Here is a 136,362-nt window from a genome sequence, read left to right as displayed (position 1 = left end):
TGTTACATGATGTGGGCATGCATGCAAGCTGGAAGTCACTTTCATTACTCACAATATCTAGCCTGTTCCATTGTTTCAAAAGGAAACCTACAAAATAAATGCTTTTCATACATTTAAACAACTATCTACACCTTGCTTGGGAATCATTACGTCTCATTCAGTCCTAACAGTTATTTGATAGACTTAGAATTACACAATTGTAATCAAAACATTCCATTTACATGCTGTTAACATAAAATGAAGCCTCCGAAACATCTGGAAAATTAATTTGGTATGCCTTATGTTTTTATGAAAATCATGTATGTTATGTAGAAAGTGATGGATAAATTGTGTCTTTTTTGGTTGATATACACTGTTTAAACATATTTGTAGGGCAACATCCTCATCTGCTCATATTTTATTGCTGAATGAAAAGGTGAGTTATGTGTGACACGTCTGCACTGTTTAAGAAAAATAGGTACATCGTATAGTAAATCTATATTGGTGAGTAAACAAAGCAGCCAGAAAACTGAATGTGATTAAATATCTTTAGATATGTCATAAGCAATCATTGGGTGGGTGAACAATAAATCTAATTTGATTTTGTCCAGAGAAAATCACAAAAATGCAGTGTTAACATCCGTTTGAAGCCTCCAAAACCACTTTTTCTCTATAAAGTGTATTGGCTCAAAAAATTATTGCAGTATCATAATGTTTTTATCATTTTTGTTGTCTGTCCATGTCTGTTGATGATTTCATGGCATAATTTGGGGCAGACACTCAAAGAATTTATCAGAAATGTCAAATTAGATGTTTTTGCTGTTTCGGAGGCTTCAATGCGTCTCGGAGGCTTCAGGTGTTAACGGAAAATTTGTATTGTCTCCTATTTTCAGAGAGTTTGGCGGATCTTAACTATTTTTGGTCTATTAGGTTAGGGCCCCATATCCTACATTTTGACATATATAGATTAGGTCGCTTCTCTTATCTATATTCATATTATTTGACTAAACACTTTGTTTCGGAGGCTTCAAAACTGCTAACGGAAATTTCACTTGATGGAATCAAATTATCACAAAATTTCAAATAGCCTTAGAATCAAGTAAACTTTGATGTAAGTCTAAAGTTTAGATGTACCTTACTATTTTCAGCATAAAAGAAAGTAACCAAAACACACCCACTGATCATTACTGTCCATCAAAGTTTGTAAATAATTGCTAACGGAAAATGAAGCCTCCGAAACTTCAAATTTGAAGTCATAGCATTCTAAAATAAAGGGCCAGATGCAAACCAAACTAATTTGGTCATTTCAATCGACCATACAACTATGCTTTTAACATAAAAAATTAGATCTCTGCAGTTGCTGTAGAAAATTATTAACATTTCAAAAATGTTATATAAATTTCAATGCAACAAAATAGTCATTTTTAGGGTACATATGTGACTGTCAAAACAAAACGCATCAATAATATACCTGGGCCTGATTATGCTACCCAAGGTGGCTACTCATAAGGTGACTCACATGGGAAAAAATCTTTGAGATCTGTAAATCTATGTGTTCAGGGTGGGCTAAAAGGCTAAAAATTGAAAGTTACACCCTTTACCGTGAAACTGACCATACAGTATAGAGGGTTTTTTTTTATTTTATTTCAAAACTATTTTGTATACCATATTACAGGGGAATAACTGTAATTATTTCAAATCAAAGTAATTATACAAAACTTCAGATGTACGGATGTGTTGATTCTTTGAGCAATGATTTAAATACTGATGTCTTCTGAAGTTGTTAATGAAGATCTTTGTTTTCTTTTTCCTCTTTCTACTCAGCATTGGTGATACTCAACTGCGCAGCATAACCAAGTCGTACCTGGCAAAGGGAGCGGTTCCTCCTTCAAAGGCGTCAGGTGGCATCAACAAGCTGGCACTCAGCATCGAGGACATACAACGGATCATAGCCTACATTGTCAATTATGGAGAGCAGCAGGGTATGGTGATTCCTGGGCGAGTGAGTGGGGTAAACAGCACCGATCCCCGCATACGGCTACTACCGTGCAACATTACAAAGTCGTCCGTATGGAGAAGCTACAAGAAGGCCATCAGTGACCAGAATGCTGAAAGAGTGTCAGCAGGTACAGTGTACAATTTTTATAGCTTATGTTTTAACTTGATTTCACTCATAATAGTTACTGTACTGTTCACCTTTGGTACTTCACTATTGGAAGCAGTAATTTTAAAAAGTTCAAGATAAATTGTATCACATTTCAGGCACATGTGTAGGTCAGTTAATACACATGTATTTCACAAAGCATCCTTCCGTATAAAGATTCTGTAATAAAGCCTTAGACATAAGGAGATATCACTATTTGCCACTAAACTATATCTGTAGAAAATTATAGGCTAGAAACATTTTTATTATAACTCTACGTTGTATTCTTCACATTTTGTGTATTCAACAATACTTGTCATTAATTATATTGCTTCAAAGTTTTTTATACATTGTATGTGCGTTGGTTGTTTCTATCCCAAACTCACATTTAAAAACTATTTTGAAGCACTAAAGTTGAGTTTTGGTTTCATCGGTGTATGGTAACTACCAATACCTTAAAAGTCTTTGCGTAATATGCAAGGTATATTGTATGGGGCATTTTTCTTTTCTTTTTTTCTTTCAGATTTTTTCCACAACATGCTCATTTACCATACTGTACTAAATGACTCAGACAATCCAAGATTGTAACACTGGAATATAATTCAGAGAAGCGTTTCTTTTCAAGTATTCTTTTCCCCATTGTTACATATTGAATTGTAGTTTATAAATTGAAAGTTACATTCATATGCATTTTAATGTATGTTCATTTGCTTTTTGTGTGTCTTTCAGGTCTCGGCGGCTTCAGGATCGCCAGCTACAGGTCCTTCTTGAACTTATGGGACCAATACTGTCCGTTCGTGATGACTACACGCCCCCAGTCAGACCTCTGCTGGCAGTGCCAGCAGAACAGTGCTGCTGTGTACAACAGTGCCAACTTAGATGAGGACACCAAACTCAGTCGCCTTCGGAAACAGCAGGACCATCTTGCACACGTCGCCGCAGAACGGAACCTGTATCGCGAGATGGTTGGCAACGCTCAGAATGCCGTCAATCAGAAACCAGCTGGTGAAGCTCCTGCAGCCCCTGAAGTCATGCACTACAGTTTTGATTATGCACAACAAATGCACTTTCCTTCAGATCCCATGCAGCCAGGACCCATTTACTTTTTGTGTCCGCGGAAGTGTGCATTGTTTGGGATTGTTTGTGATGGAACAAATGAACAGGTGAACTATCTCATCGATGAAGGGATGCAAAGCAGCAAGGGGTCAAACTCTGTCATCAGCTACCTGCACGACTTCTTCAGGAATTATGGAATGGGTGAGAGGACAGCTCATCTTCACTGTGACAATTGTGGTGGCCAAAATAAGAATCGCTATGTAATGTGGTATCTTGCTTGGCGCACGCTCTGTGGACTGCATCATGAGATTTCCATAAATTTCATGGTGCCCGGACACACGAAGTTCTCTCCGGACCGCGGGTTCGGGCTCATCAAGCATCGGTACAAGCGGCAACTTGTCAGCAGTCTACAGGACCTCAGTGATATGGTGTCAGACAGCTCTGTCAGCGGTTACAACATCCCACGGCTTGTCGGTATGGAGGATGGCAGTGTCATTGTTCCCACATACGACTGGCAGACCTTCCTGAGCCCCTACTTCTCAGCACTACCAGGGATCAAGCAGTTCCACCATGTCAGGTATTGTATTTTGTAACAATTGCACTTACAAAATCATTGCATTTACAGATAAACCCGTGATAATTACTTCTTGATTACAATGAAACTGTAATCTTCTTAAAGAATTATGCACCTCCGATCAAATTGACTGAAAATATGACACTCTACTACAAATGCATATAGAATTCAATGATTTCCATTCATCAATCATCAACATACTGAGATTTTTGTTCTGACAGGTCTTTATGGAAATTAGATTTAAAAAAATTTTCTTGCATAGTCCCCCTTTTTTTTACATTATTCCCTTCTATACCATATAATTTAAATTTTCCACATTCCTTTTTGTATATCCTGTGATGGCATGACTCTGTGATCAATGAATTTTTCTTTTTCCATCATTATTTTCAGGTTCAATGCCGATCACCCAGGAGTCGCATTCGTCAAAGTCTATCCCAGCGACAACGAGAAAGCGATCCAGCTGCTACAATACGTTCGGTTAGCCACCTACCGCCAGCAGAGCTCAAGCCGATCCCCCCACCTGGTCTCACCCAAGCTCGAATGGAGTACCTGTACAAGAGCATCCGTGAGTTCTGCACAGCGTCAACCCGTGACACCGTGTGCCCTGCTCCTCCGCAGTCATCTAAGGCCATCGTGGATGAGGACTTGACCGAAGAATGAGGACACACTAGCATCCTGTCCCCATTCCATTACCAGAACTTCCTTGGCTGATTGCCCACCTGGTCTCACCCAAGCTGGAATTGAGTACCTCCACAAGAACATCTAGGAATTCTGCATGGAGGCAACCTGTCACTCTGTGTGCTGTGGTCCTCTGCAGTCATCTGAACCCGATAGATGAGGATCCATTATTTGAAGAATGATGTCTCAAATGGAACCCTTCATGAATGACTATTATGAGTGAATGTTTTGAAAGTCTTGTTCCTCTATCTCTTGTGAATATCTACAGACAGAGCTGGCAATGATTTTCATCCACTGTAGCAACTGAAGGTTTGGTTAAAACAGAACTCCATTTCTTTCTGTGTATTTTTGTTTGCATAATAGAATTTTTTAACCTGCTTACTACAGTAATGGTAAATTTCATATTTTTTGCCATCATGCCAACAGATAGACATTTAAAGTTTAAACCTAATTGTTGTGCGAACCTGGCACGTCGTATTCATTTTTTTTTTAAATACTTTAGTCTTGCCATCTACAGTTACCGTACTAGTTAGGAGGTCTGTTCGCTTATGATAAATCTTGCCTTAAAACTGACCGTGCAATAGCTGCAATTCTATAGTGTAATCAGTTTACATACATGTACCTGCTATTATGTCGTTATATTGAAGTATGGAACATTAATTGTATTCAACCCCAAACTTTTCATTTGTGGAGTTTGACACAAGAATTACATTGTACGAGTTTTTCAGATAGATTTTGGAGATATTCATTTATCATTATTTTATGAGCTGTTACGACCTTGCCATGTATATGATGGAAAAATTGAGAATTGCGAAACTGTTGTATGGAGAGATTCAAAGGATTTACACCAGCTACACTGTAGTATCCTACAGTGTATTCTCTTTCATTCAAGTTTTGTAAGGTTTGTTCATTATAGCACAAGAAGCTTATCATGTGAGATTCAAACTATAATGTTTTTAATTTGAGGTATGCATACATGGGTACATTATTTTGTGAGCTGTTATGACCTTGCCATGTCCACCGTATGTGATGGAAAATTCCAAATTATAAAACAGTGTTTGGACTTTTACATGTGACTACATGTACATTCTAGAGTGTATGAAAAGATTCCCTCACTTACTTGTACAATGTAGTTATGCCAGCTTTTTCTGAAGCTTTTTCTTCCAGGTTTTGTAACATTTGTGTATTGTAACACAAGAGATTTATCTTGTGAGATTCAAACTTGACTGTGTTAATATAATTTGTGGTATGCATGTAAATTGTACATGTATCATTATTTTGCAAGCTGTTATGACCTTGACATGCATTTGTTGGAAAGTTAATAGGCGTTGCAAAACTTTGTTTGGACTTTTACATGTGACTACAAGTAAACTCTAAGAATATAAACAGATTCGAACGAGTTAAGCCAGCTTTTCTTGATACAGTTGTACAGTACTCTCTTTCTTTTGCAACATTTGTGCATTATAACACATGTAGTTTATCTTGTGAGATGCAAACTTGAATATTTATGATTTGAGGTACCGATACTGTACTCATGACGATGTCTTTAATATTTTGTTCACTGTTACAACCTTGCCACGTATGCGATAGAACATCTGGAAATGCAAAACTGTCAGAGTGTGGAGAGATTCAAAGAAGTTATGCTAGCTGGTATCCTGTGCTCTTTCTGTCAGGTTTTGTAATGTTTGTTCATTATAATACAAGAATCTTATCTTGTGAGTTTATCTTGTGACCTTGCCATGTATTTGACGGGAAAATTGAAAATTGCAAAACAGTGTTTGGACTTAAACATGTGACTACATATACAGCTATTTCGCTACATTTTGAGTGTATGAAGAGATTCAAATTAGTTATGACAGCTTTTTCTGATGCTCTTTCTTTAGGTTTTGTAACATTTTGTGCATTTTAACACAAGAGGTTTATCTTGTGAGATTCAAACTTGACTGTAAGCCCTGTAGGTATGCAAGTTGTATGCATATATTTTGTTAGGTGTTATGACCTTGTTTTCAGTGGAAAGTTGGGAATTGTTAAACTAGATTGGAACTTTGGCATTTGACTTCACTCTCAGAGTATGAAGACATACAGCTGTACATGTACAAAGGAATTATACAAGCTTTATCCAGTGCTGCATTGTTCATGTGTTTCTTTCATCTGTGCTTTACAATGTATGCTGAAGTTTAGCCAGTGAGATTCAAGCTTGAAAATTTAAAGAAATTACATAGTGTACAGCAAGTCTGGTATGCATACATGTACATTGTATCAGTAATATATCTTAAGCCGTTAGGCCTTGACCTTGGAAGCTTGGAATGGCAAAACTGAGTACCTATACATGTTCTTGTACGTGTAACTTTACCCTCTTGTGTTAGAAGATACTATACAACTTAGGAATGACACCAGCTTCATGTTGTGCTGTATTTTGGGGTTGCTTACATTGCATTTACATGATAAACATTCTATTTTCTGAAGCAGGTCTTCTGTATTTATCTTAGTGGAATTTTTTACTTTTTTGTAGTACGTTAAGTACAGTACAATCTGTACATTCGTGAAGATTAGCAATTCTCAAATGCAATAATTTCCTTGTACTTGCCATGCATCTTTACATGTACACTGCTATTGTACATGAATGAGATTAGAGTATTGTACAATTTTTTTTTTTTTCCAGCTGATCATGATGTAGCAAATGGTATGATCTTGCTGCTTCCTCTTTTTAGCTCACCTGAGCCAAAGGCTCAAGTGAGCTATTGCGATCGCCCTTCGTCCGGCGTCCGTCGTGCGTCGTGCGTCGTGCGTCGTGCGTAAACTTTTTACATTTTCATCTTCTTCTTGAAAACCCCATGACCGATTTTCATCAAACTTGGCAGGTAGCATCCCTAGGGGGTTAGGAACTCAATTTGTTAAAATGGGCACCATGCCCCACCCAGGGGGCCCCCAGGGGGGCCCAAACCCCCCAAAATTAAGGAATCTGTAAAAATCTTCTTCTCTAGAACCAGAAGTGATAGAGCGAAGTTAATACTATGAGTTAGTACATTGATGACTGTAGTTTCAAGTTTGTTCATGGCAGAATCAGGGGTGCCCCCCTTGGGACCCAGGGGAGGGGGGTGGGGAAGGGTTCCAATGGGGCCTAAATTGTACATTTTCATCTTCTTCTTGAGAACTCCATGACCCATTTTCACCAAACTTGGCAGGTAGCATCCCTAGGGGGTTAGGAACTCAATTTGTTAAAATGGGCACCATGACCCACCCAGGGGGCCCCCAGGGGGCCCAAACCCCCCAAAATTAAGGAATCCGCAAAAACCTTCTTCTCTAGAACCAGAAGTGATAGAGCTAGGTTAATACTATGAGTTAGCACATTGATGACTGTAGTTTCAAGTTTGTTCATGGCAGAATCAGGGGTGCCCCCCTTGGGACCCAGGGGGGGGGGGGTGAGGAGGGGTCCTAATGGGGCCTAAATTGTACATTTTTATCTTCTTCTTGAGAACCCCATGACCCATTTTCACCAAACTTGGCAGGTAGCATTCCTAGGGGGTTAGGATCTCAATTTGTTAAAATGGGCACCATGCCCCGCCCAGGGGGCCCCCAGGGGGCCCAAACCCCCCAAATGAAGGAATCTTTAAAAATCTTCTCTAGAATCAGAAGTTATAGAGCTGAGATAATACTCTGAGTGAGTACATTAATGACTGTAGTTTCAAGTTTGTTCATAGGAGATCCAGGGGTGCCCCTCTTGGGGGTAGGGGGGAGGGGGGTGGTTGGAAGGGTCCAAATGGGGGCCTGAATTGTACATTTTCATCTTCTTCCTGAAAACCTCATGATGGATTTTTGTCAAACTTGGCAGGTAGCATCCCTAGGTGGTCAGGATCTCAATTTATCAAACTGGGCACCATGCCCCACCCAGAGGGCCCCAGGGGGCCCCAATTCCCCCAAATTAAGGAATCTTGAAAAAATTGGGCCCTTATTGTACATTTTCATCTTCCACTTGAGAATGCCTCGTCAAATTTTGGTAGAGCTGTGAATAATTTAGATTAGTGACTGCGTGAAAGGTGAACGTGCGATACTCAGGTGAGCGCCAGACCCGCGGGTCTCTTGTTTTATTTACATCATCATCGTTGTTTTTGGATTTTGTTATTAAAATTTGAAAACAAATACAGTGTATGTATGTATTTCTTGGTCAATTTTGTTGTCGTGATGATTAAGCCGATACATCGACATAATGTTCATTACATGTACCACATAATTCCTCTCTAATAAATCTCCAACATTTACAAGACTTTCATCATCAACGTCTTTCATCTGTCACACTATTTGCCATGACCTTTCAACTATTACATGACCTTTCATTGACGCAGCCACTGTTTAGGCATGCACAGCGTAAGGTGTAGTTGTATTAAAAATGGTGCAGTGTACAGACTGAAATGCCAGTAAGACTACATGTATGAAGAGAGAGAGAGAGAGAGAGAGAGAGTCGGGAGAGACAAGATATGACACAAATTGAGTTGAAAATTATCATGAGAACTAAACTCTGGAATTATATATCTCTAGAATTAAAAAAGTCAGTACATGTGTGTGTATTTCAGTGAACACATGAATAATTCTTGTACCCATGTACTCATGGTACAGGACATTGGTTAACAGTACATGTAAATGTACATGGACTTTTCTAATGAATACTGTGAGTCATCTACAAATAGGCCACAATGAACACCGTGCATGCTCTGCAAGCTCGAATCATGTGATTAGCTATGTCTTTTGAGGTACTTTTTCAATTCTTAAAAACCCTTAAAGCCTCTTCACTTTCAACACTGATAACTTTTGAAAAGAAAATGCTCTTGTACTGAAAGTTGGTACCATTCATTGACAGCATGTCCTTAATTACTGTGCAAAATTTCAGCCTAATCTGATAATCCCTTCATAGTGGTTGCTAGGGAGTTTTGCTTCCTGTTTTTTGTTCCATTCATTGCACGGAGCCCCGAGCGGGGGATTAAGCGCTTGAATAGACCCTAAACTTTGAAGCCTCTTTTCTCAGTAAATACTTTTTCAGAGTGTGTACAGCACTGTACTTTCTTTTCATTATTTAGATGGGTTAGGAAGATCCATTTGTATTGAGTTATACATCATTTTAAAGCTTAGAGTCTGCTCTTTCAGAATCTGCCCTTAACTCAAAATTCATGTCTGACGACTTTTTGTTCGTTTTGAGGTGCACTGTCACATATGTGACCGTGCATCTCAAAACGAACATAAAGTCGCACACACTGATTTTGCGTGAGGACTGAAAATAAGTGAAATGGGTCAACCTAGCCGAACTTGATTTTTTCATATTTTCTGAAAGAGCGGGTCTTCTTTTACATTATGCTAAAATTTGGTATCATAAAACGGGCAGGAAAGTGTGTTTTTTTAGCAGTTTATCTCGAACATTTTTGGGAGAATAGTGTGATTAGGTGTGTCTTTAGAATCCCTTTTTCATTTCTGAAAAACCTTGTCCACACTCTTCACTTTCAACTCTAATAACTTTTGAAAGAATAGTGCTACTGCTTTGAAAGTTGGCATTAATTATGGACAGAATGTGTTAATGAGGCATGCTTAATTTCAGTTTAATCTGATAATCCCTTCATTGTTGTTACTCTGGTGGTTTACTTCCTGTTTTTTGTCCCATTCATCGCACAGCCAGCATGGTTTGGTAAAGATTAAGCGCTTGAATAGACACTGTACTTCAGAGCCTCTTTTCTCAGTTCACACTTTTCCTGAGTTTGTGCTTTCTTTCCAATATTTAGATATTAGTCCATTTGATTTGAGTTATACATCATTTTAAAGCTTAAAGTCTGCTCTTTCAGAATATGGTCTTAACTAAAAATTAATGTCTGGCGACTTTTTGTTTGTTTTGAGGTGCAGGGTCACATATAATATTAAAGAACCGGCTTACGAGCAAACTATAAATCGTATCCTACGAGACAATTTTATGAAGATATATTTGAAAAAAATTACAATTTAATTTACTTTCATTGACTTGCAATGGTATATGACAAACAAACAATTTAATCAACAGAGTAGATTCATACTGAGTGTACGTGGAAAAATGAATTTTATACACTTTTCTCCATGTCCACCTTCCTGGTCTGTGCATCACTTTCTTTCGTTCATGGTTGGTTCCTGCTGTAAAAGTGGTAATTTTCATGGGCAATGGGGGCCGCTTTCGATGCGCTTGAGTTACGTCTAACGCGTTGCTACCCCGTCCGAGTTACGAATGTGGCGCCTTTAATGCCCTCGTGAGGCGATTGTGATATGCTCTAAAACCATGGCGACCTCGCTACGGAAGTTTTGGTCATGTTCAAAACTTCCGTAGCGAGGTCGCCGACCATGGCGATGGTGGCCACCCTCCGCGCTTCTGAACCGCTCAAGATACGATGGAGAAGATTTAAAGCGATGCAGCCACGATCCGCCGCGCCTTGTCGATTTTTGATGATCGTAGTGGAATCGCCATTTAGTGAGATGGGGGTATAAAAAATTGTGACCCCTGTCTGTGACCTTTGACCTTGTGGTGACCTTCAACTCCTAAGGGACATCTACCATTTAAGTTTGGTCACAAACTAAAATATACATCAAAAGTTATGAGCCATAATCAAAACGTGCTGTAAAAACTTAACATTGGGCCCTAAAGTTCCTTGACCCCTACCTGTGACCTTTGACCTTGAGGTAACCTTCATGTTTAGTAAAATATGTAACTTTGTATAACCACTCTTCCCTCCAAGTTTGATTGAAATTGAAGTCCTCGGTAGAGAGTTATTCAAGTTTTTGTAGCGTTACGGACTGACGACGGACGGACGACGGATGGTCGACGAATGGACGAATGGACGGATGGACGGACGGAGCCCCTAGTCTCCCCTCACCTCTGGTGGGCTCGACAAAAACCAGTGGAGTGTATGACTGTGAAGAGAGAAGCCAGCCAGTTGACAGCATTAGGGTCAAGGTTCTTCAGGAACTTGAGATACATACCATCAGCTCCTGCTGCTTTACCTGCTTGGATCCAAGCATATTTTGGATTTTAAGGACGTTCCTCAGTTGAGTTTGTGCGCATCCTAGCTGCACAGGTTGGCAGTGACGTAACAAAGAGTGTAGAAGCACACGCAGCTGAGCTAGCTGAGCTGAGCAGCTGCTAGTAGATCGAGTGTGGTACGGATACCCAACAGCTCCCCACCGCGGACGCGCTGGGTGGCCTCGCTCGCGTGCCGACTGTATGCGTCACAATCTGTACGTGCTACGCAAAGTTAAGCGGTCCGAACCGCATATTCATGGTCATGGCAGCACAGCACTGATCGACGGAATCGGGAAGCTTGGAATGTGGAACTGAGCTGTTTCCATTTTCAATTCATAGATCTGTTTTGTGACATGCAGTTCATTATCTGTTCATCAACATGGTCAAGCTGAGTGCTAAGGTACTTAGGGCCTATAGGCTCTAGTCGGGGACTCCTAGTCTACTAGACTAGGTGTTAAAAAACAACAACAACAACAATAAACATAATTATTTCATCTTTAGGTCTCACAACTAAAACAATCTTAGTATCTCTGTTAAAATCGAAATTACATCTAAACTTGTCATTACTAATACAAAATATTGTTTTTTTAATTTTTGGTTACATAATACAAGGTCACGAAAGTATTATCAAACAAGTATTTATCACTCTCACCATTCAGATATTATTTTTGTATTGCCAAATTTGGTGTAACAAAAAGGAGAATCAAAGAATATTGTTTTTTTGGTGGGGGGAGTACTCAAGGTACATCTCCATAATTTACAACACGTACTTTACCACCCACTGCAACAACCAACACATGCAATCTACAATCAACGTCATTATATATCATTAGGATTTCTTTTTCCTTTCAATGAGGACCGTCAGACTTATTCCAAAACTCCCATTTTGTCATATTTATTCTTCTTCCTCCATTATCATTTTCTGCACATGGTTACAGCAAGTGGGTAAAACAAACAAACAAACAAACACACAAACATGTCAATGTGGAGTTTTCCGCTTGCGTCCACATAATAACATCATGGCTGTCTAGGGGAAATAGAACAAAAACGAACATGGACCTTCCTTTCTGAAAATTTTTTTTTCACCATATCACTGTAGTAATGACACGTTTTTTGGTGGGGTTTTTTTTTTTGAAAAAAAAAAGAAAATGGGTTTTGAGTGAGCCGCATGAGATTCATGCATCCTAGCAGGGTATATCCGTGCACTGGTTCCTGGCCAGATTTGGGGGTCTTACGATGATTTCTGTCGCATGGAGGCTCTGCTAGCACTAAAACGAGCATATGAACCCCCCATTTTTACAATTGATCTGTATTAAGTAACCCTTCTTCTATAATTTGATAAAGTTTCGTAAAAAATGACATGGGTTTTGAACGTACAGCATGACATTCATGAACCCCATCTAATCAGGGCCCCCATGATAGGTTCCTGATCAGATTTTGGGGTCCGAGGATGATTTCTATCATAATGGGGTGCTGCCAGCACAAAAACTAGCACATGAACCCCCACTTTTTATTGTTATTCTGGAATAAGTAAGCCTTCTACAATATGGTCAAGTTTCGTGAAAATGACATGGGTTTTGAATGTACAGCATAAGTTTTATGAACCCACCCTGTCAGGGCATCCCTGCATAGGTCCCTGACTAGATTTTGGGGACTTACAATGACATCTGTCGCATGGGGTGCTGCTAGCACAGAAACGAGCACATGAACCCCCACTTTTTATTGTTCTTCTGGAATTAGTAAGCTTTTTTTCTACAATTTGGTCAAGTTTCGTGAAAATGACATGGGTTTTGAATGTACAGCATAAGTTTCATGAACCTTGTCCTTTAGCTCACCCCTGACAGAAAACATCGATGAGAAGGATTTGAGAGATTTCGGTGTTTTCTGCCGCATGAGGGCGCTGCTCGCTCAAGAATTAGAGTGCAAACCCTAACTTTGAAACCTTTTCCTCGTTTTGGATACCTTTTTCTGCAATTCCTGCAAATTTGGAGAAAAATAATGTGGAACAATTATGGGGATTTAAGTTTGTCATTGCAGATTTTGTTGATAATCATGGTCTTGATCCTGTAATGCTATCATTTTGGTACAGGACGGCAGATTAGTCATATTCTTCAAAGTCCTGTAGAAGAAAAACAAGCATGAGCCTACGGTTTTATTTACATATTTGGGCTTCGGATGGGTCAAAGTTACTGCATGGAAAGTTTGAAGAAAATGACATGGACTTCACTTTAACTGACGAACGTCCTTAAGGCCTGCTATGGCTTTACTTCTGCACCTCATCAAGTTATTCTCCTGTACACATATAATTGTGGATGACTGCAAGTTTCTGAACTCTGAAAGCTCATGAGCATTTCAGGCATTCTTTCTGTGATTTCTGCTGGTTTTGCCTGTGGATCACATCAGCAGGACTTAAGAATTTTGAATCACTTCTCCAGAAGACTCCATACTGCTCTCAAATGCTCAAAAAAAAAAAAATGTGAGTGCAGATAGGCCACTTCCTGAATCTAGTGTGTGACAAAAGGTTCTTTGGCTTCTACACCTTGCCAGCCCTTTTGTGCATGGAGATGTTTCCATCCACTGTCTTGAGGCCCTGTCCCACATACAATGTCCCATGTACTGATATGATTTGAGCAGCAATGCTATCAAAAGTTTTCAAGGTTGAGAGCTGTCCTTGGAAGAGCAAGCAATTCTAGCAGTGGAAAATCAGCTACTTGTTGGTGCTTTCCCAGGCAATGGTGTAGGCTTAGTGCTATGTACATTCTCCTCAGAAGAGGAGATGGACACATTAGACATCACCTGGAAGTGGGTGGCAAATGTCTCAGTGAGTGGGAAGGTCAGCTTGGGAGAGGGAGGATTTGTAACAAGAGACCCGGGGGTCACGCACTCACCTGAGTATCGCAATTTCACCTTCCATGCATTCTTGCACACTCTTAGCTTAGATCATTGGAAACTTAGGTCTGCATATGGATCCCCCCCCCCTCAACTCCACGGTGGGGGGGGGGGGGGGGGGGGGGCAGGCAGCCCTGGATCTGCCATGAACAAACTTGGAACTAAAGTCATCAATGTACAAACTCATGGTATTAATTTTGCTATTTCATTTCTGGTTCTGGGGTAGAAGATTTGAAATATTCCTTAATGTGGGGGGGGGGGGGGGTTGTGGACCCCCTAGGGGCCCCCCAAGAGGGACATGAAGCCCATTTGAAGGAATTAAGATTCTATCACCCTAGGGATGCTACCTGCTAAGTTTGGTCAAAATTCATCATGAGGTTTTCAAGAAGAAGATGAACATGTACAATTCAGGCTCCATTACATCTGTAGGACTTCTCCCCATCCCCTCTCCTGGGTCCCAAGGGGGGGGGGGGGGGGGCATCCCTGATTCCGCCAACGCCATGAACAAACTTGAAGCTACAATCATCAATGTACTAACTCATAGTATTATCTAAGCTGAGCTATCACTTCTGGTTCTAGAGAAGATTTTTAAGAATTCCTTAATTTTACAGGGTTTGGGCCCCCTGGGGGCCCCCCAGGTGGGCCATGGTGCCCATTTGAACAAATTGAGATCCTATCCCCCTAGGGATGCTACCTGCCAAGTATGGTGAAAGTCAGTCATGGGGTTCTCAAGAAGAAGATGAAAATGTAGAAAGTTTACGCACGACTGACGCCGGACGCCGAGCGATCGCAATAGCTCACTTGAGTCTTCAGCTCAGGTGAGCTAAAAATGGGAGGGGGGAGTACAAGTCCAAGAATGGATGAGGAAAACCAGAAGGAATAAGGCATGGGGTGTCTGCTAAAAAGTAGGCACACATGGGCTATTATGATGCATGCAAGACACAACTGGATCTGGGTGCATCGTGGAAACTTGCGTATGCAGGTCAGAGGGGGCAGGACACCCCTTAGACTATAGGAGTTGCATGGGTAGCAACATGTCAACCAGTGCTTACCTATTGGGGTAGGGCAGATGGGACCAGTTGGCTCTGCCCCACAGTTTGCATTTTGCTAGACAGAGGGTGGCATAAGGAATGAAATAATATAGAGATATATGTACAGTAAGAATTTATCATGATGCAGATTTACTTCTCAGTTTTAGACATCGATGCAGGAAAATGAAAGAGTTTGGGTCCAAGCATATCATAAAAGATTCTAGCATGAAAAGATGCAATGTCAAGGGAGTGAAATCTGTTGTAAAAAAAAGAGAGATTTAAATCTTGGAAGTGATCTCTTATCATTTTTGGCCTATTACACAATTGCTACTGTACATTTGAGTCCTTCTGACAAAGCAGTACACATTTGACTGCTCATGAATTAATTAAGAAAGTTACGAATGACAACAAAGAGTGAGCTCACGTCATAAGAATGGACACACAAAGGAGCCCTGACACATAGCCTGCCCTCTTCACAGGAATGTTGTCCTCCTCCCGCTGTAGCATGTGGGCCCCACAGCGATCACAGCAGCGGCAGCAGCAGAAGATGGTGCCGGTAATGGGCATGAAGATGATGAAAATAATGGCAATAGCAAACATCACCATGAAGCCGACTGTGTGGTCAACATACTGCACAGAAGAACAAAAAAAAACATTATATACACACATCATGATAGACATGCTAGAATTTTAACAGGTACTGGTTTTCATCCAGTTACAAAGCAATTATGGTTTAGTGATCACATTACTGGCTGTCAACAAATCATGTACACAAGTAACGAATCACACATGTCATATCATGATTCATTCATTTTAAAAGTTATTATAGCAGGGATGATATTGACAGAGGTTTATTGAAAAATCAGAAATCTAAATTTTCAGGCAATTTTGATACATGGAAAAAGCAAAATGTGTATAGACTTGAGAAAAAAAGATTCTGAAACCAGATATAAATCTACAGAATACCATGCCTGTTACAGGAAAAATGAGAGAGTAGTTTGATCCACAAGATTCACATTCATCCCTCCTTGTCATGCTGTCTGGCAAACACACCTGTCCACACACATGATAATGATGATGTTTGTCAGTTGCAGGCGAAGATGACAACTTCTAGTATCACTACATTCCGTGAGGGCAAAGATGGCTAATCAGTCCGATCTTTGACCTTAAAAAATCTAGTGCAGTGTGGACATGGAAATGCAGAAGGTAGACCAGGCTGAGAGGTTGCTCTGCTTTTTCGTCGCTGCTGCTTTTGTTCCTACTCCTCCACACGTCTCACTTCATAGCCTGATACACCAGAGCTGACCACAGATCGCCAGGCAGATCAGTCTTGTGCCATTGCTTCCCATGTGTCTGGGTTGATGCTACAGCATTTCATGGAAGCTTTTGGTGTGTCCTTGTAGCGTTTCCTCTGAGCTCCTTGAGAATGCTTGCCTTCCATTAGTTCACCACAGAGCAGTTGCTTCTGCAAACGTTCGTCGGACATTCGAAGTACATACATGCCCCACCTATCTGAGCTGGGAGTGCTTGAGCATCACATGAATACTCTCCATCTGGGCTTTCTGAAGCAACTTGGTGTCTGGCACTTTGTCTTGCCATTTCCCATGCGGCAAGTTTCAGAGGCATCTCATGTGAAAAGAGTTCAGCTGCCTGGCATGTTTGGCAGGCATACAGCAGAGAGGGCATGACAACTACATTGTACACCTTTAGTTTGGTTTGAAGACTTATTCCTCTTCTCTCCCACAAGCTGTCTTTTGAGTCTGCTGAAAGCTGAGCAGACCCTGACAATTCTGTATGAGACTTATTCTTCAATGCTGATATTTTGTGACAGTGTGCTGTCAAGGTAAACAAATTTGTCTGCTACTTTCAACTTCACGCTGTTGCCGTGATGGCTAGCTCTGTGCAGGGAACTGCAGGAGCTGGCTGATGCATCACTTTGGTCTTTTTTATACTTATCATCACACTGAAATCTTCACAGGCATTGGTGAATTGGTCAATGCTCTCCTGCATGTCCGTCTGGGTACTAGCATACAGAGCAAAGTCATCAGCAAAGAGAAAGTCACGGGCGATATCCTCCTGAACTTTCAATTTTGTCTGCAGTCTCCGTAGGTTGAAGAGCTTTCAATCAGTTCTGAATCTGAAATCAACACTGATGTCACCTCACAAAAAGCATCTGTCAGCATGGCTGAGAACATCATACTGAACAGGGTTGGGGCAAAGACGCAGCCTTGTTTCACACTGTTTGTGACAGGTAAGGGCTCTGAGTGTTCACTGTCATTCTGCACACTAGCTTGCATGCCGTCATGGAACTGTCTGACCAGTGAGATGAATTTCGCAGGGCAGCCAAACTTGGCCATGATCTTCCAGAGACTTCTTGGCATACGGTGTCAAAAGCATTAGTCAGGTCTACGAAGGTGGTGTAGATACCAGCATTCTGCTCGTGGCATTTCTCCTGGGGTTGAAGTGCTGTGAAAATCATATCCACTGTGCTGTGACCCTGTCTGAACCTGCATTGACTTTCAGGTAGTTAGTCTTTCTCTCAGTGGTCGATCAGGCGGTTCAGCATAATTCTGGCAAAGATCTTCCCGGCTACAGAAAGCAGCGAGATGCCCCAGTGGTTGTCGGACACCTGTTGATTTCCTTTGCACTTGTACAAATGGATGCATCCTTAAGTTCCTCCGGGAGTTTCTCTTGGTTCCACATAGACTGGAATAGCTCAGACAGCTTTCCAGTCACCGTTTTGCCACCAAGGCATAGATTTCTGCAGGGATGGAGTCAGCACCAGGTGCTTTTCCACAAGCCATATGCTTTGCTGCCTCTTCCACTGCAGCTTCTGTAAGGATATCTGCAAGAGAGTAGTTGATTGGAACCTAGGGCAGCCTTGTGATTGTTTCCTTGCTGATGGCAGATGGAGGGTTGAGGACATTTCTAATCCCTAAAGGGGCCGGGCTTTTTTGGCTATGCTCAGGCCGGGGGGGATGGATCGGTGGCGCGATCGCGATGAAATTTTGCATGCGTGAGACCTGCATCATAATCTACAAGATTGTGTCATAAGATTTTTTGAAAAAATCAATTTCTAATTTTAATTAATCAATTATGCAAATTAAGCTCAAGATCATATTTTAGCCTAATTAAAAGCATTGAGAGTCTAATTTTTGGTCTGTAAATCTGTTTCAGCATATTCAACGATTGTACATCACAAAAACTTTCAAAATTCATTTCAATTCTTATGTATTTTATTGTTTTCAGAATTTCTTATGTATTTCTGGTTTCTCAACTTTTGTTTTTTCTTTGTTTTTCATTGGAAATTGTCACTGACCACTTTTCTACCATAATTAGCACAAAACTAATCGATGAAAGTGATTAATTGTAAAAATAATCAGGTTTTTATGACTTTCACGACAGAGCACTGTTTTCCATAGGAAATGTACACAAAATCACAAAATTGTGCCCATTTTGGGGCGACATTCCGTTACAAAAATGGGCGTGGCTTCGCAAAAGTATGCGCGGACGTCGCAAATTTGGTCTCAAAAGTTGCGCGAGACTTGAACAAACAAAGTCAAGAAGCCTCGCGACGAGGCCTTCTCGCGTAACAGAATTATAGCGCGAAACGTTGAGGGGGGCAGATTCCGCCCCCCCCCCCCCCCCCGGCCCTTTTAGGGTTAACCCGTTGAGGACAATTTGATTTTGCTACAAGGGTAATTCCATGGAGTTGGGGCAGTGTCCATGTAGCATCGTGATATTTAAAAAATACATTTCAGCATAACTCAATATTAATTATGCTATACATTTATTGTTTGTAGGCTTTACATTTGCATTGAGGCCACCCATTTTCCTGGAAATTTTGTGCCATTCAGACTCAATTTTGATGAAGTTATAAAACAATATGTAACAGTGTCCTGTAGCATCGTGACGTATCCATGTAGTATCGTGATATTTTAAAATTTGGTCCTAAGAGACAAATTATGGCAATTAGCTTGACCAAAATTTGATGCAATATGCATATTTACAAGATATGAATGAGATAGCTAAATATCTCAAATTTCCTGTACACAGTTTTGATTTTAAAAGAAAATTACAAAATGTATCACGATGCTATGTGGTGTTTCCTTTTTGTGACATTTGGTGGACACCGCGAAGCAGTGACACATTGTGTCATTTTCTTGTAAAAGTAAAACTGTGGAAAGGAGAGTTAAGATATTTAGCTATCTGACTAATCTAGTAATGATGCATATTATATCAAATTTTGGTCAAGCTAATTGCATTAATTTGTCTTTTAGGACCAGATTTTAACTATCATGATGCTACATGGACACGTCACGATGCTACAGGACACCGTTTTAATAACTTCATCAAAATTGAGTCTGAATGGCACAAAATTTCCAGGAAACTGTATGGTCTTAATACAAATGTAAAGCCTATAAACAATATATGTATAGCATAATTAGTATTGAGTTATGCTAAAATGTCACACTTTGTGCCCCAACTTCATGGAATTACCCACAACACACATTTCCCATAGACACTTGCCCGCGTATACTTGGGACTCTTCCTCAACGGGTTAAGTGTTCTGCCTAGCATTCAAGAACCTTTTCTGGTCCGTGATCAGTACGTTTCCATCTGCACTGAGGAGGGGGGAAGATCCCGATAAAGTTGGTCCATATACAGTCTTGAGTGCTCTGTAGAAATTCTTCATGTCTTTGCGATCAGCATAAGACCAGATCTCATTGATCAGCTTTATTGCTTAGCCATGCATCCTACATTTGCCAAAGCTCAAGCTGTACGCTTTTTCTGATATTGCAAAAAGCAGCTGTCTCAGACGCTGATGTTGGGTCGTTGAGGTATGCTCGGTGAAGGCCATTCTTCTCTTCCAGCAAAAACTGAATGCACTTGTTGTTGTCAATGAACCAGTTCTGGTGCTTTCATGTGACATTCAGTGAGGTGAAACTTTGTTGTTGCAGCTTGCTATCGATCTCTTTAATGAGTGATTGCTTGACATAATCTCTCTCCAACTTCCAAACATCTAGATATCTCAATGCCTTCTTTCCCTGGGAACGTCTGCGTGGTTGAATCTTGATAGTGAGCTTTGAGATCAACAGACGGTGATCTGTCCAGCACTCTGCACCGCATATGGCTTCAATGACTTTAACTTCTTGCCTGTCCCTCTATCTGATGATGATGGAATCCAGCAAGTGCCAGTGTTTCGAGAGAGGATACACAGATGTCATCTTGTTACGGTTGGCCAGATGAAAGACTGTACTGATAATGAGTAACTGGTGTGCAGCGCAGGTTTCCAGTAGCAATAAGCCCCTACTGTTGCATTTGCCAAGACCATTTTCCCCTAGGACTCCTTTCCATGATGCATAGTCAGTGCCGACCCTAGCATTGAAGTCACCAAGGATGATGATTTTCTGCTTTGGGCACGTCGGAAATGGTCACTTGCAGGTCCTCACAGAACCTTTCCTTCACATCATCAGGGCTGGTCATCATGGGTGCGTAGGTGCTGATCATTGTGGCATACCGCTTTTTGGCAAGAGAGAGTCGCACAGTCATTAGACGATGATTGATAACCTTGGGGGGCACAGCCAGCTTGCCGACTAGGTTACCTTTAATGGCAAATCCAACTCCTGCCTCACGACATTCATCTTGTTTGCAGCCAATCCAGTTGACCTTCATCAGCAAGGTGTGTTTCGCTTAGGGCAGAAATCTGTACCCTGTACTTTGCTTGTTCTGCAGCAATAAGTGCAGTCCTTCTCTCAGGTCTTTCAGTCCCGGCATGGTCCAAGAGAGTGCACACATTCTATGTGCCCATGAGTAGTGGTATCATCTATGGAATGATTAGGATGGTAATGGGTGAAGTTGTGACTTGCGCATGAATTGGATTAAAGTGAGATTAAAGTGAGTTGCGCAGGGTCGTCAGCCTTACTATCTATTTCCAGTGTCAAGACTTAATCAAGATGGTGTGAGATAAGTCAGGATGCATTGAATGGCCATCAGTGTCTTATGTGTCTTACTGTGCCCTTGTTGCACTCCACAATGCTTTGCTGTATCTGCCCTCCCGCCCGTTGAACCAATACGGTGGTTTCTTCCACGTAGTCCGCCGGATCCAGTCTTCGCATGCACAGGTAGACAAGCCTTATTTCACCGAGAATTTAAGACCAGTCAATATCCCTCACGTGGTTACTGATGCATGTAAACAGCTACTCGTAGGAGCCACTTGTGAGAGTCGGGTGCAGATGTAGTTGTACGTAGGTAGGTGCCATGTATAGAGCTCCAGCCAGCATGTGATGATGAATTGCTTGATGACATCATAAAGTGTTATCTACTACGTGGATCATATCATGAGTGAGTTTCGCCAGAGTACTATTAGGAATCAGTAAGAACAGAGCTGCGTTGACTGTAAGTGCTGACATCACAAAGGAGATTTTTTGACTGGTTTCGCACATACACTTATGCATTAAAGGAGGCAGAGCACATGAGTAAAAGCTGAAATAACCCTTCTTGTATTAAAGAAAATGAAATCCCTGTGATTATTTTTAAGTATCTACACAATGACGGACAACGGAAGTGTTTAAGACAAAATCTGTCCCAAGAGAGTGGTTTGTATTCTGATTAAGCAGTGGGAATATCACATTAAAAAATTGCTACTTTACTTTTTTTTTTGCACTAAGTAAGGTTCCTGTTAAAGCAGGTCCTGATTACCAGGTGAGCACTGTTCATACCACAAAATTCTTGTCAGTATCACGATGCATTCACAGGAACATTCACTCAAACAAGTATATTCAATACACAAACGATGTAGAAATGAGACCATAACTGCAAAGATTAGAGCCTGAAAAGACTGAATACAAATACTATGAAACATTTTCAAGATACCTAAATTTCACACTGAATGCAAGTGTGCTATGAATATTGTTGTTGAGAGGGAAGGTAATTTGAAATGCTATGAATTTCAACAGTTTGTTTTAATCAATGAATCAACTTTTGTGATGTACTGTACACTCAAGATAAAAAAGATACAATGTAGGTACTTGTGTAGCGCTCCTGCCAGTAAACAAGTATCACAGCGCTTTACAAAACTGTAAAAATCACACTTACATTAAGGGGGTAGGAAGAAAACAAAATAACGACAGATGAGGGATATATAACACATACATGTACACAATTGATCAATCAGTTAAATATCGAAAAGAAAAGTCTTCAATTTTTTTCTCGAACATTGATAGAGATGGTGATTCCCTGATACTTCGAGGGAGCTGGTTCTGCAGGCATTGGGCAGCTGCCGAGAAGGATTTGTCCCCTGTCTGAGTGAGAGTCCTGAGGATAGATAGGCGGATTGGGTCTTGGCCAGACTGCATTCCTCATTCCAAACATATAGAGTGGTTCCAAAGAATGAATGTTTACCTACTGGAGATACTGTGATAAACTTACCAGTAAAGGATCTCTAAAATCCTTGGTACCATTCAAAATACCTCGATATAGCTCTGTAGAAAACAAAAACAGGAAAGAAATACATTCATTGTTTTGTCTGTGCTGGATAAGAAAACAAGAAGAAAATAAAACCAATTGTTACTTACATTACAACTGACTAAAATGGAGCGATGATAAATTATTCATCACAATGTTTTGTACAATTACTTCAATTGAAGGTGTAAAGTGACGGATAATTCTTGGATAGCTGATTCTCTGTAGGAACACATGCCAAGAACTACAGAAAGACCTGATTTTCATTTTTCAATATAACCAAGTGAATCCTTTTGTTTCACTTCAGTCCTGCAATTTGAAAGGGATTCATCTCAAACTCCACCCTGAGGACCTTGTGGAGCCAGTAATGTACAAATGCAGGGAAATGTGCAAGCATCACGCTGGGAAATTTGCAAATGCTGGGGATTGTGTAAATCTCGAAATTGCATCAATGGGAAATGTGCAAACATGATGCCAGGAAATGTGCACATCATTTATTTCAACAACATCACATACAGATGGTAGATAAACTCTGTATCAAAAGTGCACATAAGCCTGTACCATATCTATTTGCTTGAAAATCCCTTTTCACTAAACTTGGTAGGTAGCATCCCATGGATGACAGGATCTCAATTTGTTTAAAACGAGCACAGGAGCATCAAAGTCCCAAATATATGGATTTTTTTTTCTATATTCTTCTCTAGAACTAAACTAGAAATGTTGCTATGGCGACTGGTATGCCTCCGCCATAATGCACAATTCTCCTAATAGGTCTATCTTACATACAGACAATGTGTGATTACATTTTCACAAAATTGGCAACATATCAAATGACTTGTTTGACACAAATGTGTTGAATGTTCACTTTCCTTGACCTAGGTTTAATTGGAAGAATAGGAGAGCATATATTAGGGGATTTAACGGCTTTAACATGACTTTTGACCCTTTCATAAGTTTATGCATTGAGTGATTTCAAGATATGGAGAAAAGTGCAATTTCTGTATTGAATAGTAAATTGTTACCAATTTCATCTGGCCTTTGACCCTAAAATTCATAAAGAGAATCACTGTCAGGCAGAACATGCATAAATATGTACTAAGTTTCAAGATAACTTGAGACACTTCCGAGATATGGAGGAAGAAGAAACTTTAGGCGCGACGGACATCCAGTCGCTGGTAATCCAGAATGTGTCCAGCATGCAGGCATTCTCTACTTCATTCCCGGTCCACGCATTCTGCCTGCACTGAGAATGCCCTATTGCTACTCCCCTCAGCCTTGTGAATAGAGGCATTCCATCGTATTCCGAGAATGGGGATTATAAAATCCTCTATTCAAGGTGTCCAGAATGCGTCCGAGAATGCAGATGCGTAACTGAAACCATTCATTCACGAAGAATAATAGCGGCCTCGTGCACCTCTACTATTGTCTTTGACCTTCAAAAGAACGACACGCCGCCCTGTTGCGCTGTGAAAAAGAAAAGTCGCGCTATATTATACACATTGTATTTAAGTTTCAGTGTGAAAAAAAAAAATGAGTTAAAGTGTCTCTGGAAACGGATTTCTAACACAGAGATTTTGTTTTTGTTCGATTTTTCTGTATGTTGGTTAGTTTGTTTTTTACAACATAATACTCGTTGCCTAAAGTTGCGTTTCGTACCGCAGTTCGATATATACATTCATATTTTTTCTTGCCAGTTTGAGACGCCAACCCTGTTGCTAGGAGGTACCTACCAGGTATACCGTCAGGTCTCGACACTAGCGGTGGCCCGGGGCCATCAAAAAAACGCACGTCGGGCACCAAAATTTCATATATGAAGATTTTGGTGGACCAATCGGGCCACCAAGAAAAGTCGGATGTTTGCCTTTACTTTTGGAAATGAACAGCGGTAACAATCGACTCTGTAAGATGCTAAAATAAATGTCGGATATTTGTTTTTATTTTCGAGAAATGAATAACGGTAATATTCGACTTTGTATGATACTAAAATAAATGTCGGGTGTTTGCTTATACTTTTGGAAATGAATACAGTAAGATTTAGCTTCCTACGGTGCTAAAATTTATGTCAGATATTTGATTTTGCGTTCGGAAATGAATAAAGATAACATTTGGCTCTGGTAGATGCTAGATGTACATGTCGCATGTTTGCTTTGATGTACTGGTAGATGCTAGATGTACATGTGTATGATGTACATGTCTATGATTTACAAACTGTCTGATAAGTCTGATCTGTGGGCAACAGGATTGATACTATACAGTGTACAGTTTTATGACATTCAGTATGCAGCATCTCTCGTAGATGCTACATGTACATCAAAGCAAACATGCGATATTTATTTTATAAAATAAATGTCGCATGTTTACTTTGACGTTCGGAAATGAATAATAAAAATTCAACTCCGTACGATGATAAAATAAATGCCGGATGTTTGCTTTTACGTTCGAAAGTAAATAGCAATAACAGTCAGCTCCGGAAGATGCTAAAATAAATGTCGAATGATCCCTTTGACGTTCGGAAATGAATAACAATAATATTCAACTCCGTACAACGATGAAATAAATGTCTGATGTTTGCTTTTATGTTCCAGTCTGTAGCAATAACATTTACCTCCGAAAGATGCTAAAATAAATGTCGGATATTTGTTTTTAATTTTGGGAAATGAATAACGGTAATATTTGACTTTGTATGATACTAAAATAAATGTCGGATGTTTTCTTATACTTTTGGAAATGAATAACGGTAAGATTCAGCTCCATACGGTGCAAAAATTAATGTCGAGTATTTGATTTTGCATTGGGAAATGAATAAGGATATCATTCGGCTGTGGAAAATGCTAAAATAAATATCGCACGTTTGCTTTGACGTTGGGAAATGAATAATAATGATAGTCAACTCCGTACGATGGTAAAATAAATGCCAGATGTTTGCTTTTATGTTCGAAAGTAAAGAGCAATAACATTCAGCCCCGGAAGATGCTAGAATAAATGTCGAATGTTTCCTTTAATGTTCGGAAATGAATAACGATAATATTCAACTCCGTACGATGATAAAATAAATGTCTGATGTTTGCTTTTATGTTCGAAAGTAAATAGTAATAACATTCGGCCCCGGAAGATGCTAAAATAAATGTCGAATGTTTCCTTTAACTTTCCGAAATGAATAACGACAATATTCAACTCCGTACGATGATAAAATAGATGTCTGATGTTTGCTTTTATGTTCGAAAGTAAATAGCAATGACATTCCGCTCCGGAAGATGCTAAAATAAATGTTGAATGTTTTCTTTAACGTTCGGAAATGAATAACGATAATATTCAACTCCGTACGATGATAAAATAAATGTCTGATGTTTGCTTTTGTGTTCGAAAGTAAATAGCAATAACATTCGGCTTCGGAAGAGGCTAAAATAAATATCGCACGTTTGCTTTGACGTTCGGAAATGAATAATAATAATATTCAACTCCGTACGATGGTAAAATAGATGCCGGATGTTTGCTTTTATGTTTGAAAGTAAATAGCAATAACATTTGGCCATGAAAGATGCTAAAATAAATGGAATGTTTCCTTTAACGTTCCGAAATGAATAACGGTAATATTCGACTTTGTATGATACTAAAATAAATGTCGGATGTTTTCTTATACTTTACGAAATGAATAACGGTAAGATTCAGCTCCGTACGGTGCAAAAATTAATGTCGAGTATTTGATTTTGCGTTGGGAAATGAATAGGGATATCATTCGGCTGTGGAAGATGCTGAAATAAATATCGCACGTTTGCTTTGACGTTGGGAAATGAATAATAATGATATTCAACTCCGTACGATGGTAAAATAAATGCCGGATGTTTGCTTTTATGTTCGAAAGTAAATAGCATTAACATTCGGCTGTGGAAGATGCTAAAATAAATATCGCACGTTTGCTTTGACGTTGGGAAATGAATAATAATGATATTCAACTCCGTACGATGGTAAAATAAATGCCGGATGTTTGCTTTTATGTTCGAAAGTAAATAGCATTAACATTCGGCCCCGGAAGATGCTAAAATAAATGTCGAATGTTTGCTTTAACGTTCGGAAATGAATAACGATAATATTCAACTCCATACGATGATAAAATAAATGTCGCATGTTTGCTTTTACGTTCAAAAGTAAATAGCAATAACATGCAGCTCCGGAACATGCTAAAATACATGTCGAATAATTTTCCTATCTGTAATTTGCCCGTTTGCTTCATGGTTGTGAGGGTAGCTCGTTAGCCATGCTGGTCTGTAATTTCATACACAGCCCTGTCGCTTTAAAAACGCTTTGTAATACATATATTATAGGTCCTGCAGTATAAGATCAGTAACTTGTAATCATTCGTAGTGACGTAGAATGCGTTTGTATTGTAGCAGCAGCACTGATTTTCATATTTTTATTCATATCAGTTCAATTCTATTTGATCCAAATCCAGTTAATTTCACATGATCGGCATTTGATGACAATTTATGGAACTGTGCAAAAGTATAGGAGACAACATGCTTAGCAGACGATTCCTCCTTTTGATTCCCCTCTCCCTGTCTCATTCCTTCTCAGCTCACTTTGATCTTTCCTCTCCCAAGCCCACCCGACAAAGAAGAAGTTCGGTACAATACAAAAACAGAAACAAAACAAAACTAAAACTAAAACAAACAAACAAAGGAACATATGCTAGCTGAATAAATGGGAATGATACCTATGCCCCAGCCAGGCCAAGCTTGTGGAAATTTCCATGAAAGCAGAGTGGATCAATCAATAAGGAAGTGTTGCCTGCCAGCAAAGGAATGCGCGTATGCATTCCTTCACACCCCACCCATGTTGTAAACCACGTGTAGATATCAATTAGACAGTCTGGCCTGGGAGTGGGAGTGAGCCAGGGACATGTCTCTAGCACTAGTCTTGAGTAAAAGCCCCTTTTGAGTTCCTGTAAACGTCATATGATACCGGTTTGTCTTTCTTTTCGCCTAAAAAAAAGCATATAGCGAACAGACCTCACCTCCCTGATATCACAAATGTTCACGTAGCAATGTAAAAGGATTGATTTATCCCTTCTAGGTGAAAACTGAATTAAATGTCCTTTGATAGAAAATTCGAAATCTAGCATGCCTGGATAAAGACTACCTTGGTACCTTCGCAATGTACCAGGCCAGCTAGAGCCACATGTTCGATCATTGAGAGCTAGCGAAGGAAGCAAAACGGTGAGCTAGTAGCTGCATGTACGTATACAAAATGCACGTCATTGGTGAAAGCGTGGGGCTGATCGAATGCATTCTAGAAGACAAAGGCTGTGAACCCTGGCAAATTAATCCTGTTGGTAGTGTTACCGTTAGGTTTTAACAGACAATAGAGAGATTAGACAAAGTCACCTGCATTGTTGATGCATTCTCAGTTTCATTCCGGAATGCCGGCTTATTTCTAGGCCCTTTTAAGCTGAGCAGTCCCAGGCGACGGCCGGAATGGGTATAGAATGCGCGCATTCTCGAGTGCATGCCACTGAGATAAAAGGTATTCCGAACGCATTCTGGAATACCAACGAGTGGATGTCCGTCGCGCCTTAGCACTTTCACTTGATACGTTTGACCTTTTGACCTTTGACCGTTTTGGCAAAAAACAAAACAAAACATTCCCAGAGAATTTCTGTTGGGTAATACATGCATATACCAAATTTAAAAAAAATAATAATCCTGCTGGCATTGCATAAATATGAGGGAAATAGTAAAGTGTAGAAGTGTTGCCCTTGACCTTTGACCCCATGAACCCCAAATTCCCTAGATAATCACTGCCAGTCAGTACATGCATGGATGTTCCACGCAGATACCTTGAACAATTTCCAAGATACAGAGAAAAAAGTGAAATTTTAACATTTTTACTTGACCTTTTGACCATTGACCTTTGACCTCATGACCCCAAACTTTCACCAGAGAATCTTGATTGGGTAAAACATGTATACACTAAGTTTAAAGAAAATATCTTCAGGCATTGCATAGATATGGGGGATATAGTGAAATTTTAAGCATTTGACCTTGACCATGAGCATGTGCACCCAAGAGTTGATAGGCACAACTTCACCCCCTAATACACATACATGCCAAGTTTCATTAGGATACCTCACAAGGTTTTTTAGTTACGCTGTCCACAAAATTCATTATGGACGGAAGGACGGACGGACAACCCGAAAACATAATGCCTCCATCACCACTTCGTGGCGGAGGCATAAAAAAAAGAGTATAGAGCTAAGTGAGTGCTATATCAAAGACATTGATGAAAGTGGGCAAAATTTTCAGATTTTAAACTCCTTCTTGAATACCCTAGGACAGATTTTCAGCAAACTAGACAGTCCTGCATCCCTCAGATACTACAACTTGATTAGGAGGGGTCAAATGCACCAAACTTCAGGAATTGTTAAACAAATCTTCACTAGAACCACAAGACACAAAGATTAAACAGTGTGTCCCAGAAGAAAGAAACTGAGATTCATTGTATCTTTGTATGAATTACAATCACAAATTTGCTTTATGAGATGTACATGAATGGGAAATATGCTTCTCCTCTTTCATTTGATGCACACCTCAGTGTTCTCAATCCATGCATGACCGAGTTGGAACAAGGAAAAGTAGAAATTACGCGGTGCGTAATATATGTCCCCGCCGGAAGTAGCATTTTGTAACAAAATGTGCAATATAGGTAAAAAATCAAGGTCAAAGGTCAAAGAAGTCAAAGGTCAAAATTCTGTGTAGAAGTTTTGAAGCCCTCACCTAGTGCCATCACATAAAGCAAATGGAATCGAAATTGGGTTAGAAATGGCGAAGGAGTAGCATTTCGTAGCCAATGTACAATATAGGTCAAAAATCAAGGTCAAAGGTCAAAGAAGACAAAGGTCAAAATTCTGTGTAGAAGTTTTGAAGCCCTCACCTAGTGCTATCACATAAAGCAAACGGAATCGAAATCGGGTTAGAAATGGCGAAGGAGTAGCATTTTGTAGCAAAATGCACAATATAGGTCAAAAATCAAGGTCAAAGATCAAAGAAGTCAAAGGTCAAAATTCTGTGTAGAAGTTTTGAAGCCCTCACTTAGTGCCATCACATAAAGCAAACGGAATCGAAATCGGGTTAGAAATGGCGAAGGAGTAGCATTTTGTAGCAAAATGTACAATATAGGTGAAAGGTCAAGGTCAAAGGTCACGACTGAAATTCTGTGTAGAAGTTTCAAAGCTCCCATGTAGTGCTATCATATAAAGCAAACAGAATCAAAATTGGCTCATAAATGACAGAGAAGTAGCAAATTGAAGATTTTGATCACACACGGACGGACACACGGACGGACGGAAGGACGGACGGACGGACGGACACACGGACACACACACATACGGAGCCCGTTTCATAGTCCCCTGCTCGAACTCGTTCGGCGGGGACAACAATAGACAGAAGTGCTAACAAATTTTCATTCTCATATGCAAATTGACTGAATGACCCCTGTCTGTGACCTTTGACCTTGTGACGACCTTCACCTCCCCAAGGGACATCTTTCATCCAAGTTTGGTCACATATATGCTGCCAGTTTGTATCTGATCTGACAGTCCTTCGACCAATTTGACCTGTGTTGAGATTGAGGCTTGTCCCTTCATGCTGTCACTTTCTAATATTTCTCCAAAGCGTTGACTTCGCAGAAACATCACGATTTGAAAATCGGTCATGGAAGGCTGCAGCTGCAACTTGTTGCAGGCTTACAAAACGAGACCACTCCATTACAATAAACACCCATTGCTCTGTGGTTAGCTGCATGGTCAGGCAAGCTCATGATCATCTGTTTATTTTTCGACCCTATTCACAACCAACCCTCTCTAGCGTTCCTTTACCCCCCCCCCCCATACACACATTTGTGTAAATTCATCAGAGTGTGATGGCCATTGTTATCTGCAAAGTCCAGAAATCTTAAATGCTCCTTCTTCAATAATCCGCCTATCTGGTTAAAATTAAAGCATATGTTCATATTAAGTTTTCTCTAGCAGGCATAAACCATTTTTTTAATGCATGGGCTGTCATATGAAAGGAAAAATGATGGATATTAAGGCTGTGATTTTCTTTTTGTCTCACCCACCGGAGGTGAAGGCGAGACTAAGGGATCCAAATGGCATCCGTCCGTCGTCCGTCGTCCGTCCATCGTCCGTCACAAATGTTACAGTTTACCTGCTAGACTCTCTTATGATGCATAACTTGGCAACTGTTGCATCAATGGCAGCCACACTTGGGTGATAGAAGCAATAGGGGTATCTTCGTGTTATGGTGTTGTCAGAGGTCATGTGATGATGTCAAAGGTCATTTGAGGTCATGTATTAAAGAGTATGTGCAAGACTCTCTTTTCTATGTTAAAGTTTACCTGCAAGACTCTCTTTTGACAAATAACTTCACATAAGTTGCTTGGATTACAACCTAACTTGGGTCATAGATGCACTGGGGGTACCTTCATGTTACCGTGCCGTTGGAGGTCACAGGATAAGGTCAAAGGTCATTTGAGGTCATACGTTAAAGTTTACTTGCAAGACTCTCTTATCACATGTAACTCGACACATGTTGCTACAATGGCAATCAAACCTGGGTGATGGATGCACTTGGGGTACCTTCATGTTATGGTGCCATAAGAGGTCACATGATAAGGTCAAAGGTCATTTGAGGTCATACATTAAAGTTTACTTGCAAGACTCTCTTATCACACGTAACTCAGCACATGTTGCTACAATGGCAATCAAACTTTGGGTGATGGATGCACTTGGAATACATTCATGGTATGGTGCCATTGGAGCTCACATGGTAAGGTCAAAGGTTATTTCAGGTCAATGTTAAAGTTTACCTGCAAGACTCCCCTATGATAGATAACTTTGCAACCATCGCTCCCTTTCCAACCAAACTTGGGTTGTAGATGCACTTGGGGGACCTGCATATTATGTTGCCATCAGGGGTGACATGGTAAGGTCAAAGGTCATTTGAGGTCATATATTAAAGCTTAAAGGTCACAGACAGGGGTCAACGAACTTTTAGGGCTCAATGTTAAGTTTTTATGGCGCATTTTGTTTATGGCTCATAACTTTTGATCCCTTTGTCCGTTTGTGACCAAACGTGGATGGTAGATGTCCCTTGAGGTGAAGGTCATCACAAGGTCAAAGGTTACAGACAGGGGTCAGCTAACTTTTAAACCCAATGTTAAGTTTTTAGGGCGCGTTTTGATTGTGGCTCGTAACTTTTGATCCCTATGTCCGTTTGTGACCAAACTTGGACGGTAGATGTCCCTTGGGGAATTAAAGGTCATCACAAGGTCAAAGGTCACAGAAAGGGGTCAACAAATTTTTAGGGCCCATTGCTAAGTTTTTATGGCGCGTTTCGATTATTGCTCATAACTTTTGATGCCTTTGTCCGTTTGTGACCAAACTTGGATGGTAAATCTCCCTTGGGGAGTTGAAGGGCACCACAAGCTCAAGGTTATAAGGTCAATGAACTTCTAGGAGTTAGAAAAATATTAATTTCTTGTACGCGAATGGGCAAGACACAATTTGGCACTTGCCTTGTCTGAAAAATATGTGTAGATGAGGACTTCTTAACCACACTCTTAATGTGAATGATCTCTAAGAAGTTGGCCGAGGTGAATAGAAATATCCACACTAGTACAGAAACCGTTTTGCACAATGTGTCAAATTTCCAGTTAAGGGCAATTCCACGATAACACCCTGACACTTTTGAGTATAATTTCACTCATCAAATGTAAATAATAATCAAAATGTAACACTTGAGAAAAAATTTTTATTTTGTATCTATGCATGTCATCATAAGCAATTTTGAAAACAAAAGAAAGGAAGAAAAACTGCTGTGGTAAATGAGTTATGCACGATTAATTACCACTGTAACACCGTGACGCAAATTGGACATAAAACTCTGTAAAGTTAATGAACATTTTGATAAGTGGATCTGTTCATTGGATGTACTAGAGACTCAATGATAATAATGAAGTAAAATTTGATTAAAGAATCAATTGACAGGAAAACTATGACATAGATTTTAAATAAGTGCAACGCAACACCGTGACTGAAACACCGTGACCTCTGAAATGTGTGTAGAAAACCTATGGAGAATCCTGTTGTCTTACTTTCAGCTCATAGTGTTTCTCCATTAGGTAGAACGAAATGATGATTCATGATGAATGTTTGACATCACAGTATAACACTTCCAGATAAAACAGAAAATCATTGAAATCATGACAGATTAACAAAAACAACAAAGTGAGGAAAAACTTCGCACTGTAACGCTGTGACATGTTATATACGTTTGTACATGTTACAGTCAGGAGCACTGCTCTGTCAGTAAAATATACTTTATGTTTTGAGACATAATTCAGTCTATCATTATTGAAAGCTTGTTAAATATTTCTGAGTGAACTTTTAGGGTTTACAACTACTCTTTTAAAGTCCAATTTGTATATTTAAAAATGACATTCAAATTTGAAACTTTGATTTTAATACCTTTGGTCACAAAGCCAGGTGAACCCACTTAGCAATTTCAGTAGCAATAAAAAGAATCATTCAAGCAATTTGTGAGGTACAAAATGTACCATAATTATTCTTTTTCAAAGATGTACTGGAAAATGAACATGTACATAAAAATGATTACAATGCAAATTCTCATTCATACACATAAATCCTAGTGAGTGTGGCTCTTTTAATGGTGAAACTTGTAAGATTGTGCACAGCACCATGCACAGTGACTTTTGGTGGACACATCGATCTAGCTTCAGTATGCCCTAAAGTAATTCTTTAGGATACCAGGGAAGCTGCAGCAAGACTTCAGACTGTTTATCATGTTAGGAACACATTTGAGTCTACAAAACAAAAGTCAAACCATGTGATAAAATGGTCAATTATGATAAAAATATTAAACAAAGGCTATTAACTCAACTGAAACTGTTGCCTTTACCGTAGTTAAAAGTTCAAAACCTTCAGAAATGTTTGCTCTGGATAGTTATGAATCTGGTAGGTGGCACACTGTGAGTGGACTGCTTCCTTTTTAACCCACCATGTGCTCTGAGTGCTGATTGGCATATCAAACCCCACTGCATTGTAAATACAGTTCTCGATTTTTGGCACAGAAAGGGTTAAAATTGCATGATGCTGGCAACAAGTACAAGTCAGTCGCAGCGGACGACTATAATCAACTCCCCCGAAACCCACGAAACGTTTTGAATTTTCAACCGCCATCGAGGCAGTGCGAATCGGGCATTCTCATTTTCACCAAAATTTCACCTTCTCATATCTCCGCTATACATTGACCAAAATCAATATATTGTATCAAATGCAAAATTATGATTTCTATCTACGTATGAAAAATCACGAGAAATGATGGAGAACTTTTTAAGTTATTCAACATTTCATGCTTCACTGTCTCGGAAAACTACTGTGCGATTATTTCCAGACACATCTGGTCGCACCACTTAATATTCATGAAACTTGACATGCATATTCATAAGACATGTGCGGACGTTAATGTAGCCCTGTTCGATTTGTCAAAGACCTTATTTTGAAGTTACAAGTGAAAATAAATGAGGTATCTTGTCAGAAATCTCGGAGCAGCAAACGAGAATAATGACGTCATATTCTAGAACTGATTTGCACTTGCGCAATGAATGGACTTTCCCATGCTGCTACGATCCAGCGAACTGATTGGTCGATGCAATGCAGCGTACTGTTACTGTGCGATGCGAGGTGGCTGCATGATGCGGATGCCTAGTACACTGCACATGCTTGCTATGAGAGCGGGACGCGGGGTGTCGATAAGTACAATGTAGCAGTGTGCTGCAGGGGACCTCGCCACCTAAAAAACAAGCATTTACATTATCAGAACTGGCCTATTAAAAAGAAAGTAGTAAAAATGTGAATATCTATCAGCTATGATACCAGCTGCAAATTCACGACATTGGATAAATACTGACTTTATGCAGATTTTACTGCACTAGTATACAAATGATGCACAGGATAGAGTGCGTTAGTGGAGATGTAGCGTACTTGAGGGTATTTACAATTGTGAAACATGCACTACATTGTAAATACCCTCAAGTACGCTACATCTCCACTAACGCTACGAAATAATCCTGTGCATCATTCGTTTTATAAAATGGGTCGAAAACTAACAGCATTTTTCACGTACCTTTGTGGATCAAGATGTCCGAAGATGTTCGTCCCAAACATTTTACTACGCACGTCGCACTCGGAAATCCCGCACATATAAGTACTGTACGTATAAGAGTATACGTACGCCACACATGTTATGCACTCAAGAAAGGCCGGCCGGCAGCCCGAACCAGAAGTTTACAGGATTGACAGCGCGTATAGTAGCGCGCGACGCACTTGTAACAACTGATTGAGTGCGCACTGCTAGTGCAAACATTGTGACGTCGGCCGTGGATGTTAGTGAGAAATTAATACAAGCACACGTGACTCATTTCAGTGCTTCCAATCGGCTACATTCTTGAACCCATTTTATAATAAGTAACATTTAACTACGAATTCCCAGTACGAGTTACAGCAGTGCCGTACGGGACTGAAGTACAGGTGACTGTGAGAGCGGCAAAGATGTGAGTACGTGGGACTGTACCTGTCTTCCCGTGCGCGAATGACTATGAAATTTCGTGCTCGGAACGAAGGTAGAAAGTGCACCCCTTTCGATTATTTCCAGACATATTCGGACGCATGACTTCTCGAATGTGATATTCTAGAGTTACGGAAATACATATCCCCAGTCATTTTGGCCAGTGGAAAATATATTTTTTCACTATTTTTCATATATTTTTTTGCTATTTCATCATTTCATGATATATTTTTTGGCTATTTTCTTTGAAAATAGTCTAAAAATCACACTATTTTTCTGCTATTTTTCCCACCTTCCCAACAAGGTGGACTATTTTTTTACTATTTTCATTCACAAATGGTGGAAAAATAGCTCTATTTTTTAGCTACGTATTTCAATTTTTCTTCCCCTTCATGCACTATTTTAAAACTATTTTTTGGATACCACTAATTTTCTGCTATTTTCCTTGAATTTCATGTACTATTTTTAAACTATTTTTTTGTCTCTAATTATATTTAAAAGACGATTACACTATTTTCTTGCTATTTTTTGCTCTCTCATCTCCTTCACTTTTTGTTTCTGCACTATCTTTTAGCTATTTTTTGCTATACACACATTCGAATTCTTTTTTTACATAGAAAGTGTCTAATAACCTACAGTACCGGTATTTGCAAAATCGGTTGACAAACTCTCACGCTCGATCACTCCTGGGGAGTGTTTCATCAACGTTTGTCGGCGCTGACAACTTGAATCACGATATCACCATAGTAACAGTCACGGTGACCATGCAGAGCATCTCAGCCAATCAAAACAAAGGATTTTGCTGAAACTGGTCAGTGCCGACAGTTGTCGGCGCTGACAAGCGTTGATGAATTCACCCCCTGGATGGTACGTATTTCATCGTTTGTCAGCGCTGACAAACGTTTATGAAACACCCCCCTGACACTACCAGCACTAACCGTGGTACTTACGTGTTGAAAAGGCACACAGTTTTGCTGTAGATTGCTACTGAAAAAGTAGTAAGAAAGTCGTAGTTTTGCCGTGGTTCTTTGTGTTCGTGCCTTAGTGTTGAATGCGTCGTTGTTAAGAAGTGAAAGAGGCGTAGATAAATTGTTAAGTGGTTGTAGATCAGGGGTGGATTAGTGAGGATTTAGTCGTACGAAAGTCGTAGTTTTGCCACATCACAAAAGACGACTTCCGCATCTCCGCTCTCGCGACCGAGAACGCCGTCTTTTGTTATGCAGCGTGAAAATCGGACAATAGACCACTAGCTATTCACGGCGATAATCCGTCTTTTGATACCACTTCTATTTTCCTCAAGGGCAGTTCCCTCAAAACTACGACTTTTCTACGAACAGCCAACTACTATTTCATGACTTAATTATCGGCTTAAATGATTCTCTGGACTACTAGTATTGTTCTAGCCATCAATGCATCGGCAGGTAAAATCCATTCGCGCACACAATGTGGCTTCGTTATTGCGGCTAGCTAGTACAGGGGAATAGCTGTCAGCTTTTTACTAATCGTGGCCGCGCTTCAAACGAGTACGAAATGGGGCCAAGTTCGAGCAAATCTGACGGAGAAGAATAGATTTCTTTTTGCGGTCGTATACCTACAGTTCGAGCTCATCTGGTCAGCTAAACGAGCTGGTACAACTGTTAATTGTATTAGTATACCGCAACCGTTTGTACAGTCGATCGAAGTACAGACTGCATACATTCATAGCGCTGATGCACCTGATAAATTACATGTACAGTACCGTAATCGATGGTCCGTCGTATACACACGGTGCGCACGTGTGACAGTCCATTTATATTTTTCCTCTTCGTGTGTCAAGGCAACAACGCACGTTGTGCATCCATAAACGGGGGTACTAGTAGTCACGTGAGAATTCAGCGTTGGTCGAATCTCACCCAGGGAAACATCAGACGGGCAAAATTTCGAGATCTTATAAAGATCGCGATGTTAAACTTCTCGATCTTTTGCCAGTCTGACCGTGCCTATTTTGTATACACTGCATTCCAGTTATAAATAATCGAAGTCCTAGGGATCGGCAATTTCATAAAAAAAAGTATAACGACATTTCGTCTTATCGAACGAATACAGTTCTGAGTATGTTATGAAGAAAAAAAAAAGACGGCAACGATACGTATGATGCGTAATTCAATGCTTAGTAATATTTGGTCATATCAAATACGCTGCACTGGATGAAAAGGCAATTTGAAACAGATTTCAAACAGAGTATAGTTTGTACTTTCATGCTTAGTTTGAAAAAAATATATAAAAAGGTGAAGTGATGGTTAGGAATGTGTTTATAGGCCTGATTCGTTATCCCAAAGTTCGTCGATTACGAACGTTTACGAACATTCATTATTCCCGACTTATTTCGGAGGACTGTTCCGAAGATTCGATATTCCCAGGATTCGTAATTCAAAAGCTTGGTTAATCCGAAAATGAAATAAGGTTCTGCAAGGCGTAACTTTGCGAAACGAAGACGATGATTTAGATTTGTAATTCCAAAATTGTGTCTGTGTACTCCTTTCTTCTTTTTTTCACGTTTGGATTCACGAATCTTAATTCATATTCCTATCGGCGAATCTTTGGAATAACGAAGATTCTTATAATTTTCGGATTAAAAAACCTGATTTCATTTTCGCAGTGATGAACCGTATACGAACGACGAACCTTTGGACAAACGCCATAAGATAATGTTCGTGATAACGATCCCTAATATTCACTTTCGATTAATGCAATGCAAGTTATCCACGGGGAAAAGTGAACGAATATAAATAACAAGCGTTCGCTCATGCAGTCTCTGTGAATTTCTTCTTGTACAATGTAGGAAAGCGAGGAGTGGCATCTCATTGGAACGGAGCATGTTTCTTTTGTTCTTTGCCAATGACGCTCGGAAATGACTTTGTTTCAACAAGAATTTTGCTGTAACCGTGTTCTTACAAAAGTGTTTGTAATAATTTCACACAATTGTTTTTAATGTCGACAAATTTGGCAACTTTAATTATGAACGAGATATGAAACTCGTCACGCTGACGAGTTAGGTGATACGCTTGGGGTGATCAGGTGTCGGTCATCTGTGATCGACAAAGAAAAGAATGTGATATAGGCACCTTGATGTTATATTGAGCGTACATGCAAAACCGTTTCTCTAACCACTCGGCCACGGGACATCCCCGGAAATCGTAAGGCAAAAAAGAAATGTATGGATATTACAGGGGGAAAAAGTCAATGCCCACTCAACAATCGTGGCCGCGTGAACATGTATTGCATTGCTAGACGGAAATGCGGCCTTGTAACGACTGATGTCGCTATGCCATTTCTGGCAACTTGGGAAAAATACGCGCCGTAGACATAAAGCCTATAATCGGCTGGTTTTGATACCTTGCCTTTAATCACAATTTCCAGTGTGATGACGTCATCAAAGTACAAAACAATGACATGGTCTTGAAAGACAAATGTTCAAAGTACAACACCTCCGTCGTCGTCATTACATACTACGATCGGTTAGACAAAGTGAGCCTGCAAAATTTTGCAGCAGTCGAAGCAATGTGGTCTCCAACACAAAAAAGAGGGATATGGTGTGTGTCTGTGTGTCTGTGTGTCTGTGTGTGTGTATAGGTGCGTTTATATACGAACGTGATTTCTAAATGGACGAATATGTAATACAAAATTGAAGAAAAAAAGTAAAATAGCTAAGTATTTTGTTTCGTGATCTTGTGGGGTTCGAACCCGCAACCTCACGTCTCTGAGACGTCGCCTTTAACCACTCGGCCATACGTCTCGGCGAGAAAATATGAGGAACGTAAACTTATGTATGTGAAAGCTGAATCGGAAATCGTTTTGTCCACATTCCATTCTCATTTTCAGTTTTAAACTGCAAAATTGTCAACCTGATGAGGAGATTTCGAAGAAGAAAATGCATGATTATTGCAGCTTATTGTCTCAGCTACAACATACTTAAGTTTCAGAGGAAATGAAGCAGAATCAGCTGAGATAAAGGTGCTTAAACGTTGTCAAGTCAATGCATGGTTTTAAAAAAGATCCCCTCCCATAGACATAACACGTAAACTTGTCCGATTTTGCGTCTTTACCTTTAATCACAATTTAAAGTATGATGACGTCATTAAATTTCAAAACCATGACATGGACTTAAAAGGCAAATGTTCAAAGTACAACATATCTGAATTTGGGATAATATTGAGCTTAAACAACAGAGATACGAGCAAATGAATGTCAGAAACAGTACCTCAAAAAAATTAATTCCACTTTTTTGATTTCAGATGATGATATGATGACGTCATAATGTAATTATGGAAATATTAATACTTGAAACGTTATTTCCAATTCATATGTTTTTGTAATATGCAATAAAAACATAGGGTAACCAGACGTTTTAAAGAGCTATGGCGAAATAAACAAAGACATGTTTTTCGCTATATTTGCACAAAGACGCGCACACGAAATTTCAACTTTGACGCCAACGCATTCCTTTGTTATAGGTCAAAATTGATCGGAAATCAATGGATATTGTTACTTAATGTATCAGGAATCCAAATCTGTCAAAAAATGTGCATTTTCAGTTTGCTTACGCGCACTACGCGCGAAAATGTGCGGACGGACGCGAACGCGCGAAACGCTTAAAATTGTCTGAAACTTCGAGATTTCCCATTGGTAAGTTGTTTTGAGCCTTTTAAAAGTTTGACGCGCGCGTACGCGCGCGTAATAATGTCTTAGGTAATTAGCATTAAAATGTATGATAGAGCGTGACCTGAACTTAATGTCCGCCGAAAATGATACAGACATGACCTTTAGATATGAAGTTATGATCGATCATGTAACATGGTCCGAAAATCACAAAATGGCGCCTAGATGACGTCATAGATATGTTACTGTCATGAAAACCTTATTGTGGCTAGATTTTGTCATGAGACATGTTCCCTGAAAATGTCATGTTATTCCGTAATGTCATTCTTGAGATATTGATGACACAAAATTGTCCAGAAAGAAAGAAGAATAAAAAGAAATAAAGAGAGATTTTGACAATCACAATAGGTGATACGCTGATAGCGTATCACCTAATTACTTAGTTATCGCAAAATATCGTTATATAACCCTCTCCGTTGCAATAGGAGTGAACGTCACACGCTTAAACATGAGCTCTTCAGAGAATTGTAATTCATGCACACCATAAAATTTTTTACACACACTACATTAATTATAGATTCAATCGAAATGTAAAAGCAGCCACCGATTGTCCCGCGGTTATTTCCACGTTTTCTTATACAATCCACGATTATCAGAATGATTCCCCTCAGACATCTTTGACACTTACTTTCTCCCTTTTTTTTTCTTTTTTTTTTCTCGAGATCTTATATGCGACTTCTATACCTGATGCGGTTATCCCCTTATCAGTGACTAATGACAACTACGCGAGTAAACTGTTTAATATACATCATTTTTTCTTCAGCTTTTTTTTAAACAGCTCCATGACTATAATGGACGAGTTTGGAATATGTCGACTATTTTAAGAGACACGCGTGCAAGATATGATTTCTACCAGTCGTATAGCGCGAGGGGCAAACAGTCTACGATTTTAATCATCAGTTCGAAAATGTGTATCTTGTCGGGCACAATCTATAAGGGTCCAGTGGAAAATGAATGAATGCGTTTTTAATTCATGTTTGCCTGTATACATTGTCATTTCATCTCTATATCCCCTTCAAGTTTAGTTCCAACTGGATTTCGAGAACATTTTGCTGTCTGTGTCATGAAGTCAGTTTTCAGAATATTATTCATCAAAGTATAATGTCAAATATTTTCATAAACAATTAATGTCGCCGATGAATCGATCATAGTCGGAAAAGCTTACATAGATTACTATCATAAAGGAGGGGTTCGTTATAATAATTTTTTTTTTCAAATTTTATAGGAAAACACTATCATCTCTGTGAGAAAATTTTAGAGCTGTGTGTCCTCTTTGGTCTGTGCAGCTGGGGGTGTAGACGGAGTGGCAACTCTTCGTAATTCGGACAAACACAATGCATATTCAATGCATTTTTATACCATATAAGATGTCCAACATTCATAGGCTACGTTCATGAAGTCATGCCCGACACCACTCTCTGAGACGAAAAACGCGCTTCGAATTTCATTGAATTACAAGCTATATTTTACCGGAAAATCTTAAATGAAATGCTCGATTTGGAATTCATAAACATGTATTTGTAGTTTCTTCGAAATGCCATTAAAACTAGTTATTTTTAGACATTTATATTTATCCATGATGCAAACTTTTTGCTTACATGTAATTTTTGATTGTTTATCATATCTGTAATGTTGTGATTTTTCAAGGAAAGTGCTCCGCCGAAGTATGTTCTAGCGTGTTTTTTAAACTCTTTGGCGTCAAAATCGAGTTTTACACTGCATTTTGATTCTCTACTCCAATTCAAGACCTGCTTACCGCATGATGCACTCTCTCTTGTCAAAGCACATGGCTACACGAAGTGTTGAACGCGTAACGTTCTACGGTGTCGAGCATGACTTCAAAGGAGAGTTGTTTCTTCTTCTCGGGCCACCTCCCTTGTCGGTGTAAGCCACACGGCTCTACCATGAAAGGAAACTATTCTCCTTTTGTTCTCAGGGAAGATGTAGAGATGAACAAAGATTACACCCGTCGGCATGTGCATCGAAGCGTATGCACGGTGATGGTATATCATTCGTCGACATAATTATTCTGCTGTTGTGAACTCATTAAACGGAGAATTGGTTAACGAGTTGATACCTCATGCAGAGATGAGTGATAAAGCTCAGGGGCGGATCCAGGAATTCCGCAACGAGGGACGCCTTTACAAAATTAGAATGTGTCGGGGGACGAACGCGCCAACTCCATTTTTCTTTTTTTAAACCAAAATAAGGGGGAGGGGGCACCCGGTGTGCCTCCGCCTGGATCCGCCACTGAAGCTGCACACATTTCCTTACGGGGATTATCGAATACACTTATCCAAGCTGGGCTAGTCTCAAGAGTCTCTCACTGAGCTGCGAACGTTTGCGAACATTGTGAATTTAAACTTTCGTCTGCAGGATTCGAAAACAGTTGCAATCAAATTCTAAGATATATGGCTTGCATTGTCGTGCATGTCGCCAAGAAATTTTGTAGACCTATATGACCAAACGTCTTTGCAGCAAGACGAAAAGAAAACACTGTTTAAGACGATGAAAATCGTTTGCGTATATACAATTTCGAATTGCAACTGTTTACGAACCTTGACTAAACCTTAAATTAGTTATACGTTTGTAAACAGTCACCGCCAAGTGAGATACAGTGTACATTGTATACTAGCAGGCCTCTATAGGCCTACTCCGTACGATGAAACATCTTTTTGCCATCCCTTGCTTCAAAAAGATGAGCTTTAGGCCTACATAATACAAGCCTACGGGAATGCGCGAACAGAAATCGGCCAAACTGACCTATTGTTGAAAAATGAATGAAAATCAAATCACTCGACTTTTGTTTTACAGTGTTTTTTTTTTTACAGTAATGATAATAATACTAATGATTAAAAAAAAAATAATAATAGTGGCCTCTTACAATGCACTGAAGTCCATCGAGAATGATGCTCATGGCGCTGTTACATAACCAGCATGAACAGTATACCGTATAATACAACCATAAAATAATCAAATACGATAACTTATCAGAACAAATTAAATACAACAAAAAACAAAATGCTTATACATAACGAAATTGATCTAAAATATTGAGAAAACTGTATGAACAAACAACGTAGTATATACGTCTTTTGGTGAGACCGGGCATTTTCCTCTATAGTGCTCCTCGCCTATGTGTGATATGGAACTCCCTCCCATCTTTTCTACGTGAAATTGACTAACTGGATCACCTCAAAGCCTCTGATTTTTTTTTTTTTTTTTTTACCAGGCATTCAATTGCTAAGGAATCTGCGCGTTTGAATGTTTCTATAAAAGATATATGGCGCCATACAAATGCTGTTGATCATCATCATCGTCATCATCATCATCATCATTGATTTCTTTCTTTATTGCGTTTAATCTTTTTCCTGTCCACTTCAAAGTAAAATCGATATTACGAGTGTTCTGTGTTCATATTTGTAATTTTTCCATTTTGCTGCAGTAGTTTCAAGAAAGTTGTACTCATTTCTATATGCCCTATTTGTAGGTCGATAATGCTAATCGTATTTTTGAAGGTTCGACAACTACCACCCCCCCCCTTTTTTTTTTTTTTTTGTAAAGGCCCTTATACTGGTACAGACGAGGACGAAGCGCGCAAGAATAACACCGAGGTTCGATGTGCATGTGAAGTACTCACAATTAATACATTCATTAGGCAAGCAGAGAGGAAAAAAAAAAGATACCGGTGTACTGGACATTTCTTACGAACACGAGGGGGGGGGGGCGTTCAAACAGAAGAACACGCGCGCATAATTATCATTCCTTGACAAAACAGCCTGGGAAACAGCGGAGGAATGAACAGTCTTCCCAGCTAGTCTCGAGTCAAAGGCCTCGGGCATTGCAATACGAAATTATTCTATTCTCCTTTCTTTTACGTTTGTAACATAAACCAGCGAATACCGGTAGTCAATAATTCATCACACATAATCATATCAATCTACCCCTGCAAAAAGACTAGCATGTAACTACATTCCACATGACCAACGAAAATACACGTGGCCGTATGCTTAGGCAAATGTAGCTTAGCGATGCTCTGTTGTGCTAAATACACAAGGCATTGCGCGCAAGCAAACCAAATCGGATTCTCTGTGGAAACATGCTGAATGTTTCGGATGGTAGGCAGCGGCTCTGCGGCAGATAGGTGAATTCTGCCAACTACTTTACACGGCATGATCGTGGCAATGCAACTCTCTTGTAATCTTATGCTCAGAAAAACAACAACAAAACAAAAACAAAATGTATATTACTTTTGAAAACTGAAAGAAATTCGAACTTGCAACCTTGCAGTATTAATCACAACACTATTCAAGTAGACCATCGCTATTTACGATTTCGCCAGAGGACTTGATTTCCTTCCTTGTCGACCGCATACGAAAAATGAAGTAGCGTCCGTCGCAATATTGGCAACGAAGCCAACACGTGGCGCGGTGAAAAGTGGAAGCACGTGTTTGCGAACATTTCACGCATATACGCAACAGCGCGATAACGGCTAGGCCCTATATTTCCCCAGACAGATTTCAGTACGTAGGATAAAACGTCTCTGAAACAAACCAAAAAATAAATAAATAGAATGCTTTCTGTTAACAAAAATTAAAAGCTGAGTTTCTTTCCCCACGTGTACTCTCTTAATTTCTAGGACTTAAATTTTAAATCTTTCTTACGACTTAAAATATTTTAAGTCTTTAAGACTTATTTTAGGTGGCTTCGATTAAAAGTTGAGTGTCGAAGCTGTTCGCAATCTAAATCTAACAAGGACTTAAACTTTCAGCCAATCAGATGACTTGTAAATGACGTCATGCGCTATCTTGAACCGCCTTAAACCGGAATTGGCGCTGGCCGTCACTTTGCTTCATGCGATGCTAGATAGCGTAGTCATACACACACATTCAGTGCACAATATGTACATTGTACATATACTATAGTACTTGTACTTATACCTACAACCATCGACCATTTGCAAACAAACGCTATTGACTCGAACAGTTGAGTTGGTCTTGAAGGCAGAAGTCATGCAGGCCGGAGTTTTTTGAGGGTATGATCTGACGGAAGCTTGACCAAGTTGCTTAAAGGTGAGCATATTACTGTATGAATGCTTAAGAATGTGTTTGATAACTCTGGGACTCAGTAACCAAAGATAAAAGATGTTAAGATGTGCACTAACCGCCCTACATTTTTTTTTTTTGGCGAGTTTGAGCCTTGCCACTGTATTATACAGCGCTGTCCATCCCTGAAGCGCCAGTGCTAACGTTAGCTGTTCATGGCTAATGTGTCTATCCAAACATTGTAACAAGTTACATGTAGGCTAACGTTATACTAGTATTCCGTGGGGGCTCTATTTCGGTGAAACTGCAAGTACAAGTGTAATAATACAGGGACTCTTATAAAGCGCCCATTCTACCTAATGATTTACGATGTTGGTGTCTTGACTGAAAGGTAAAGCTATGGGCATAGGCTACTGTAGCGTAGGCCTAACTGTCGTCTAACACTGAGTAACAGTAACAAGTTAGTGTCAGTTCACCCCTTCCTACACTCTTGTAAGGTTTAATTTATCAATTTCTACGTAGAAAGGCACAGTTCTAGGCCTTATCATGCCCCACTATGCCGTGATAAAATGTAGGGCATATGCTGTTAGATGGGTTTTATTTTTAACGTTGTGTTTAGGCCACCAATAGTACATAGACCCTATGGGCGCTACAATTGAACTGCGACCAGCCCAAACACGAAGACGAAGCCCCCTGTGTGATGAGCACCCCAGGGTTTAGGGCGCCAATGTTGCAATGCCAGTGCAGTGGCGTCAAGCTCTGAACTGTAAAAACTTCTATCGCATGGGCCATATTGGCTGACATCACCAATTTCCATTGACTCCCATATCAAAATAGGGGGTCTACAATTAATAAACAGTTTCTGTTCCATTGCATGACTAGGTCTACTGAGTCTGATGTCACAATAAACAATTACCATTGGCGTGTGCACTCAACACTCGTACTATCAAGCGTGCATCATGTCACTCATTTTACTGGAATAATCAACTTCAATGCTACTTGCACTCGGCTGCGTACATGTGTATGTAATGTGAATGTGCTACTGATTTGCATTCCATGAAAATACTTCTATTATTATTACTACCACTCAGTAGTAGGCCTGGACACCTAGGCCTTATTGTTGCCATTTCTGCACTGAATTCAAGACTCTTTCTTGAACTAGTAAGTCTGTTTATTAGTGTTATTGTTGAAGGCGTTGTATGAAACAAATAATGTATGGGATTAACTCGTGCAATGGAACAAGATTTTGCACCTGGATAAAGGTATTCTACTCCAGTTTTTCTCTTTGTAGCATAATCAATGTGGTGATCTGTGTTTGAGTAGAAGGATCTAGACTTAAAAATTCTACAGATCTACACTTCTGGCTGAGATGTATGCATTAAGCATCACATACACCAATGAGAGAATGTAGTGAAGTTTTACAATATATGAGGCCTTTTTTTTATTTTTTACTTTTAATATTTTTTAAGATAAAGGGAATGCAAATTACCTGTTATTTGTATAATTTGTACTCCAAGGAGTACCCTGTCAGGACTATCCCTTCTTGGTGTTTAGATATGCAAGACATCCCTGGTATTTCTAAAAATTGATTTTAACGATAACATCTGAAACAAAAATCAGAGATATCGGTCTCATTTTTTCCTCCAGCATGAAATACAACCCTCGAGACCAATAAGAAATAATTAATTACATAAAAATCTAGAAATGTGGCTATGGTGACCGTTTATACCCCCGAAGCATATTTGTTTTCTTCCTTTTTTTTTTGTCAAGCGTTTCTGTTTTTCATTTTCCACTTCCTTATCACTGATATTTCACAGTTTTTGTGTTTATTTTCAGATCAATGCGGACTTTGCCCAGTTGTACCGAGAAAAGTGCAGGAGATGGTGAACAGATGGGGGCCATTTTACGTCAGTAGAATCTTGCACTTGCCAAGCGAAACCACCCTTAGTTGCAAGACATCGTAAGAAGATGTGAAGACATGGATGGAGACAGTAAGTCCTTCCGCCAATCCTCATAGATCTTGTGGCATTGATTATAATTACTGGAACAATTTCTGTCCAAAGTGTAAGAGTAAAACTTACTCATTTGTTTATACTTCATTGCTATTACACTTTTCAGGAAAGTGAATGTGTACGAGTTTGCTCTTCATAGACTGATATTGATAATAAGTCGAAAACTGAATGTTAGGGATTGTCAGAGCTGATACAATACATCATATCTAACATGTTAAAGAGAATGGGTGAAATACGTAAAGTTGAAAAAAAAAATTGTATTGTGTTCCATTCTATAGGAATTTTGTGGAATGTCACTACTTGCAGCGATGCTTCACAGACCCAACATCCCCATGTAGAAGAAAGGGAGAGGACCTCTCATGCTCCCGAGGGATGCCCAGCAGTACCTGGTGCAGAATGACTATGTGCCTGTAAGTACAGTATGCTTAATGTTTATAGACTTGAAATCAGTTTATGATCAAATCATTGAGCTTCCAATTTTGAGAATTATCTATACATATGCATGTTTCATTGGGCTTTTAAGTACCAGCTCATGTTTAGAGAAGAATATTTGAGCTTCGTATCTTACAAAGCAAGACTCGTGTAGAATCTGCATGTACTCAGTAACAGGTGGAATTTAAAAATCTGAATTTCTCATGTTGTCGTGAGAAATGCAAAGTTTTCTTCTCTGATATATCAGTGTTTTTGAAGCGATTCTTCTCAAACAAACTTTAGAACATTCAGCAATGAGTATTGTGTAGGGGTATCTACCGTGTTTTGACAGTTTTCTTTTAAATTCATTAAATTACGGATTAAAAATGCATGCTGACTTCTATTGATTTGTAATAATATGTACATCAAATATCTTATGAGTCTGGAACATGTAAATATCTTATGAGTCTGGAACATGTAAATATCAAGTAGGCCCCACCCCGATGATGGCAAAAAGTAATCTGATTTCTAGGAATTTTTTTCAAGGCTTTGAGGTTTACCAGATGAGACAAAATGTTTTAAAATAATATGTTCCGAAATATATCAGAAATATTTACTTGTACATCACAAACTAATAGTTATGTGATGAATATGTTATTAGTACATTGTATTTAAGATCAATATGTAAAATTATATTTTAATATTTTTTCCCTCCAGAGTGCCCTCTCACTGAGAACTTAACTTCCCTCTATGTGATGCAAAGTTTATTTGATAATAATTGTAGCCTTTGTCATTTGCTCAAACGATTCAAGTGAAATTTAGTTCGAAATATCAGTAGTGCTATACATGTTTAATCTCTTTTCAGGTAGGAACCAATGTTCATGGCATTGCTGATGCAGAGACTCCAACTCCAGCCCCAAGCATCTTCTGATCTGGAGATTCTCCCACCTGAAAGCCCTAGCAAACGGGAAACGCCAAGTTGATCCGCGCGAAACGTATACATCACGAGCGAGAAGCGCGAAGTTCAGTGATGCTAAAGATGCCACCTTCAGCCAGCCCTGCTTAGTCAGATAAGGGAGTGACTAGACGTACATCCAGTATTTTTTCATCCTGGACAAGACCATGCATACTAAGTCCAGGCTGGAGATGACCGGAAGCAAGAATTTGACAGACTCTTTAAAGCCCACTGTGTCTTCATCGTCAAATATGCTTGGGTGCTTGAAGCATTCTTTGATTTTGTGGCGGCATATTCATGTACTGCTACAATCCCAAGTGAGGGCTTCGTTCTGGGCATTAGCCACGAACTTCAAGAACACGTCAGTGTATGATGCTAGTAAGATTTTCCGACATTGTGCCACGAACCCATACACACAAGAAGCATATCTGACTTGCCCTGATGTGCAGCAAAGTTTTCTTAATTTTCGGTGAATTCTTAAATCAAAGTAACACAGGTAAAATGCTGCAATGTTTCCTTTGAAGATACTATCATGCATAATGTTTGACTCATGGATATTGAGTTATGTTATGTGTGCCTCACTTTTCCATTTATATTGAGCTACAAATCCATGCACACAAGAAGCATGTCTGTCATGCCCTGGTTGTAGTAAAGTTTCCTTGTAATTTTTTTTTGTGTGCATTTTTAAATGAAAATAACACAATAAGAAAAGTTAATGGCGCAATGTTTCCTTTAGAGGTGCTATCATGTATGTGTGTGCCTCACTTTTGCATTTGCATTGCTACGTTAACATTTAAACAATATTTCAAGTTTTTATACATGTCCAGTTTCAATTTATTTATTGTTCATCTTTGGCTTGTTTTCTGTATATTATGTCTGGTTGATGATGAAAAAAAAAAGTAATGCCAGATCCGCATTGATTTAAATTGAAAGAAGAAAGTTTAAGTTCCCCTGAACACTTTTGTAATTATTCAACGATTACCTAATTTTCATCACTCCCACAGTGTTGTTGAGCCATTGTCCATCACATTTATTGAGCGCTGATTTGTCGCTATTTTCATAATGACGTTGTGGCTAAACACTTTAATATGAAACTCTCTATTTATAAAGAAATAAACTTTGGTTTTCCAGCCAAAGTATGTGCTTGAACCCACGAGGAAGGATAGATTCAGCGCAGATGGGCACCTTAAACAAATTTAGTGCATTTGACTTGAAATTTGGCACACATGACCACTATGGTATATAGATATGGAAACAATGTGGTGAGCAATGCGTTGCCATGGTAACAGCTTTTTTTAAACCGAAAAACATACAAAAATATTGTGGATTCAGCTAACTTAGAATAGTCTTCGAGCATTTAGCTAGAAATTTGGCACAAAAGACCACTGTGGTATATAGATGTGTAAACGTATTCTTTCGTAAGTGTCGATCAATGTGTTGCCATGGTAACGGCATATTTTGAATGAAAATCTTACAAAAATATTGTGGATTCAGTTAACTCCCTCACTCTTTGAGTAATTGGCTTGACATTTGGCACATGCAACAACTTTAGCATATAGATGTGCAAACTTAATCTTTCATCAATGGTGAACAATGCGTTGCCATGGTAACAGCATCTTTTCACTAAAATGCATACAAAGATATTGTGGATTCATGTAACAACCTCAGTCTTTGAGCATTTAGCTTGAAATTTGGCACACCTGACCACTATGGTACGTACATGTGCAAACTTAACCTTTCGTCATGGTTGATCATTGTGTTGCCATGGTAACAACATAGTTTGAATGAAAATCATACAAAAATATTTTGGATTCAGGTAACTCCCTCAGTCTTTGAGCATTTGGCTTGAAATTTGGCACATGCAACCATTGTAGTTCAGAAATATGCAAACTTCATATTTCATCATTGTTAAACAATGTGTTGCCATGGTAACGGTGCATTTTCAATGAAAATCATACAAACATTTCGATTCTCCTGTCTCTGTTTAGAGCATTTTGGCTTCAAATTTGGCACATGTTACCTCTACATTACCTAGATATGCAAAAAATCTTTTGTCACTGTGGAAAATGTGTTGCCATGGTAACAGTATATTTTGCATGAAAATGATACACTAATGTGAATTCAACTAAACCCTCACCCTTTTAGCATTTAGCTTGAAATTTGGCACATATGACGGCTATGATATAGGGCCTATAGTTGTGCAAACTTCATTTTTTTCTTAATGTCCAACATTGTGTTGCCATGGTTACACAATTTTTAGTAAAAACCATAGAAATCGTCAGTTTATTTATCTTGCTCACTCAGTTTTTGAGCACTTGATTTGAGGGGTGGAACAGTGCATTGCCATGGTAATTTTTTTCTTTATTAAAAAGTAAGAAAAAATAATCCTGGTTGAGCTAATTCCCTCAATTGTGGGTGGGGGTATATTAATCACAATGAGTGATAATTCTAGTTAAAAATTCAGATTGCATCACTTCAACATAGTGCTTTGTTACAAGATATGACATCAAAGTAATCAAGAAACTAGTGGTCCATCTCACTTGAACAGTCTCTTGAGGTGGTTCCCTGTCATCAGTTGAGATGGATTCTTAAATATCAATAGATTAAGCAGGAATTTGTATATTCTTTTGTCAAACATTTTGTCTACCAAAATGCAGTATGGAAATGTACTTATGTAAATCCATTTCAGACAATCGATATTCAAGGAATTTTAGAAGTAAGTTTAGAATGTTAATTGTTATTTGAGCTTCTTAATGTTTTAAGGTGAATTTACTTCAGAGTTTACATAGATCTTGCTCCCTACTGTTGTATGTAATACAGTTTGGATTCAATTGTAAATTTTCCCTACGGAATAGTGGAAAAATTAGGGAAGTCTGGTAAGAAATAAGGAAGTGTAACACGTTTTCAGAAAACATTTCTTGACTAGTCCGTATGAATATGCAAATACATGCAGGTGAAAAGTGTAAAAATATTGTGAAGGAATGACATCAATTCCCTCATTTGGACGTTCATAAAGACTGGACAAGATCTGTTTTCTGGAAATGTGTGAAATTGAAAAGAGGCATATCTTCCTTATTTCGTAGCTGATTTTCATAGTCTTTACACCATTCTGTGTAGGGAAATTTCTTCTCTTTTCTAATTTGATTACACTAATTTTGGCCTTTACTTCCCTCTTGATTAAATTTATACTATGCATCATTCCAAAAAATCAAATAATTCTTTAAATTGCATGCATGGGACGTACAAAGCGTGTAAATCTAAACGTCAACTTAATGGAGGCTGTATTGTTTATTACACGGCATCATTTCTAAAATTTAAGTTATTAGAATTCATATATAATCTTATATTTGTTCATAGTTTCCATCTTACGACTTAACGATGCTCACCAGGGAAAGAAATACATAAAATGAAAGTGAATCGAGTCGTATGGAGTCATCTTGCAAGATTTTAAAAAAAAGTGAAAAAAGTAATCTATTTGGCAATGAAGGTTCCAGTCGTCTAGTAACTTGTTTACAGAACACAGTGAAAGAAGCATCAGTAACATGAATGTGAAGATGTGACCATCTGAGACTATTGCAAAATATGCTCTGTTTTCATCATGTCGTATTTCATTTTTTCTGGAGCCTACATGTGTATGACAATCATCTGTATATTTTGTAACTTATCGATGTTTGTGAAAAATGCATCAGTTTGATTTTGTTAAAATAAATAGACCTTTACATGTGAAGAAAGTGCATCAATTGGCTGTCATTTTCAGAAGTCTGAGTTTAAATCCATGATGGATTTATTTGAAATAAATCCAAGGAAGGCTTAAAATAAGTCTTTCGTCGTTTAAATCCAAGCTGGATTTATTCTAAAAACAAGTCTAAGAAAGATTTAAATGTAATCAAATAAGACTTAAAAAATAAATCCTATAGACTTGAAATTTAAGTCGAACATAGACTTAAATTTTTAAATCCTAGCTAAGACTTACTTTTAAGTCCTAAGGTTTTGTCTGTATTTACAGTCCGCTAGGACTTAAAGCAATAAATCCTTAGGACTTAAAAATAAATCCTAGAAATTAAGAGAGTAGTGTCACGATATATAGAGGAATGGTACAGCCATGTTTCACCTTATTATGATATGCTTATAATTTCAAGAGTTTGAAAACATGCAGATAAAGGAGAAGATGAGTAACCATCAAAGTTTAAATCTCCTTAGCATGAGTCACTAGCTTGGGCAATTGAACTAAACAAAAGAATTCAAACTTAAGAATGGCAAGAAAGAGCGGATGTATGCTACAGACATCATTGCTTGCTGTCTTTATTATAATAGGGCGTATTATGCCTACAGGCCTGGCTCGTGTTTGGCTCATCATCACCAAAGAAATCGGCACGAATTAAGGACAAAAGAATTTTTTCTCCTCTATGTGCGTATAAGCACCGGCAAGATTAGGGTCCAGGTCAGGACCGTTCGATGGGATGAAAGGTTTGACCGCTGAAAGAAAGATGACCTTTATACGGAGAGACAACACGTACGACAATGGGCCGCTTTCCAGAGTCTGTCCGACGCAAAAACACTCAATTCGAACCAGGGTGGCCATTGTCAGAAAATGCCACAAACAATGAGTGAATGAAGTCGTTGTTAGAAAGTTCAAAAATAGTTGATGATGGTGTACTTAACAATATTATACCTATAGCTAGGAGGAAGGGCATCAGGAACAGATATCCAACCATTTGAAGTTCATGCAAGACGCAACGTATATGGCATAATGCCTGATGGCTGCGATAGCTTGTAAATCGTAAAGTATAAAATCGTAAAGGTACAAACGGACATCGGTGGCATGCGAACCTTTTTTTTGTCACTTTTGAATCAAAAACATCGTATGTAAGAGTGGTGGAAAGAGACATAAAAACGTTGTTTTTATTTCATAAAACTGTTTTCAATCTAGTAAAACGATTCAATAGTTTCAGTCACACGTTTTTGCAGAAAACTCAAACATCACATCTTTTTGTCAGTGTATATGTTCATATTTTGAATAGGCCGAACGGAGGGGGAAAAATGTAGGGCATCTTTTGTCTTTTGATATCCATTTTAGAAGATTATGGTCAAAGTCTAGTAATTGATGGCATTTTCTAATCTCATTCTAAACACGCATGCAGTGACAATTTCGTTATCCAACTTTCGTCACAAAAATCATTGATTTTTATCTTTCGGTGGCCCGAAAGAAACTTCTTGTGGCACGAAAAAAGAAAATAAAGAAAAAAAAAACGAAATCGGTCCCACTTAACACAGACAAATGCATATTAAGTATTACTGAAGTGATACAGGTACCCATGTCTAAAATAAATAAATAGAAAATTCAATCATCTTACCGATATTCTGAGTTGTAAGATTTAGCAAGTGTAGGCTTATTGATCATTATAAAAATTGTGCCTATATTTAGGTGGTCAAAACTTACGTTTGAAATGAGAAAGTGGGAGCATTTGCAGACGTTTGATTTAGCATTGTAAAGAGCCGAAAGTTACTGTTATTCATTTCTGATTGTAAAAGCAACCATCCAACATTTGTATTTTAACACCTAACGGAGCCGAATGTTACCGTTACTCATTTTCAAATGTATTAACCGACATTCATTTTAGCATCTTACGGAGCGGAATGCTATCCTTATTCATTTCCGAACGTGAAAGAAAACATCCGCTATTCATTTTAGCATTTAACTGAGCCAATTGATACCATTAATAATTTCCAAATGTAAAAACAACAATCTGTTATTCATGTTAGCATCGTATGGAGCAAAATATTACCATTATTCATTTCCAAATTTAAAAGCAAATATCCGACATTTATTTTATTATCTCAAGGAGCCGAATGTTATTGCTGTCCACTTCCGAAAGTGAAATGAATAATCTGACAATTATTATCGTACAGAACCGAATGTTACTGTTTTTCATTTTGAACGTAAGGGCAGACATCAGACATTAACTTGGCCATAAAACGCAGCTGAATGGTACTGAATGTTACATTTCGAAATGTATATTATAAGAGCAAATATCTGACATTTTAGCATCATGAATATGGAGCAGAATGTTACTGCTATTCACTTCCAAACGTAAAATCGATCATCTGACGTTTATTTTGGCATCTTCCGGAGCCGAATATTATTGCTATTTACTTTCGAAAGGATATTAAAAGAAAATATCCGATATTTATCTAATCATCGTACGGAGTTGAATATTATGGTTATTCATTTCCGAACGTCATAGGAATTATTCGACATTAATTTTTGCATCTTCCGAAGCTGAATGTTATTGCTATTTACTTTCGAACGTAAAAACAAACATCTGGCATTTATTTTATCATCGTACGGAGTTGAATACTATTGTTATTCATTTCCGAACGTCAAAGCAAACATCAAACATTAATTTTACCATCGAACGCAGGTAAATGTTACTGTTATTCATTTCAAAATGTAAAAGCAAACGTCCGACAATTATTTCAGCCTCGTATGGAGCAGAATATTATTGCTATTCACTTCCGAACGTATAGCAATCATCTGACATTTATTTTAGCATCTTCCGGAGTCGAATGTTATTGCTATTAACTTTCGAAAGTGAAAGCGCATCCGATATGTTTTATTAAATCATCGTACGGAGTTGAATATTATTTTATTCATTCCCGAACGTCAAAGGGATCATTCGACATTTTTTTTTATCATCTTCTGGAGCTGTATGTTACTGCTATCTACTTTCGAACGTAAAAGCAAACATCCGGCATTTATTTTATCATCGTACGGAGTTGAATATTACTACTATTCTTTTCCGAACGTCAAAGCAAACATTCAACGTTTATTTCAGCATCGTCTGGAACCGAATGTTATCCTTATTCATTTCCGAACGCAAAATCAAGTCTGACATTAATTTTAGCACCGTACGGAGCTGCATGAATCTTGACCGTTATTCATTGCCAAAGGTATAAGCAAACATCTGACATCTATTTTAGTATCATACGGAGTTGCATATTACCGTTGTTCATTTCCAAAATTAAAAGCAAACATCTGACATTTATTTCAGCATCTTACGGAGCCGATAGTTACCGCTGTTCATTTCCAAAAGTAAAGGCAAACATCCGACTTTTTTTTGGTGGCCGATTTTCCCGCAAAGAAAATATATCTTACTACAAAATCGGGATATTCCTCAACCTATTTCTGATGCAAACATATATCAAAGTTTTGAAAGGAAGCTGTAACTGCCCACCTGTCATCACATACGACGCCTTATCGACTTTATTTTCTTGACGTTAACAGACATTAATTATGTTCTACCAGCATTCGAAAGACACGAGATTTTCGCGCTGTTCAACAAACCCGCCGATCGGCGACCGCGAAGCATGGCTCCACAAAATTGGTGACACCGATAGTGAATCCTATTCCCATCATCTTTAGAAATTTACGCACACGTCGATGCACGAAGACAAAAGGTAATTAGGACACCAGAGTCTGCCCCTCTGCTGGAAATCGCCTATAGTTCCTATTGTTTGAATTTGTATGGAGCGAGCACAAGGGGAAGGATTACAGTAACAAAAGGTCTTGCTCATTATCGTCTACTATCAATCAACGGCAAAACTACGACTTTTTTACAACCTTTTCAGTACCAACCTACAGCAAAACTGTATGCTTTTTCAACACGTAAGTACCACGGTTAGTGCTGGTAGTGTGATCCTTTGAACGCCACATTGCATTCATGCGTACGTGTATAAGTACGGTACGTTGCGAAGTGAGCAAACAATACTTGTATAAAGTATGCGATTAGCGGTTTTTGTACAGTGTATGTAATCCTATTGCTACACACATGAATGGAAGATCGGGTTATTGATAGTTTATTAAGCCAGACCCTAGTATATGTCACAATTACGTAAACAAAGTTGTCGGCAAAATTTATTTATAAATCAATCTACTAGGATTATAATTATTCAATGATGTTTATCACAAAAATGAATGCGAAAAGTCATATTTTGATGGTCATTATGCAAGTCATGACGGCCATCCAGACATCGAACGTGACTAGCATCAATCGTGTGGTTTCAACAGGCGGGATTATTATCAGACAGTAATCTTACCATTGCAAGCATAATGCGGCTTCACTTTGTTGATTTACGAAAATCATAAAATGCAACATCTATTCACTACGGAATAAAGCATGTAAAAACCTTGAACATGATCACAGACTCTTGAAAATAAGCACGTAGTAACTCATTGTATCCCGTTCCCCGCAGCTTCCGGAGCGCCGTATTGAAGTGTACACAGAACAATAGAAAACTGTCTGAATGCGATTCATCGGCGTGTATTATGTACGATGAAAAGGAGATCCGGAAATGAGGCTCGTTCGTACAAAAGATTACGGAGAAAATCTTTACGAAAATATATTGAGCATAAAAAAATATTAATACAAATCATTAATAATATTTGATGTCACAACGTATATTTTTACAATTTAGTGCTCAAAATTAATGACAACAAATTACTGTGATCATTAACAGGAGTAAGATGTCTGTTTCATTGAGCAAAGACAAAAAATGAAAATTTTTGTTGACTTTAAAGACACCATATATGTGCGCATTCAAAGATACCTTATCATTGAAGTTAGCAGCTGAAAGTACGGCAGAGAGCTAACACGTTTTTGCAGCGTCCGGTTTGGTCCGCAGAGACAAGAGTTTGACTTGTGGTCCTGAATTACGCATTAGAGAGGGCTGCACCGAGCTTACAGTTACTGATGCATTCCGTCATAGAAGTGAGTTTCATAAATTTGGTTTATATATCAAGTAATTATTGTGTGTGTTGGAAATGAGCCTCAGAGTTTGTTGGAAAAAGGGGCAAAGAGGTTGTTCAATAGTCACATGTTATAACGCATACGGTACTGTGCGAACTGAGTGTGGAGGCAGTAAAGTGAATTCAGTAGTCGCACATGTAGTCAGGGCACAGTGCGCTCGATAGAGGTGTTGTATTAATTGGACAAGTTGTGTACTCTATGAATGAAATTGTTCAAAGTCTGGATGTATGAAATGTTAGCTTAAGAGTGAGAATATGAGTCATAGATGCGTCAAATGAGTAAAGGATTTAAATGGGTCTGAAGTCAAGACTAGATTTATATCAAGGTCGGGTCGCATTACTCGAACAAGGTTCTCAAAAGAAATAACGAGCACAAGGCAAAGTTTATTTGAAGAAATGGTACATCATTTAATAATGAATGACATAAATGCAAATTCCATACATATTTCTTATTTGAGGAATTTGAGCATTAGCATTATAAAGGTTGTAAATCAATTCGGAAGTTGATTGATTGTATACACAAACAGCAATAATAACATGAATGAGTTGAGTGTATTGAATAAGACTGACAAGTTACATGCCAGTTTATATTGCACGTAATACTTATATGTAATGAATGTAAGGAGGTTGCATGGAAAATACATGCAGGTGTATTTGATTAGAATTAATACACGATTACATAGATAGGTTTGCTGTTGAAATGCAGTTGAAATTACTAGGGGACGAACAACATCTGAAAGTGAGTTCAATGCAATACATATGCAAGTTAGTATTTTTTGTGTTCCATTTAAAACTAGAGTCATTGTTGGTATTATGTACACACAAATGAGAAAGGCAATTTCAAGCAACAGTTTATGATTCAGAGTATGCACATGAATAGAAGAGGGCCATTCAGAGATTTTGTGCATGATTAAGCCCAGTGACAATTGTGAAGGGTTACGTTGATGGGCAACTCATTTATACACGTACTAAGGACGTTTTCCTTTCTCTTGTTTATATTTTTGCAGATTGAATAAAATGTGCAGGCAACGCCAGTCAGGCTTATGCAGACTGGATATGCACTTATACAATACGTGCGGAGTGTATTAGGCCGAATTCTTTGGAGCTACCGTGATCCATACATTCAATTTCTTAGCTCTCCTGGGGTCTGGTGTTCCAGAGGATACAAGATGGCGGACGACGCTAAGAGTTTGAAGCATCGACGCAGAGGAGCCAAGGCTAAATTCACACGTCTTGGTAATGCTCTGGACTTCATGCTGTCAGAGAACCGTCCTGTTTGTGAAGTTTCAGAGGCTTTAAAGAGTTACAGCGAAGCCTACGCAAGTCTTCAGTCACAGCATGAGGCTTACACACAGATAATAGAGGATGATGAAGAGTTCGTAGCCGAAGAGAAATGGATGGAGGATTGTCAGAAGGCATTTCTCAAGCTTCAGATCAAGGAAAAGGATTACTGTCAAAAAGATGTTCATGAGAGTCCATCCCCTGAGGGACCGGCGACAGTAACCTCACGTTTCAAGCTGGAGAAACCAAAGCTGCCCAGGTTTTCAGGAGACATAAGAGAATATATGATCTTTAAGGCAGATTTTAAGCATGTTGTGCATAATCAGTACAGTGGAAGAGATGCATTGATGGTTCTACGGTCATGCTTGACTGGAAAAGCCCTGCGACACATAAGAGGTATTGGTCAAGATTATGAGGCAGCTTGGAGCCAATTAGATCTCATCTATGGAGACCCACGCATGGTGGCTGATGCAATCCTCAACGATATCTCCAGATTCAAGCCACTGAAAGGCGGTGAGGATGAGAGGTTTTGCGACTTCGTGAACCTAGTTCGAAGAAGCTACCACACATTGAACGAGGTAGGGCGAGATAATGACATAAACAACAGTCATATGTTAGCTGTAATAGAGAGGAAGCTAAACGAGGATGATAGAAGGCTGTGGTTTCGGAGACAAGATGAGGAAACATCGCAGACCCTAGAGTCCCTCTTGAAGTGGATGGAGAGTGAAATGAGAGCAAGGATGCGTTCCTCTGCACCAGTGAGGAATGAAGCAAGGTCGAGGATGCCAGTGAGCCAGGTATCGGCTTCAATTCCTGCCAAGGTTTCAGAGTTTCGATGTTGGATGTGCAAAACCAAGGATGGGCACTGGACTGATCAGTGCAGAGAATTCATATCCAAGCCACAACAAGAACGTCTGAAGTTAGTCAAGGACAATCATGCCTGCTTCAGTTGTCTCAAGCAAGCAGGTAGAGAGCACCGCATGAGCACGTGCAAAAGGAGGAGGTTATGCACTGAGAGTTACAAGGGGCAGCCATGCAAATTCTACCACCATCCCCTTCTTCACCCGGATCAAGAGATGAACCAAGTCGGTGTCGCCACAGTTGGAAATAAAGAGGCGATTCTTCCTATCCTCAAGGCTGAATTCATCAAGTCAAAGACAGAAAGCAGAGTGGGAAATGTGCTTTTGGATTCCGGAGCACAGATCAGTATGATCAGGCAAGGATTTGCTGATGAATTGGATCTGAAAGGGACCAAAACCACCATCACAATCACCAAGGTGGGAGGAGAAACCGAACAACTACGTACAAAGTTGTACAAGGTTCCTGTATGTGCTATTGCTGGCAAGAGGGCGAGCACCATATCTGCTGTAGGACTGCCCAGTATCACCGAGGAGATTGTTACGACCAAAATCACTCTGAGAATGATCGCACAAAAGAAACAATCAACTGATGTTCAGGCGGTTTATTAACAGTGATATTGTGGGTACAGACTGGTAATCAGCGTCACATCAGTACAACAATGATCAATAGAAACAGTTATAAATCGGTAGTGGAATCACTTACACGTATTAAATAATCCTTTGAAAGTGTCCAAATACGATGTTCGATGCACAGACGAATGATTCGTGACGCACCGATGAATGATTCCTCCGACGTAACTCCAGAGGCGCAGGTTACGATAGTCCACGGTATAGATCCGGGGTAAAATCCACGAAATATGTCCACGGCGAAACGTGCAGATTCCAAACGTTGTGACGACCACGTCCAGTTCATGCGTTGAATGATGATTCACTTAATATTGTCCAGCTAGGAATCCAGCCCGTCACAGCTTTTCCGTAGCAATGTCCATTGACACAAAAATGGTGTCTATCCCCAATGAAGGCAAATTAATTATCTGCAGGCAAAATGTCTCCCAGGCCAAATATCTCCACAAACATAACAGGTCAGCAGGTAACACAGGACTGACTATAACAAGTCGCTTCAGAGCCAGAAGTGACGTAACTCTCAGAGCAGAGGTGTTGGGTACTCTGCCTACTGCAGAATTTCTCTGGCTTTTATACTCTCCATTCACCCCCTTCTAGCACATTCTATAACTCTCTCCACCCTACTAGCCAGTCCAAGTTCCAGGAAACCCGGATGACTCACTGCCTAACTATGTACAAAACATCATTACCAAAAATAACTACCAATTACATTGGGCTACAGGGACAGTGCCTCCCTCAGCCAAACATGTAAGCACTTCCCAGAACTTTCTGGAATGGGTGAAATCATTCTAGATTGAGTGAGCTATAATGTATTTCCTGTTACATGCATGTACTGTATAACTACATTGTATACCACCTAGAAAATTCTCCACTGATCTGGTCAGCCTGTATGTACTTTATCTATACCATGTAGAATGTTCTCCATGAATCTGGTCAACCTGTGTACATACACATTAAAACAGCCATGCATACAGTACATCATACATATGTCCATAACTACTAGTGTGTACATTTGTGACAAGATACAGGACATTGATGTTTGTTCTATAGCTGAGAAGGTAAACTTGAGTGCAAACGACGTCAACAGAGGTAGTGGTGAAGTGGATCTGCTCATTGGGATCGACCATGCAAAGATGCACTCAGGAGAGACTCGTCAGAGCGGTAACGTAGTAGTACGGAAGTCCCCTATAGGGTGGGTTGTGTTTGGAGGATCAGGAGTGAATCAGCAAAACCCACGCAGAATTCTACATGTTCAGATATCTCCACCAGTCGATTTGTCAGAGTTCTGGAGTACTGAAAGCATGGGAGTACGAGCAAGTGATTGTGAATGCAAGCCTGGTAACATGAGCAAAGCTGAGAGAGACGAATACAACTTAATCTACAACTCTTGCGAAAAGGTGGGAAAACAATGGAGAGTTCCATACCCATGGAAAAGGGACCCACATGATTTGCCAGATAACAGAGTACAAGCAGAGAGGATGCTAGAGTCTATAGAGAGAAAGCTGGCAAAGGATCCAGAGTACGCTGATGTCTACAACCAGCAAATGACAGACATGGAAAAGATGGGATTTTCTAGAAGGCTGACAGAAGAGGAGATGTCTGCTCATAAAGGTCCTGTGCAGTATGTGTCCCATCATGCTGTCATACGTCCAGAGAAACGAAGCACTCCAGTAAGGATTGTGTTCAACGCATCAGCGAACTACCAAGGCCATTGCTTGAACGACTACTGGTTGAAAGGACCCAATTTGTTGAATGATCTGTTTGGGGTCTTGCTTCGATTTCGAGAACATAAAGTAGCAATCTGTGGTGACATTTCTAAAATGTACCACAGAGTGCTCATGACAGAAGAGGATCAGCATGTTCATCGATACTTATGGAGAAATATGCAAACTTCTAGGAAGCCTGACGTGTATGTAAAGCAAGTGGTCACATTCGGAGATAAGCCGGCAGCAGCCATAGCTCAGGTGGCACTGAGGAGAACTGCGGAAGAAGGAAAGTCAAAGCATCCAGAAGCGGCTATGGTTCTTGAGCGTGACACTTACATGGATGATGTTTGCACGTCAGTCAAATCGTCAGAAGAGGCAAAGGAGTTAACCAAGAACATTGATGCAGTTCTAGCTGAGGGTGGTTTCAAGGTTAAAGGCTGGCTTTCTAACATCCCAATGAAAGGCGATGAGACTAAATCAAATGAGATGAATGTCCTTGAAGCGTTGACGGAGGAGAAGGTGTTGGGCGCTGTATGGAAGCATGAGACAGATGAGTTTTCATACCAAGTGAAGTCAACTCTACTCCAGAGTGAAGCTGAGAAAGATGACTCATGCAAATTGACTAAGAGGCAAATCTTGAGTCAAGTTGCCAGAATATTTGATCCGATTGGTTTTGCCTCTGCTTTCTTGGTGCGAGCCAAGATAGGTATGCAGCGTCTTTGGCAACTTGGATTAGACTGGGATGAGGAGCTGCCGCCTAGAGAAAATGCGGAGTGGGTCAAGCTGTTCAGAGAAATGAAGGAGCTCAATGAAGTGACGTTCCCAAGATGTCTAACCCCACCAGAGGCAATGGGTTTGCCAAAGCTGTGTATCTTCAGTGATGCTTCGGAGGATGCCTTTGGTGCATGCGCATATCTTCGACGGCAGATGAATGACAGCGACCAGTATGATGTTAGATTTGTGGCTGCCAAATCAAGAGTAGCGCCGTTGAAAAAGTTGACATTACCTCGACTTGAACTTCAAGCGGCAGTGATGGCCACTAGACTGGATGAAGCTATCAGAGAGGAGACGACACTGGAGATGCAGGCTACAGTTTTCATGACTGATAGCATGATAGTGTTGGGATGGATTAGAAGCCAAGCAAAGGCTTTTAAGCCCTTTGTGTCATCCAGAGTAGGAGAGATACAGAGCAAGTCCAATCCGCAACAATGGAAACATGTAAATGGCAAGGAAAATCCTGCAGACGATGTATCCAGAGGGGTGCCCGTGTCAAAGTTGCTTGAAAGGTGGAGAGATGGGCCTAAATTCCTTCAACTGGCTGAGGAAGAGTGGATGTGCAGAGAAATCTCATCACCAAATGCAGAAGAGAACAAAGAGAGGCGTAGAGCAGAACAGGTAATGAATGCAGTCGTAACTTCAGATTGCTTGGACTGTGAGAGGTACTCGAGGTGGAGGAAGTTAATAAGGGTCACTGCATACGTCAAGAGATTTCTTCACAATGCAAAGGTGCAAAGGTGTAAAGCAGGCAGTGACGCTACAGAAGATGGAAGGAAAGGACCTCTCAATCCATCAGAGTTAGAGTCTGCTGAGCGGTTCTGGATCAGAGAGGTACAAAAGCCACTGCATGCTAAGATGAAACGAGGAGAGTTCAAAACGCTGAGCCCGTATGTCGATGACGGCATCATCTATGTCGGTGGCAGAGCGGGAAGGAACTTTGAGTCTTACGACAACAGGCATCCTGCGCTGTTACCAGGTCAGCATAGGGTATCGAAGCTCATCACACGACAAATTCATGAGATTGGCCATGATGGGGTGGCGACTACTGCGGCTAAAGTGAGACGCAAGTACTGGATAACCGGAGTGACCAAGCTTGCCAAGTCGATAAAGCACAGCTGTGTCACATGCAGAAAGATGGAGTGTAAGTTGGAGTCTCAACTGATGGCCGATTTGCCAGAGCTACGCACTGCACCGTTCACTCCACCATTTCACTACACGGCGTGTGATTATTTTGGGCCGTACAACGTTAAGGTCGGGAGAAATAAGGTAGCGAAGCGATACGGAGTGATTTTCACATGTCTCAATACGCGAGCTGTACATCTAGATGTAGCTGTCGATAGTTCTACCATGGAGTTCATTCAAGTGCTTCGGAGATTTTTCGCCTTCAGAGGTCAACCCAAGGTCATAGTGAGCGACAACGGTACACAGTTCGTCGGCACAGAACGCGAGTTACGCGAGATGGTGAAAGGTTGGGATGACGTGTAGTTGAAGGAGTATTGTGCTGATCGCAGAGTGGAATGGAAATTCACAACGCCCTATGCCCCGCATCAGAATGGAAGCGCTGAAGCTCTCGTGAAAAGTTGTAAATATGCGCTTAAGAAAGCAATAGGCAGTCAAGTTCTGTCCCCCTCTGAGTTGTACACATGTTTTGTTGAAGTAGCAAATCTGGTAAACCAGCGTCCGATCGGCAGGGCGCCCAATGATCCAGATGACGGTAGTTACCTATGTCCAAACGATGTTTTGTTAGGTCGCGCATCGAGTAGGGTGTCGCAAGGTCCGTTCAGGGAGACGAGGAACCCCCGACACCGTGTCTAATTCGTCCAGCGCATTGTCGATGCATTTTGGAAAGCGTGGAATCGAGATGTTTTTCCGCTACTGGTGCCTCGAAGGAGATGGAATGTGGAACGACGAAACGTTCGCGTTGATGACGTTGTAGTGGTATCAGATCCTAATGCTCTACGCGGAAAGTGGACCTTAGGTAGAATCGTGCATGTATATCCGGGATCTGATGGCCGAGTAAGGAATGTGAAGGTGAAAACCGCTAGGTCAGACTACAAGAGGCCGATAACCAAAGTAGTAGTAGTTTACCCAGCAGAAGGTTATGAAGACTGAAAGTTATCTCACATTAAGCTTTAAGTGAGGTTACATGTAATGTGAGCTATACATGTCAAGTCCAGTTTAACATTATGTATATGTCAAGTACTGATGAGAGTAGCAGTATTCAAGTGTCTGGCAAAATTTAATTGTCAATGAATTTTCACATTTTGGAATGAGGTAAACCCCTCATTGGGGGGGGGGGGGGAGGTATGTTTCATTGAGCAAAGACGAAAAATGAAAATTTTTGTTGACTTTAAAGACACCATATAGGTGCGCATTCAAAGATACCTTATCATTGAAGTTAGCAGCTGAAAGTACGGCAGAGAGCTAACACGTTTTTGCAGCGTCCGGTTTGGTCCGCAGAGACAAGAGTTTGACTTGTGGTCCTGAATTACGCATTAGAGAGGGCTGCACCGAGCTTACAGTTACTGATGCATTCTGTCATAGAAGTGAGTTTCATAAATTTGGTTCATATATCAAGTAATTATTGTGTGTGTTGGAAATGAGCCTCAGAGTTTGTTGGAAAAAGGGGCAAAGAGGTTGTTCAATAGTCACATGTTATAACGCATACGGTACTGTGCGAAACTGAGTGTGGAGGCAGTAAAGTGAATTCAGTAGTCGCGCATGTAGTCAGGGCACAGTGCGCTCGATAGAGGTGTTGTATTAATTGGACAAGTTGTGTACTCTATGAATGAAATTGTTCAAAGTCTGGATGTATGAAATGTTAGCTTAAGAGTGAGAATAAGAGTCATAGATGCGTCAAATGAGTAAAGGATTTAAATGGGTCTGAAGTCAAGACTAGATTTATATCAAGGTCGGGTCGCATTACTCGAACAAGGTTCTCAAAAGAAATAACGAGCACAAGGCAAAGTTTATTTGAAGAAATGGTACATCATTTAATAATGAATGACATAAATGCAAATTCCATACATATTTCTTATTTGAGGAATTTGAGCATTAGCATTATAAAGGTTGTAAATCAATTCGGAAGTTGATTGATTGTATACACAAACAGCAATAATAACATGAATGAGTTGAGTGTATTGAATAAGACTGACAAGTTACATGCCAGTTTATATTGCACGTAATACTTATATGTAATGAATGTAAGGAGGTTGCATGGAAAATACATGCAGGTGTATTTGATTAGAATTAATACACGATTACATAGATAGGTTTGCTGTTGAAATGCAGTTGAAATTACTAGGGGACGAACAACATCTGAAAGTGAGTTCAATGCAATACATATGCAAGTTAGTATTTTTTGTGTTCCATTTAAAACTAGAGTCATTGTTGGTATTATGTACACACAAATGAGAAAGGCAATTTCAAGCAACAGTTTATGATTCAGAGTATGCACATGAATAGAAGAGGGCCATTCAGAGATTTTGTGCATGATTAAGCCCAGTGACAATTGTGAAGGGTTACGTTGATGGGCAACTCATTTATACACGTACTAAGGACGTTTTCCTTTCTCTTGTTTATATTTTTGCAGATTGAATAAAATGTGCAGGCAACGCCAGTCAGGCTTATGCAGACTGGATATGCACTTATACAATACGTGCGGAGTGTATTAGGCCGAATTCTTTGGAGCTACCGTGATCCAATGTCCGTGCGCGTGTTGTTGTTGTTGTCGCTGATGGCCGTTAGACAGTGAGCGGTTTATCATGCGCATATCGTATCGCGCCGTTATTTGATTTGCGCTGTTCATTTCAAACTGCGGCAGCCGAACGGACGTGTACAACACAAGCTTAGTTGCTCTTTACAGTACAATAAGGGCCTAATATTTGTGAAATGGCAAGCAAACGACGCAAGAGAATAAGATCAGGAACTTTTAATAGAACTAGAAGACCTATATACAGTAGTCCAGTATACTGTATCTAGACTTACCGTAGGTAGCTAAAAATAGCAGCAAAGATTTGCAATGGCTGCCCTGCTCGCTCGATCCGTTCCGAGCTCTCAATCTGCAAGGTTTAGCTCTCACACCCATCGGCCTGACCACACAGTGAATGCCCTGATAATCAAGGCTCTAACGTTAGAACCACGGGGATCGAAATTGCACTGCACAGCGAACTTTTTACTTTGGGTTTGGCTTAATTACTGTTCATCCCGCTGTGTGTACTGACAAAAAGAAACGGTTTTTACTTACTATGGATTTCTAGACCTGCGCAGACAGTGTACGGTATTCGTCATATAACAAAGTAAAATGTTAGTGTTAGATTCTAACTGTAACTATGTTAGAATCTAACAAGTTAACGTTAGATCTAGACAACTTAGAAATAATAAGACCGTTAAACTTAACAGTTGAGTTACGTTAGAACCATTTATAGCAATGTGAAACTGTGTGAAAGAGTGTTAGAGCATTAACTCATCTTAGTAGACAAAACTAACATGTTAGGCCTAACGTTAGAAACTTTATTCACAAGGTCCTACAACTTCGTGTACATGTGATCTTTAATTGAAAGTCTGAACTGATTCCAAATTGGAAACCGTTTGCATTTCATTTGCAGAATGCCAGAATTTAGAAAGGAATAATGCCCACGGTTAACGTTAGAGCTAGCCACTTAGTTTTAAATTGGCTACCGCGTTAGACCTACACTCACACTTTAGAAAACAATGACTCCTGTTGTACTACTAGTCTTGAGTGTTATCGAACGCGGTTATGACAAGTGTTACAACTTATTTTTAGATACAACAAAGACCAAAGTAAAAAAATTCAGGCGCAGCCTCATCAAGTCATCATCTCTGTGTATTTTTTTTTTTTTTTATAGACGTCTATATTTGTTTAGTTATAACAAAATTTTAAGAGATAGAACTCTAACATTATTTTGTTGTTGTTTCTTATTCATCAGAATCAATGATAGATTGACTGGCTGATGCATCGATAGAAGACTTGAAGTCCATCTATGAAAAATGACTGTCGATCATGCTGTTCATTCCTTTCTTGGGTACCCAGTACCGGTACATCTGCAAAGTACATGTATGCAGCGCTGATCAACGTCAATACGTGTATGGCATCCTCCTAGCTGAATTCTTGGGAGAAGAAGTCGATGCTCTGATGTCCTGCTTTTTTCCCGGCTTCTCCATGTCATCAAGGGGAAGGTATTCCTCTTTTATTGTTATTATTTTTGTTTTTGTTCAACCTATAGGGTGGCCCGTGAGGGGTTTGAGCATATTGTCTGCAACATACCAAAAATGTTTGTGCAACTTCCTCAAAAACCAGCAGCATGCTATGAGCAACATCCTCAAAATAAGTTGAATATTGGCAACATGCTCAAAATAAAATGTAATCAACAGGTGAAAGTGAAGCATGTGTGCAAATATTGAGACACATCAAACTACTAAAGACAATTTGTGCACAAAACATGATATGGAGCGTTGAATGTAATGGGCTTCGCCTATATGTGACATGTAGAAGTTAAAATGACTGTAAATTCTTTTAAAAACTTTAAAAGTACACTGTGTCTTTGAACAGCATCTCACATGCAGCTCAGAGTGATGAAATGACCAATAGTTGTAGCAATCTAATCCCATTCTTTACATGTTTGTTGCATGGTATCTATCCTGTGCAAGAACTACTGTTATTAGATGATAATAGTGCATTGAATAAATGTTCCATTCATTGCAGGAACAATCTTCAACAAGAAAATTCTCATGGCTCTCGGTTGCGAAAGGACATCCCAACGCTCTACAATGACAAAGCTACGGCACACTACCCAAGCTGTATCAGACCTCCTGCAAAGCGTCCAACAGAAGTTGTGCTGGAGCTTCCTGCCTATAGTCTTGGACATTAGAAGTGCAAGAACAGCTTTCATAGCATGTACAAGTGTGCATACATGCTCTCATTTCAGGACTGTTGGTTGCAAGATAAGGTTTTAATGTTGTTTCGTTCCCAACCCCCATAGGTAGGCCCTGTTGTTCAGTGCTCCTGGTGTCACTGAAGTCCAAAGCTTTCATGTATCATCTAAGCTACATACATCTGTATTTTTATGTACATGAAACATGTCAAAATTTCACTGTATTTGATATTCAATTTAGAATTTTGTAGGTGTTATCATATCTCTAAATCATGTGACTGGCAATACAGTAAGCCGCATGTACAGCCACCGTGCTGTACATGAAGCAATAAACCTACTTTTTAATTGTCATAAGTAATTAACTCGAACAAATGTGCATTCTTTGTCTTACAACATTGCATTTGTTTACAGAGGTTCAGTACACTGTCTTCTTTGATTGTTTAAACCTACATTTTTGCAATTCTTGGGAAATAATGTGGTATTTGTATGGTACATGTACCTTGTACTCTCACTTTTTTTCTTTACTCTATTTTCATATATTTTTTAGAGCAAAGCTATTTTTATTTTCTGGAAAAAATATGTTCAAAATATATTTTTTTGCTATTTTTCACTGATTTTCAAGCTATTTCTAAGCTATTTTTTTCCTATTTTGGACGAGAGAATAATCCTTTCTTGGTCTATTTTTTGACTATTTTCATGTCCATTTTTTGTCTATTTTTATGTTCCAAAACATATAAGGTAAAAATATATTTTTAACTTATTTTTCTCACTATTTCCAATATATTTCTGAGCTATTTTCTCACTATTTTTCAAAGCAAGGAAATAGTAAGGAAATATATTTTTGTTGCTATTTTTCACTGATTTTCAGGCTATTTCTAGGCTATTTTTTCCTATTTTGGACGGGAGAATAATCCTTTCTTGGACTATTTTTTTACTATTTTCATATCTATTTTTAAACTATTTTCATGTCTATTTTTAGTCTATTTTTATGTTCCAAAACATATACGGTAAAAATAAATTTTATCCTATTTTTCTTACTATTTTCAATATATTTTCAAACTATTTTCTCCATATTTTTTCAAGTGTGGAAATAGTAAGAAAATATATTTTTGGGGTCTATTTTTGTTATATTTTCTCTCTATTTATAAACTATTCTATTTCGACTGGGGTACTTAGTAACATACTCTAAAGTTTTTTGTTGTTTACCAACTCAAAATGTGAAATTTTAGCAACGATTTCTGACAATTATTTTCCGTTTTGAGAGTGAAGTTATGCTTCATTTTGGAATATTTTATCGTCGTTATCTAAAAAAGGTAACATAATGGCAGGTTAGAATGAGGTTTTTACTTTTCATAATCGGTTGGATTATCAAAAAATATGAATAGATAGTAAAGTTAAAGCAGTTTTGCTGCGACACTTTCCTAGCGGTTTTCGTGCGAAACGTGTTCATTCAAGAGGAAAGCGAGGTCAGGTCAAAATGAAAACAGTGAGTTAATTGCACCCGTCCGCTGCGACTGAAGTGATAATCTTTGTGGATATAGCTTGGCCCATCTGTTATGAGCAATCCTTGAAAAACCTGTCTTCTGAGTAAATGTGACAGAGAAATCAGATGGTCACTTCAACAGTTAATTATCATGTGTAATCCGGTATGTGTCCTGTGTTATTGCAATGCAAGTCATGGTGTTATAGTCACGGTGTTACAGTTACTGTAACACCATGACACATTTCAATCAGATTTAATTAATTAACAAAATGAGTTATCATCATCTTAGTACTTGTATATGGTAGCTACATGTCGTCATGATTTGGGCTGTCAAAATAAACCCTTTTGTGTTTGTAATTTTCAAACAATACTAAAATCATCAGTTTTTACCGTAACACCGTGACATTATTGATGATCGTATTTGCGATGTTCGCAGAAGCTTAACACATAGAAAATCTTGCACTTTGATGATTTGGTAATGATGTTCAACCCTTAAACTCTGAAAACAAAGGCTAAGTTTTTACCTCCTTTTTCATTTTCTCATGCAACATTCATTGAACTTCATTATATTTTTCAGATATTTATGTCAAATTTAATTACGCTGTTTTTATGCACACATTTAGCAAAGTTAATGATGTAATCTTTGTCTCGCCCACCGGAGGTGAAGGTGAGACTAAGGGATCCAAATGGCGTCCGTCCGTCGTCCGTCCGTCACAAATGTTAAAGTTTACCTGCAAGACTCTCTTATGATGCATAACTTGGCAACTGTTACAGCAATGGCAGCCACACTTGAATGATAGAAGCACTAGGTGTTGTTGTAGGTCATGTGATGTCAAAGGTCATTTGAGGTCACATATTAAAGAGTATGTGCAAACTCTCTTTTCTATGTTAAAGTTTACCTGCAAGACTCTCTTTTGACAAATAACTTCACATAAGTTGCTTGGATTGCAACCTAACTTGGGTCATAGATGCACTGGGGGTACCTTCATGTTATGGTGCCATTGGAGGTCACAGAATAAGGTCAAAGGTCATTTGAGGTCATATGTTAAAGTCTACTTGCAAGACTCTCTTATCACACATAACTCGACACATAATGCTACAATGGCAATCAAACTTGGGTGATGGATGCACTTGGGGTACCTTCATGTTATAGTGCCGTAAGAGGTCACATAAGGTCAAAGGTCATTTGAGGTCATACGTTAAAGTTTACTTGCAAGACTCCCTTATCACACGTAACTCAGCACATGTAGATACAATGGCAATCAAACTTGGGTGATGGTAGATGTCTCTTGGGAAGTTAGAGGTTACCACAAGGTCAAAGGTCACAGACAGGAGTCAACGAACTTTTAGGGCCCAATGTTAAGTTTTTAGGGCGCATTTCGTTTATGGCTCATAACTTTTGATCCCTTTGTCCGTTTGTGACCAAACTTGGATGGAAGATGTCCCTTGGGGAGGTGAAGGTCGTCACAAGGTCAAAGGTCACAGACAGGGGTCAACAAACTTTTAGGGCCCAATGAAATCTGAAAAGAAAACATTCACATAAAATTTTGGGGCAGCACCCTTCCTGTGACCTTCAAAAAGTGGAAAAACACCCTCTGATTGGACGTACAAAAATAGACGCCGTTTTCCAATCTCTTTTGATTTCAAATAAAAATTTCTGTGATTTATTCAGATTTTTTCTTCAAACTCTGGTATGACTGTAAGAAGGAGATGTCAAATGATAGTAAGGTACCAAAATCTAGCTTTGTTTATTCATTCATATGGAGATATTCTACGTTTTATTATCGTGACGGACGTACACGGTTGGACGTACAATTTGTCCGTGATGGACGTACATGTATTATACATATGGAAATTGAGCATTTTTATCATATTTGTAACCACAATTAACTATCACTCTCTTTAATATGAGCTGGCATTTATCAAAAAGAAATATACAAGCCAAGTTTATTTTTTCTTTGTATTTCCTTTTTTTTCCATCTTATCATACATTTTTTTGTATTGCTGTAGATTTTGGGAGCCATCGCTCAATATGTCCTTAGTAAACATACCAAAGTAAACTAAGCCAGAGTAAAAATTTTAACAATACTCCTCATACAGTAACTCATTTAAGGCAATATCTGTATTAAAATGGGGGGGGGGGGTTAAGACAAACAAGTTATCATGACATATGGATATATATATTTTCGGCCACATCATGTACGTACTACATGAGAGTTGACATGACATCAAACACTGAACAAGTGGTTGCAAAAGAAAATGAAAAAGAATAGGTAAATGTACATCTATACCTAAAAAGGACTGACAGTGTGACTTAAGATTAATACTTTCATATACAATAGTTTTAATTCTAAACAAAGAGCAAACTAAGTCAGGATGTGTACATGTATGTAATCATACACATGAAAAACTATAGTAGGATTGATGTATATAGTAAGTAAGCACAATATACGAGGTAACACGAGTATAATATCAGGCTTAAACCTGGAAACTACAGAAAGTTGAAATACTACAAAAAAGTCTTAAACTACAGTTAGAACTAGTATATAAGTATCCAGTGGCGGGTTATTATACAAAAGTAAAGTTCATGCACATTATCACATGTATAACAAACAAAAAGAGCATTTCATATGATAACAATTAAAACAATGTTTCAGAAAAAAAAACACAGTTTATTAAAGCAAAACATAGGTGTACCTTGTTTCTTAAATTTTGGAATTACAGCCATGCATGATTGTAGTACTCTCCTTAAGAGCAGTTTTCTTTTACATGAATGGAACTGTATATTGACTTTGTATGATTACTAATAATTAATGGATAATCACGACTGAATGAATGCATAAAACAGTCTGTTAATTTACCAACGATTGAAATGTCTGTGAAGAACTTTGCAAAGTCTGGGGAGGAAACACCAAACCATAAGAAGTTGAATGGATTCATACATGGTCCAATGTTGGAACATTTGAGGAGTTGAGATAATTTGCCTTTTACTTACATGTATATAAATGTTATTTTCCCCTTGCAAAATCAAAATAAATAATGTGGTTGAATTAGCCATCATCAAGCAAAGTGTTACAGTATATATTTGACTTCCTCCTGTAATTGGAAACAATATGCCTAGAATGTGAAACTGAATTGACCCCTATTTCAAGCAACTACAGGTGCTGCTATTTTTGGACAACATCTTTTTTGAGGTAGAATATCTGATCTGGTGGCTCTAGCCATCTCCAGAATCCCCCTGCTGGGTGCATGACATTGACCTTTACATCAGCATTGTTTGCCCCAAATTCCATGACTTCTCAAGAGAAGGATTCGCCTTGGTAATCTACCAACACCCAGTCTCCAGTGTTTATTTATTACCTGAAAAAAAAAAAAAACTCTTCCTTTTTTCACTAAAGCCCAAACTTTTATGAATGAAGAAAGTTTAGACAGCTAAATTCCAGTTCCATTGTAATTAGTGACTAATGAACTAATTAATCTGCCCTGTAGCAATTTTGACCATCTCTCCAGTCATTGTCAACAAAGGAGAACAATTATACAAGATGCTTAGGCAAATTGAAATGGGGAAATGAGAGCTATATGACACCGTGATGGACGTACAAATTAGGTGCGGTTGGACGTACAAAAAAAGTGTACGTCCAACCGCTCATTAATAACTTAATTAGCAGGAGTGAAAACAAAATTTTGTGACAAGTATGTAGATACCCTAAAGCTTACTTAGGATTGACATTATAACATCAGTTGAATACTTTGTTTTTCTGAAATCTGAAAAAAACTAGTTTTTTTTGTGACGGACATACACGACCATACGTGTAATGCAATTAAGTGGCAATTAGTCATTAAAAGAAAAATTAAATCAAAAATAAAATATTGCATTTATAAGAGCTGGATATAAACTACTTTTACCATAAAGAAAGAAACAATTCCATGAAGTCAGTTCTGGAAATACAGACAAAATGTCAGGTATACCTTGTGTTTAAAAAGATACAATTATCTGAAATGTCTCAATAAACTGAGGCATGATGACCTTGACCTTGGTCAAACCTAATTGAAAGTCACAAATTTGGACAATTCATTGTCTCAGCTTTCAAATGAGATGCAATTTAGGTTTAGCCTATGAGTTTTGAAATTTCACCCTGAGGTTGTCACATAAATTTACGGAATTGCCCTTTGTGACCAAACTTGGATGGTAGATGTCCCTTGGGGAGGTGAAGGTCATCACAAGATCAAAGGTCACAGACAGGGGTTAACAAATTTTTCAGGGCCCAATGTTAAGTTTTTCTGGCGGGTTTCGATTATGGCTCATAACTTTTGATGCCTTTGACCGTTTGTGACCAAACTTGGATGGTAAATGTCCTTTGGGGAGTTGAAGGTCACCACAAGGTCAAAGGTCATATGCGGGTCAATGAACTCCTGGGGGTTGGAAAAATCTTAATTTCTTGTACGCGAATGGGCGAGACACAATTTGGCACTTGCCTTGTTTTTAGAAAAGGTCACACATTTTTGTAGCAAGAATGTCATCCACCTGGCACTTGAATTACTTATAGCTGTCCCGAACAAAGAGAATGATGTCTTTGCATTGCGACGTACGCGCATGCTTTACAGCAAACATTTGGTACGCTTTTGATATGATGAATTCAGGGAGGTGAGACAAAAAGGAGTGGGCACTCTGCCCTGAGGGTTTTCCCTATCACTCAACACAGGATTACAAGGGATCAGTGCCCCAACGAACAAGTAAACGACCTCTTACGTAACGAGGTCAGTCTGATCGTTATCACTGCTGTTTGATGTTCGATCCTCGGGGCCGCGGTGATTTGGCCCTCTATCGTTAGGAGTATGGACAGGCCAGTTGACTTGTGTGTGTTCACAAGGACGTGTATGAGGGTTTTACATTCTTTATGCAGGCTCACACGGCATATGCTCTTGGGACCTGCTAGTCTAAGAATTCAGCTCTCGATAGATACAAAAATTTTGAAAATCGGCCAAGAAGAAGTTGAGTTTTGACAATGTAACTGTTTAACAATAGCCATTGTTTTGTTCTTGTTTTAATCAAATTACGACGCAATATCAAGTGTAAATCCTGACTAGTGCTGACAAAATTCACCTGTAGATCAGCAGATGTTGGGGTTTTTCTTTAGTCTGATGTATCACTTCATTGTTCGCTCGTGTTGGTTCTCTTGTCATATTTTTTGGGAAACTTGCGTACATCCGCCAAGACATGTTTTTTCTGGTCCCACTAACATATTTTTGTGAGCAATTTTAGTTCTCCAGGGGATGAAAACACTATTTGAATGTTTTTTTGTTGTATGCTGGGGATATATTGAGGCAGGAGGGCTCGAATCTACAACAGAGTGGTCATGATGGAGACTACTATAGGACCTAATCTTGGTGAAATAACTTGCCTCCTTGCCTGGTGTATGGTGAAAACATGTGAGAGTTCAGTGAGAGCTGAACTATCTCACATGTCCTGTATCACTGTATGCCTGATAAGATATTCACCATGGCGCTTTTTTTTTTGTCTGTCTCTCTGTTTTTGTTTTATTCTTATTTGAAAGCTGAATGGGTATTTTTATGATGGTTGTTGCTGTTGTGGTTAGTATTATCTGTGCTAGCTTGATATTAAAATTATTATTATCATCAGACATTATTAGGGCCTGTGTTCCACTACTCAGCTGTTCATGTTTCCTTCACATTCTTTCAATCAGTATATTATTATTGGTGCTGCTAATCATTATTATTAAATGTTTTGAAGTCTGTGTTAATTTGTTTCCATTTCATGTCAAAGTTATTTCACCATAATAGCATGCAAAGTACATTTGTTCCCAAGAAATCTTATAGTACATGGACATGTAAATGCACATAAATAATAATACCTTGAATACTAGCTGCAAAATTCAAAATGTGACCATGCAACCAGTTCACTGCACATCACAATGCACCAGTGTTGTTTGCAGGCACAGCAATGGGTAATGCACCAGTTATGCACCAGTATACACCACCCATCCAGTACCACGTGGAGTAATCCAGGTTCTGGCCAGGGAGGGGTGAGACCCACCAGCCTGTTGACAAGGATTGCGCATGTGCACTGTGCGGCCAAGCGGCAGTAATCTAGTTAGTGGAGTGGTCTCTTGGGGAGTGCGGCTCCGAGGATGGTTCAAAAGACACTAATCCAGTGCCCACTCCTTTTCCTCTCACCTCCCTGATGAATTCCTAGGAAGGTGCAGGGATCTCGCCAGCGTATATCACCCTTGTCGGCCCCGACAAGCGTGCGGTTTGAAGAAGCAATTGCCGACAAGGGTAAAACTTGCCGACAAGGGTAACACCACGCGTGAACTTGCCGACAAGGGTAACTTGCTTGACGAGCTAAGTTCGGACCAATTTCTCGCCTTTTTCAGTCTTTATTATCTGGCTAGAAAAGAAGCTAGATGTTGAAAGCAGCAGCAGTTTACATACTTGTACTTATACAAGTGCAAAAATTTACCCTCACAGTCATCGCACCTATCACAACAACGCGACTCAACAGAGCGACGTACTAGCTGATACCAGGGAGGTCTCACCTCCCTGCTGATACACACCACATCACACACTTGCTCACTCACATGCGCTCTGATTCGGGATCCACACACACATGCACAAGTACCCAGCTGGCCACTTACAGCCGCCTGTGCGTGTACAACGGTACAGTGTATTGTGAGAGGGAGAGAGAGGACGGAAAGAGAGGGTTGGAGGCCGAAGGAGGCTGAGGAAGGCTGACACGTGCTCGCTTGTTGTCACGCTTGTTGTCGGGTTACGCAAAAACAAACGATATGAAATGCATGCCCCCCTCCGCCAAAGGTTGTATTTTTTTTTTTTGGCTGCTTTGGTATGTTTGTTAGTTTGTCTGCCTGTCTGTCTCTTTTTTCGCAAAATAAGTCAAAATTTGGGAACAGATTAGGATGAAATTTTCAGGAACAGTTGGTTGGTAAAATGGCGCAATGAACAGATGATTAAATTTTGATAGTGAGCAGGATTTATAATACCACCGAAATTCACCGCCAGGATCCAGGATCTTTAGACTTTGTTTCGTATATTTGAAAGGATTCGTATCAATTCTTTAGGAAGCTGGCCATCGGCAATGACGCAAAATTAGATGCGTTCAAAGCATTGCCGCAGAGAGAAAATTAACTCCATTTTTCGTTAAAAAAAGAAAAGAAAAAAGAACTTGCGATGGAGTAAGCAAATGCAAATTGTTATTTAGGTTTTGGTAGTTTCAGTGGGTTATTTTTTTTTTTTAATCTAAAAAGCCATGCGTTCCATTTTAGCCTTTTCAATTTCTATGGATTTGTAAAGGTCATTCGTGAATATTCCATTTTCCTTCTCCGGGCCGAAATTTATAGTAATTCTGTAATAATGGTCTTTCAAGTTCAACGTATACGTATTGCTCCACGTGCTTCTGGCTTGGGTTTGTTAAAAGGTGGGTTAGGGGGCCTTCACGGGCAGAAAATAAATGATCATCATTCATCAATGTTCCCAGTTGGTTTACATGCTATGTACACGCTGTTTACGACCACTGAAGCAAGGTGGCAGTACGCGCGACATTCTTTATCTGACACCTGGCTTTCGTGGAAATTTCATGGAAATTTCCACAAGCCATGATATAAAGTTTCCCCACTGCTTGAGGTCGTGCTTTTTTTTATTCTTCATTACGAACATCAATTTGTTCAACTTGAAAAGTGTAGATAATTTGCTTTGAGGACGTGTTTCTTTCTTCTTTTTTTTTTCATTGCAGCATCGGTAACATTTTGTTTTGTTCATCGTCCCTGCATGGCAGGGGTTCATGGGAGGAGAACGATAGGAATGACTGGGGAGAAAATAAACTGAAAGAAGGAAGCATCTTTTGAGCGAGCTGTCTTTGTTTTTCTCTACACCAGCATCAGTTATCGCCACCAAGATTCGTTTTTTTTTTCCGTTACTCCGACAGATTAATGATAAAATGATGCTAGATTCTTTATTCTGAAGGTTCGTTAATCCAAAAATGATTAAGAAAAAATGTCCGTTCATTTCACGACGAAATCAGTTTTGTTATTTCGAACGTTCTGCCAGTGAAATTTCGGAATAAAACGACGGCACAAAACAGCGTGTTTTCGTACTCTAAGGGTCTGTTATTCCGACAGAAGTAGTAATGATGAAATAATAAATTGTAGATTCTTTATTCTGAAGGTTCGTTAACCGAAAATTGAATAAAGAAAAATGTCCGTAAATTTCAAAACGAAATCAGTACGTCATTTCAAACGTTTTGCCAGTGAAATTTGGGAATAAAACGACTGCCCCAAAACACTCAGTTGCAGTTTTCTTACTCTGAGGGTTCGTTACTCCGACAGATTAATGACAAAATAATGCTAGATTCCCTATTCTGAAGGTTCGTTAATCCAAAAAATGATTAAGAAAAAATGTCCGTTCATTTCACAACGAAATCAGTTTTGTTATTTCGAACGTTTCCGTCAGTGAAATTTCAGAATAAAACGACGGCCCCAAAACGGTTACAGTTTTCTTTTACTCTGAAGGTTCGTTACTGCGAAAGAATACTTTAGATTCTTAATTCTGAACGATCGTTAATCGGAAAACGATAAAGAAGAAATGAAAACGGTTACAGTTTTCTTACCCTCAGGGTTCGTTACTCCGAAAGAATAATGGCAAAATAATACTCTACATTCTTAATTCTGAATGACCGTTAATAGAAAAATTATAAAGGAGAAAATATTCGTTTATATCCAAACGAAATCAGTTTTGCTATTTCGAATGTTCTGCCAGTATAATTTCGGAATACAACAACGGCCCCAAAAGGGTGTTTTCTTATTCTGAAGGTTTGTTATTCTGAAGCAATCACGATGATAGATGATAGATTCCTTTCTGAAGGTTCGTTGATCGGAAAATAAAAAATAAAAAATGTTTGTTAATCTTCGAACGAAATCAGTTTTATTTTGAACATTCATCTGTAGTACCGACCTTTGGTGTTGTTGTTGTTTTCGATTACAAACCTTCGAAGTACTCATGAATCGTTTCATTTTATGATTAAACAAACCTTCGGAATAATGACCATCATTACATTTTTGTATGATATCTCTTTGATGTCACGGCCAAACTACCGCAGTATACCCAGAAAGGAAAGTGCAACCATGTCCCGAAAGTTCTCGATCGCTTCTCGCGCATCTGCATGCAATAGGCCTACCACGTGGTCGAGCAGACGGCGAGAAAGCAACACGGCGCGCGTAGTTGCGATGCAGAGACGGCTAATTATTGCAACAGTGAAACAGGAAAGGCCTAAAAGAAATCGGAACCTCCACCATCGGCACCTACTTCTCTTTCATTTATTATTTAGGAACTGCCGCTAACAAAAGGTATGGATTTCTGCATTGTTTCTGTGAGAATATGCCCCTCACAACGTTCATTACATCTCCGTGAAAATGTCGCATACAGCGGCGATTCATCTGTGTTGTATTGAGCATTAGCGAAGGCTTCCGCGCTTCGCGCGGGAGGGGGAACCCCCCTCCCGTACCCACCCCCAGAACAGCGCGCATAAATGCCGACAAGCGTGAAGAAATTCCTGGCGAGAACCCTGAGGTGCCTGGAAAATTTGACTCTCTCGGTGAGCCCATCAGAAGGCGCTGTGGTTGCTAGAGGTGGAGCTTAATCTCAATTGGCACCAACGTACCGATGGGTGATTCTCATCTCACATCGCTGCTCAGACATTCTCTTTGAACAAGACATGAATCTTCAAAGCCTGTTTTCTCGCAATTTTGTCAGGCTAACAAATTGAAAAAAAAAATTATATGCCAACTTACGGTGCCAGAGAATATAAGTGTTTTATATAAATGCAAAGCTTAGGTAATTGGCAATGTGATTCAATTAAAAAATGAATTTTCAAAATTCTTGAATTTTGCCTGAAACCGCCAGTCACAATTTACTAACTCATTGTAGTAACTTAGCTCTATCACTTGTAGAAGAGAAGAAGGGGGGGGGGGGGAGGTTGGGCCTCCTGGGGGCTCCTAGATGGGGCAGGGTGTCCATTTGAAGGAATTGATATCTTACAAATGTATCCCCCTAGGGATGCTACCTGGCAAGTTTAATGAAAATTCAACAGGAGCTTTCAAGAAGAAGATGAAAATGTACAATTTAGGCCCCCATTAGGATCCTCCCCTGGGTCCCCGGGGGGGGGGGGGGGGGGGGGAGGGGGGGGGGCGTCCCTGACTCCACCATGAACAAACTTGAAACTACAGTCATCAATGTACCAACTCATAGCATTAACTAAGCTCTATCACTTCTAGCTCTACAGAAGATTTTTAAGGAGTCTTTAACGTTCTAGGGGGTTTGGGCCCCCCAGTTGGGGCATAGTGCCCTTTTCAAGAAATTGAGATTCTATCCCCAATGGATGCTACCCGCCAAGTTTGAAGAACATCGGTCATGGGATTTTCTAGAAGCAGATGAAAATGTTAAAAGTTTACGCAACGGACTCTGGAAGCTGGACACTGGACAAAGAGCGACCGTCGGACCAGTGCCAGTGAGTGTGCAGTGTTGCCTATCAGTGAATGAGAATAACAGCTGACAATTATGGACTGAAGGCCAATTCACACACACTGAAAAAAGCATGATTCGAATTGCAATTTAAACAATCATTTTTGCACTCTTATTAACTGTATGTACACATGTACTGTACACAGACCAAAAAAAATAAATAAATAAAAACTCATGATCCAAATCATACCATTTCACGAATGAAAATTGTGACCCAAATAGCATTTATTTCATGTGAGACCCAAAGTTCTGCATTATATGCATCTTTGAGTTTGAACGGAGTTTAACCGTACTGTCCTGTGCGCACCTTGCATTAAGGAGTACAAGATAATCAGAGTGATTTTATGCACTGTTCATAGATACTTCACATTGTAAACAATCATAACTATTTCTGAAATGTCACACTTGGTGCCCAAATAGAATTTGAATTTCACTAATAGTTGTAATTATTCACATACATGAAAAGAAAAATTTTGCATCATACTTCGATTTGCAACACAAAGAGTCACAACTATTGGTGGCAGTGTGAATGGGCCTGATGAAGATAGAATTTAGCGAGGATTACATGAAGGAAAACCTGGTGATTCAAGCAATAGAGTGGTACCCCTCTTCAAATGCAATTTCTCATGGGGAAGAATTTTCGGATCGGAGTAGACAAGTGCTGCATTATGACTAATACCCTAATTCACCATATCCTGTGTGGTGATGACAAAAGCTGCTTGAAACCAAGACAGTTCCCACAAAGGTGACCTGCTATCACATACTGAGATGCAAAGGAAGCTTACTTACTCTTCATGTATTCCAACTCTGACTTTTTCAAGGCACTGACTGCATTAAAGAATAGTATTGTGCAATAGGCATTGCCTCAGAATGCAAGTTTGAAAACTTTGATAAGAAGCGATTGAACAAAAAAATAAAATTGTCAGAATAATTCATCAGTTACCATCACTGATGTGTTAAAATCTGTGTTTTCACTGAGGACCTTACAAAATCTTCTAATGGCAAAGGAATATCCATCCACGTCAACACTGGATGCAAACCAGTACAATTATGTATAATTTTATATTTAAATTTTCTTGACTTTACAATTCACAAGACTGAGGAAAGTAGCCCTCTGAGCATGTGACTGCACACATCAAATTGTAAAGTTAATCAATTATGATTTGATATGCAAACCTGACATCCTCTGGTACATCAAGTCAGTTTTTAGAATTCAATTTGATCACCAATAACCCATTTCAAACTGACAATGGGATGCAATTATTCCATCAAAAATATTGCAATGTTGATTAAAGGCACTGTTTACCATTGGGAGCAGTGATTTCAGAAATGTTCAAGTTATCACATTTTGTGCATGTGTACGTTCAGTTGTATTGATCACAAAACATTGTACCATAATAGGGCCTACAGATATGAAACATTTGCAATTTCACATGAAGCCTAAAATATAAGGAGATATCGCTCACATAAGGAGATATCACTCATTAAACCATAACTGCAGACAGTTTATTCTGGAAACAATTTTATTATGACTATTGTTCACATTTTGTATTTTATATCAAAAACAATACTTAGCATTGATTATACTGATTTACTGTTTTTAACTGGTTGTTTCTATCCCCAACTCACATTTTAGAAAAAGTTCTGTTTTGAAGCACTAAAGCTGGGTTTTTGTTTCATTTGCAAATGGTAAATAATGTCTTTAAATATTGAAAGGTATCCTTGAGGTATCCCTGACATAAACAGAACTACGACTCAACGTGATTAATACCCCCACCTAACACTGAAGGAGTTAGCTCAACTAGCAATTACTTTGTATGCTTTTGATTGAAAAAAAAATTACCATGGCAATGTATTGTTCAACATTGAATAATTTATATTTTGATCACTGATAGCCACATGTGTCATATCTCAAGTCAAGAGGTCAAAACCTGAGGGGAGCAAGTAAATCAGCAATTTCTATGATTTTCATTAAAAATTGCTGTTACCATGGCAACACAATGTTTGAAATAAGCAAAAAAAAATTAAGTTTGCACAGCTGTATATCATAACCATCACATGTGCCAAATTCCAAGTCAAATGCTCAAAAGCTGAGGGAGTTAGCTGAAATCACATTATCACATGTTTTTCATTCAAAATATGCTATCATGGCAACACATTTTTCAACAATGACAAAAGATGAATTTTGCACATCTATGTAGTATAGTGGTCACATGGTTACAGCTTGTTATTCCGAAGGTTCTTTATTCTGAAGGCTCTTTAATCCAAAGATTCGTTATTCCGAAGTTTCGTTATTCCGAATTTCATTTTCGGATTAACGAATCTCCGGAATAACGAACCTTCGGAATAATGCCACAATGTTCAGATTAACAAACCCTTTTTCATTTTAGGATTAAAGAACCTCTAGGTATAGGGAATTTGTGTGTTTCAGATTAACGAACCTTCAGAATAACAAACCTTTGGAAAAACGAACAGCACCCGGTCACATAAGCCAAATTTGAAGCCAAATGCTCAAAAAACTGAAAGAGTTAGTTGAACCAAAATTTTTCTATAATTTTCATTCAAAATCATGGCAACACATTGTTAAACAATGACGAAAGATAAAGTTTGCACATCTTCATACTATAGTGGTCACATGTGCCAAATTTCAAGCTAAATGCTCAAATACTGAGGGAGCTAACTGAATCCACGGTATTTTAATATGATTTTCAATCAAAATATGCTATTACCATAGCAACACAATGTTCAACAATGACAAAATAATAAATTTGCACATGTATACTATGGCGGTCACACGTGCCAAATTTCAAGGCAAATGCTCAAAAACTCAGGGAGTTAGCTAAATCCATGGCAACGAATTGTTCGACAATGACGAAAGATTAAGTTTGCACATCTTTGTCTTATAGTGGTCACATGTGCCAAATTTTAAGCTAAATGCTCAAAGACTGACGGAGTTTAGACTGAGTAGCTTTTTAGGATAAAAAATGCTGTTACCATAGTAATGCATTGTTCAACGATGAAAGATTAAGATTATATTATAGCTGTCACATGTGCCAAATTTCAAGCTAAATGCTCGAAGACTGAGGGACTTAACTGAATCCAAGGTATTTTTGTATGATTTTCATTCAAAATATGCTGTTACCATGGCAATGCATTGTTCAACCATGGCAAAAGATAAATTTTGCACATGATCTACGTACTATAGTGGTCATGTGTGCCAAATTTCAAGCTAAATGCTAAAAGACTGAGGGATATATCTGAATCCACAGTATTTTTGTATTCATTCAGAATATGCTGTTACCATGGCAACTCATTGTTTAACAATGGTGAGAGATTAAGTTTGCACATCAATGTACTATGGCAGTCACATGTGTCATATTTCGAGCCATATGCTCAAAGACTGCTCACGGCAATTAGCTACATCCACAATATTTGTGTATTCTTTTTAGTGAAAAAATGCTGTTACCATGGCAATGCATTGTTCAACATCAATAGAAGAGGAGTTGAGTTCTGCACAACTATACAGTAATGGCCACAAGTGCCAAAATTCAAGTCAATTACTCAAAAACTCAAGGAGTTAGGTCAATCCACATATTTTTGTATGATTGGTATTAAAAACTGTTGTTGCCATGGCAACAGATTTATTCACGCACACAAAAAGGTGTCTTGCACAATTACACATTACATTCATCATATATCTCAAATTTCAACTGAATTGCTATAAAACTGAGACAGAAGTTTGATTCACAACATTTGGAAGGATTTTTTTTTTAATTTGCTGTTGCCACATGTGGCAATTAATGCTTTATGCAATACTAGTAAAAAAAAGTATCTTGCATATTTCCTTTGATAGCGGTCTGCCAAATTTGGGGTAAATTGCTCAAAAAATGAGAGTAGTTCGGTCCAAAATTTGTAATAAAAGTTTGCCGTTGCAATGGCAACGCATTATTTAATACTAACAAAAAAGGTGTCTTGCAAATCTACCTTTGATGGCAGTCACACTTGTCAAATTGGTATCAATTGTTCAAAAAATGACAGAGTAGTTCGATCTACAACATTTGGTAGGATTTTTTTTTTAGATTTGCCATTGCCATGGCAACACATTATTTGACACTAACAAAAAAGGTGTCTTGCATGTCTACCTTTGATAGTGGTCACACATGCCAAATTTTGGGCTAACTGCTCAAAAAATGAGAGAGTAGTTCGATCCACAAGTTTTTATGAAAATTTGCCATTGCCATGGCAATGCATTATTTGATACTGACGAAAAAGGTGTCTTGCAAATCTACCTTTCATAGCGGTCACACATGCCAAATTTTGGCTAATTGCTCTAAAAATGAGATCCCCGAGTAATTTCATCCACAACATTTGGAAGGGTTTTTTTTTTATTTGCTATTGCCGTGGTAATGCATTATGCAATACTACCAAAGAAGGTATCTTGCACATCTTCCTTTGATAGTGGTCAAACATGCCAAATTTGGGGTTAATTGCTCCAAAATTGAGAGAGTAGTTCGATCCACAAGTTCTTATGAAAATTTGCTGTTGCCATGGCAATGCATTATTTGATATTAACGGAAAAGGTTGTCTTGCACATTTACCTTTGATAGCGGTCACACTTGCCAAATTTGGGGTAAATTGCACAAAAAATGAGATAGTAGTTACAATCGACAACATTTGGTATGATTTGTAAAAAAATTTGCTGTTGCTGTTACCAAAATTGACTGGGATACAGCTTTCAGAATGTTGTCAAGTCAATACATCAATGGGGAAAAAAAATCACCTCTCAAACACATAACACGTAAACTCAGCAGATTTTCATACTTTGCTTTAAATCACAATTTTCAATATGATGACATCATCAAATTGCACAACAATGATGCTGAATCAAAAGACAATTAATTGTCCAAAGTACAACATATCCAAATTTGGGATAATATTGGGCAAAACTGACAGAGATACGTGTACATGAATGTCAACATCAACTTACGTCATGAAATTAAATTCCACTTTATTTCAGTTGACAATATGATGACGTTGATTATACCACCAAAATCAAAATAATGAAATTCTAAATGTTATGTATAATTCACATGCTTTTGGAATATGTAATAAAAACATGGGGTTCCCCAGTAGTTTGAAGAGCTATGGTGAACAAAATGAAGGAAGGCATGTTCTTTTCCCTATACTTGCACATAGACTTGCGTACGGAATTTAAGCTTTGGCGCATGTGTATTGCTTTGTTATTGGTCAAGATTGAACGGCAATCAAAGGATATCACTGCTGGATGATTCAGGAATCCACATCACCGAAGAAAGTGTACTTTTTTTCGCACTGTGTGTGCAAAAACGCGCAGAGCAACGTGCATAAGCGGAAATTTTGAAACGCTTAAAATTGTCTGAAATGTATAGAATTGGTCGGGATGTTGTTTTGAGCATTTTAAGATTTTGATGCTTGCGACATGACAGCCTGACTGATATGCCCTGTGTGAAATGATGCATTATGACATGATCACTAAGTATAAAGTTAAGATATTCCAAAACATACCTCACAAAGACAACAGGGTCAGAGGCAGTTGCAGTGATGACAGCAAAAGCTTGCCAACTCATCGAGTTCGCCCGTTGAATTATAAGACATATCTAGGTCCCTGATGCTGTCCAGACCTATTGATAGACTCTGATACAGGGTAGGGATTCTAGATTTCTGTTGAGCACTCTAACCTTTGAAGACTAATATAGATTCTGATATGTGCCTATGTAGAATTTCAACAATTTACACAATATAATCAGACAAACTTCCCAAATGTGAAGATTCAGGAGAGTGAAGAAAAAAAAGGGTTTCTACCTCATTACACTTCTTATCACATTCCCTTCTAAAAGTCACAGGTCTAGGCCTGCAGTCTCCAAAGATCCTGTGGTCAGGATTTTCAGAGGTTTATTTAACCAAGGCAAATAGCTTGGTGGTCTTCTTCGAAAGTAGTAGGCCTGAAGTAGTCCTCACTATTATAAACTAGAACTTCAATTTTTTTTTTTCCAGTGGCCTATGTCTGTACACATGAATCTGCACTATTTGGTATCCATGTAGATATCTCAAATTCCATGTTACCAAATTGCACCAAAATCACAGGAAACAATTTAATGGCTTATTTCAATACACTCATGAAGGTAAATTTACATCAAATCAGTTATCACGACCTATTGTTATCGATGGTGAATGTACATCATTGCTACAACAACTAACTATCACTCTTTGCGAGCTTTCCAGAGTCACTGCTTGCACAATCTAAAATCATTCCCTGTCCTTCACATATTAAAAACATTTCACTTTTTAAACAACTTCGAAATCCATCTTAAAAGTAATGACAGTCAATGATGATAGCAAGTCCAGCTCTTCCTCAAATTGCAGCCATGCGACAGCAGTCTGATATGTATACGTGTGTACAAGAGTGCGTGCATTGCCCAGCTGCTCAGCCTCATGGCCGCAGCTGTTTCGAGTAGCCACGGAAGTGAGCCCTGAGCGCAGCGCCTTTCTAGCAAGTCGAATTGATGCACGTAATGTACAGCTTTGTACATCACTGAGCATGCAAACACAGTCTTGGTCTAGTACAAGGTATGTGATCAGTGCGATGGGTGTAACAAAAGCATGGGAAATTGGAATGATAGCAAATATTAACCAAGATTAATGCCAAATACAAAGAAAATATAAAGGAAATTCAACAAAAATTCACTTTTCTAGAATTATGAAAGAGCAATGGACCAACCGCTTTCAGAAAGCAGGGGGAATAATTGCTACCCTTAGCATATGTCAATATCAAGTTGATGGAATTTGTAATTTTTATGGAAAATGGATTTTTGTAGAATTTTCTTTATATTTTCTTGGTATTGTTGTCCACTCATACGTCATAACCTCTAGTAGTCTCCTCATCCAGCGGTTCCAACACCAAAACTTTAAAAATTCATAACTTTTGCATCGATTGTCCGATTTTCTTCAAACTTTCACTGATGTGTTCTACTAATGTTGCTGCTTTCACTCAATCCACATTGCTCTTGGGGTTTATCTTCCCTTTAAGATGTTGAAATCCCTATCCTGAATATTTTACTATTGGGCATTTCCACGATAAAGTGGACATGACCATCAAATTTTCAAAATAGTCAAATCTCATTCATTTTGGTATCAAATGAAAGCTTAAGGACTGAATTTTTCATATTTGACCATCTTGTTAAAAAATTACATCATTAACCTTGCTAAATATGTGCATAAAATCAGCATGATTAAATTTGACATAAATATCTGAAAAATATAATGAAGTTAAATGAATGTAGCATGAGAAAATGAAACAGGAGGTAAAAAATTTGCCTTTGTTTTCAGAGTTTAAGGGTTGAACATCATTACCAAATCATCAAAGTGCAAGATTTTCAGTGTGTTAAGCTTCAGCGAACATCGCAAATACGATCATCAATAATGTCACAGTGTTACGGTAAAAACTGATGTTTTTAGTATTGTTTGAAAATTACAAACACAAAAGGGTTTATTTTGATAGCCCAAATCATGACCACATGTAGCTACCATATACAAGTACTAGAATGATGGTAACTCATTTTGTTAATTAATTAAAGCTCATTAAAATGTGTCATGGTGTTACAGTGACTGTAACACCATGACTATAACACCGTGACTTGCATTGCAATAACACAGGACACACACTGGATTACACATGATAATTAACTGTTGAAGTGACCATCTGATTTCTCTGTCACATTTACTCAAAAGATAGAGGTTTTTCAAGGATTGTTCATAACAGATGGGTCAAGCTATATCCACAAAGATTATCACTTGTACTTGTTGCCAGCATCATGCAATTTTAACCCTTTCTGTGCCAAAAATCGAGAACTGTGTTTACAATGCAGTGGGGTTTGATATGCCAATCAACACTCAGAGCACATTGTGGGTTAAAATGGAAGCAGTCCACTCACAGTGTGCCACCTACCAGATTCATAACTATCCTTTTCTATCCTTTTTTAACTATCCATTTCTGAAGGTTTTGAACTTTTAATTACGGTAAAGGCATCAGTTTCAGTTGAGTTAATACCCTTTGTTTGATATTTTTATCATAATTGACCATTTTATCACATGGTTTGAATCTTCTTTTGTAGACTCAAATGTGTTCCTAACATGATAAACAGTCTGAAGTCTTGCTGCAGCTTCCCTGGTATCCTAAAGAATTACTTAGGGCATACTGAAGCTAGATCGATGTGTCCACCAAAAGTTAAACTCACTGGAATACTACTTTCCTGTGCATGGTGCTGTGCACAATCTTTTAATACAAGTTTCGCCATTAAGAGCCACACTCACTTGGATTTATGTGTATGAATAAGAATTTGCATTGTAATCATTTTTGTGTACATGTTCATTTTCCAGTACATCTTTGAAAAAGAATAATAATTATGGTACATTTTGTACCACACAAATTGCTTGAATGATTCTTTTTATTACCCACGCCGATGAAAATCGGCAGGGGGTTATGTAAAGGGTTCCGTATGTTTGTTTGTTTGTTTGTTTGTTTGTTTGTTTGTTTGTTTGTTTGTGTACAAGATAACAAGAGAACGGGTAAACGGATTTGCACGAAATGTTCAGGGGATGTCTGGATAATGACAGGAAAGAATCGATTATATTTTGGTGATAATCGGTTGACCCTTGCAAATTCTGTGCGACCTTTAAGTTTTGACCCCATGGTATAGTGACCACTCCGAAAATTTCCCGTTTCTCACTTTGCGATTTTCCGCTACCATACGAAAACATAAACTCCCAAACGATCGGACTTCGCTGCTCAAATGTTCGTAAGAATTCCGAAATTTACGTTTAGGCCTATTTGAAGGACTATGTCCTTCTGGATTTATGAAAGTTCGTTCTCTGTCGTCACAAACTGGCCCGTATTTTGATGATTTTTCAAATTAAAATTGATTGTTTTTTTCGTTGGAGGAGCATTTGCTCGGTCGCAGTCACACTGCACGATATGCGCGCTCAATGTCAATGCGTGTGCAAGGCCGCTGAAAATGCATCGCGCTCTACCCTGTTGGTGCAAAATAGCATCGGGGACGTTGCGGCGCTCGTTGGTGACCGAATACTGGTGCAGTAGACATTTGCATTTAACCCTTGCATTGAATAATTCCCGTAGACACTAATCATAGGGGTAATTGCCTAGGGGGTACGTAAATTTTGTTTTTCTTTTGCGCTTTTGTGGATACCATCAAAGATCGTACACTCATACGACCTTTGATATCAACACACTCTCGGCTTGCTATAAGCAAAATATCCCGCGAGAAAACGGCGTATTTCTCGATTTTTAGCGCTTTTTCAGCGACCCGTCGCGTAGACAATACTCTAAAACTGGACTTAATTCGCGCGCGCTTGGAAAAGTTCCGAATCTGCACTTTTGACGGTGGAATTTGGGATTTTCGATGGATTTTTGGAGGAGACTAAAGGACTTTCCTGTGGTGAATGAGTGTTACCGTATGTGAAATGATGTGATTTGCGTGTGATGTGACTGTAGAACCAAAGATCGTACACTTCAGTGTACGATCTTTGGTAGAACGCACTGGCTGGTGATAAAGGACACTGGCAATTAAGTGACCGAATTCTGGTAGATGACCGAATGCACAGTATGTTTACCCCGACTTTGTACAAGGCGTGGGTCTGCCGCCTTTGACGGCCCCTCTCTAGTTACCCACGCCGATGAAAATCGGCAGGGGGTTATGTAAAGGGTTCCGTATGTTTGTTTGTTTGTTTGTTTGTTTGTTTGTTTTTTTGTTTGTTTGTTTGTTTGTTTGTTTGTTTGTTTGTGTGTTTGTTTGTTTGTTTGTTTGTTTGTGTACAAGATAACAAGAGAACGGGTAAACGGATTTGCACGAAATGTTCAGGGGATGTCTGGATAATGACAGGAAAGAATCGATTAGATTTTGGTGATAATCGGTTGACCCTTGCAAATTCTGTGCGACCTTTAAGTTTTGACCCCATGGTATAGTGACCACTCCAAAAATTTCCCGTTTCTCACTTTGCGATTTTCCGCTACCATACGAAAACAAACTCCCAAACGATTGGACTTCGCTGCTCAAATGTTCGTAAGAATTCCGAAATTTACGTTTAGGCCTATTTGAAGGACTATGTCCTTCTGGATTTATGAAAGTTCGTTCTCCGTCGTCACAAACTGGCCCGTATTTTGATGATTTTTCAAATCAAAATTGATTGTTTTTTTCGTTGGAGGAGCATTTGCTCGGTCGCAGTCACACTGCACGATATGCGCGCTCAATGTCAATGCGTGTGCAAGGCCGCTGAAAATGCATCGCGCTCTACCCTGTTGGTGCAAAATAGCATCGGGGACGTTGCGGCGCTCGTTGGTGACCGAATACTGGTGTAGTAGACATTTGCATTTAACCCTTGCATTGAATAATTCCCGTAGACACTAATCATAGGGGTAATTGCCTAGGGGGTACGTAAATTTTGTTTTTCTTTTGCGCTTTTGTGGATACCATCAAAGATCGTACACTCATACGACCTTTGATATCAACACACTCTCGGCTTGCTATACTTGCTGTACAAGGCGTGGGTCTGCCGCCTTTGACGGCCCCTCTCTAGTTGCTACTGAAATTGCTATTAAAGTGGGTTCACCTGGCTTTGTGACCAAAGGTATTAAAATCAAAGTTTCAAATTTGTATGTCATCTTTAAATATATACAAATTGGACTTTTAAAGAGTAGTTGTAAACCCTAAAAGTTCACTCAGAAATATTTAACAAGCTTTCAATGATGATAGAGTGAATTATGTCTCAAAACATAAAGTATATTTTTCTGTAAGAGCAGTGTTCCTGACTGTAACGTGTACAAACGTATATGACATGTCACGGCGTTACAGTGCAAAGTTTTTCTTTACTTTGTTGTTTTTGATAATCTGTTATGATTTCAGTATTTTTCTGTTTTATCTGGAAGTGTTATACTGTGATGTCAAACATTCATCATGAATCATCATTTCATTCTACCTAATGGAGAAACACTATGAGCTGAAAGTAAGACAACAGGATTCTCCATAGGTTTTCTACACACATTTCAGAGGTCACGGTGTTACAGTCACGGTGTTACGGTGCACTTATTTAAAATCTATGTCATAATTTTCCTGTCAATTGACTCTTTAATCAAATTTTACTTCATTATTATCATTGAGTCTCTAGTACATCCCATGAACAGATCCACTTATCAAAATGTTCATTAACTTCACAGAGTTTTGTCAGTAAACAAAGTGCACAAAAACCTATGTCCATTTTGCGTCACGGTGTCACAGTGGTAATTAATCGTGCATAACTCATTTACCACAGCAGTTTTTCTTCCTTTTTGTTTTGTTTTAAAAATTGCTTATGATGATATGCATAGATACACAATAAGAAATTTTTCTCAAGTGTTACATTTTGATTATTATTTACATTTGATGAGTGAAATTATACTCAAAAGTGTCACAGTGTTATCGTGGAATTGCCCTATTTTGACTTAGATAAGATTGATGCAAATTGACCCATATGTACGATCTTTTCATCGCACACGGTGATCTCTATTACAGTCCCACATATACAGATTCGTGTAAGTTTTCCACACAGGAAACCTATGGCAAAACTGTGCACAATACATTGCAGTCTGAATGCTAGTATACACTGTATAAATCTTGATTGAGTATATGCGTCCGTGTTGGAAACAGATGACGTACTGATCAAGCGAGGCTATGCGAGGCGCTAGCTAGATCTCTCCCTCGTACATGCGATATACCCAGAGCCTTTTCCACTTCCGGGTTTTTGCGATCGCGATCGCAGTCAACAAGATACTTGATATCTATAGCCAAAAAAAATAATAAAAAAACATAGGGTCGGCGGAATTTTTAGGGTTGGGCAGGTTACACCAATGTAAATTTTTTTTTTTTTTTTTTGCCTTATCGTCATCGACCATCATGCAGCCCTTTTGGCCTACCCCTATCTTTGTATGCAGCCAGCACTACAGCGGCAGCAATGGCAAAAGCAGCCCGGTCTTGGTTGTTTACGTTCTGCTTCAGGGTCAAAATCACCTATAAATATTCATAACTGTTTGAATTTGAGGATCACATGAGTCAGTATCATCTCCTCAGCATGTTAAGGGCTACCGTAACATCACAATATTTGGGCTTGTCAGCTCATTAGCATGAATGGCACAAAAAAGGGACATTTTTAAAATACAAAAATTACAGACTACACCATGAAATTCTGTTTGTATTTTAGCACCTGGTTTTCATTAGAATTGGAAAAAAAATGCATTACCATGAAAATGCCAGTACACTTTCCTTTTAAAATCTGCAGTCCATAACCAATGCTTTTCACATAGTTAAGCGAGTATGACACGAGTTCCTTTGCATGCTACACCAACTTCACAAAAAGGGTAAATGGGGTGTTAGCACTATTAAAGTGATTGATGAATATTCTGTGGTTATAACCTAAATACTTCATGTACTGCAATAACATAGCTTTTTAATAGCCCATACTCACCCCAGGGTAGCTGCTTTGGTGGTAGAGAATGGATGAAATGTATTGCCACTTTACTGATGTCTTGAAAAGTTCTGTGCATGTGCATTTGTCCTGCTTGGTAGGATGGCTCAGGTGGAAATGGATCCCACACAATATCACCATTTGTCTCCCCAAATCCACTACATGAACAAATGAAGGAGCACAGCAACAATGCCATAATAGGATATCCACAATATGTTCTGCTATCAAGATTAGTCCTTAAAGACATTGTTGTCTGTCTTTCACTTGATTTTCTGGAGTCAAAGATATCAATCTTGCAATGATCAAATGTATACTTCCCTAGGTTTGTTCAACGCAGAGTGGACAACTGGTGACAGGACGTCAAACTGATGGTACTCTATTATCTCTGAAAGGTGTTTCCCACATGTAATTCTTCTTCTGGGCCAGTAGGCTCTCCATACATTAGTTCTGCATAGAGAAACACATCAAAGATATAGACACAAAAGAATTAACCATCCCCAAAAAGTGATTCATCAGATTTAAACACATGCTATTATTCTTTTGAATAATTCATGTTCCATTGAAAAAGAATTCTACTGCTGCATGCAAAGACGAAAGAAAAGAGAAGAGGGGGAAAAACAGACGTATGAAAGACAATGTATTTACGTGTTATAAAACAAAAATCTGGTGAGATTTCTGAAGTCAACTATAACATACATGTCTAAGTGTAACTGTAACCTGAATTCTCATTTCAGTGAAAGCCCTGTAACTTCAGTTCAAATTTTTCATCCAAACTTTGTTTCAATCAATGATATCTCCTGATTTTTCAAGCAGAATATTCACTTTCCCTCAACCCACTTCTTTTTTGAAAGCAAAAAGCAACTACAAATGTCGCTATGGCAGCTGGTATGCCTCCGCCATAATGCATGGTTCTCCTAACAGGTCTATAGTACAATGTCTTGACAATGTGTGATGACAGTTTCAGAGAATTGGAAAGATATTAAATGACAGGTTTGTCACAAATGTGTAGAATGTTCACTTTTCTTGAACTAGGTTTTAAAGGACAAGTTCACCTTCATAGACATGTGGGTTGAGTGAATGCAGCAATAATAGTAGAACACATCAGTGAGAGTTTGAGCAATATTGGACAATCCGTTAAAAAGTTATAAATTTTTGAAGTTTCTGCTCAGTCACGGCTGGATGAAAAGACTACTATAGCTTGTGATGTCGCATGAGTACAACGATATAAAGAAAGAATTCAAAGAAAATTCAACATGTTTCCATTTTTCTCGCATAACAAAAGAACACTCGACTGGGGGAATAATATTACCCTCTAACATATGTCAGTAGCAAGTCGAAGAAATGTGCACTTTATTCAAAAAGTAAAGCTTTGTGAAATTCTCTTTTTATTTTCCTTATATAGTTGTACGCATGTGACATCATACACTGTAGTAGTCTTCTCTTCCAGCAGTAACTGCGCAGATACTTAAAATATTTGTAACTTTTGAACGGATTGTACAATTTTCCTCAAACTTTCACTGATGTGTTCTACTAAAAATTGCTGCATTCTCTCAATCCTTATATATATGAAGGTGGACTTGTCCTTAACTGGATGAATGGCTATATTATCTAAGAGTGCAGGCATTTGGGGATTTGAGGATTTTTACTTGACTTTTGACCCTTTATGCATTGAGTATTTTCAAGGTATGGAGAAAAGTGCAATTTCAGTATTAAAAAATAAAATATTAGCATATAACCTGGTCTTTGACCCTTGACCCTATGACCCTAAAATTCCAAAGAAAATCACCGTCAAGTAGAACATGCATGAATATGTACTAAGTTTCATGATGATACCTTGAGTCACTTTCGAGATATGGAGGAAGAAGTAAAATTTACCACTTTCACTTGACCTTTAACCTTTGGTAAGAAACTTCTCTGAGAGTCTATATCGGATAGATACATGAAGTTTCATGAAAAATCCTGTGCAGGCATTGCATAAATATGAGGGAAATAGTGAAACTTTGATAAGTTGACCTTGACCTTTGATCCCTGACCTTTGACCCATGGCCCCAAATTCCTGAGATAATCCCCTTAAGTCAGTACATGCATATGTACTATGTTCCATGAAGATACCTTGAACCATTTGCGAGATACGGAGAAAAAAGTGAAATTTTTACATTTTTGACCTCATGACCCAAGACTCTCTCTGGAGAATCTTTATTTGGTAGTACAACTGTACATGTATACTCTAAAAAGTTTCAAGATAAGAGACCCGTGGGTCTCGCTCTCACCTGAGTATCGCAAGTTCACCTTCCAAGCATTCTTGCAGACTCTTACCTGAGAACATTGAAAACTTGGGGCCGGGGGGGGGGGGGGGGGGGGGGGGGGGGCAGCTTTGAGAACTGGGTGCATGGTGTCCATAATTTGCATATTCCATCGCAAGAGACCTGCGGGGTCTTGCGCTCACCTGAGTATCGCAAGTTCACCTTCCATGCATTCTTGCAGACTCTTACCTGAGAACATTGGAAACTTATGGTGGAGGGAAGCTTTGAGAGCTGGCATGCTACCTGTCAATTTGGTGAATATTCATCGAGGGGTTTGACGTTTCCAATGATTATGAACATGCACAATTTACATCACCATTTGGACCCATCCAATCCCACTTCCCTGGGTCCTAAGGGGGGAAGGACTCCCCTGATTCTGCCATGAACAAACTTGAAACAACAGTCATCAATATACTGACTCATGGTATTAACTTAGCTCAATCACTTCTGGTTCTAGAGAAAATCTTTAAAGATTCCTTACTGGGGGGGGGGACCCCTGGGGGCCCCGCAGGTGGGGTATGGTGCCCATTTGATGAAATTGAGATTCTAGCCCCCTAGGGATGCTACCTGCCAAGTTTGGTGAAAACTCATCATGGGGTTCTCAAGAAAAAGATTCACAATTTAGGTCACAATTTAGGCCCCCTGGGGCCCTCCAGGTGGGGCATGGTGCCCATTTGATGGGAATGAGATTCTTTCCCCCGAGGGATGCTACCTGCCAAGTTTGTTGAAAAATTCATCATGCCATTTTCAAGAAAAAGATGAAAATGTACAATTTGGGCCCCATTAGGACCCCCTCCAAACCCCCCCTCCCCTGGGTCCCAAGGGGGGGGGGGGGCACCTCTGATTCCACCATGAACAAACTTGAAACTACAGTCATCAATGTACTAACTCATAGTATTAACCTAGCTCTATCACTTCTGGTTTTAGAGAAGATTTTTTAAGATTCCTTAATTTTGGGGAGTTTGGGCCCCACTGGGAGTTTGGGCCCCACTGGGGCCCCCCAGGTGGGGTATGGTGCCCACTTGAACAAATTGAGATCCTATCCCCCTAGGGATGCTACCTGCCAAGTTTGGTGAAAATCTGTCATGGGGTTCTCAAGAAGAAGATGATAATGTAAAAAGTTTACGCACGACGCACGCTGGACGCCGGACGAAGAGGGATCACAATAGCTCACTTGAGCATTCGGCTCAGGTGAGCTGAAAAGACTTAAAGCTCCATCACTTCTGATTCTAGGGAAGAATATTATTGCATATTCCTTAATTTAGGAGGTATGGAGCCCCTGGGGCCCCTAAGGTAAGCATGGTGCCCATTCAAACACTTTGAGACCCTATTCCCCTAGGAATGCTACTTGCCAAGTTTGGTGAAAATCCATTACGCTGTTTTCAGCAAAAAGATGAAAATGTAAAATTTACGTCTGCATTTGGATTCTCCCCCCCCCCTCCCCCCGACTCCAAGGGGGTGGAAGGGCAGCCCTGGATCTGCAATGAACAAACTTGGAACTACAGTCATCAATGTACAAACTCATAGTAACTTTGCTTTATCACTTCTGGTTCTAGAGACGAAGAATTGTAAATATTCCTTAATGTTTGGGGGGGGGGGGGATTGGGCCCCCAAGAGGCCCCCAAGAGGCCCCAAAGGAGAGCATGGGGCCCTGTCGAACAAATTGAGATCTTGACCCCCTGGCATGCTACCTGCTAAGTTTGGTGAATAATATTCATCAAGGGGTTTTCAAGAAGAATATGTACATGTACAATTTAAGTCCCCATTTGGACCCATCACACCCCACTCCCCTGGGCCCCGGGAAGGGGGGGGGGGGGCATCCTTGATTCTGCCTTGAACAAACTTGAAACAGCATCAATATACTGACTCATTGTAGTGACTTAGCTCAATCACTACTGGTTCTAGTGAAAATCTTTTAAAGATTCCTTGCTGGGGTGGGTTAGGTCCCCATAGGGGCCCCTCCAGGTGGGGCATGGTGCCCATTTGATGGAATTGATATTCTATCCCCCTAGGGATGCTACCTGCCAAGTTTGGTGAAAATTCATCATGTGGTTTTCAAGAAAAAGATGAAAATGTACAATTTAGGTCCCATTAGGATCCCTCCCCACCAGATTTTGCCGTGAACAAACTTGAAACTACAGTCATCAATGTACTATTTAAAACTCAGAGTATTAACTTTATCACTTCTGGTTCTAGAGAAAAAGATTTTTTAAGATTCCTTAATTTTTTTTTGGGGGCCCCCAGGTGGGGCATGGTGCCTATTTGAACAAATTGAGATTCTATCCCCCTAGGGATATTACCTGCAAGTTTGGTGATAATCGGTCATTGGGTTCTCAAGAAGAAGATGAAAATGTAAAAAGTAAATGCACAACGCATGACGCACAATGCACAACGCACGAAGCACGCCGGACGAAGAGCAATTGCAATAGCTCACTTGAACCAAGCTAGAATTACCTTCAGGCATTGCATAGCATTTGACCTTGACCTTTTGACCTTTGGCCTTGAGCATGTGCACCGAAATGTTGACTGGCACAACTTTGCCACTTATACATACGAGGTGTGTAAGAAAAGTTCCAGGACTGGTGTCATAAAGATTTATTTCAAACCAAAACTTCAAACTAAGAAGTTTCACCTTCAAAGTAATCTATCTGGAGTATTTAACTGTGATCTCAGCTCTCTGTAGCCATCAGATTTTTTTCCACATAATTTTGTATATTGTACATCCTCTGTTTCGGGTCGTTCAGCAATGATAACAGAGCAACAAACAAACTTGAAGTTTCTGGTAAGGTTGGAGAAAACTCTATCAGAAGCGCTGAGATTGCTGCAGCAAGTGTACGGAGATGAGACGATGACAGGCACACATGTTTTTGAGGGGTGCAAGAGTTGGTAAGGATGAGAGGACATGGAAGATGACCCCAGGAGCGGAAGGCCCGTAACGACCAAAACTTAGGTCAACATCGAGCGTGTCAGGTAGATGGTGTGTGGCGATCGTCAGCTGATTGTTTGAATGATGGCAAATGAGTTGGGAATGAAACTTGCATGGGTCAATTCTTCTGGTCATCACTCAGGAGTTTTGGCATCATCTTTGCGCAGATTTTCCACATGTCCAGATCTTCAGAGAGAATCTTCCAGATGCTGTCTCGATTCATGCCCAGCTCATTTGCCATCATTCGAACAGCCAGCTGGCAATCCCCACACATCATCTGTCTGTCTCGCACCAGCAATTAGTTAAGTGATTGCTTTTTGTCGCACCTAAATTTTGATCGTTTTCTAGTTGTCTATACATGGATATGGACTATCCTCAGCTCCTAAAAACGTGAGTATACATCGTAAATTCAAAAGGCTGGTCTAGACTAGGATCGTAAGAATCTAGAGCTATGTGTACATTATATCAGGGGACACTCCAAAAAAAACCCGAGAACAACGCCAAATACCACACTCTCCCCGCACAGACCAAAGAAAACACACGTAAACAAATGCAATCGTCGACAGCTGAATCACAGACCATATCGCAGATTGAATTAATATTTTAGATGGTTGCTATCGGCAAGCGTAATTACGCTCTTTTTAGAGCAATTTGTGCTCTCCGTGATTGGCTGCCTGTATTCTGTAATTTACCCCTTTAAAAATATTGTTAAAGATTTTTTCTCTTTTTTTTGGTTAAATTTTCACAAAAATCCAACTGTTTTGTGCATTTGGTCATGCTTTTCTCATTTGTGTCAACTGTAACATCGGTTTAGCATTTCATCTTTGCTTTCTTCACAATTACCTTGATGCATTTCAAATTTGTGCTAATGGCATCCTTTAAAGGACAAGTTCACCTTCATTAACATAAGGATTGAGAGAATGTAGCAATATTAGTAGAACACATCATTGAAAGTTTGACGAAAATCGGACAATCCGTTCAAAAGTTATGAATTTTTGAAGTTTTTGTGCAGTAACCGCTGGATGAGAAGACTACTGCAGTGTGTGAATAACTTAGATGTCACATGCGTACAACAATGTAAGGAAAATATAAAGAGAATTTCACAAAATTTCATCTTTGGAAAAAAGTACACATTCCCCCGACTCGTTACCGACAAATGTTATGGGTAATATTATTCCCCCTGCCTTTAGAAAGAGGCAAGTCAAGTGCTCTATTATTATGCGAAAAAAATGAAAATATGTTGAATTTTCTTTACATTTTCTTTATACTGTTGTACGCATATGACTCACAAGCTGTAGTAGTCTCCTCATCCAGCGGTTCCAACACAAAAAATTTTAAAAATTCATAACTTTTGCATCGATTGTCCAATTTTCCTCAAACTTTCACTGATGTGTTCTACTAATATTGCTGCATTCTCTCAATCCTTATGTTTATGAAGGTGAACTTGTCCTTTAAATCATCATACTCTTTCCCATAGCCAATGCATTCATAAATACAAAGACAGATGCAAAGGACCAAAATGATATTGGATGAGCATTCTACTTAAAACTACAGTCACCAATCTACTTACTTATGGTATCAAATAATTATATAGCTCTATATAATCCTATCCCCCTACGGACGCTGCCCGCCAAGTTTGGTGAAAATCCGTTATAATGGGGTTTTCAAGAAACTGAAAGTGTAAAAATTTTATGCACAACACATACGTTTGTAACAGACGCCAGATGATGAATCATTGCAACAGCTCACTTGAGCCTGACTCAGGTGAGCTAAAAAGTCTGTTCTATTTTAATGAAAATTGTAGCTCTTACATAAATTTATTAATCCCATACACAGTTTGCATGGAAAATAAAAGTCCTTGCTGTTAATTCCATTGTCAGTACACTACCATCTTCCCACAGGTATTGGTCACTATAATGGTTCCTTTATTCTGTACTGTATTCTAGCAGACACATAATTACAGGAGTCGCAGGTTTTATATTGTAGGGGAGCTTTGGTCAAGGGTACGGCTCATGGTTGGGTCAAAGGTCAAGGGCTTGCCCTTCACTTTTTTTTTTCCAGGTGGTCAGCTAGGCTACTTGAGCAGGGGTTACAGGTGGCCAAGTGGATCTTTAGGTTAGGATCTTTAGATTACCAGTATTATGCATATATGACTACTTCTTGAAGTATATGCCTATAATGAGGAATATTAGCTTCAAGACGGACTTTAACAGAGTTTTTATAGGAGTACAACACAGTGGCATATTATGTAAAATTAAAAGGGAAGTCTGCCTAAAAAGCAAGTCTGTCTGGATAAAAAGAGAAAAATTAGAGGAACAGGATAAGATATGTTTGACCAGATTCTGACAAAAAAAAAACAGAATACAAGTATAGTGATATATGCATAATTATGTCAATTACATCATCCAAATCATATGTACAGACATTGTAATTTGTCGTAAATTTTACCTATCAGTATACAATGTATATCTGCCTCTGAAGATCGTATTTTGCTTTGATTCCTTAATAAACCACAAAAAAAAATAAATAAATAAAAAATACATTTCAAAATTCATTGTACACTGAACGACCAACGAAACAATTTGACATGTCCATGATGTAGCATGTCAGATCATCTTCCATTTGCTATAGGTGTACAGAATTATACAAATTTTCATTTTCCTCTTTTGATAGATTGATGATGAAATATGTCCATGAAGGGGTGTAAAAAAAAAAATCAACTGAATTTTACTGCCAGTAAATATGGGTACTGCAAACTACAGGGTGTCTCAAATAAAATGATACACTTTTAAAATGGCCCCAAAACAGAAATTTTTATTGAATTTTGGTAAAAAAAAATATTGGGGTGGATAGCTAGATGTCTCTCCTATCATATGTGACCCTGCACCACAAAACGAACAAAAAGTCGCCAGACATGGATTTTTAGTTAAGGTCAGATTCTGAAAGAGCAGACTCTAAGCTTTAAAATGATAACTCAATCCAAATGGACTCTCCTAGCCTATCTAAATATTGGAAAGAAAGTACACACTCTTGATAAGTGTGAACTGAGAAAAGAAGCTCTGAAGAACAGGGTCTATTCAAGCGCTTAATCTTTACCAAGCGCGCTAGCTGTGCGATGAATGGAACAGATAACAAGATGATAACCACCAGACCAACAACAATGAAGGGATTATCAGATTAAGCTGAATTTGTACCTGCTTTATTAACATATTCTGTTGATGACCAACGCCATCTTTCAAAGCAGTAGTGATATCCCTTCTAAAGATATTGGAGTCGAAAGTGATGAGCATGGACAGGGTTTTTAAGAAATGAAAACAGGACTCTTTGAGAAACACCTTATCACATTATTCTACCAAACAAGGCAAGTGCCAAATTGTGTCTCGCCCATTCGCGTACAAGGAATTAATATTCTTTATAACTCCCAGAAGTTAATTGACCTGCTTATGACCTTTGACCTTGTGGTGACCTTCAACACCCCAAGGGACATTTACCATCCAAGTTTGGTCACAAACGGACAAAGGGATCAAAAGTAATGAGCCATAATCGAAACGCGCCATAAAAACTTAACATTGGGCCCTAAAAATTTGTTGACCCCTTTCTGTGACTTTTGACCTTGTGATGACCTTTAAATCCCCAAGGGACATCTACCATCCAAGTTTGGTCACAAACGGACATAGGGATCAAAAGTTATGAGCCACAAAGCGCGCCCTAAAAACACAATATTGGGCCCTAAAAGTTTGACCCTGTCTGTGACCTTTGACCTTGGACGACCTTCACCTCCCCAAGGCACATCTTCCATCTAAGTTTGGTCATAAACGGACAAAGGGATCAAAAGTAATGAGCTATAATCGAAACGCGCCATAAAAACTTAACATTGGGCCCTAAAAATTTGTTGACCCCTTTCTGTGACCTTTGACCTTGTGATGACCTTTAAATCCCCAAGGGACATCTACCATCCAAGTTTGGTCACAAACGGACATAGGGATCAAAAGTTATGAGCCACAAAGCGCGCCCTAAAAACACAATATTGGGCCCTAAAAGTTTGACCCTGTCTGTGACCTTTGACCTTGGACGACCTTCACCTCCCCAAGGGACATCTTCCATCTAAGTTTGGTCACAAACGGACAAAGGGATCAAAAGTTATGAGCCATAAACGAAATGCGCCCTAAAAACTTAACATTGGGCCCTAAAAACTTAACATTGGGCCCTAAAAGTTCGTTGACCCCTATCTGTGACCTTTGACCTTGTGGTTACCTTCAACTTCGCAAGAGACATCTACCATCACCCCAGTTTGATTGCCATTGTAGCAACATGTGCTGAGTTACGTGTGATACGAGTCTTGCAAGTAAACTTTAACGTATGACCTCAAATGACCTTTGACCTTATTATGTGACCTCTTAAGGCACCATAACATGAAGGTACCCCTAGTGCATCCATCACCAAGTTTGATTGCCATTGTAGCAACATGTGTCGAGTTACGTGTGATAAGAGAGTCTTGCAAGTAAACTTTAACATATGACCTCAAATGACCTTTGACCTTATCCTGTGACCTCCAACGGCACCATAACATGAAGGTACCCCCAGTGCATCTATGACCCAAGTTAGGTTGTAATCCAAGCAACTTAAGTGAAGTTATTTGTCAAAAGAGAGTCTTGCAGGTAAACTTAACATAGAAAAGAGTCTTCCACATACTCTTTAATATATGACCTCAAATGACCTTTGACATCACATGACCTCCGACAACACCATAACATGGAGATACCCCTAGTGCTTCTATCACCCAAGTGTGGCTGCCATTGCTGTAACAGTTGCCAAGTTATGCATCATAAGAGAGTCTTGCAGGTAAACTTTAACATTTGTGACGGACGACGGACGGACGCCATTTGGATCCCTTAGTCTCGCCTTCACCTCCAGTGGGCGAGACAAAAAGTGTTCCAGAAAAACTGCTTAAAACCCAATTTCCTTATCGTTTTATGATCCCAAACTTTAGTATAATGTAGAAGATGACTTGCTCTTTCAGAAAATATGAACAAGTCAAGATTGGCTAGGTTGACCTATTTCACATATTTTCAGCTCTCACGCAAAATTATGACATAAAAAAAAGAAAATATTTCATGCTTTAGTGAGCACCATCCACTTTCATAAATGTGAAAATTACAAATTAGGAATTGACTACCTACTTTGGTTGAAGTAAAAGTGTGTGTTGGTGGGAGTGTGTTTGTGTGTGTGTGTGTGAGATGGGTCACAATTTAGGAAGGCATACACTGTATTTCATTGTCCTAGGTCCATCCTTAGGCATTTTGCTCCACTCCAAACCATTCATCCCACATTTCCTAGCCCCAGACTCTAACATGTCTAGTGGGGGCACTCCAAGGTGCAGGTCTTTATTGCTATGCCACAAGCCCTCTGATTATAATTATTGTGCAGCCTACTTTTCATGTCCTTTACATCTAAAAACCTTAGAAGTAAGTGGGCAGTGCTCACCCAAGCATGAAATGTTTTCAGACATTTTAGTGTCATATGATAGAAAAAACCTTCAGCTAATCATATGTATTAAAATATCTCAAGAATTATTATTTTTTATTATTTTTTTTTAGTGGGAGGGCCATTTTAAAAGTATAATTTTTGACACCCTGTAATGCTGTATATTATGCAGTACCTTTTTATGCCTCTGACAAGAAGTTGTGCCAGAGGCATTATGTTTTTGGGTTGTCCGTACGTACGTACGTCCCCATTCGTTTACGCGATACGTAACTTGAGTAATATTTACTTCAATTTTACCAAACTTGGTCCAAGTATAAAGTATGATGGGGCAATTACTTGATTAGATTTTGGCTGAAATCGACTTAAGTCCGAAGGTCAAATCATAAAATTGTATCTGTTTACGCGATAACTCAAGACTGGACAAAGCAAATTTCACCAAACTAGTGAAATCGGACAGAGGCCAAAGGTCAAAGATCAAGGTCAAATCCTACAATTTATCTGTTCACGCGATAACTCAAGACAGGATGAAGCAACTTTCACCAAACTTGCTCCAAGGATAACGTATGGTGGGGCAATTAATTGAGTAGTTTTTTAGTGAAATTGGCAAGAGGTCAAAGGTCAAAAAGGTCAAGGTCAATGCTAAAAATGTAGCTTTTTCCCCCACATATATGCAATGTCCGAAGGTATTTTTTGAAATTTAGTGTAGACATGAACTACTGCAAAACATTCTCCAGAGATAGTTTCATGTCATGATGTCAAAGGTCATAAGGTCAAAGGTCAGGTGAAAATGTTACACATTTTTCACTTTTCTTGCAAATTGTTCAATGTATCTTCATGGAACTTGGTACATATGCATACATACTGACTGGCAGGGATTATCTAGGGAATTTATAAGTCATGGGTCAATGGTCAGGGGATCAAGGTCAAGGTCAACTCCTCAAACTCTCACTATTTCCCTCATATAATAGTATATATGCAATGCTTGCAGGATTATTTTTAAAACTTCATATATACATGTATTACTTAATGGAGATTCTTTGCCAGAAGGTCAAAGGTCAAAGGTTAAGGGTGAACGACCAGGCTAAAATGTAAAAAAAAAAAATGTATTGTATGTACTGTAATTACACTTTTTCTTCATACCTTGAAAATTACTCAATGCATTAACTTATAAAAGGGTCAAAAGTCCAGTAAAAATCCTCAATTCCCCAAATACATGTACCTGCACTATAGCAAACCTAGTTCAAGGAAAGTGAACATTCAAGACATGTGTGACAAACCTGTCATTTCATTATTTTGCCAGTTATGTGAAACTGTCATCACACATTGTGAGGACATTGTACTATACACCTATTAGAACTATGCATTATGGCAGAGGCATACCAGTCGCCATAGCGACATTTCCAGTTTTTTTTTTTTTACTTAAAACTATTTGATATTTCTGTAAAACTCACAATCAGAATCAATTCATTTTCACAACTTTTGTCCCATGAATATACTTTTAGTTTTTAGTTTATAGTTTTTGCAACTTTAGATTTAAGTGAATGACTTGATATTTAGAACAAAAACATACTTTTGAGAGATTTCTTGAGAACATTTCCGATTAGGGGAACAAAAACAAGAGTCAAAATTCGAGCAATCCAAAGTTTTCACTAATGATGCATATTCATATTTACCAAACACTCAATTTCTAATTCTCTTGAAGGAGTTTGTGCCTTCGAAATTGTTGGTTTTTTTGTTTTTTTTATTTAACAGATGGCATCATACAAATACTGTGATTCACCACCATCATTTGACTGCTTTGTACAGCCACTTGGGATACCTTTGATTCTTGTGCACGCACTAGGCCTATTCTGCTCACAAAAAAAAAGTACCATTACTTTTTTTTTTCATTAGATAGGCTTATTGCTATGATGAAGGTGATTGATCTTTAGAAACCAATTGAGGTTTGACCTTTAAATGAAACCCAAACCAAAAGAGAAGTGTGGATTGAGTGAAAGCAGCAACATTAGTAGAACACATCAGTGAAAGTTTGAGGAAAATCAGACAATCGATGCAAAAGTTATGAATTTTCAAAATTTAGGTGTTAGAATTTAACTGCTGGATGAGGAGACTACTAGAGATTATGACACGTGTATGTGTGGACAATATAAAGGAAACATATAGGGAATTCCAAAAAATATCATTTTTCATAAAAATCACACATTGCATCAACTTGATACTGACATTGGCCCTTATTCACCCTGCTTTCTGAAAGCGGTTAGTCAAGTGCTCTTTCATCATGCTAGAAACGTGAATTTTTGTGGAATTTTCTTTTAATATATTTTCTTTATAATTATTGTTGTCCACACATACGTCATAACCTCTAGTAGTCTCCTAATCCAGCAGTTCCAACACCTAAACTTTAAAAATTCATGACTTTTGCATCAATTGTCCAAGTTTCCTCAAACTTTCACAGACGTGTTCTACTTATGTTGCTGCTTTTAGTTTTACTCAATCCACATTGCTCTTTGTGTTTGGATTCCTTTTAATCTCTTGCACTCAGGAAATTTCCAGCCAATTATTATAACCTCCATCAAATAACATAGATAGATCTAGGCATCCTAGATCTACATGTATCCATGGAGTTTGAGTTTTCTACAATTTGTCTCCCTCTCTGTACGATCATCTAAGATTCTAACGTTACAGTTCTAACAAACATGTCGGAAAAAAGGAACCAGCGGGAATCGAACCTGTCACTTTTCTATACTTTCCGGGCTGCGGTCGGTCTATCCCACAGAACTCTCTGTGGTCTATCCCTGCATGGCTGCTAGCTGTGATACGATGAACAAGTAAATGTACGGTACGGTCAATGGATGAATACACCCTCAAAAGTTCTGCTACGTAGAACTTTGCAATTCTACGCATTTATTTTGTACATTTGTGGTACTCTTGTTCTACAGTGTGCGAAAGTCGTCGATAACTTTTAGTACGCACCCTCGGCACCTCTACACGTCCGACTCTGCAATTGAATACGTTACGAGCGAATGAAACTCGGCGGCTTTGGCAAGAAGTAGAGAGCAAAAGAAAGAAAGAAAAACAAGGTGTGAACTGCGTGACTCTAGTCTTATCAAGGGGATACAACTACTTACCCAAACGGTGCAATCGATATGAAATCGACATAAACTGTTGTTAACGTCTTCTGGGTTCTTCCTAGTCTAACATTAGTACTAAATGAATTAATGTAGTAGTTTATAAGTACTATCGCCGGGAGCACACAGAGTACACATCTGGCTGGCAATGCTCCGCTCTTGTACATACGGTACTGGAAGTCTAGATGGGGCACTCCCACCAGCGCTGCGTGTGGCTAACCCACACAATCTACCGCGTAGGCCTCCCGTTCAACTACTCGTGCTGTATTCACGTACATGCAGACTCCTTGAAATGGAGTGAAAGTGGAAGCGTCTGTGCAAGAAGGAGGTACAGTAGTTACACGTCACGCGAGCAGGTTTCCTCCTTAACATTGCCTAATTAGTACATGTACTCTATATATTTTGGTCCATGCCGTTCTAGAAACGTAAACATAACTCGTATACTAGGCCTACATGTAGTATGTTTTTGATATCAATAACTTTTAAAGGTTTTATGACGTACAAAAGAATGCATGTTGATTTGTTTTACCATTTAACATCAACATCACTTCTGCGGTGAAATGAATATCTAAAAACAATCCATATATTTTCTTTTTAAAATAATTTCTCTCGTATTTTTTCTTCAGATTACTTGGGTACGCCTACGAAAACCTTCCAAATCAAGATGGGGGGGGGGGGGTTTCACTAAGAATTTAAGTCGAACTTAAGATTTAAGATTGACTAAATATAATGGTATGCTGTGTGCGTCTTCAATGTTGCCCAACTTTCTAATGAAAATGAAGATTTTGGAGACTTTTTTCATGTAGCAATTGATACAACAAGATGAAATAAATAACATTGAAATTATTCTGTAATTGTAAACATTAATTAATGATAATTTGAAGTGGGTGTTGATTAGGCTAATGAAATTGAACAGGGAAACCATGCAGTCACATACCATAATTTTTAGTCAATCTTAAATTAGGGCCTAAGTTCGACTTTGTGAAACACCCCCCTGGTTGTGACTTCATCTGTCAGTCATTGCTTAAAGGGATTGTATAGTTTTGGTTGAGGCCTAATTTCAGGTTTCTAACGTTTTTTTGGTGAGATAATGAGAAACCTCTTATGAAATATGAAAGAGCATGTAATTCTATGAGGAATTCAACGTTTATTTGATGAAAATTAATTGAAATGGCTGAGATATCCAAAAAAGAGCGATTCTAATAAAGTGTGAGACCCACATTTTATTACGATCGCTTTGTTTTACTTTGTTTTTGGATATGTTTCAGTCATTCCAAAGCCAATTTTCATCAAATAAACTTTGAATTCCTCTTAAAATGGTATGCTCTGTACTATATCATAAGTGTTTTCTTGGTATCTCGCAAAAAGAACTGATATGATTAACAAACGACATCGGAATGCACCCTCCCCGAGACCGAGCGTTACAGGCTATAGGCCTATACTTGCATGTTCCCTCGCCATGTCTTTTGTTACTCACATAACATCACAGAAACATGCAAGTTATGCTGAGTCGAGGGGAAGGTGCATTCCAACATATTTGTTAAATATATCAGCACTTTAGCAATGATTGACAGATGCGAGGTCGTAACCAGAAGGCCCAAAACCACTATTTCGGCGCAATTGGTCAAAAATCGTGTCGCTTATGTTCCTACTCACCTAGGAGAGATAAAAAGCTCTTTCAAAATGCTCCTGTGATTTTATGTGATGCCAAGGGACATATAAACAAAAACTGAAATCATTTTGAAGGCGAGATTATACCACTAAGCCATTGGTGGAGGGTTAAGTTCGGCCAACAGGCTTAAAAGTGCATGTCGCCAACGATGATTTTTTTATGTTTTCTCAACTTTGTGGGAAAATATGAGCATAAAGAGGAAGCTTACTCACAGTTTCAGAAAAGAGGCTTAAGGTTCTATGAAAATCTAACACAACTTTTTAAGCTAACAATTCTTTAGCAACAAAATAACTGATGGAAATGTGTCGCCAGATCTGCTGAAACATACGTTACCATCTTTGTACTGCAAACTTGGTTATGCTATTACAGTGAGTACTACACAATTGTATTGTTTTTCTGACCAAACAGTCCAAGCAACTACCCTGTGAAGGATAACGCCGAAATACCCTATAGAGGATAAAACGGGAGGACCGAGCGAGCTCGCCGAACTTGGCTCAGTGCCAAGCGAATCGCCTTCACGTGTAAAGTCTATGGGAACCGACAAAATCGCTTCGACATGCGTGTGTTTAAACACATACGGTGTATTTTGCTCCCCGCGGCTTGCGCTCGTTTTCCCTCAGAGTGAAGATTATTAGTCTTTCCTTTCATAGACCCTTTTGCAGGATAATCCGCGGGGAGCAAAATTCACACGCTCTCTGTCATAGCACAACATGTTCGAAAATTTTGTCCACTTAGCCTCATTCAATCCGGCCTGAGTTTGTCAGGCTATCGCTACTGAAACAGAGAAAAACGCGCACACACCGCGTGCCTCCGTGCAGTTAGCCCACGTGGAATAGTGATCGTATTGCTCTCTGGCTCGGCTTGCTCGCTTGGTTGCCGCTTTCGTGGGCTAACGTTCGATGCTGTACGAAGGAACCACTCATCTCACATTTGATACATGTAATCACAACTGTAAATTTTGGAAATACATTATGTAGGATGAAATCGATGCTTACATCTTTATAGTATGATCTTCAGGGGACATTAAAAGATGGTATCAACGCAGTTTATCAGAAAAATCAAATGTGCATTGATCACGTCCCTGCGTCGATCTTGGGAAAGTGCTGTGACATTGAAAAGGCAGTCTCGCTCATCGGCAGAGTGTCTGCTGTGGAAAATCACTATGAAACACAAACACATACCATCCAAGGTTCTTCGGTAGGGGTGGGGGAGTGATGTTGTTTTTGTGTTTTTATCTTAATTCCTTAGTCGGGTTTCCTCGATACCAGTCAGCTGCCACTGAGACCATTACAGCACAATACAGTCTATCCCTGTGCACTAACTAGGCATAATTATTCAATTCTCTTTCCACCTCCCTGATGGTATGGAATATACGCTGCCATGACTGCATCGATAGCATTTTTTGAAGACTAAGATGGAGTTTTGTGTTATATCTACTTGGGACTGTGATAGAATCATAACTGAAAATACAGCTGTAGTTCCAGTTGAGGAGATGTGTGATACATGTACCATCGTCTTTACCAGTTACAGTTCGGCAAGTGTACCGGCCACGGGCAGGTAGGAGAACGAAATCCGGCCATTCAGTTGCCAAAACTGGGTTTTGAAATTGCGTTTGATCGTCTATAGAAGATGTTCTTACTCTTTATTATAGATGTGTATATATTAATATGTTCACACTGCAGATGACTGTTTTCTCAGTCACAGAGTAATACGTGGTTTGATACTGGATGTGACTATTAAATACAGATTTAATTATTAATACATCATGAACATGATTTGAATAGGAAAAAATGGTTATACGTTCTTCTCAAGATACAAGTCACAACTGTATCTTGATACTCGAATTCAACACGTTCTGAATGATGCCAGTTTTCGTTTTGTTTTTACTTTTGATTGTCACCCTTGTTGTTTTTGCTGTGGGTGCTTGTGCTTGTGTGCGTACGTGAGTTTGGGGGGGGGGACTTTGTATTTTGTTTATTTTTCGTGTTATCATCCTGCAACGACTATGTGCACTTAGTGTAGTTTTCGATTTGTGCAAATTGTTAAAACCATCTTAGCGCGGGTTACTACAATACTTGGTGGATGTGAAGAATGTGTGTAGTATCAAGGACGTACCTCCTTGGTAGTATCTCCCCGGCTGGTATGTGACGCTGCGACTTCGTGGGTGTACAAGGCCACCCAGCTCACGGCGAGCGTGCAGCGCTCGCACGAGCCAGCAAAATCCGCAGAATTTCCAGTTATAAATAGGAACGACCGGCAATGAGAATAGAGATAACGATCGCAACGCTTCGTTGAGCCGCTGAATAGCCCTGAGAGGGTATTTCAGGTTTATCCCTCACAGGGTACTTGCTTGGACTGCCAAAAGGGGTCTAAGTTTATGTTAAAAAATATTTCATCACTCAGCTTCAAAAGACATGTGATTGCTAATCTCACAAATACAGATTTTAAAAAGGTAGATTTAAGAGAAGTATACGTTACCATCTTTGTAAAAAGTATGAAGGTGCATGGCTCTGAATGATTGTTCTAGAGTTGCGACTAATGGAGTAGATTGTCGTCATACCCATGGGTGGTTCATTATTATGTTGCTAACTTATACGATTATACGATAAGTGTAACATACGTGATGTAACTTACGTTACCGCCAAATGACAGAAAGCTTCATTACACCATTAATTACCACCTAAATGTACATTTCTCGAATCTGTGCCGTCGATTTGAGGTCATGGGATAGCTCAGCAACTTCTTTCACTGGCATCTTGAGCATTGGCAGCGCGCACAATACCTTTACATGATGTGTTGAAAAACTGAGTAAGTATTTGATTGTTGGAAACGTGTTGTTGTTTTTCATAGAATCATGCTCTACTTCTGTTTATTGTGTGTTTATTAAGTCAGTAGATTCCACTGTAAAAATCCAGTTATTACTTTGCTGTACAGGTTTATTCTTTTGAAATAAATCACTCAATTTATTAAGTAACGTATGTTTCAAATTTTGGTAACGTAAGTTTCAAGATGTTGTCATGTTAACAACAGACAATCCACAGAAAAGCCCATTTAATTTGAGACAATTTAATTGCTGCAGTTATGATGTTGATGAGTTTCTCCGTTAAAACATATCAAATTCATTTACAGCTGTATGTTCTTGTTTGTTAGGAGGATGCAGTAAAAGGGGACATAATCATAGTATCTTTAAAAAAAATCGTTTGGTGGGCGTCGATGTTCAACTTGGCTTTAATGATGTCATATTCCAGGTATAAACAATGAATTTGACATTGTTTTAAGAAAATTCAATGAATAGCTAATAAAATTAGAGATTACGCAGATCTCTACTTCAAAACTATTGGGTCAGGTCTCTGCATTAATATAGTAACGTAAGTTTCTAGTTTTGGTAACGTAAGTTTCATCAATTCATGTCATTGAAAAAGGATATTTTAGAGAATGTGAGTGGATAAAAATAACATTTAATTGTTCGAGAACTATAGTTGAAGGAATTCCGTAGGGAAATACGTCTTTTCAATTATATTTATCTTCGGTTATCATAAATCAATATGGTGACTTACTACTACGTGACTATTTTTAACGGAGAAAATTAACACAAATTTGTGTCGTAATATCGTTGATGATCTCAAAGTGAAGAAAAACACATTTTGAATGAAGAAAAGGTAACAAAAATACATGTGCATGAAAGAAATGTAATTTTAACTATTACTGAGTATACCATCATAGATCAGGCCTACATGATAACAATGATGATAATAATGATTATAGTGATGTATGTTTCAAAGTTATATGTTTAAGACATCAACATTTTTTGTTCTTCCTTCTCGTTGAAGTTAATGCAGTTGCTATGGGGAAGAGCAGTGCTGAGATTAAAACCCCATATATAGGGAACGTATAAGCTGCAATCGGATTGGCGAAAAATCATATCTCTAAGCAAAGATTCAAGAAAAAAAAAACATGTACCCGTCGCGTAGTTGACAAAGAAAAGAAGCAAAGTCACGCATCTTTTTTTTTTTAAATTTACCCTACCAGGGTAACTATAGGGGAGGGGGTTCGAGGTCCCCCGCCCCTTTGCCAGCAGTCAAAATATAAACAAAAGGAAATAAAATGAAAAAATGAATCGCAGAATCCTCCTCTCCAGTTTGAAATATATAAAAAAACATGAAATTGGGCTTGTACTGCATGGCAGCATAGAATTGAGCTGAAGCCTTTTTTATATTTCTTCAATTTTCTTTTTTTTTTTCTTTTTTTTTCTTGCTTGTCAGTCGATGAAACCCGGCAAAAGAAATGAAACAAAAAAAAAGAATGGCACGGGAGCTTTTATTTTTCTCCCTGTCAGGTGATTAAAACTGGAAGTGGTCGACTTTTTCTAACTCTGACCCCATCCCCCACCCCATAAAAATCCTACTTACGGGCCTTCTGTAATCATTATCAGTACCTTTGTTGTGCATGTTTAGCAACTTGTCCTTTCACTTTTCTTTTGAAAGATTCAAAAACATTTTTCCAGGAGACGATTTCCAGATACGGCAAGAATTATTAATGCAAGACTTGTTATTCTTGTTATCCTTTTGGATTATACTGTCTTATGCATACATAACAAGGAAAATCGAGTACATCATTAATTTTTACTAATGACAATTTCATTCATCCTACCAAGTATTGTGCTAATGCAACTATGTAACTTGACGTTATTTCATCGACCCCATTTGCCATAGTCAACTGAGTAAAGTGGTCATTTATTTAATTAACAAAGAACATTTCTTGGTTCCTTCTTTCCCTATCTCTTGTTTACCGAGTTCAGAAAATTTAAATACAAGCAATACGGCGTTATTGTTCATTATGAAGCACTTTAATAGAGTAACCATCTCGTTTCTGCCGTTTCTTGTTTCATACAAGTGTTAAAAATTTTGTGAATACTACAGTCAATGATTTGGTTGACTATATTGAACGATGTAAAGTAAATTTGTATGCAGATGACACAGTGTTGTATTGTTCGGGGAAAAGTGTAAATGAAATAGAGTGTGTATTGAATTCTGACCTGCAGAACATATATGAATGGATGTGTGTAAATAAGATTAGTGTAAATTGTGAAAAAAACAGTATGTATGTTACTGGGTTCTCGTTATAATTTAAGTAAATGTAATAAATTAAAATTATTTATTTCTGGAAATAGAATAGAACAGAAGGATGTTGTGAAATACCTCGGTGTCATGATTGATCAACAGTTGAAATGGGATATACATATAGATACAATGTGTAAGAATATTGTTAAAATGGTGAAATTTCTGGGCCGTTTACGCAGTTATGTAAATACTTCAACTTTGAAATCGATATATACAATTTTCATTCTCCCATTATTTGATTATGCCGATATTATTTATGGATCATCGGCGGTAAAACGCACAGATAGATCACAAAAATTACAAAATAGGGCACTGAGAATAATTCTTCGAGTGAACCCTTATAAATATGTCTCAAATCAAGAAATTCATACACTGATGAACCTTCAAACATTAGAATCCCGGCGCAAAGATCATTTGTATTCCATGACATTTAAGGCTATAAATAATATTTCTCCACCGTATTTAAAAGAGATGTTTAGATTTTCCGATACGCCATATAATCTTCGTTCTGTTGGTACTCTTGTTCTTCCAAAACCCAAAACTCAATACTGCCGTAAGTCTTTTAGTTATAGAGGATCGTGTTTATATAATAGTATCAAATTTTTAATTTGAGTATATTTGTAGATGCATTTTTTTTTCTTCTTCTTCTATTTCATTGAAGCGTAGATGTACACATTTGTTAAATTCCTTGATTTGGCTTATTGCCATCATGGTCATAGGCGCCGGAAGTGGGGGGGCAGGGGAGGCGGCCGCCCCCCCCCCCAATCCAAAAAGTGGGGGGCAAAACGCATTTTTGCCCCCCCCCCCCCAAAAAAAAAAAAGCCCCCCCCAAAAAAAAAATAATAATAATAATGATAAGAAGAAGAAGAATAAATGAATAAACAAAGAAAACAAAATAAATATGTATATATATGAATAAAAGGGGAAAAAATATGGCTACAAACGGCAGCTTTTGGACTGTAAAATGTCAACACTTTCAAGCTCGCTCGCTTCGCTCGCTCGCATCCAGCAGTTGAGCCCGGTGCGCCTCCCCCGTAATTTCTAAAGCGAAAAACATAGCTACGACGGCAGTTGTTGGACTCTAGAATGTCAAAATTTTCAAGCTCGCTCGCTTCGCTCGCTCGCATTGAATCGTTATGCCATTCTCCTAATATTGCTGACAGTAATTGCCAGTAGTTGCGCCCGATGCTCCCACCCCTTAACTTCCACCCCTTAACTTCCAAAGCGAAAGATAAATACAGCTACAAACGGGAGTTTTGGGACTGTAAAAATACTTAATGTCAAAATTTTCAAGCTCGCTCGCTTCGCTCGCTCGCATTGAATCGTTATGCCACTCTCCTAACGTTGCTGCCAGTAATTGCCAGCAGTTGCGCCCGATGGCCCCCCCCCCTTAATTTCCAAAGCGAAAGATATAGCTACAAACGGGAGTTTTTGGACTGTAAATGTCAAAATTCTCAAGCTCGCTCGCTTTGCTCGCTCGCATTGAATCATTATGCCATTCTCGTAATGTTGCGGCCAGTGATTGCCAGCAGTTGCGCCCGATGCGCCGCCCATTAATTTCCAAAGTGAAAGATATAGCTACAAACCCCAGTTTTGGGACTGTAGAATGTCAAAATTTTCAAGCTTGCTCGCTTCGCTCGCTCGCATTGAATCGTTATGCCATTCTCCTAATGTTGCTGCCAATGATTGCCAGTAGTTGCGCCCGATGCGCCCCCATTTATTTCCAAAGCGAAATATATAGCTACAATTAAAACACCAGTTTTGGAACTGTAGAATATCAAAATTTTCAAGCTCGCTCGCTTCGCTCGCTCGCATTTTATTGTTATGCCATTCACCTTATGTTGCTGACAGTATATAATTTGTCGATCGTTTCACACCGTCATTCCATAATCCATGTAAGGAAAACTTACAATGTTCCTCAATGACTGCGTTGTTGAATGTATCACATTCCGTAATGCGCCCGAAACCCCTAGCAAACAGGAGACTCCAAGTTGATGTGTGCGGAGCGCGAAGTTCCTAGGATTCTAGATGTTCTCTGGCAAGTCTGGTGCTATCTAAGGCTTATTTTTTCAACATACGATAGAAATAAGTAAGAAATCCTTTCCACCGGGAGACACAGAGCCAGGGCGGGAGAAATCAAATCTCAAACGGGAGAACGGGAGATTGTGCAAAAATGGGCTTTCGGCGGGAGATCTCCCGTCGAAAACGGGAGAGTTGGAGTCTCTGTTTATGGCTCCCCCCCCCCATGTTTCGACCCACCGTACGCCACTTTACATATATATATATATATATATATATATATATATATATAATAGATATGTGTGCGTGTGTGTGTGTGTGTGTGTGTGTATGTGTATATTGTGTAACATATGCATGGTCTAATCTTGAGCCCCCTCCAATGTTTGCCCCCCCCCCCCCCCCCCCCAATCCAAAACTGCTTCCGGCGCGCCTGATCATGGTAATAGTGTTTGTATAACTGTAGGGTAGTAGAGGATGTTATTTTAAATCTGTTTAGTGTAGTTTTTGTTGATACAAGTTTGCATGTTAATTTCAGATATACCGAGTGTGTTTTCTTCTGGACCCCTCGATAAGAAGTGATGTACATATTTTTATTTTGCGGAAATAAAATCAATCAATCAATCAAAACGATATTTGATACAATTATATTCTCCAAACCAATTGAGCTCACAAATATTTATAGTATAGATTGTCATCTTATTGTCAATCTCTATTTTCTTCCTTCAACTGCATCTTGCACTCTCACCTGCAACTGCACTGCACTCACCTGATCACCTTCCTCCAAGAGAGTTATGTCGTTGGATAGTCATTTTATGAGGCCTCCATCCATTTCAAGCTTACTCGCTTATGATGGTGGTCTCCTGCATTCAATGATCTCTGTTGTTTACTGAAAAATACTGTATATCTTATTTTATGTTTCTGTGTATCTACATTGCTCAATGCAATCACCTATGTGTATCTATTTATGTACTGTTATCGATTTATTTCACTGCACTTGTTATTCTTTGTCTTTGTGCTTTTTGAAGTTTGCATTCAAATTGCATCTGATTGAATGCAGATATAAAAACAAACAAACAAGCCAACAAACAAAGACATATGAACTCGAGTAATTTTGATTAGTATTTTATCAATATACATGTATGCGCAATTTTTATTCCCGTGTCTTTGTTAGTATGTACCACTCATCCTTTATCAGAAAAGACGGCGAAAAGTAATTACCACCATGTGGACATCTTCCTTGGGAAGAGGGAGGTCACACGGGCGTCACCAGGGGGGGGGGGGGGTGCGCTGGGTGCGAACGCACCCCCTTCAGAACCTAAAAAACAACAACAACCTCCCCCCCCCCCCAAAAAAAAAACAAAACAAAACAAAACAAACAAACAAACAAACAAACGCTTCAGTCTGCGAGCGGCCTGAACGCCGGACGCTAAATAATTGCTCTTTTTTTTTCTTCTTTTTTTTTTTGCACTAGGAGGAAAAAACAAAACAAAACAAATACAAAAAAATACAAAAACAAACTAGAGAGGGGCCGTCAAAGGCGGCAGACCCACGCCTGAAGTACAAAGTCGGGGTAAACATAATGTGCATTCGGTCATCTACCAGAATTCGGTCACTTAATTGCCAGTGTGCTTTATCACCAGCCAGTGAGTTCTACCAAAGATCGTACACTGAGGTGTACGATCTTTGGTTCTACAGTCACATCACACGCAAAGTCACATCATTTCACATACGGTAACACTCATTCACAATAGGAAAGTCCTTTAGTCTCCTCCAAAAATCCATCGAATATCCCAAATTCCACCGTCAAAAGTGCAGAATCGGAACTTTTCCAAGCGCACGCGAATTAAGTCCAGTTTTAAGAGTATTGTCTACGCGACGGGTCGCCGAAAAAGCGCTAAAAATCGAGAAATACGCCGTTTTTTTGCGGGATATTTTGATTATAGCAAGCCGAGAGACTGTCGGCTAGCGCCAGCCGTGTTGCCATCCGTTCATTGGTCCGTTAAGGAAGTGCGCGGCATGTGTGCGCGCGGTAGACTGACTGATTAAATACCACTGAAGAACGGTGATCATCAGCGTAGCCGTAGCTGTAGCAATCGTCATTGGGGTCGACTTGATATGAAAACGATTAGAAAATTCCAAATAACACGGTATACCCATTCCCAATGACCTGATTTTCATCAATCTCTTCTTTCATAATGTTTGCAGATAATTTTAAGAATCACCAGCTCAGCTCAGCATGCAACCAGCCGTGTTGCCACCTCAACGACACTATGCACTTTACTTCATAAGAGATCGACAGCCGTGTTGCCATCTATATTTAACAGATAGAAATGCACTTTATTCCATAGCATAGGAGACAGCCGTGTTGCCATCTCAATGACACATATAGAAATGCACTTTACTTCATTAAGAGACAGCCGTGTTGCCATCTCAATGACACATCAAGAAATACACTTTTTATTCAATAAAAGACAGACAGCCGTGTTGCCATCTGAAACTGTGACTGTGTATAGTGCGTACGCGCGGGTACACGGGTGCGGTGTGTGTGGCGAATGGAAACTGTAATGGCAACACGGCTGGCGCTAGCCGACAGTGCCGAGGAGAGTGTGATGATATCAAAGGTCGTAATGAGTGTACGATCTTTGATGGTATCCACAAAAGCGCAAAAGAAAAACAAAATTTACGTACCCCCCGGGCAATTACCCCTATGATTAGTGTCTACGGGAATTATTCAATGCAAGGGTTGAATGCAAATGTCTACTGCACCAGCATTCGGTCACTAACGAGCGCCGCAACGTCCCCGATGCTATTTTGCACCAACAGTGTAGAGCGCGATGCATTGTCAGCGGCCTTGCACACGCATTGACATTGAGCGCGCATATCGTGCAGTGTGACTGCGACCGAGCAAATGCTCCTCCAACGAAAAAAACAATCAATGTTAATTTGAAAAATCATCAAAATACGGGCCAGTTTGTGACGACGGAGAACGAACGTCGCACATAAATCTAGAAGGACATAGTCCCTCAAATAGGCCTAAACGTAAATTTCGGAATTCTTACGAACATTTGAGCAGCGAAGTCGGATCGTTTGGGAGTTTATGTTTTCGTATGGTAGCGGAAAATCGCAAAGTGAGAAACGGAAAATTTTCGGAGTGGTCACTACTAGAATATACCATGGGGTCAAAACTTCAAGGTCACACAGAATTTGCAAGGGTCAACTGATTATCACCAAAATCTAATCGATTCTTTCCTTCCATTATCCAAACATCCCCTGAACATTTCGTGCAAATCCGTTTACCCGTTCTCTTGTTATCTTGTACACAAACAAACAAACAAACAAACAAACAAACAAACAAACAAACAACTAGAGAGGGGCCGTCAAAGGCGGCAGACCCACGCCTAAGTACAAAGTCGGGGTAAACATAATGTGCATTCGGTCATCTACCAGAATTCGGCCACTTAATTGCCAGTGTGCTTTATCACCAGCCAGTGAGTTCTACCAAAGATCGTACTCTGAAGTGTACGATCTTTGGTTCTACAGTCACATCACACGCAAATCACATCATTACACATACGGTATTAACACTCATTCACGTACAGGAAAGTCCTCAAGTCTCCTCCAAAAATCCATCGAAAATCCCAAATTCCACAGTCAAAAGTGCAGAATCGGAACTTTTCCAAGCGCGCGCGAATTAAGTCCAGTTTTAAGAGTATTGTCTACGCGACGGGTCGCGGAAAAAGCGCTAAAAATCGAGAAATACGCCGTTTTCTTGCGGGATATTTTGATTATAGCAAGCCGAGAGTGTGATGATATCAAAGGTCGTATGAGTGTACGATCTTTGATGGTACGATTGTATCCACAAAAGCGCAAAAGAAAAACAAAATTTACGTACCCCCTAGGCAATTACCCCTATGATTAGTGTCTACGGGAATTATTCAATGCAAGGGTTGAATGCAAATGTCTACTGCACCAGTATTCGGCCACCAACGAGCGCCGCAACGTCCCCGATGCAATTTTGCACCAACAGTGTAGAGCGCGATGCATTTTCAGCGGCCTTGCACACGCATTGACATTGAGCACGCATATCGTGCAGTGTGACTGCGACCGAGCAAATGCTCCTCCAACGAAAAAAACAATCAATGTTAATTTGAAAAATCATCAAAACACGGGCCAGTTTGTGATGACGGAGAACGAACTTTCATAAATCTAGAAGGACATAGTCCCTCAAATAGGCCTAAACGTAAATTTCGGAATTCTTACGAACATTTGAGCAGCGAAGTCGGATCGTTTGGGAGTTTATGTTTTCGTATGGTAGCGGAAAATCGCAAAGTGAGAAACGGGAAATTTTCGGAGTGGTCACTATACCATGGGGTCAAAACTTCAAGGTCACACAGAATTTGCAAGGGTCAACCGATTATCACCAAAATCTAATCGATTCTTTCCTGCCATTATCCAAACATCCCCATAACATTTCGTGCAAATCCGTTTACCCGTTCTCTTGTTATCTTGTACACAAACAAACAAACAAACCAAAAAAAAAAAAAAAAAACCAAACAAACAAACAAACAAACAAACATACGGAACCCTTTACATAACCCCCTGCCGATTTTCATCGGCGTGGGTAAAAAGAAAAACAAAATTTACGTACCCCCTGGGCAATTACCCCCCTACGGCAATTATTCAATGCAAGGGTTGAATGCAAATATCTACTGCACCAGTATTCGGTCACCAACGAGCGCCGCAACGTCGGCGATGCAATTTTGCGCCAACAGGGTAGAGCGCGATGCATTTTCACCGGCCTTGAACACGCATTGACAATGAGTGCGCATATCGTGCAGTGTGACTGGGACCGAGCAAAATTATTTCATGATTGAGGAATGCTCCTCCAACAAACAAACAAAAAAAGAATCAATGTTAATTTGAAAAATCACCAAATACGGGACAGTTTGTGACGACGGAGAGCGAACCCCGAACTTTCATAAATCAAGAAGGACATAGTTCCTCAAATAAACGTAAATTTCGAAATTCTTACGAATGGTGTTGAGCAGCGAAGTTGGATCGTCTTACGAACAGAGTTGCATGCAGCGAAGTCGGATCGTTTGGGAGATACGCTTTCGTATATGGCGCGCCGATCGACCAACAACACTGTTTATCGGCGATAAACACTTTATCGAGCGATAAACTCTGTTTATCAAGATGAAGCTCTGTTTATCACACCTTTATCAACTGATAAACTGAATTTTTCTCGATAAACACCGTTTATCGGCGGTCGATAAATAGTGTTTATCACAAAAAACTCTGTTTATCGGTCGATCGATAAACATAGTTTTTCCTCGATAAACACTGTTTATCACTTGGTCGATAAACATAGTTTTTCTCGATAAACACTGTTTATCACTTGATAAACAGTGTTTTTCGTTCGATAAACACTGTTTATCGCCGATAAACAGTGTTTTTTCAGTGTTTATCGCCGATAAACAGTGTTTTTCGGCGATGAACAGTTAATCGGCATTATTGATCAAATGGCGCGCCATATTTGTATGGTAGCGGAAAATCGCTAAGAAACGGAAAATGTTCGGAGTGGTCACTATACCATGGGGTCAAAACTTCAAGGTCACACAGAATTTGCAAGGGTCAACCGATTATCACCAAAATCTAATCGATTCTTTCCTGTCATTATCCAAACATTCCCTGAACATTTCGTGCAAATCCGTTTACCCGTTCTCTTGTTATCTTGTACACAAACAAACAAACAAACAAACAAACAAAAAAACAAAAAAACAAACAAACAAACAAACAAACAAACAAACATACGGAACCCTTTACATAACCCCCTGCCGATTACATCGGCGTGGGTAAATACGGAACCCTTTACATAACCCCCTGCCGATTTTCATCGGCGTGGGTAAAAACAAAAACAATTGCACCCCGGCTGTGGCAGCACTGATGCTATACATACATCACGTGTTTACTATCTATCGCCCGTACTGTATACGTAAGGTATATTTCATTACCCACGCCGATGAAAATCGGCAGGGGGTTATGTAAAGGGTTCCGTATGTTTGTTTGTTTGTTTTTTTTTGTTTGTTTGTTTGTTTGTTTGTTTGTTTGTTTGTGTGTTTGTTTGTTTGTTTGTTTGTTTGTTTGTTTGTTTGTTTGTTTGTGTACAAGGTAACAAGAGAACGGGTAACGGTAAACGGATTTGCACGAAATGTTCAGGGGATGTCTGGATAATGACAGGAAAGAATCGATTAGATTTTGGTGATAATCGGTTGACCCTTGCAAATTCTATGCGACCTTTAAGTTTTGACCCCATGGTATAGTGACCACTCCGAAAATTTCCCGTTTCTCACTTTGCGATTTTCCGCTACCATACGAAAACATAAACTCCCAAACGATCCGACTTCGCTGCTCAAATGTTCGTAAGAATTCCGAAATTTACGTTTAGGCCTATTTGAAGGCTTCTGGATTTATGAAAGTTCGTTCTCCGTCGTCACAAACTGGCCCGTATTTTGATGATTTTTTACATTAAAATTGATTGTTTTTTTCGTTGGAGGAGCATTTGCTCGGTCGCAGTCACACTGCACGATATGCGCGCTCAATGTCAATGCGTGTGCAAGGCCGCTGAAAATGCATCGCGCTCTACCCTGTTGGTGCAAAATAGCATCGGGGACGTTGCGGCGCTCGTTGGTGACCGAATACTGGTGCAGTAGACATTTGCATTGAACCCTTGCATTGAGTAATTCCCGTAGACACTAATCATAGGGGTAATTGCCCGGGGGGTACGTAAATTTTGTTTTTCTTTTGCGCTTTTGTGGATACCATCAAAGATCGTACACTCATACGACCTTTGATATCAACACACTCTCGGCTTGCTATAAGCAAAATATCCCGCAAGAAAACGGCGTATTTCTCGATTTTTAGCGCTTTTTCGGCGACCCGTCGCGTAGACAATACTCTTAAACCTGGACTTAATTCGCGCGCGCTTGGAAAAGTTCCGAATCTGCACTTTTGACGGTGGAATTTGGGATTTTCGATGGATTTTTGGAGGAGACTAAAGGACTTTCCTGTGGTGAATGAGTGTTACCGTATGTGAAATGATGTGATTTGCGTGTGATGTGACTGTAGAACCGAAGATCGTACACTTCAGTGTACGATCTTTGGTAGAACGCACTGGCTGGTGATAAAGGACACTGGCAATTAAGTGACCGAATTCTGGTAGATGACCGAATGCACAGTATGTTTACCCCGACTTTGTACAAGGCGTGGGTCTGCCGCCTTTGACGGCCCCTCTCTAGTTCATTGTGCAACGGATTATCAATTCAGAAAATACAAGAGCTCCGTCGCATGGGAGGGAGATAACCCGCCCACACCCTCCCCCGTTATAGGTCTCCAATCAGTGGCGTAGCTGGGGGGGGGGGGGGGGGGGGCACGTACCCCCTCCCCAATCCGCTGGTTTAAAAAAAAAATCAAAATAGTAATTCAAGGGTTGGTAAACTGCTTTTGAAATTGACATGAAAGGGTGAGCAAGAAATTATCTTTTTTTTTTCTTTTAACCATAAGATTTCTTTTAACCATAATTAAAGAGGCATCAATAGTGTGAAACATTGTTCAAAAAGCCCGGAGCCGAAAAAAAAAGATTGTGATTCAGCGTGATTCCTGGTTGGCATTCTGAATGATAAGCAGGATGGAGCAGTGTACTCAGAACATCCGAACGGCAAAGAGTCGCTGCAATGTTGCGCAATGTGATGTAGAATGTACACCCCTGTACCTTACACTTTGTTATATCAAAGCTAGATCACTGAGTGTTGCTTTACATACTATAGTCTATACAAAAATGCCTTGCATTGCCAATAATAAGACTTGACCTGGGCTATTTCCCAACTTTTCCATGTATAAAACACACACACACAAAGACAAACAATTATGGGATGCTCTAAAGTGCAGATTTTGGACATCCTTCCCCCGCTTGGTCACTTTGACGCCCCCTCGCTGGTCATACCTCCCCAATCATGAACATAAACCGACATCCTTGACTACCAGTGGCGCACTGCCCCCCGTAATTTCCAAAGCGAAAAAAAGCTACAAACGGCAGTTTTTGGACTGTAAAATGTCAAAATTTTCACGCTCGCTCTCTCCGCTCGCTCGTATTTTAACGCTATGCCATTCTCCTGATGTTGCTGCCAATATTAATTGCCAGCAGTTGCGCCCGATGCGCCACCCCTCGTTAATTTCCAAAGCGAAAAGGAATAGCTATACAAACGGCAGTTTTTAGACTGTAAAATGTCAAAATTTTCAAGCTCGCTCGCTCCGCTCGCTCGCATTTTAATCAATTCAATTCAATTCAAACTTTATTTCATTAAAACTTTTCGATAAGAACATAAACATTTCGCTTTCTTTGGTAACATAGAATAAGGTTGCATAATCAAAACAAAGTAAATTGAAAAAAAAAACATAATTGCGGAACCTTGCGGTAACAAAAACGTTGTAAGGAAAATATTGACTGAAGTGATACAGACGATTATAATCGTTATGCCATTCTCCTGATGTTGCTGGCAGTAATTGCCAGCAGTTGCGCCCTGTGCGCCCCCCCTTAATTTCCAAAGCGAAGAAATATAGCTACAAACGGAAGTTTTTTTGACTGTAAAATGTAAAATTTTTCAAGGTCGCTCGCTCCGCTCGCTCGCATTTGAATCTTTATCCAATTCTCCTGATGTTTTGCCAGTAATTGCCAGCAGTTGCGCCCGGTGCGCCCTGCTTAATTTCCAAAGCGAAAAAATCTAGCTACAAACCCGGGTATTTTTTTTAATGTAAAATGTCAACATTTTCAAGCTCGCTCGCATTTAATCGCGTTACCATTCTCCTGACGTTGCTGCCAGTAATTGCGAGCAGCTGCGCCCGGTGCGCCACCCCCCCCCCCCTCCTCCTTTAATCTCCAAAGCGAAAAGATAGAGCTAAAAACGGTAGTTTTTGGACTGCAAAATGTCAAAATTTTCAATCTCGCTCGCTCCGCTTGCTCGCATTTAATCGTTATGCCATTATCCTCATGTTGCTGCCAGTAATTGTAAGCAGGTGGGCCCGGTGCGCCCCCTTCATTTCCAAAGCGAAAAAATATAGCTACAAACCGCAGTTTGGGATTGTAAAATATAAAAATTTTCAAGCTCGCTCGCTCCGCTCGCTCGCATTTAATTGTTATGCAATTCTTCTTTTTTTCTTTTTACAAAAAGTCCCTCCCGTGGGAGGGGTATACCCCTCCTACACCCTCTCCCGCTCGGTTGCTTCGCTCCCTCGCCGAGGATCTCACACCGTCACATAATGTACCTCCGTAATAGTCCTTCATAGTATTTCAATTTTCACTATGCTCTGTAAACGCGACTTTTACACCCTTGTTTTTGCAAAAAGTTCCTACCGTGGGAGGGGGTATATATCCCGCTCCCACACCCTCCGCACTGAAGGAGCGGAATGGATCATCGCCGAGGATCTCACACCGTCGCATAATGTACCCCCGTATAGTCCTTCATAGCGAAAGATTCGTGTATGGCGATACAATCACATGATTATGTACAATATATAGAGTATGTGTAAATGTACATGATGACACAGGAGCCAATAAATCAATTGAAAAAAAATCTCACGGTTTACATTCACTGTCAAAACGCACCCCCCTTGAAAAAAAGCTGGTGACGCCCCTGGGTCATTACGCAAACACACACGAATCCATTGTCTTGATCCTATTAAGTGTTTGTGGGCCGCTCCAGTTTAACGCATACTTCGAACATTTTCAGTGGTGACATCAATATGGATTGAAAGGGAATACGATTGTTGTGACTCAATCTCTTAAACCCCCTTGCTGATACTAGTACTCGACACTGGCGTAGCCAGGGGGGGGGGGGGGGCGATGGGGCGGTGGCCTCCCCCCCCCCCCCCCCAAGATTTGGACCGGGGATTTGGGAGGCGGAAAAAAAATGCGTGTATACTGTATGCATGCACATGAAGCGGGTCTCCTTCGCAACCTTTCATCAAATAAGGTATTTTTTACAATATTTCACTCAAAGTGTGCACCAGATCGTTGAATTTCAATTCAAAATATGCAAAATCTCTCCCCCTCTGTGCCTCTTTCCCTAGCTAAGTACACTTGTTAGATTTTAAAACAATTCTGAATAAATCTGAGTGCACAAGAATTATCTCTTAAATTCCGAAAACTGAAGATTCCCTCATGTATAAGGGGAATTTCCCCTTTAAATCGACCCTTTCCTCCCTCAGCCCCCCCCCCCATCAGTTTTTTTTTTTTTTTTTTGGTGATTTCCCAAATGTTGTTTCCATCCAATATGCGTATACCAGATATCTCAATTTCAACCTTAAAAAGATAACAGCTCCATCGGAAGGGAAGGGTGGAGATAACACCCGCCCACGCCTTCTCCCTGCTCGCCCCCCCCCCCCCCCCCGCCATGCAAAGAAGTAGACTGTGGCTATACCCAGATCGCTTTCAATTCTAAAAACGCAAAAGCTCCGCGAGCGGGAGGGGAATCCCCCTTCCCCTAAGCTCTACCTCACTAGACTTTATACATACGCACAGATGGTGCACATTCAGAATAAGAGCTAAATTTCGTGATTTTAACACTTCGATGAAAAAGTATTGCACCAAAAATTTGCACCAGATCGCTGAATTTCAGGTCTGAAAACGCAAAATCACCTTCGTGTGGGAGGGGATATGCCCCTATCTACACCCTCGTGTGCATGCTTTTTCCGTTTGATTGCTGAACAGACAGCGTTCATGATATTCAGTGTAAGAATTAAGACAAGAAGACTAGTGTATTTAAATTATACCATTTTATAGGCAAATTGTTCAATAATAATCTACACTTAAATATACTGCAACCTTAAACAAGTGGGACTGTTTCATCTCGTTAAAACACGCAAAAACATGCATCAAATTGGACCATTTGCAACATCAAAATGCAAAAAGTTCTTACCGTGGGAGGGGGGACACCCCCCTCCCACACCCTCCCCTCCCCCCTCGCTCGCTCCGCTCGCTCGGGTTCAGTCGCATTCATGATTTTCAGTGAACAGAATTAATACAAGAAGTGTATTTGAATCATACCATTTTATAGGCAAATTGTTCAATAATAATCTACACTAAAACATACTGCTACCTTAAACAAGTGGGACTGTTTCACGTCGATAAAACGCGCAAAAACATGCATCAAATTGCACCATTTGCAACATCAAAATGCAAAAGTTCTTACCGTGGGAGGGGGGACACCCCCCTCCCACACCCTCCCCCCCCCCCCCCTCGCTCGATCCGCTCGCTCGGGCTCGGTCGCTTCGCTCCCTCGCAGACTAACCGCCCCTCCCCCCCCCTAAGATGAAATACTGGCTACGCCGTTGCTCGATCCTTCCACCCCACTATCTACTACATCTCACACCTATTATACCGGCTGATTTGGATTACCTCCCCTTCGAAGTACCGTGTGCATGACATACCCTTTGTTCTCTCCTGTCTGGTGAACTAACTACATAATTGACATCATTCAATTGCCCTCTAAAAGACCAAGATATCGGGATACTCTATTGCCCTCATCACGGTTTTACGTGCATGCACTCATCAGAATCTAATGTTATAACGCTCACGTGCACCTCGAGACTGGGCTTATAACCGGATGATTTCAGGGGTGCCGTCGTCACGAGGCTCACGAGACCGACACTACGCAATAAAGGCTCACGAGACCGACAGTGTGCAAAAGATCCTCACGAGACCGACACAAGGCAAAGAAAGCCCACGAGACCGACACGACACAAAGAAAGCTCACGAGACCGAAAGGATGAACAGCGCCACCTACATGTCAATTACAAGTATGAACCTATACAGGGTGTTCCATGAAGGGGAAAATTACATACTGGGGGTGCAATTTCGTCACGCTATCGTGCGAGAGATTGTAACTAATTGAACAGCACCATTTTAGAAATAAGATTGTACTCTTCATGAGACCCCACCCCCCCCAAAAAAAAACAAACAAAACAATGAATAAATGGAAAAGGACAAGAACGATGTATAGTTTAATTTTAGATCTGTGATAATGCCATCGTGCTATTTTTAATAGGCTTTCGGAAATATCTAGCTAGAATAAAGATAGACAGGATGTAAGTTTTTCCCTTTTCTTTAGTAGATCTTATTGCGTTGCTAATATCCGTATTTTGTAATAAAGGGCGTGAGTGTAGGTGTAAATTTAGACACCTCCCAGAGATTACCTTTGAATGTTCACCTTTTTGACAATGTAGTTATTGTAGAGCAATGTTTCCTCTATTGATTAGTTACATTTTTTGGATACAAAAGTGCCTTTGCTATACGGCACGATGGAATTTCTAAAACATGTACATTTGGAACATATATATATTCGCGTTATATTATATTATATGTTTTCTATATTGCCGTAAGGGTGGAGTATTTTTCGGCACATCCCACAGGGTTGCTGTTTAATGCGCACCCTCTTCACTGTATAGGTCTTGTAAAGTTAAGTCCCTTCTATCATTTCAATTACTTGTCATTGATGAAAATTGTTTTTGCTGTATTGCCCGGACTACTGTTACAACCATTCACGCCAGAACAACGGTATTTGCGTTGCTAATATTTGTGTTTTGTAATAAGGGGGCGTGAGCGTAGGTATGAATTTGGACACTTCCCAAGGGATTACTTTTGAATGTTCAACCTCTTGACAATATAGTTAATGTAGAGCAATGTCTCCTCTGTTAATTAGTTGTTTTTCTTTGAAACAAAAGTGCCTTTGCTATACGGCATGATGGAATTTTGAAAACATGTACGTTTGGAACATATATATATTCGCGTTATATGACATTATATGTTTTCTATATTGCTGTGAGGGTGAAATATTATTATTATTATTATCATTATTATTATTATTATTATTATTATTATTTATTCGGCAATTCAATATACAATATACAATACAAGCTGACATAAAATACAAACAGATAATCGTAAATACATGATATAAAAATTGTGGTGGTTCCAGGTGCATGCTGCTGGTTGCCAGGGGAGGAAAAGGCAAACTTAATCACCGAGGCTCGAGACCTTCCTCCCCGACCAGTGCATGCACCCAGAATCAGCTATATCAATGTAAAACATATGAAAGAGATAGGACATGTATTCACTAAGATACAGAATGAAACATTTATAACCTTTGACCCTAGTTTACATACCCAAAATAGTGTCTAATCAAAAAGTTGTTATTTTATGAAATAATGTATGTGACGTCATGAACTAAGCATGTGCAAAATTTGAGGGTGATACAAACTGTTTTTCTTGAGTCATTGCAAAGAAAGTTGCAGAAAGAAAGAAACATCTCAATACATTACAGATAAACTTTAAATTCAACCAAGTTTTTTAACGTAATCCCGACATCGTATGAAAAAACGAAGGGTACATTCACGATAGCCCAAAATCTGAGAGAAATTCATTGAAGCATAAGTGAGCTAGTGCTCGAAAAGTGAGCTAGTGGCACATCCCACAGGGTTGCCATTTAATGTGCATCCTGTTAACTGTATAGATCTTGTAAAGTTAAGCCTCTTCTATCATTTCCATGACTTTTCATTGATAAAAAGTGTATTTGCTGTATTTAAAACCATCCACGCTAGAACAACGGTGTTTGCGTTGCTAATATGTGTGTTTTGTCTAGGCGTGAGCGTAGGTATAACTTTGGACCATTCCCAAGGGATTGTCTTTTAATGTTCACCCTTTTGACAATACGGATATTGTAGAGCGATGTCTCCTCTATTAACTACAGTGTATTTTTGAGAACAAAAGTGCCATTGATGTATGGCACGATCGAAGTTTGAAAACATGTACGTTCGGAACATTAAAACAGTGGCGTATCTAGGGGGGGGGGGCAAGGGGGGCATGTGCCCCGGGCGCCACTCCTTGGGGGCGCAAAAAAAGAAAAAAGAAAAAAGGAAGAAAAAAGGAAAAAAGAAAAAGAAAAAAAAAGAAGAAGTAGAAGAAGAAGAAGAAACAACTCACCGGAAAGGGGGGGGGGGGAGGAAGAATGGTGTGGGGGGGGGGGGGGGGCAGAAAACCAAATCAAAAAAAGATAAAAACAAAACATAATGATGACTCGGACAAAATGACAATGTTTATTGTGTTCACACAAGAATTCCATGTTATGTAAGCTGAAATACAACAATTTTCGGCTCGCTCGCTGCGCTCGCTCTCTAAATTTTATATAGAAGAAGAAGGTGAGAACAAAATGTGATGATGGCGCGGATAAAATGACAATGTCTATTGTCTTCACACATGTCATTTTATGTTTAGCAGGCAAAATGTTTCACGGAGCAGCGGCTGCAATTTCTTTCGTTCTGAAGCATGGGCGTCACCAGGGGGGGTGCGTTGGGTGCGAACGCACCCCCCTTCAGATCCTTAAAAAAAAAAAAAAAAAAAAAAAAAAAAAAAAAAAAAAAAAAAAAAAAAAAAAACTTCAGTCTGCGAGCGACCTCAACGCCGGACGCGAAATAATTATTCTTTTCTATTTTTTTTTATATTTTGCACCAGGGGAAAAAAAGAAAAAAAATCGTGGGCAAAAACAATTCGCACCCCTGGTTCTGGCAGCAATGATTTTTTATACATATCTACTAGTATTCTATCTAGTGTTTACTATCTATCAATCGTACTGTACATCCGTACGATACGGAGCACGTACACGTTTGCGTGTACGTATGCTACTTACAAGTATGTAGGGTCTATACTTCACTTCTGACCAATCCATATTGCCAGCTCAAGAGTGCGCCTTTTAGCCTCCATAATTCCAGAGACGAGAAGATTTTCTTACCTTTTTTTTGACAGAAAAACAAAAAGTTACCCCCATGAAAATATTGGAGGGGCAAGCATATTTTAATTTTGCCCCCCCCCCCGTTAATGATTCCCGAAATGAGAAGATTTTCTTGCTTTTGAAAGAAAACAAAATGTTGTCCCCATGAAAATATTGGAAGGCAAGCGCACCATTTGCCCCACCCCACATAATCATAATTAACGCGATGAAAAGATTTTCTTGCTCTTTTTGTTAGAAATGTGTCCAATTATTTCACCCAAAAGCAGTGGCATAACTACGGAAGGGGGGGTGCGTCCCCCCCCCCCCATCCGCTCGTAAAAAAAAAGACTTACCAAAATAGTAATTCAAGGGTTAGTAAACTGCTTTTGAATGAAAGGGTCATCAAGAAAAATAAGATATTTTTCTATGATTTCTTTTAACCATAATAAAATAGGTATATAGTGTGAAACATTGTTCAAAAAACCCGGACCCGACAAAAGATTGTGAATCAGTGTGATTCCTGGTTAGCATTCTGCATATAAGCAGGATGTGCGCAGTGTATACTCAGAACATCCGAACGGCAAAAAGAGTCGCTACAATGTTGCGCAATGTGATGTATGAACACCTTTATGTACGCTTCGTTATATCAAAGCTAGATCATTGATTTTGCAGTGTTGCTTTACATAGTAGTCTATATAAAAAATGTCTTGCATTGCCAATAAAAAGACTTGACCTGGGCTAATTCCTAACTTTTCCATGTATATAATACACACACACAAACAAACACGCACAATTATGGGATGCTCTAAAGTGCAGATTTCGGACATCCTTCCCCCGCTTGGTCACTTCGACGCCACCTCGCTGGTCATACCTCCCCCAGTCATGAACATAAACCGACGCCCTTGACTACCAGTGGCGGATCCAGGGGGAGGGGCGCACCAGGCTCCCCACCCCCCCCCCCCCACCCTCTTAATTTCCAAAGCGAAAAAATATAGCTTCAAACGGCAGTTTTTGGACTGTAAAATGTCAAAAATTTCAAGCTCGCTCGCTCCGCTCGCTCGCATTTAGTCGTAAAGTTGCTGCCAGTATTTGCCGGCAGTTGCGCCCGGTGCGCCCCCCTTAATTTCCAAAGCGAAAAAATATAGCTACAAACGGCAGTTTGGGGACTGTAAAATGTCACAATTTTCAAGCTCGCTTGCTAAGCTCGCTCGCATTTAAATTCTCCTGATATTGCTGCCAGTAATTGCCAACAGTTGCGCCCGGTGCGCCCCCCTTAATTTCGAAAGCCAAAAAAAAAAAAAGAAAGATCTTTCTACAGCTTCAAACGGCAGTTTTTGGACTGTAAAATGTCAAAATTTTCAAGCTGTCTCGCATTTAATCTTTATGCAATTCTTCTGATGTTACTGCCAGTAATTGTCAGCAGTTGCGCCCCGGGTGCGCCCCCCCCCCCCCTTAATTTCCAAAGCGAAAAAATATAGCTACAAACGGCAGTTTTTTTTACTGGAAAATGTCAAATTTTTCAAGCTCGATCTCTTCGCTCGCTCGTATTTAATCGCTATGCAGTTCACCTGATGTTGCTGCCAGTAATTGCCAGCAGTTGCGCCCGGTGTCCCCCCCCCCCTTAATTTCCAAAGCGAAAAAATATAGCTACAAACGGCAGTTTGGGGACTGTAAAATGTCACAAATTTCAAGCTCGCTTGTTAAGCTTGCTCGCATTTAAATTCTCCTGATATTGCTGCCAGTAAATGCCAACAGTTGCGCCAGGTGCACCCCCTTAATTTCGAAAGCAAAAAAAAAAAAGATCTTTCTATAGCTTGAAACGGCAGTTTTGGACTGTAAAATGTCAAAATTTTCAAGCTGTCTCGCATTTAATCTTTATGCAATTCTTTTGATGTTACTGCCAGTAATTGTCAGCAGTTGCACCCCGGGTGCGCCCCCCCCTTAATTTCCAAAGCGAAAAAATATAGCTACAAACGGCAGTTTTTTTACTGTAAAATGTCAAAATTTTCAAGCTCGCTCTCTTCGCTCGCTCGCATTTAATCGCTATGCAATTCACCTGATGTTTCTGCCAGTAATTGCCAGCAGTTGCGCCCGGTATCCCCGCCCCCCTTAATTTCCAAAGCGAAAAAATATGGCTATAAACGGCTGTTTTTGGACTGTAAAATGTAAAATTTTCAAGCTCGCTCGTTCCGGTCGCTCGCATGTAATCGTTATGCTCTCCTGATATTGCTGCCAGTAAATGCCAGTAGTTGCGCACGATGCGCCCCCCCCCCCTTAAATTCCAAAGCGAAAAAAAATATAGCTACAAACGGCAGGTTTTTTTTAATGTAAAATGTCAAAATTTTCAAGCTCGCTCGCATTTAATTGTTATGCCATTCACCTGATGTTGCTGCCAGTAATTGCCGGCAGTTGCGCCCGGTGCGCCCCCCTTAATTTCCAAAGCCAAAAATATGGCTATAAACGGCTGTTTTTGGACTGTAAAATGTCACAATTTTCAAGCTCGCTCGCTCCGCTCGCTCGCATGTAGTCGTTATGCCATTCTCCTGATATTGCTGCCAGTAATTTGTTCAACAATTTTCATCAAAATGTACTGCTACCTTAAACAAGTGTGACACGCAAAAAGCCTGCATCAAATTGCACTATATTCCAAATGTCTGTCAAAAAAAAAACAAATCTCGTTACATTTAGTGTCAAAACGCACCCCCTTGAAAAAAAGCTGGTGACGCCCCTGTGAAGCGATCGCCAATTGGATCAAAAGAAGGCGCCAACGGTTTCGAAAATACAGGGGGGGGGGCGCCAAAAAAAACCAAGATAAGAACAAAACGTAATGATGACGCGGAAATATACAAATTTCGGCTCAATCGCTCGTTCTAATTTAGAGTATTTCTTCAAGTCCTCAGTTTGTTGGTAAAAATCGTTATCTATATAAGGCCGTCACTATATCTTGATTAGAATTGTAAGATTTGATAAGCAAAAAATGACAAGAGTTCCATGTTTTGTAAGCTGAAATACAAAAATTTTCGGCTCGCTCGCTGCGCTCGCTCGCCAAAATTTATCAAAACAAAAAGGAGATAAGAACAAAACATAAAGATGACGCGGAAATATACAAATTTCGGCTCACTCGCGCGTACATGGGGGACATTTCATGAAGCAATTTGTCAGATATCTCGTCTGACAAACTGTTAAAAGCTACTGAAATCCTTGCTTCTGATTGGCTGAGAGCAAATTTTGTCCGACAACGTTGTCGGACAAAATGCTTCATGAAATGCCCCCCTGATTTAGAATATTTTTTAGAGTACTCAGTTTCTTGGTATAGATAAATCGTTATCTATAAGGCCGTCACTATCTTGATTAGAATTGTAAGATTTGATAAGCAAAAAATGACAAGAATTCCATGTTTTGTCAGCTGAAATACAAAAATTTTCGGCTCGCTCGCTACGCTCGCTCACCAAAATTTATCAAAATTCATTACATTTAAATCACTTTCAAAAGACCCCTTTTAAGGGCTTGAAAAGCATATCATGTGGACTTTGCTTAAAGTCCCTACCGGGATCGGGTTGGGGTTGAACACTAGTCTTTTTCAGAAATTAGGGACGCAATTTTCGCGCTTGCCCCGGGCGCCGTTTTCCCTAGATACGCCACTGGGAACATATAGTATATTCGCGTTAATGATATTCAATGTTTTCTATATTGCCATCAGGGTGGTGTACTTTGGGGCACATCCCACAGGATTGGCATTTACTGTAATGTGCATCCTCTCACTGAATAGATATTGTGAAGCAATGCTTCTTCTATTATTTCCACGACATTCACTGATATAAAAGTGTGTAGCTGTCACTACTTCTAAAACCATGCACGAAAGAACGTGGGTATTTGCGTTCATAGTATCCGTGTGTTGTAATTACGGGGCTTGAGCGGAGGTGTAATTTTGGACACTTCCCAAGGGAATGCTTTTGAATGTTCACCCTTTTGACAATATAGTTAATGTAGAGCATTTTTTCTTCTTGTAATTATATTGCATTTCTTGAAACAAAAGGGCAATTGCTGTACAACCGTAACGACTATGTGAAGGCATGGAAAATTGGAACATATTCGTGCTATATGGTAGTGCATGTTTCCTATATTGCCCTGGAGGTTGGATGATTTTGAACACATCCCACTCAGTTGCCTTTGAATGTGCGCCCCTTTGACTAAATGATTATTGTAAAGCAGTGTCTCTACCATTTAAAAATCATGAAAAGTAAAGCGTCTTTATTTACCACCCGGAAAAAAAAACTTTCTACATGCATGTACATCTGAGTTTGCTTTGGCATATAATGCATGTTTTGTTGACCTGTTTTGGGACCACGATGGTCAGGGATGGGGTGATCTGGGCACTTCCCAAGGGCTTGCCTTTGAATGTCCACCTTTTTGACAAAATAGATATTGTAAAGCAACGTCTCCTATATTACCTTAATTGCATTTTACGAAAATAAAAGCGTATGTGCTAGACAGGCGGAAGAACTTTTCAGAGGTATGTACCAATGGAACATTTTCGTGGTTGTATATTATACTGCATGTTTTTCATTGCCTTTAGGATGCATGGGGTTACTGTGAGCACCTCCCACAAGGTGGTCTCTGCAAGTGAACCCTTTGGACTGTATAGATATTGCAGATCAATGTTGTTACTTTATCTTTACCCCGGCAATTTTTATAGAAAAAAAAAATCGTCTTGATATGGCAGGATTCAATTCAATACAATACAATTCAATTTTTTATTTCATTTTTCGACAAGAACATGATAGACATCACTTTTTTTTTGCAACAGAAAATGAGGTGCGTAAAACTATGTACGATGAAAAGAATACGTACAATGATTGTAGCACCTTATGATAATTATACATAGTCATAAAACTCAAGTGATAGTCATAAGACTCAAGGAACTACCTTTTTTTGAGACATGCACTTTTGGAACGACTGTAATTGCGTTGGTATTTGCGTTATAAGGGTCATGTATACAGGCAATTAATGTGGGCACTTCCCATATAGTAGGCTCCCTTCGAATGATCACCACTTTTGTCAGTGTAAGTCAAAACTGCAGAGCAATATATCTTCTGTTAACCCCAATGAATTTCATTTAAAAAAAATTCTTTGCTAGAGGACCAGAAGGACTGTTTAAAGGCATGTACCCATAGAACATAATTATTTATTTGCATTGGTACATCATGATTATGTCTTAAACTGCCTTTGGGTGAGGTAATTTTGGGCACCCTCCACGTGGTTGCCTTTGTATGTCAACCATTTTTACCTTATAGATATTGTAGAACAATAATTCTTCTATAACTTCCACTGAATTTTAATTGAAAGGAAACGAAAAGGACGTTATAGAGGGCGGGGGGGGGGGGTTCGCTTCAAACAGCTGTATTCACGTGCGTCTAATTATGTTCTGTACCGGGCCGTGAGGACATAGGGATAAATTCGGGTACCTCCCTGCGAGTCGCTTTGACTGTGCACCACTTTTTAAAGATATACACATTGTAGAAAAATGTCTCCGCTGTCAATGCCAATTCAATTTCATGGAAATAAAAGAATCTTTGCTGAGACGGCCAAAGGACTTTAAAAACAAAATCCTGTACGCTAGAACAACGGAAATCGCGTTGGTTGATGCATGTTTTGTAAATGGTCGTGGGGATAATATGATCGACAGGAATGACTTTGGGCACTACCCACAGGGTTTTGTTTGACTGTGCCATATTCAATATCTCAAAACCCTCAAGGATG

At 39.3% G+C, this 136,362-nt stretch overlaps 1 protein-coding gene, 1 long non-coding RNA gene and 1 pseudogene across 2 annotated transcripts; 2 read left to right on the top strand and 1 right to left on the bottom strand.

The window, feature by feature from the left end:
- The first annotated feature begins 1,765 nt into the window (after positions 1-1,765).
- LOC139742495 (uncharacterized) lies at positions 1,766-4,493 on the top strand (annotated as a pseudogene).
- Positions 4,494-15,866: 11,373 nt separating this feature from the next.
- LOC139742488 (uncharacterized) lies at positions 15,867-107,132 on the bottom strand. The gene is made up of 4 exons (XR_011711706.1): positions 106,973-107,132; positions 93,132-93,578; positions 22,806-22,858; positions 15,867-16,004 (listed from the first exon to the last, which is right to left on the bottom strand). It is a non-coding gene; the product is annotated as an uncharacterized lncRNA (long non-coding RNA).
- LOC139742486 (uncharacterized) lies at positions 57,868-65,652 on the top strand. Its single transcript, XM_071653024.1, has 2 exons — positions 57,868-60,084; positions 61,200-65,652. Exons 1-2 carry the CDS (start codon positions 58,450-58,452, stop codon positions 64,137-64,139), a joined length of 4,575 nt encoding a protein of 1,524 aa, XP_071509125.1. The 5' UTR covers positions 57,868-58,449; the 3' UTR covers positions 64,140-65,652.
- Positions 107,133-136,362: the final 29,230 nt, after the last annotated feature.

The sequence above is a fragment of the Diadema antillarum genome, unplaced genomic scaffold (assembly GCF_040938485.1).
Source record: "Diadema antillarum isolate AM-2024a unplaced genomic scaffold, OU_Dant_1.0 seq00001003_RagTag, whole genome shotgun sequence".
NCBI classification, from domain to species: Eukaryota; Metazoa; Echinodermata; class Echinoidea; order Diadematoida; family Diadematidae; genus Diadema; species Diadema antillarum.
This window is presented reverse-complemented; position numbering and strand designations above follow the sequence as displayed.

Coding starts and splice junctions, on each gene's coding strand:
- LOC139742486 (XM_071653024.1), top strand. CDS start 58,450: ATGCAGACTGGATATGCACTTATACAATACGTGCGGAGTGTATTAGGC. Junction 60,085..61,199: donor CCAGTATCACCGAGGAGATT/GTTACGACCAAA, acceptor GACAAGATACAG/GACATTGATGTTTGTTCTAT.